We start from the raw sequence: 144,179 nt of genomic DNA, 5'->3' as shown, positions 1-144,179 counted from the left end.
CAAGTAGTATGACGCTTGTTGATTGGCTGCTTTGCAGCCTTTCAAAAAGCGCCAAGAAAGCGTCACAAAAGCGCCAAGAAAGCGACGAACACCGAACCCGAACCCGGACTTTTACGAAAATGTCCGGGTTCGGGTCCGTGTCACGGACACCCCAAAATTCGGTACGAACCCGAACTATACAGTTCGAGTTCGCTCATCCCTAGTCCTCAGCAGACTGGGATATTTTTTGACATAATATGGCAGCACAACATTTTTACATGCATTTGTCAAATATATCTATTCTAAAGCCTACAGCTGCTATTAACCTGTCATGAAAGTATTTATTAGCAAACAGATGATTATTTTTTTTTTCATTCCACTTTACTGGAATATTTTGTATAGTGCTGTAACCTAATAGGTCCATTACTGAAATGAATCTTACTAATGCTCAAATTAATTTCTAAATTTCTATGAGCATGTTCACTCTGTTCTTTGACATTTGTGCAGCTTTTAAATTAGCTCATTAGACACAGCTTCATGAACAATCTATTTCAAGAAGAGCAATTGCCAGAAATAATTATTGTGGGAAGCGATACTTAGTGATTCTGTATGGAAAGTCTCTCCTGTTTCTTAACTTGACTAAACCTTTCACTGTAGAAGACATTCCAAGTTAACGTAAACCATACGGATACATAAGAATACAATGGCCCACATTTACGTCGACTTTGTTGCACATTGTGCAAACTTTGGAGCATTTTTTGGTGCCTCTAGTTTTAGAGAAATCTACTGCACCTAATTCAACAATGGGAAATAGCTTAATAGAGAGGGCGTGGATTAGCATGAAAGGAACATGACCTATGATGATGCATTATTTTGTGCCAAAATTGTGCCACAAGCAAACTAAGCCAACCAAAACCACCCTTTGGCCTCATCCACATTTCCAAGTCAGTTTGAAGTTCATTTAAAACGTGTACATATTTGATACATGAATGTGTCCATGATGGGTCTGTTTCTCGTCCACGTGGCCATGTTTTGCCATCAGTGCGATTGTCATGTTTTAATAGACGTTCCACAAATCACACAAGTGTCATTTTAGGCCAGAATAAAGGATTGTGCATAAAATCCAGGTCAGATGTCTCATCAGCAATTTTCTACTGCTTTTAGCAACCAGAACTTGGCTTTTCTTGTTTGGCATACGGTTGGTGCCATGTCTAGTGGTACCATGTGCTCTGCATCGGTTGGCAGGTTCTGATTGCCAGGTTACTTTCTCGTTGTTTTGGAGAATGCTGTTTTTGTAATCAGGATAAAATGTAAACGTGTGTAATGGGGCGCTGAAGGCGCACTGGGTCTCCCATCAGCCGCAGACCTGCTGCTTTGCTTCGGGAGCGAAGATCTGTGTTCAGCCTCGTTCCCAGGGCGGCTTTTGCTAGCTGTGAGGCTCCCTGCTCCTAGGTCTGCCTTGAGCGCCGAGCTGATCACTCGGTGCTCGACTTGTTTGTCTGTCGGTTATGTGACACTGGCCACATCACATGACTCTCACTCCCCACTATAAATGCAGGCAACCTGCTGGATACAGGTTGCCTGTTATTTTGGTTCCTCTAGGCTGTGTATTATTATTGTTATTTAGCTTACCTTTGGATTTGACCCTTGATCTGCTTCCTGACACCTCTTCTGCCTGCTCCCTGAACCTTGACGCTAGCTCTCGGATTTTGACCTCGGCTTGCTTTTGGATTTTGTCTTTGCCTCTTCTCTTGTACTGACGTGACCTTCTGGACTGACCCCGGCTAGTTGACCTGCCTCGCCCTTCCGTTTGTGGTGGTACCTTGTTGTTTCACCTCTCTGTCCGCTCGAGTGCTACCTCTCATTCACTGTCTGCCTCCCTGCTGTCTCTATCTCTCTGCTTGCACTTACTCAGGTCAGGGTCTGTTGCCCAGTTGCGCCCTGTCACCTAGAGCGGGTGGTGCAAGTAGGCAGGGACAGGGAACCGGGTGGCAGCTCAGGGGGTGCACCTCTGCTCTATCTTTATACCCGTGATGCTACCCCATGACAACATGTAGGGAGGATGTGGATTCATTGAATTGTTGCTCAGAAGGAAATCAAATGCCATTGACCTCTGCCAAAATCTGGGCAAGTTTTTGGCATTCTGCCGAGTGTCCATACAGTCGTTTGATAATCTGCTAGAGCAGCTACGCCCTCACCTAAACTATTCCGGCATTGAGTTTTGGCAGAGGAACTGCATTTTGTGACTCTCAGGTAATTGTGTTTATGCAAATGTGATTTTTGATTATATTGCTATAGAGTTCTGTTCCGGTTAGCCTGTTTGATACCTGCTTTAAAATATACATTTTATATTTAGTTTATCAGCAAATTACATTGTTGTATGATTTAAATATGTTAGAAAAACATCACTTTTACCCTATCCTCTAGATAGTAGAGGCTGATAATTTTTTGGATTTGTGACAATCCTGTCACACATAGCAATCATCTGCCCTAAGACACCACCACATTTGTACACAGAACCCCGAAAATGTTTACCTGTTTCCTCTCTACATTGGTCTACAAATCTCTGTCTGTTCCCAATCTCGATTTTATTCCTTTGAATTTCAGGGAACATATTTCGATACCCTATTCTCAATTTCTATTAGAAATAAGATGCTGGTGCACACTTCTGATAGTTTTAATGTTGAGACCCACAAGGTTGTTAGTTTCTCAAACACTGGCCTTGTTATAACGTTGGTGTGTATTCAATCAGTTGGTAAGTGAGGTTGGTGCTAGTCCCACAATTGATATATTGACATATAATTGACATATTTCTCACCACAGGAAATTTTTTGCCATTTTGTTAGCATTTTGAATTTTTACTTGGAAAGTCAACTATAGCAAAGCTAATTGTTGAGATCTGTGAATATATTTGGGCCACACTCTGGTCAACAGTCATGCCAACCCCTACATGGCAGTGACTGGAGATTGAGCATTATTTTCAGGAAGTGGTGCAGATTCCTAACTGCATGGGTGCTCTGGATGGGAAACACATTTGTACGAAGAATCTGCAGAACTCTGAGTGCCGATACTACAATTACAGTTTTTTTTTATTTTTTTGTAGTGCTGTTGCCTGTAGCAGACAGCACTTACCTTTTTTCTAATTGTAGACATTGGAATCTATGGAAGTGCTGCAGATGCTCTTATCTTCATAAAAGAAGGATGTTGAAAGATGATTGGGAAGAGCTGGAATGTTATGGGCTGGCACCTAACATTCTCCCAAACCATTTTACAAATGTAGGATGTCACACAAAAAACGAAGGAGACTATATGCTGATGTGTGTTTTAACCTCTTCAGAACACATGACATACCGGTACGGCACGTTGTCCTGGTACTTAAGGACACATGGTACATTTCCGATCACCGCCGCCCGGCTGGCGGTGATCGGAACCCGGTGCCTGCTCAAATCATTGAGCAGGCACCTTAGCTAAATGCGCGGGGGGTCCCGTGACCCCCCTGTGTTGGCGATTGCCACAAACCGCAGGTCAATTCAGACCTACAGTTTGCAGCTTTTACCTGCAGTTGCGGTGGCGGTGCCATCAGGTCCTCATGCGGCTGTAGGGGGGACCCGATGTCATGGAAGGCAGCGCGATGCCTAAGGAAGGCATCGCACTGCCTTTCGGTGACGAGCCTGTGAGATCCAGCCCCCTGGGTCTCACAGGCCAGAAGCTGTATTACTCATACAGCCAATGCATTCCAATACAGAAGTATTGGAATGCATTGTAGAGGGATTAGACCCCCAAAATTTCAAGTCCCAAAGTAAGACAAAAAATAAAGTGAAAAAGAAGTTGAAAAAATAAAGTTTTCCCCCCAAAAATTAAAAGTTTCATGTAAAAATAAACAAAAAACTAATTTTCCCCAAATAAACATATTAGGTATCGCCGCGTCCGTATTGACCGGCTTCATAAACATATCATATGACCTATCCCCTCAGATGAACACCGTAAAAAATAAAAAATAAAAACTGTGCTAAATAAACCATTTTTTTGTAACCTTACATCACAAAAAGTACAACAGCAAGCGATCAAAAAAGCGTTTGCCCACCAAAATAGTACCAATCTAACCGTCACCTCATCCCGCAAAAAATGAGTGCCTACGTAAGATAATCGCCCAAAAACAGAAAAAACTATGGCTTAGAATATGGAGTCACTAAAACATCATTTTTTTGTTTTAAAAAAGTTGTTATTGTGTAAAACTTACATAAATAAAAAAAGTATACATATTAGGTATTGCCACGTCCATATCAACTGGCTCTATAACAATATCACATGACCTAACCCCTCAGATGAACACTGCAAAAAAAATAAAAATAAAAATATGCTAAATAAACAATTTTTTGTCAACTTATATCACAAAAAGTGTAATAGCAAACGATCAAAAAGTCATATGCACCCTAAAATAGTGCCAATCAAACCGTCATCTCATCCTGCAAAAAATTTGACCCTAAGATAATCACCCAAAAACTAAAAAAACTATGGCTCTCAGAATATGGAGACACTAAAACATGATTTTTTTTGTTTCAAAAATGATATTATTGTGTAAAACTTACATAAATAAAAAAAAGTATACATATTAGGTATCGCCTCGTCCGTATCGACCGGCTCTATAAAAATATCACATGACCTAACCATTTTTTGTCACCTTACATCACAAAAAGTGTAATAGCAAGTGATCAAAAAGTCACACGCACCCCAAAATAGTGCCAATAAAACTCATACCCTACCCAAGGTAATCGCCTAAAAACTGAAAAAATTAAAACTTTTTTTTGGTTTCAAAGAAGAAATCATTGTGTAAAACTTACATAAATAAAAAAAAGTATACATATTAGGTATCGCCGCGTCCGTGACAAACTGGTCTATAAAAATATTACATGATCTAACCTGTCAGATGAATGTTGTAAATAAAAAAAATTAAAACTGTGCCAAAACAACTATTTCTTGTTATCTTGCCTCACAGAAAGTGTAATATAGAGCAACCAAAAATCATATGTACCCTAAACTAGTACCAACGAAACTTCCACCCTATCCTGTAGTTTCTAAAATGGGGTCACTTTTTTGGAGTTTCTACTCTAGGGGTGTATCAGGGGAGCTTCAAATGGGACATGGTGTAAAAAAAAAACAGTCCAGTAAAACCTGCTTTCCAAAAAACCGTATGGCATTCCTTTCCTTCTGCACCCTGCCGTGTCCCCGTACAGTGGTTTACGACCACATATGGGGTGTTTATATAAACTACAGAATCAGGGCCATAAATATTGAGTTTTGTTTGGCTGTTAACCCTTGCTTTGTAAAAGTAAAAAAAAAAATTAAAATGTAAAATCTGCCCAAAAAGTGACATTTTTAAATTGTATCTCTATTTTCCATTAAATCGTGTGGAACACCTAAAAGGTCAACAAAGTTTGTAAAATCTGTTTTGAATACCTTGAGGGGTGTAGTTTCTTAGATGGGGTCACTTTTATGGAGTTTCTACTCTAGGGGTGCATCAAGGGGGCTTCAAATGGGACATGGTGTAAAAAAAAAACAGTCCAGCAAAACCTGCTTTCCAAAAACTGTATGGCATTCCTTTCCTACTGCGCCCTGCCGTGTGCCCGTACAGTGGTTTGGGGTGTTTCTGTAAACTACAGAATCGGAGCCATAAATTGTCACCGCCAGACATCTGAGAAGCTCTGACAGACGTTCTTCAGAACCTCCTGCTTGCGGTTCTTTTGTTTTGCTTTCGTTTTTCATCTCGTTTCCCTCTCTCAGCTGTCATCTAGTTGCACTGATTGCATCCCTTTAAATACCCTCCCATATTGCATCACTTTGCGGTTTATACAACTTCCTGGGGTGTGTACATGCTGGATGCTACAACTGATGCTTCTACAGATAAGTCTGTTCATTGATTTGTGTTTTCCTGTTTGCTTGATCCTAGGTGACCCTGACTCCCTCTGTATTAAGTGTAGGGAGCCGGTGGTTGTGTCCCCTCACTATTATAGTGTTCAGGTGTCAGACAGTGGAGACACGAGGGCATGCAATTTTCTATCATAGAGATCTTTGCATGGGCTGAGAAGACAGGGAGAGTTTCAGGGCTTAAATTGGGGTCACCCTTTTGTTCCTTAGTTTCGGATCAAGTCAGTCGGATCCTTATTTGTAACTTCTTGTTTTCTGTTACACCATCCGTGACATTATAAACCTCCAGAAGGCCAAGACGCTGCCACCACATGTACACAGACACAGTGAAAAGAACAACACAGTGCACACACACATATAAACCCCGTGCACACCAAACAGGGAACAAGGCACACCTACATGCACTTACAGCAAGCTGCCTAGCATCAGCTCAAGCTGCTATGCTGCCACATAAATAATGTTGCCAGCGGCAACCACAGGTGAGGCAACATACTTCAGCCCTCATCCGTGATTGACAACCAGACCAGACCGCAGGCAACTGCTTGCGGTTAGAGAAGTCACGACCATGACCATGGTCATGACATAAATATTGAGTTTGGTTTGGTTTGGTTGTTAACCCTTGCTTTATAGCTGGAAAAAAATTATTAAAATGGAAAATCTGCCCAAAAAGTGAAATTTTGAAATTGTATCTCTTTGTAAAGAGTTAACAAAGTTTACCTTGAGGGGTGTAGTTTCTAGAATGGGGTCATTTTTTGTGTTTTCTATTATGTAAGCCTTGCAAAATGACTTCAGACCTGAACTGGTCCCTAAAAATTGGGTTTTTGAAAATTTCTGAAAAATTTAAAGATTTGCTTTTAAAATTCTAAGCCTTGTAACATCCCCAAAAAATAAAATATCATTCACAAAATGATCCAAACATGAAGTAGACATATGGGGAATGTGAAGTAATAACTATTTTTGGAGGTTTTACTATGGATTATAGAAGTAGAGAAATTGAAACTTGGAAATTTGCTATTTTTTGCAAATTTTTGATAAATTTGATATTTTTTTATAAATAAAAATTATACATTTTTTTTACTTCATTTTACCAGTGTCATGAAGTACAATATGTGTGAAAAAAACAATCTCAGAATGGCCTGGATAATTTAAAGCATTTTAACCCCTTAAGGAATCGGCTCTATTTCACCTTAAGGACTTGGCCATTTTTTGCAAATCTGATCTAAGTGCTGATAACTTTAAAATGTTTTTACTTAGCCAGGCCATTCTGAGATTGTTTTTTGTCACATATTGTACTTCATGACACTGGTAAATTGGAGTAAAAAAAAATCATTTTTATTTGTAAAAAAATACCAAATTTACCATTTTTTTTAAAAAATTGCAAATGTACCATTTTTTATTTCTGTACTTCTATAATACATAGTAATACCTCCAAAAATAGTTATTACTTTACATTCCCCATATGTCTACTTTATGTTTGGATCATTTTGAGAAATGATATTTTATTTTTTGGGGATGTTACAAGCAGGGGCGTAGTTAGAAATGCATGGGCCTTATAGCAAAAACAATTTATGGGCCCCGCCCAGCCCCCACATATCTATCGGGCCTCCCACCACCCCTTCCAGAGCTCCCACCCAAACACCCATCCTAGATCTCTCACCGCCATGAGCATAGAAAAGTCTGAGGGTTTGGAGTTGTCACATCTGGTCTGGCACCTACCAATAAGGCCCCATTCACAAGTCCGCAATTCTGTTCTGCATTTTGCGGAACGGAATTGCAGACCCATTCATTTCCATGGGGCCGTACAATGTGCAGCTTGGACACGGAGTTGCGGACCCACACTTCCGGGTCCGCAATTCCGTTCCCGAAAAAAAATAGAACATGTCCTACTCTTGTCCGCAACTGCAGACAAAAGTAGGCAGTGTCGGCAATATGCGGTATTCTATGCAGTGTCGGCAATATGCGGTCTGCAAATTATGGATCGCACATTACCGATAGTCAGTGTTTTGCAGATCCACGGGCCTGTGGATCTGCAAAACACTTACGGACGTGTGAATGGGGCACTCAGACTTTTCTCTCTCATCTAACTTTTACAAGTCAGTCCCATCAGACTCCCAGTCCAGACTAGCCTGGTGCCTGCCACAGTAGTGCCTCTGCCACCACCAGACCACCAGCCCTGAGCCCGCCCACAGTGGAACCATCTACTGCGAGTACAGCAACCTTCAATAAGGAGCAGAACTTAGGGTAGTTTCACACTTGCGGCAGGACGGATCCGTCAGGCTGTTCAGCCTGTTCAGCCTGTTGGATCCGTCCTGCCGCTATTTCGCCTTGCCGCCACTCCATCCCCATTGACTATAATGGGAACGGGGACGGAGCTCTGGTGCAGCGCGGCAGTGTGCGGTGAAAGGCTGGCGGCCGAAAAGTACTGCAAGTCCAACTTTTTCGTCCGGTGGCCTCTCACCACGCAGTGCCGTGCTGCACCGGAGCTCCGCCCCCATCCCCATTATAGTCAATGGGGACGGAGCAGCGGTCCAGCGAAATAGTGGCAGGACGGATCCGACAGGCTGAACGGATCCGTCCTGCCGCAAGTCTAAAAGTACCCTTAGTCTGTCATATAAGGGGGGGGGGGAAAGAAACCCCAGAACTAGAGTGTGCCCCCCAAAAGAAGGAAGGAGCGCCCTGCTTATCACTGCTGGCATCTTTTTTTTATTTCAGATCATCAGACTCTCACTTACTAATTACAGCACACACCCCTGTAGTGTCCACCATCAGACAGGGTAGGGAAGAATGGAAACCCCAGAACTAGAGTGTCAGTGTGCCTGTGTCTAGTTCTGGGGTTTCTTCCCTCCCCTGTCTGATGGAGGACACTACAGGCCAGGGTGTGTGTGCTGTTAAATTTGTAATTAGTGAGAGTCTGATGATCTGAATTCTGAAGTTAAAAAGAGCTGCCTGCAGACCTGATAAGGAGGGCACCCCTTGCTTCTCTTGGGGGCCCCACTCTGCAGGCATCTCTTTTTAACTTCAGAATTTAGATCAAGTATCTCAGAAATCATAATTTCTCACTTTCTTTCACTTACTTTTATTTAGAGCACACTAGTCACAGCAGGCACTGCAGCAGGCACAGACTGGAGTGGCAGGACTGGAGACTGGAGTGGAGACCAGTTGAGGACGAGGCAGGAGCACAGAGCAAAGGACCAGTCCAGTACAGCGCAGGCAGGCACAGGCTGGCAGCAGTAGCAGTGCGAGACTAAGACTGTGACACTCTCACTCAGTCAATCTCAGTCAGACACTGCTGAGATGCTCAGACTGGTTTCCGGCAGTCAGAGAGCGGCAATCTGAATGGCGCCAGTGTGGCCGGCGGGACCACTCCCTCCCTAGTCCCTCCACTCCAGGTACACCCCCGGCCCGGCCCTCTCCACAGCCTGAGTCCGCCTCCCTCTGCTGCTTCTCCAACCTGGTGGCTGGCTGGCTGGCTCCAGTCCCTGCTCCTGGTCTGGCCCCCTCCCCTGCCTACCTCATCTGTGCTGCTCGCCTGCTCTGAGACTGCGCCTGACTCCTCCCCAGCCAGGCCCGAGCAATGGACAGACTGCCCACTAATTGTGCCCACCCTCGGCCCTCCCCTAGCCTGCCCTGCAGCTCACAATGGATTCCGGAACATAGGATTCCAATTTCCTGCGCTGCGTCTGGGCCAGCGGCGCTGGTGCCTAGCTCCGCCTCCGTACCTCAGGTACGCCCCCGTTCCTGCCCCCTCCACCGCCTACCTCATCTGCTGCTCATGCGGCGTGCGCCCTGCTCCAGTCCTGACTCCTTCTTCCCAGCCAGGCCCAGGCCACTAGTCTAGTGTAGTGGGCGGGCGGTCTGCGGCTCAGGCCTGGCTGCCTGTGTGTAGCGTGTGTGTGTTAATAAAAAATAAAATCAACAGAAGGCGGCCCATATGGGCCCCCAGTGGTGTAGGGCCCCATAGCCACTGCTATGGTTGCTCTGGCGATCCCTACGCCACTGGTTACAAGGCTTAGAAGTTTAGAAGCAAATCAATTTTTAGGGACCAGTTCAGGTCTGAAGTCACTTTGCAAGGCTTACATAATAGAAACCACTCAAAAATGACCCCATTCTACAAACTACACCCCTCAAGGTATTCAAAACTGATTTTACAAACTTTATTAACCCTTTAGGTGTTCCACAAGAATTAATGGAAAATAGAGATACAATTTCAAAATTTCACTTTTTGGGCTGATTTTCCATTTTAATAATTTTTTTCCAGTTACAAAGCAAGGGTTAACAGCCAAACCAAACTCAATATTTATGGCTCTGATTCTGTAATTTATAGAAACACCCCATATGTAGTCGTAAACTACTGTACGGGCACACGGCAGGGTGCAAAAGGAAAGGAATGCCATACAGATTTTGGAAGGCAGATTTTGCTGGACTGTTTTTTTTTACACCATGTCCCATTTGAAGCCCCCCTGATGCAACCCTAGAGTAGAAACTCCATAAAAGTGACCCCATCTAAGAAACTGCACCCCTCAAAGTATTCAAAACAGATTTTACAAACGTTGTTAACCCTTTAGGTGTTCCACAAGAGTTATTGGCAAATGGAGATGAAATTTCAGAATTTCAATTTTTGGGAAAATTTTCTATTTTTATCCATTTTCCCAGTAACAAATCAAGGGTTAAAAGCCAAACAAAACTCAATATTTATGGCCCTGATTCTGTAGTTTACAGAAACACCACATATGTGGTCGTAAACAGCTGTACGGGCACACGGCAGGGCACAGAAGGAAAGGAATGCCATACTGTTTTTGGAAGGCAGATTTTGCTGGACTTTTTTTTTGGACACCATGTCCCATTTGAAGACCCCTGCTGCACCCCTAGAGTAGAACTCCAAAAAAGTGTCCCCATTTTAGAAACTATGGGATAGGGTGGCAGTATTGTTGGTACTAGTTTAGGGTACATATGAATTTTGGTTGCTCTATATTACACCTTTTGGCACCGTTTTTATTTTTTGCTATTTACAACATTCATCTGACAGGTTAGATCATGTGATATGTGATATTTTTATAGACCAGGTTGTCACGGATGCGGCGATACCTAATGTATACATTTTTTTATTTACTATGTAAGTTTTACACAATAATTTCATTTTTGAAGCAACAAAAATCATGTTTTAGTGTTTCCATAGTCTGAGAGCCATAATTTTTTCAGTTTTTGGGCGATTATCTTGGGTAGGGTATGATTTTTGCAGGATGAGATGACGGTTTTATTGGCACTTTTTTGGGGTGCATGTGACTTTTTGATCGCTTGCTATTACACTTTTTGTGATGTAAGGTGACAAAAATAGTTTATTTAGCACAGTTTTAGTTTTAATTTTTTTACGGTGTTCATCTGAGGGGTTAGGTCATGTGATATGTTTATATAGCCGGTTGATACGGACGCGGCGATACCTAATATGTATTCATTTTTGTTCCCTATTTTTTACCATTTTTTTTTAATTTTATTTGGGGAAAGTGACATTTTTGTTTATTTTTACTTGAAACTTATTGGGGGGAAAACTTTATTTTTCTCAACTTTTTTTTCACTTTATTTTTTGTCCCACTTTGGGACTTGAACTTTTGGGAGTCTACTCCTTTTATAATGCATTCCGATACTTCTGTATTGGAACGCATTGGCTGTATGAGTAATACAGTGGGTATTACTCATACAGCTACCGGCCTGTGAGATCCAGGGGGCTGGATCTCACAGACTCTTCCATGCCATCGGGTCCCCCCCACAGCCTCATGGGGACCCGAAGGCACCACCGCCGCAACAGGTAAAAGCCGCAAACCGCAGGTCTGAATTGACCCCCCCCCCCCGCACATTTAGCCGAGGTGCCTGCTCACCGGGCGGCGGTGATCGGAACTATACATTACATACCGGTACGTCATGGGTCCTTAAGGACTCGGGAATCATGCCGTACCATTACGTCATGTGTCCCTAAGGGGTTAATGTTATCACCACTTTAAGTGACACTGGTCAGATTTGCAATAAATGGCCTGGTCCTTAAGGTGAAATAAGGCTGTGTCCTAAAGGGGTTAATATACTCAAAAACAAGTTTTTCTGAAAAATAAGCACATTAAGCGCAATGCACATTTCTGTCAAAAAATGACCACAGACTTATTCTAATTACTCCTCCAAGCCATTTCCCCCACCAGTGGAATGATGAGCAGTGCTGATTGAGTGTTGACTGCTTCTGCTTTGGGTTGGTGCCGAAACCGGGGGATATTTGGCCCAGAGTAGCAGGGTTCAGGTGCAGGAGGAGCAGGATCCTAAGGCCTGTAATGATAGCCATGGTAAGGAACATTAGCTTCATAGGAACATCATAGCAATAGTGCGTTATCCTTGCTCGTCTAGCAGAGGAGTAGGTGAGAGCTGCCTTTATGATTACTGTGATTCCTTGTATAATTGGACAGTGTGTACTCCCTCTCATTGGTGTTATAGACACCCAGCTGTTTTCTTCTTGTGTTATTTGGAATATGGCACACACTTCATTGCGTCCCATCGATGAGGATGGAGATAGAATGCAAAAAATGAATGCCATTTTTAATATTCGGCACAAACGCTACAGGATGACCTCAATTTTAAGGTGCATATGTCTTCGCTTGAAAAGCTCCTTTTGAAGGAACTTCAAATTTGGTGAGATTCGACCTCGCTACAAAAATATATTGACAAACAAATTCTAAGAGGCCTAAGGATACAGAAGAAACCCACCAATGTTTATTCTGAGTCCTTCATTACTCAGTGGCAAGCAAAAGTGGAGGATGAATTAATCCGATTTAAACAAAATAAATATAATCGGGATTTATTGGACTATAATACTGATACAGTTTATATCTGGGTTGAAGCACGCGCAAACACATTGCGCTCTATCCTCAGAAAAACCCGTATTAAAGAAAACACTCATCCAGGGTGTCTTTCAGTTCTACTGAGCCGGACTCCACAGATTCTGCACCTTAAGATCATGATTCTTAAACCATCCCTGAAGTTGCGGCTGCCAGTCATTCTGCATTGTCTGAATCACAACATAAGAAAGCTGCAAAAAACGAAGGGCGAGGAGGAGGCACAGAAAAAGCTCGGCGTTACCCCTCCCGCCACAAGAAAGTGTAAAAGACATACAGATTATTAACACGTCGGCGTCAATAATAACAGAGGCTCAGATGAATGTTCTTAGAAAAGGTTTATCTTTTTCCCCTACTACCCACTTTGATTTATACAGAACTATTCTAGATGTTAATAGATTTGCACGTAGCCTAACATTGAAAAGACATTTTCAGGATATTCCATTGGAATTGGATCCACAAGACACCTTGAATAGTTCTGTTGTTTCTACCACAAATACTTGTTCTTTAGAGAAATACATATCTGTGGCTGATTCTTTAACTATGTGCAGTACAATGAGCTTTGTGGAATTAGTTCAGTCTAATTCCCTACAGGAGATGCGGACTAGGCAAGATGATCAGATATCTATCAATACGTCTTATAAGTTTAAAACCTCAAACAGGGATTTCTATCCTGTACAATCGAGATCTCTTGCCTTTATCAAGAACTTGTGGGAAAAAGATCTATGTCTCTTACATAACAAGATCAAATCAGGAGGGGTTTCTCATAAACATATGAATTTAACCCCTTCTGAATGTAACGCATTGCAGGATCTAAAAAACAGAGATGATTTTGTTATAAAAGAGGCTGACAAGGGGGGAGTGGTGGTCATCCTTGACAGTGGTGTTTATAAAATTAAGATATTAAATATGCTCAATGACACCAGTACTTATAGACTCTTGGCTGATAATCCTCTCCTCCCTTTTCAGGCCAAAATGTTAAAGATCTTGACGTTAGGTTTGGAGTCTGGCTTTCTTAATAAGAGGGAGATGGATTATATTTATATCCAATATCCCGTTATATCTATCTTTCATGCCCTCCCCAAAGTTCATAAGGGGGCTTTTCCTCCACCGCTCAGGCCAATCGTTGCAGGAATTGGGTCTTTCTCCGAAAGAATATCTGAGTCGATCGATTCATCATTGCTGCAAGCATTCCTTCCTAGTCTTTCCTCAGAAAAAATTGTCTGACCATTATACCTGTCCATCTACCCCCCAGAATCGGGCGATTGCTTTTGTAACGCAATACAGCCAGGAATATTCAGAAATCTGTAGTATCATTAAGAAACATTCATCTTTACTGGCCTGTGACAAACAATGGACTGATGTAATGGCTAATGGCATTAAATGTGCAGCTTGTAGAGCTTCTTCTTTGGGTAATATTATCAGCCCTAGTCACTTCCAGGACAAAAAAAAGTGCCACAGACATGGCTTGTGAACAAAGGCAGCTACAAATGTGGCCATCACAGGTGCATTTGCTGTGAGCATACCAGGATCAGTAAATGTTTCAGATCTACCGCAAACAATAAAGAATATGTTATAAAATCTTACTTGAATTGTAATACTAAATTTGCGGTGTATCTGATTACATGTGACCTTTGTAACTTACAGTATGTGGGATGTACTAGTAATGAAATTAAAACTAGAGTCCGTAGGCATATATCTGATGTTCCCTACTACAAAAGCCGCAACATTTCAGCGGCGAGTTTACACTTTGCAGTAGTACATGGGGGGAATAGGTCTCATCTAGTAGTACAGGGGATTGAAAGAGTTGGTATTCCGGCAAGAGGGGGGGACCATAGAAGAAAACTATTAAATAGAGAGGCATTTTGGATTTTTTTTTGGATTGGACTCACAACAACCAAGGGGTCTGAATAAAAGGCACAATCTTATTTTACAGTATTGAGGGGATGTTTTGTTTTTTGTCTTTTGTATCGGCTTGTTCGTTTCCAGTAGGGCTATATGTGTTTTTTTATTTTTTATTTTTCAAATTTTTTGTATTTTGTACTTTTACTTTTTTATTTTTTATTATTTTTTTTGTACAATTTTGTATTATTCTATAACACTGAGTCTATGACTTTTTAAGTGTTAATAGTGATTGTGCCGGGTGTGTTATCTCTGGGCCTTGTGACCTGTTGATTGCATGGCCAGCTGATTAGGGAGCACATAAGGCACAATACTTTGCAAGTTTCACATGTCATGAAGAAGGACCGAAATTGTTATATGGTCTGAAACGCGTTGACAAAAAGGTCCTGTGTTTGCAGATTTTAACAGCATGACTAAAGATTTTCCTGCTATACTACAACTCCAGTGGGAATCTGTATATAAGGGTACGGCCATATGGCAAGGTTGTAATGCCATTCCGAAACTCATGCGGTCAGTTACTGGATGCATAATCATGCGTTTAGGGTGCATTTTTTGTCTGCCACAGTTTGAACTATGAATTTTCCAGGTTCTTTAGGTTTTTTATTAACTTCAAATAACACCTGACGTAAAGCAAATACCGCAAGTGACTACTCAACTCTATATCTGGGGGCAGAATGGGAACTTAAAGTGGCTAAAAGTGGCCCTGTTTTGTAGTCAGGTCCAAATTGATGGATGGTAGGGCCAGCAATACCATATTGTAGCAGAATTTACCCCCCCAACAGAGCCAAATACCACAGTCCATCACAAAATACATCTTCAAAAACTTACACTGGTCAGCGATGTGGACGGCTCAGGAGTTCCTGTAAGGGCACTTTCACACTTGCATTTTTCTTTTCCGGCACTGAGTTCCGTCATAGATGCTCAATACCAGAAATGAACTGATCAGTTTTATCCCCATGCATTCTGGAGAGCAATCTGTTCAGGATGCATCAGAATGTCTTCAGTTCAGTCACTGAACTGCGTTTTGGATGGAGGAAATATCTCCGTCCAAAAATCCGGATCAGTTGCTGGAATGCTGGATCTGGCATTAATTTACATTGAAATGTATTAGTGCCGGATCCGGCATTAAAAATACTGCAATATATATATTTTTTTATAACGGATCTGTTTCTCCGGATGACATCTGGAGAGACGGATCAGTTCTTGCAATGTATTTGTAAGACGGATCCGCATCCGTTTGCATGCAGATTGCCGGAACTGCTTGCCAGCTCACTCTGCCAATCTGCTGCTGTCTATATGTCATGTAGTCAGCATCCGCAGACAGCAGGACATGTTTTATGTGTGGTCAGTCAGGTTTCAAAAGTGTGATGACTGCACCTATCTCAGAAACCTATTTTCCCATTGACTTCTATTGGAAAGGGAGATGCTGGGGTTCCTAACTGCATCATGACTGCATACACCATGCCGTGTGGCTGTACCCTAACACTAACCATTGTGACCATTAGGGCTCATGCAGATGGCCGTAGCTGTTTGCAAAACACGTATACCGCCCATGTGCGTTCCGCATTTTATGGAACAGAATGTCAAGCCCATAATAGAACCGTCCTATCTTTGTCTCTAATATAGACAAAAATAGGACATGTTCAATTTTTTTGTGGGTGCTGCGGAACGGACATACGGATGCGGACAGCACACTGTGTACTGTCCACATCTTTTGCAGCCCCATTAAAAAAATTTGCGGTTTGAAAGCAGACAAAAAATACGTTCTTGTGCATGAGCCTTTAAAGGAATACCTGAGAGTGGGTGATCGAGAGCCCATGAAAGTGCTTTAGAGTGTTTCTGTGGGCCTCTGATCTGTGCCTCCGCTCCACAAAAGATAGAACATGGTTGGGTTTGCCATGGATTTCACACTTTGCATTGCTAAGGATGAATTCCGCAACATAAATTGACATGCTGCCGGTGCCAGTTACTGCTACTGTAAATAATTTTCTTTCATTTTTGGTGTGCAGTATATACTAGGTATGGCTAATTCTCATGTGCTTTCCTGTTGGCTTTTCAATAGAACCGGAGATACACCTGAAAAAAATATTTAGGCCAAAATTATATGAATAAAAAATGCTGCCTACAAATCCTTGTAATTAAGGCCGTTCCGTGCTTCCTCACCGCAAAAAGATAGAACTTGATCTATCTTTTTGCAGAACAGAAGGATTGCGGACCCATTCAAGTGAATGGGTCTGCGATCCCCGTGCGTCTGCCCCACGGATGGTGCCGGTGCATTGCGGACCGCAATTTGCGGTCCACAACACTGGTACGGGCTTCACACGTTCGTGTGAACGAGCCCATATAATGTATGAGACTATTTATTTTTAAGAACCATTTTTACATTTTTAGTTTTAAAAATTATCTAAATATAAACCCTGAAAGCTGCTCTTATTAATTTTGCCTTGTATCCTAGTAATATATTTGGCCGGTCTACTAATTAGAGACATCTGCAACCCTTTCTAGCTGATATTCAGAAATGAGTGACTAATTAGGTTGCTAGATTATATCAGGCAATTTTTAGCTTTTATGATTGCCAATTAAATGTAATCAAAATATGGGGAAAACACATAAACAAACCTAATATACCAATCCATATTCTGCTAGTGAAATCCTGATTTTACATAATGAAAGCTGAAAAAAATGGTTGAATTATTTTGAGGGATTGGAATATTTGCAAAATATATATTAATTGCTAAATATATAACTTTTATATATTCAAATTTTACCTTATGTCCAATTCTGAAGTAATTAGGTGTGTGTTACAGCTAAAGTGCTGCTTCTGCTTGGGAGAAAACTTGTCTGTGTTTTAAGGGACTTTGGGGCACATTTACTGAGTCCGGCTGATCTTAGTTGCCCCCTTGGACTGTTCTAAGATTCGCCTAATTTATAACGATGTAGTTGTCACAGTATAGTCCTAGCTTTAGGGCTCATGCACACAAACGTGATTTCTTTCTGTGTCCATTCCATATTTTTTTTGGTGGACCATATTCACTTCAATGGGTCCGCAAAAAAAATGGAAGTTACTTTGTGTGCATTCCATTTCTGTATGTCCGTATTTACGTTCCTAAAAAAAATAAATAGAACATGTTCTATTATTGTCCGCATTACAGATAAGGATAGTACTGTTCTATGAAGGGCCAGCTGTTCCGTTCCGCAAAATACGTAATGCACACGGATGTCGTCCGTATTTTTTTGAGGATCCGTTTTTAGCGGACTGCAAAATACATACGGTCGTGTGCATGAGCCCTTAGAGTACCAGCACACAGGGGCAGGTAAACGCATAGTAGATATGCCAAAATTTCAATGGCAGTTTCTGTGCATTATTGCACCAAATCTGCACCTAAATGCACAAGTGTGACTTGCGGTTTTTGGTGTGGATTTGATGCGATTTTGCTACAGATCTCAACTTTCCATTGAAAAGAAATTAGCATTAAAATCATATATATAGTTAACATGCTGCAGATTTGTAAGGGCTCATACCCACAAGGGTAAGGAAGCCGTGCCCGTGCTGTGGACCGCAAATTGGCCATGTGAACTCGATTTTCAGATGCGTTCCCATTGACTTGAATGGATCCGCGATCCACAACATATGGCAAGAGATAGAACATGTTCTATCGTGTTGGCGTGTTGCAAGCACGGATGGGAAGTCCACAGAAGCGCTCCGTAGTACTTCTGTGGGCTTCCGGTCCATCCTTTCAGTCCACAAAAGATAGGTGAAGTACTATCTTCGATCATATGTTGCAGATTGTGGACCCATTCAAGTCAATTGGTCCGCATCCACACCACAGAGTGCACATGGCCAGTGCCTGTATATTGCTGACCGTCCGTTTACGGTCTGCAGTAGCCCTTATGCTTGTGGGTACTGATGAGCGGACCGGTGGATGCTCAGGTTTCGGTTGAACTTTGTTTCAAAGTTTGGTTTAGGTCCTGAACTTCACACCAAACCCCACTGAAGTGAATGGGGACCAGAACTTTGGGACTGAAAAATGGCTGTGAAAAAGTGTGAACAAATGTAGATAGGGAAATATGCCCTGCAAACAATGGATAAGTTAATGACTTAAAATAATGTAAAATACATATAAATTAAAAAAAACAATCTTGAACCAGGAGGTGAAGGAGGCAGTTGAGGAGGCTGTGGACGTGGCGGTGTAGGTGGAAGAGGTGGAACACTGTTTTTGTGCTGTGTGTTTTTTTATTTTATTTGTCTGTTAATTTTGTGTGTGACCTATAGCCATTTTTTGGGATGCGACCATTATACTTCTCTACTCTGCCAATGTAAGAAATAATAATCTTGAGCCAGGGGTGGAGGTCCAAGTAGAACGTGGCGGTGTAGGCAGCCACAATATATTTTTTTTATTTTTTTCTTACACTTTTTTGGGGTTTGTGGAAGCCACAAAACATTGGAAAATTTCAGAGAACGCACAACCTGTGCTGAAGTATAACAATGGCTGGGTGCGGCTGGTATGCTTCTCTACTCTGCCAATATAAGATATAACAAGCTCAGGCCATGTGCCCAATTTGGAGACCCAGAAGTTAAATGGGGCAGACCCATCAGTCATGACGTGCAGTCATGTGCACATGTACTGTTCCACCACGTTGCTAAAATCCTACCTCCTGCTAAGACGTTCCATATCAGCTGGTGGTGCTGGATGTTGTGGTATGTTGACTTTTCGACATTTTAGCCATGCTAACCCTCCCTTCTGAGGTGCTTGCAGTGCCCCAGCTGCGTTGGCGACTTGCTCCTCCTCCTCCGCCTTGTGCTTCCACTGAGCCCCCGCTGTCAAGTGGGAATGCCATAAGAGGTGTGTCTACCAGCGTGAGCTTGTACTCGCACATCTTCCAATCACACTCCAGTGAAGGAATTAAGGACAGCACGTTGTCCTTGTAGCGGAGATCCAGCAGAGTGGCCACCCAGTAATCAGCACTTGTAAGAATGAGGGCAGCTCAGCAGTCATTGCGCAGACACTGCAGCATGTAGTCGCTCATGTGAGTGAGGCGGCCCAGAGGCAGCGACAAGCTGTCCTCAGTGGGAGGTGTATCGTCTGTGTCTTCTGTATCCCCCCCAGCCACGCTCCAGTGATGCCCGTGAGCTGATTTGGGTGCCACCCTGCTGTGAACAAGGATCCTCCTCCTCATCATCATGATCCTCCAAAACTGGGCCCTGGCTGGACAGTTGTGTACCTGGCCACTGTTGGTGCAGGAACCCACCCTCCGAGCCACCTGTGGATGACTGGCCTGATAACCGTAGGAATGATTCCCTGTTCCTCCTCCTCTTCCTCCTGTGCCACATCCTCATCCATCATCGCCCAAAGCATTTTTTCAAGGAGACATAGAAGTGTATAGTAATGCTGAGAATGGCGTCATCGGTGCTGGCCATGTTGGTGGAGTACATGAAAAAGCACAATACGGCACACACGTCCTGCGTGGAGGCATTTGTTGGTGGTGAAGTGGTGCTGTTCTGAAGAGCGACTCACTCGTGTGCTGCAGGTGAAACTCCACTATCGCCTGCTGCTGCTCACACAGTCTTTCCAGCATGTGCAAGGTGGAGTTCAACTTTGTGGGTACATCCCATATGAGACGGTCAGAGGGAAGGCAGAAGTTACGCTGCAACACAGACAGACGAGCCGCAGCAGGCTGAGAATGCTAATAAATTTCAGGAATCTCTGCACCACCAAATTCAGCATATGTGTAGGCAAGGAATGTGTGTAAAACCAGCTAGGCTCAGAGCTGCTGTGAGATTTTGCACGTTGTCCACACCACCAGGCCAGGCTTGAGGTTCAGCAGCACTAACCACTCATTGGTCTTTTCTTCCATGCCCGCCCACAACGCCTACGTGGTGTGGGTTTTTCTCCCTAACATATAAGTTTCAGAACAGCCTGCTGTTGTTTTCCCCTGTCTGTGCTGAAGTTGGTGGTGCAGGTGTTGCACTGACGTGATGAACAAGCGGTAGAGGAGGAACAGGAGGAGTAAGCAGAGGAGGAGGCTACAGAAGGCCCCAAGAAACGTCCAGCAATCCTCGTTGGCGGTAGGACATGCGTCAAACTGCCTTCCGCCTCAGGCCCAGCCGACACTACATTTACCCAGTGGGCAGTTATGGAGATATAATGTCCTTGCCTGTGCTTACTGGTCCACATATCGGTGGTTATGTAGACCCTGCCACTTGTTCGTGTAGGGTATGGACGGTCCACCTGGAAAATTTGTGGCAGCTGGAAACCACGTACTGTGGGACAGCCACCGTCATTAAGTTTTTAAAGCTGTTCATCTCCATCAGACGGAATGGCAGCATTTCAAAGGCCAAGAATTGGAAATGCTTGCATTCAGGGCCAGAGCTCGCGGGTAGTTAGGATTGTACTTCCTCTTTCTCTTCAGTGTTTGGGGGATAGGGGAAGCTCAATGCTTCCATGGGACAGTGTGGAGATGTTGGGTGAAACTGGTGGGGGTGTTGCCATCACATCCTTAGGCCTCATGCACACTACAGTTTTTTTTTAAGGTCCGCAAAAACGGGGTCCGTAGGTCCGTGATCCGTGACCGTTTTTTCGTCCGTGGGTCTTCCTTGATTTTTGGAGGATCCACGGACATGAAAAATGAAAAAAAAAAATCTAAGTCAAGTTTGCCATTGAAATGATAGGAAAAAACGGACACGGATCACGGACACGGATCACGGACGCGGATCACAATCTTGTGTGCATCCGTGATTTTTCACGGACCCATTGACTTGAATGGGTCCGTGAACCGTTGGCCGTGAAAAAAATAGGACAGGTCCTATTTTTTTCACGGCCAGGAAACACGGATCACGGATGCGGCTGCCAAACGGTGCATTTTCCGATTTTTCCACTGACCCATTGAAAGTCATTGGGTCCGTGGAAAAAAACGGAAAACGGAACAACGGCCGCGGATGCACACAACGGTCGTGTGCATGAGGCCTTAATGTGAGGGCTGCCAGGTGGCCCTGTCAATCAAGAGGGGAGGAAGAGGCCGAGACTTTCATATTTTTTCAGGTGTCTACTCCATTGTAGCTTGTGCTTTGCAGTTAGATGCCTGTTCATGCAGGTGGTGCTCAGGTTTAGAACATTTATGCCTTGCTTCAGGTTCTGACTGTACAGTGTGCAAACCAGCTTTGCCTTGTCAGCATATTGCCTGAAGAACTGCCAAACTAGGCAATAGCTGGCGTACTGGCTGGGGGCTGGCCACTCTGCTTTTGAACCCTGCTCCCTCCTTTGCCTCCGAACTGCACATGTCACTCAGATTACCTGGATGTCATGTGAGGTCTAGGACCTAATCATCCTCCACATCATCTTCCTCCCACAACTCACCCCTGCCCTCCTTACAAATCTGCACAGTGCAGAAAGCAGCAGCAATTGACACCTGTGTTTCGTTATCATCAGAGACGTGCTGCGGCTGTCCTCCCATGTCCTCATCCTCAAACATAGGTGGTTGGGCATCAGTGCAATCAATCTTTTCCACTTCTGGGGCAGGGTTAGGCGTAACCAAAAAGCATAAGTGACTGCTGCATGACTTGGGGCTCAGACTGCTTGGCTGATGTGCAAGGAGTTGAGGTGGAAGACAGATGGCCGTGGGCTGCCGGTGCCAACTCTGCACTTTCAGCAGGGTACCCGGTAGGAGACAATGTGAAGGAACTGGAGACACTGTCAGCCATTCAATCTCTACTACCGCCTCTACTTGTTCTGGCCTCACCATTCGTAGAGCGGTATTTGGGCCTACAAAATGACGCAGAACATCCAGTTGCCTGTGTGCACCAAACTAAGTTATTTCATTTGGGTGTGTAGCTGGCACAGATCGACAAGTGCCAGCTAAAGGGCATGAATATTTATATCATCTGAAAATTGTGAAAAAACAAGTGATTGTGCATGCATGTACACAATCAGGGGAGTAGCTATAGGGGGTGCATAGGTATCAGTCGCTACCGGGCCAAGACGCCTGAAGGGCCCAAAGACCCATTATAGAAAGTGCATGCTGGTCAATTTACACCTCTGGCTGGAGGGAAGGGGTTAGGTCAAGAATTTGGCATGAGGGGGTGCCCTTTCAATGTTTGCCTCAGGCAGCAGGAAGGCTACGTGCTCCCCTACCCCTGGCCACAGAGCACTGAGGGAAGGGGGGCCCAAGCTAAACTCTTGCACCAGGGCCCATAAGCTTTTAGCTATGCCCCTGGACACAATGATTGTATCCATATGTGGCAAAGACATTTAGGCCACAGACATCAAGACAGCATACAGGAACTATAAAAACTAAACCTACCAAAGGATCTTAAATTGTCCACTTGTCTAGAAACTGTTAGATATGAATGCTACATTAAATCCAAATCTATAAAGGCAACACTTCCTAAAGAAAGCCAGACAAGAACCTCATGACCATGTGACCTAATGCACAGTGATGTTTGCGATTCTATGAAAGTGCCTACAGTAAGTGGCAACAGGTATATAGTGAAAGTCATAGATGACTACTCCAGATACATTCACTTACCTAATGAAGAGAAAAGATGAAGTTCTGGATAAATTGCAAGACTATGTAACAAAGGCAAGCAACAAGTTTTAGATGAATCCTCTTATACTGCAAAGTGACAATGGAGTTGAATTCACAGGACACAAAGTACAAGAATATTTAAGAGAACATGGTGTAGATGATCAAAATACAGTCCCTGTACACCAGAACAAAATAGGGTGGCTGAAAGGAAAACAGAACCCTCACTGAAATGATCAGGTGCTTGCTGACAGCTTCTGGATTACCTGAGAAATATGGTGTTGAAGCCACAATGACACTTACATAAACTGACTCTTCTCTAGAACAGTGTTTCCCAACCAGTGTGCCTCCAGCTGTTGCAAAACTACAACTCCCAGCATTCCTGGACAGACTTTGGTTGTGCGGGCATGCTGGGAGTTGTAGTTTTGCAACCGCTGGAGGCACACTGGTTGGGAAACACTGCTCTAGGACGATGAAGATAACTCTACATGAACTATGGCATGTCGAGAAGCCAAGTGTAAAACATTTAAGAGTGTTTGGATGCAGAACATTTGTGTATATTCCACTAGAAAAAATGCACCAAACTCCAAAACAGAGCACTAGAAGTAATATTTGTTGGATACACTGACTACTTTAAAGGGTACAGAATCCTAAACCCCAGAATATACACTATTACCATTAGTAACAGTGCGGTTTTCACTGTGGATCTGAAAGATTGAGTGGGGACATCACTTGAATTAAGAGCAGAACAAAATACTTAAAGTAACACCAAACACACTACCTGTGAGTCCCCTGCACAAATAACCAAAGTTAATGCAAGCCCAAGGCCCGCCAATGAGCAGACACAATCAAACCCAGATACTGAGCCACAGTGTTCAACAAGAGAAAACAAAGGTAAACCACCTATGTGTTTCTGATACAAGGTGAGCAGAGTCAGCGTATATGAATCTACATATTGGGAAGACATATCCCAACTTCCAGAAGGAGAAGCCAACAAATGGATAAAGGCAGCAGAAGAAGAAATTAGATCCATGCACAACACAAAAACATGGATATTGACAGAACTGCCACCTGGAAGAAAATCCATAGGCTATAAATGGACTTTCAAAGTGAAGTACAACACAGATGGCACAGTAGAATAATGCAAGCTAGATTGTTGACAAAGGATACAAAAAAAATATATGATGAGGACTACGATGAGACATTTGTATGTGAAGCATTTTATGTAAAAACATTGTTTTTGCATGGTGAACTAATAAAGGACATTTACATGGAACAACCTCTAGGATTCAAGAATGAACAAAGGCCAGACTTGATATGCAAGCTTCAGAGGCTGCAAGAACATGGAACATCAAAATAAATGAAGTACTTACAGACAAAGGCTTTCAGATGTGTAAGGCGCTTGCTTATACACAAAGAAATTGACAAACAGATTGTATTTTTGTGCTGATTTATGTGAACCATTTTCTAGTCTGCTTTTAGCAAGAAAGGGTCGAGACAAGAATACTACAACTCTAAATGTGAAATTTGATACCAAAGATCTTGGAAACATAAATCATTACTTCGGTATTCAGATTGAGAGAGGAAAATGACTTCTTCTAAACCAAAGGCACAAGATTCAAGAAATAATCAAAACATTTGGTCTAAAGGATGCAAAGCCAGTAAAGTCTCCCATCGAAACCCACTACTTGAAGGAGATGAACAGCCAAGGTAAGTTAATACCCAATGATAATCAGTATAGGAAGATGACAAAGTGGAATTCAATCCGCATTTCTGGAAAAATTTGATTTGCACCGAATCCAAATTTCATCACGCTTCGTGGTAACAAATCACAGTTTTTCATAAATGGGTTGCTGCATGTGTTAGGACAAGGAACTCTGGAAGTGAGGGATCACCCACGATGCCATGCATGCTGCCAATCAGCAGCCAGCCAGCCCTGTGATTTCACAGCCCTATAAATAGCCTCAGCCACCTTGGATTTAGTCATTTTCCAGTGTACTTAGTGCAGGGAGAGACTTCAGCAGGCCCTAGGAACAGTGGTAAAAAAGACTTTGTTGTGCTAAAAAAATTGCCATTATACAGCTCTTTAATGCCAGCAAACTGTTCTTGGTATTGTGGTGCAAGTGCAAGTTTGATACATCAATTAACAGGGTTTATTACAAGAAAATATTTCTACGTCTTATTTGCCCTTGTGCGGTGCAGTTATATGTTTTAAAGCATTTTTTGGCTTGTATTAGTGGGAAAAAGGGCTTATTAGCTGTTGTGTGGTCAAGTAAGAAAATTACAGCCCTTTTTGGTATGCATTAGTGGCAAAAAAAATTATATTATTTGCCGTTCAGAGGTGCAGTTATATGTTCTAAAGCCCTTTTTGTTGTGTATTAGTGGCAAAAAAATATATATTATTTGCCGTTCAGCGGTGCAGTTATATATTCTAAAGCCTTCTGTGGCGTGTATAAGTGGAAAAAAGTAAGGGCCTATTTACCGTTCAGCGTTGCAGTTATATGTTCTAAAGCCCTTTTTGGTGTGTATTAGTGGGAAAAAAAAATATTATTTGTTGTTCAGTGGTGCAGTTATATGTTCTAAAGCATGTATTAATGGCAAAAAAATAAATAAATTATATATATATATATAGTTGCCGTTCAGCGGTGCAGTTATATGTTCTAAAGCACTTTTTGATGTGTATTAATGGAAAATATATATATTATTTGCCGATCAGCGATGTAGTTATATGTTCTGAAGCGTTTTGTGGAGTGTATAAGTGGAAAAAAGTCAGGGCCTATTTGCAGTTATATGTTCTAAAGCTCTTTATGGCTTGCATTAGTGGCAACAAAATATATATTTGCCGTTCAGCGGTGCAGTTATATGTTCTTAAGCCCTTTTTGGCATGCATTAGTGGAAAAACAAAATATATTATTTGCCGTTCAGTGGTGCAGTTGTATGTTCTAAAGCCATTTTTGGTGTGTATTAGTGGAAAAAAGAAAAGGCTTATTAGCTGTTGTGTGGTGAAGAGAAAATACCTTATTTATTTATTTGATCTAACAGTAATGCAGACAGAGAAGTGCCAGGACCTGCACAGGGGAGTGGCAGAGGCCTAAATGTTTCTAGCGCAGGCATAAGTTGCAGCAGAGTAAGGGGGCGTGGTATCTTTGTTGTCATCATCATCGCCAGGAATCACGTCTGGTTCCGCCCGTCCTTTTTCTATAAAATAAAATTAAAGTATGAATATATATTCTTTAATCTTTTGAGATATACAGTTTTCCTAGCATTGCCGTGTAAAATGCTTTGTAAGGAAACACCAGAATTGGAACATCTGTGAACTGAGAGAAATCAGATTAACGCATCCTTATTCATTCTCTTATTCAGCGTCATCTTCTATTAATCTCAGCTGTGATCTCGGGTGACATACTCGCAATTGATTTACATGGACCCATTTCTCGATGAAACCATCTTTGGTATTAATTTTCATCTTATAAACTACAGGTGATATTTTATCAATTACATCATACGGACCTTTCCATGATGGGAGAAATTTTCTTTCTTTTACCCGATCCCGGGCAAAGTTATAGAGATACACTCTATCTCCTACCTCATATTCCTTTTTGGTCGTTTTCAAGTCATAATAAGTTTTGTTACTTACGGCGGCTTTCTCAAGATTCTTCTGCGCGAAAGCAAACGCGTGTTGAAGATACTTACGAAGGTCCTCCACATACTGATGTGTCGTGGCTGCATTGAGCAGGTTATGATCTGATGTGCGATACAACAGATGTTGAGGAAGTACCATTCTTCTCCCTGTCATCAGCTCAAAAGGTGACATCTGGGTAGCCGTGCTTGGAGTAGCTCTAATGGCCATGAGTACTAATGGTAACCTTATATCCCAGTCTTTACCCGACTCCTTAACATATTTCTTAAGGATGTTGACAATAGACTGGTTATAGCGCTCAACTAGATGCTGGACGATAGGCAATGTGTAATTTTCTCTTCACACCCAACATCTTCCACATCTTCGCCATTACCTCACTTACAAAGTGTGATCCACGGTCTGAATCAATCCTTAACGGTAACCCAAATCTGGAAAATACATGGTTAATCAACAAAAATGCACAGGTCTCGGCTGTGTTATTGCGGGCCGGTAGACACTCTACCCATCTTGTAAACACACAAGTGACGGTTAACATGTATTTATTTCCTCGGGATGACCGGGTAGCAGGACCAATAAAATCGATTTGGATGTCAGACCATGGTAATGAAAAACCTTTCTTCTGAAGTGGAGCACGATGTTTAGGACCTTGCGGTTGAAATTGCGCACATACCAAACAACCTTGACAATAACTCTGGACATCCTTTAACATATGAGGCCAGTAGGCATAATCACGTAGTGACTCATATGTAATCTTTTCTCCATGATGACCAGCTGTAGGTGCATCATGGGCATGCTGTAACATTAAACCTCTAAATGTAGTAGGAACTACCCACTGCTGAATACCATTTTTAGAGGTTCTCATTAATAACCCATCCTGAATACTAAATTGGGATTTGGATTTCATAAGTAATCGGAGGTCTTCTTTTTGGGTATAATTATCCTCCGATATGGGATTATTATTAGGATCCTCAATATGTTTATAGAAGATTCCCAATATAAGATCTTCCTTCTGGCTTTTGATCAGATCCTCACTAGAAGATTCTTGGCCCCACTGAACTATACTATTTTCAGTTTGGGCCTTAGCCTGTTGTCTAGTGATAGCGTCAATGGGAATCATCTCTAGTAGATGATCTATATTCACATGATCACCATTTATGGCTCCTTGTTTGGCTAGTTTGTCAGCTAGGTCATTACCCTCTTTATCTTTATTTTGGGTTTTGGAATGACCTTTAGTCTTTTTCCAATAAGTGGTTAGATCATTATGTCGGACTAGCTCATCTATGGCACAAAACAACTTGGCATGTTTCACTGGTTTGTTATTGGACCATAACATATGACTCCTCTTCCATGTGGGCATATATTCTACAAAACTGTTCCGCACATAATTTGAATCGGTAACTATGACGAATTCCTTTATATTGTGCTCTATAGTAATTTTAACGGTTTGGTAGACAGCTGCTAATTCGGCTACCTGGTTACTCTTAGCACCAATACTATAACCTATTGAAATACTCGGGCACCCATCTATCCACGTAATACCAATTCCTGCCGCTAGTTTTCTTTCGTCCCCTACAATGGTGTGGTAAGCACAACCATCTATGTACGCACAGGGAAGTAGAGAGCAATAGTCGTCTTCATACACTTTGTAAGGGGAACATTTTTGTTCCTCTAGAAAATCATCTACCAGTTCTGCTGTATGAGAATTAGCGGCGCAATCATGCAGTTCAGCAAGTCCTTGGGCTACTGGACACTTTTTATTTTGCTTATACTGAACTTCCAACGGCCATCCTTGTAAAGACAAGGTCCAAGCAGTGATCCTGCTGTTAGACAAGTTACCATTAGAGTTGAGCGGACACCTGGATGTTCGGGTTCGAGAAGTTCGGCCGAACTTCCCGAAAATGTTCGGGTTCGGGATCCGAACCCGATCCGAACTTCGTCCCGAACCCGAACCCCATTGAAGTCAATGGGGACCCGAACTTTTCGGCACTAAAAAGGCTGTAAAACAGCCCAGGAAAGGGCTAGAGGGCTGCAAAAGGCAGCAACATGTAGGTAAATCCCCTGCAAACAAATGTGGATAGGGAAATGAATAAAAATAAAAATTAAATAAATAAAAATTAACCAAAATCAATTGGAGAGAGGTCCCATAGCAGAGAATCTGGCTTCACGTCACCCACCACTGGAACAGTCCATTCTCAGATATTTAGGCCCCGACACCCAGGCAGAGGAGAGAGGTCCCGTGACAGAGAATCTGGCTTCATGTCAGCAGAGAATCAGTCTTCATGTCATAGCAGAGAATCAGGCTTCACGTCACCCACCACTGCAACAGTCCATTTTCATAAGTTTAGGCCCAGCACCCAGGCAGAGGAGAGAGGTCCCGTAACAGAGGATCTGGCTTCATGTCAGCAGAGAATCAGTCTTCATATCATAGCAGAGAATCAGGCTTCACGTCACCCACCACTGCAACAGTCCATTGTCATAAATTTAGGCCCAGCACCCAGGCAGAGGAGAGAGGTCCCGTAACAGACAATCTGGCTTCATGTCAGCAGAGAATAAGTCTTCATGTCATAGCAGAGAATCAGGCTTCACGTCACCCACCACTGTAAGAGTCCATTTTCATAAATTTAGGCCCAGCACACAGGCAGAGGAGAGAGGTCCCGTAACAGACAATCTGGCTTCATGTCAGCAGAGAATCAGTCTTCATGTCATAGCAGAGAATCAGGCTTCACGTCACCCACCACTGCAGCAGTCCATTTTCATAAATTTAGGCCCAGCACCGAGGCAGAGGAGAGAGGTCCCGTAACAGACAATCTGGCTTCATGTCAGCAGAGAATTAGTCTGCATGTCATAGCAGAGAATCAGGCTTCACGTCACCCACCAATGCAACAGTCCATTGTCAGATATTTAGGCCCAGCACCCAGGCAGAGGAGAGAGGTCCCGTAACAGAGGATCTGGCTTCATGTCAGCAGAGAATCAGTCTTCATATCATAGCAGAGAATCAGGCTTCACGTCAGCCACCAATGCAACAGTCCATTGTCAGATATTTAGGCCCAGCGCCCAGGCAGAGGAGAGAGGTCCCGTAACAGACAATCTGGCTTCATGTCAGCAGAGAATCAGTCTTCATGTCACAGCAGAGAATCAGGCTTCACGTCACCCACCACTGTAAGAGTCCATTTTCATAAATTTAGGCCCAGCACCCAGGCAGAGGAGAGAGGTCCCGTAACAGACAATCTGGCTTCATGTCAGCAGAGAATCAGTCTTCATGTCATAGCAGAGAATCAGGCTTCACGTCACCCACCACTGTAAGAGTCCTTTTTCATAAATTTAGGCCCAGCACCCAGGCAGAGGAGAGAGGTCCCGTAACAGACAATCTGGCTTCATGTCAGCAGAGAATCAGTCTTCATGTCATAGCAGAGAATCAGGCTTCACGTCACCCACCACTGCAACAGTCCATTTTCATAAATTTAGGCCCAGCACCCAGGCAGAGGAGAGAGGTCCCGTAACAGACAATCTGGCTTCATGTCAGCAGAGAATCAGTCTTCAAATCATAGCAGAGAATCAGGCTTCACGTCACCCACCACTGCAGCAGTCCATTTTCATAAATTTAGGCCCAGCACCCAGGCAGAGGAGAGAGATCCCGTAACAGACAATCTGGCTTCATGTCAGCAGAGAATCAGTCTTCATGTCATAGCAGAGAATCAGGCTTCACGTCACCCACCACTGTAACAGTCCATTTTCATAAATTTAGGACCAGCACCCAGGCAGAGGAGAGAGGTCCCGTAACAGACAATCTGGCTTCATGTCAGCAGAGAATCAGTCTTCATATCATAGCAGAGAATCAGGCTTCACGTCACCCACCACTGCAACAGTCCATTTTCATAAATTTAGGCCCAGCACCCAGGCAGAGGAGAGAGGTCCCGTAACAGACAATCTGGCTTCATGTCAGCAGAGAATCAGTCTTCATGTCATAGCAGAGAATCAGGCTTCACGTCAGACACCAATGCAACAGTCCATTGTCAGATATTTAGGCCCAGCACCCAGGCAGAGGAGAGAGGTCCCGTAACAGACAATCTGGCTTCATGTCAGCAGAGAATCAGTCTTCATGTCATAGCAGAGAATCAGGCTTCACGTCAGCCACCAATGCAGCAGTCCATTGTCAGATATTTAGGCCCAGCACCCAGGCAGAGGAGAGAGGTCCCGTAACAGACAATCTGGCTTCATGTCAGCAGAGAATCAGTCTTCATGTCATAGCAGAGAATCAGGCTTCACGTCACCCACCACTGCAACAGTCCATTTTCATAAATTTAGGCCCAGCACCCAGGCAGAGGAGAGAGGTCCCGTAACAGACAATCTGGCTTCATGTCAGCAGAGAATCAGTCTTCATATCATAGCAGAGAATCAGGCTTCAAGTCAGCCACCAATGCAACAGTCCATTGTCAGATATTTAGGCCCAGCACCTAGGCAGAGGAGAGAGGTCCCGTAACAGACAATCTGGCTTCATGTCAGCAGAGAATCAGTCTTCATGTCATAGCAGAGAATCAGGCTTCACGTCACCCACCACTGCAACAGTCCATTTTCATAAATTTAGGCCCAGCACCCAGGCAGAGGAGAGAGGTCCCGTAACAGACAATCTGGCTTCATGTCAGCAGAGAATCAGTCTTCATGTCATAGCAGAGAATCAGGCTTCACGTCAGACACCAATGCAACAGTCCATTGTCAGATATTTAGGCCCAGCACCCAGGCAGAGGAGAGAGGTCCCGTAACAGACAATCTGGCTTCATGTCAGCAGAGAATCAGTCTTCATGTCATAGCAGAGAATCAGGCTTCACGTCAGCCACCAATGCAACAGTCCATTGTCAGATATTTAGGCCCAGCACCCAGGCAGAGGAGAGAGGTCCCGTAACAGACAATCTGGCTTCATGTCAGCAGAGAATCAGTCTTCATGTCATAGCAGAGAATCAGGCTTCACGTCACCCACCACTGCAACAGTCCATTTTCATAAATTTAGGCCGAGCACCCAGGCAGAGGAGAGAGGTCCCGTAACAGACAATCTGGCTTCATGTCAGCAGAGAATCAGTCTTTATGTCATAGCAGAGAATCAGGCTTCACGTCAGCCACCAATGCAACAGTCCATTGTCAGATATTTAGGCCCAGCACCCAGGCAGAGGAGAGAGGTCCCGTAACAGACAATCTGGCTTCATGTCAGCAGAGAATCAGTCTTCATGTCATAGCAGAGAATCAGGCTTCACGTCAGCCACCAATGCAACAGTCCATTGTCAGATATTTAGGCCCAGCACCCAGGCAGAGGAGAGAGGTCCCGTAACAGACAATCTGGCTTCATGTCAGCAGAGAATCAGTCTTCATGTCATAGCAGAGAATCAGGCTTCACGTCACCCACCACTGTAAGAGTCCATTTTCATAAATTTAGGCCCAGCACCCAGGCAGAGGAAAGAGGTCCCGTAACAGACAATCTGGCTTCATGTCAGCAGAGAATCAGTCTTCATGTCATAGCAGAGAATCAGGCTTCACGTCACCCACCACTGTAAGAGTCCATTTTCATAAATTTAGGCCCAGCACCCAGGCAGAGGAGAGAGGTCCCGTAACAGACAATCTGGCTTCATGTCAGCAGAGAATCAGTCTTCATGTCATAGCAGAGAATCAGGCTTCACGTCACCCACCACTGCAACAGTCCATTTTCATAAATTTAGGCCCAGCACCCAGGCAGAGGAGAGAGGTCCCGTAACAGACAATCTGGCTTCATGTCAGCAGAGAATCGGTCTTCATGTCATAGCAGAGAATCAGGCTTTACGTCACCCACCACTGCAACAGTCCATTTTCATAAATTTAGGCCCAGCACCCAGGCAGAGGAGAGAGGTCCCGTAACAGACAATCTGGCTTCATGTCAGCAGAGAATCAGTCTTCATATCATAGCAGAGAATCAGGCTTCACGTCACCCACCACTGCAACAGTCCATTTTCATAAATTTAGGCCCAGCACCCAGGCAGAGGAGAGAGGTCCCGTAACAGACAATCTGGCTTCATGTCAGCAGAGAATCAGTCTTCATGTCATAGCAGAGAATCAGGCTTCACGTCAGACACCAATGCAACAGTCCATTGTCAGATATTTAGGCCCAGCACCCAGGCAGAGGAGAGAGGTCCCGTAACAGACAATCTGGCTTCATGTCAGCAGAGAATCAGTCTTCATGTCATAGCAGAGAATCAGGCTTCACGTCACCCACCACTGCAACAGTCCATTTTCATAAATTTAGGCCCAGCACCCAGGCAGAGGAGAGAGGTCCCGTAACAGACAATCTGGCTTCATGTCAGCAGAGAATCAGTCTTCATATCATAGCAGAGAATCAGGCTTCACGTCAGCCACCAATGCAACAGTCCATTGTCAGATATTTAGGCCCAGCACCCAGGCAGAGGAGAGAGGTCCCGTAACAGACAATCTGGCTTCATGTCAGCAGAGAATCAGTCTTCATGTCATAGCAGAGAATCAGGCTTCACGTCACCCACCACTGCAACAGTCCATTTTCATAAATTTAGGCCCAGCACCCAGGCAGAGGAGAGAGGTCCCGTAACAGACAATCTGGCTTCATGTCAGCAGAGAATCAGTCTTTATGTCATAGCAGAGAATCAGGCTTCACGTCAGACACCAATGCAACAGTCCATTGTCAGATATTTAGGCCCAGCACCCAGGCAGAGGAGAGAGGTCCCGTAACAGACAATCTGGCTTCATGTCAGCAGAGAATCAGTCTTCATGTCATAGCAGAGAATCAGGCTTCACGTCAGCCACCAATGCAACAGTCCATTGTCAGATATTTAGGCCCAGCACCCAGGCTGAAGAGAGAGGTCCCGTAACAGACAATCTGGCTTCACGTCAGCAGAGAATCAGTCTTCATATCATAGCAGAGAATCAGGCTTCAAGTCACCCACCACTGCAACAGTCCATTTTCATAAATTTAGGCCCAGCACCCAGGCAGAGGAGAGAGGTCCCGTAACAGACAATCTGGCTTCATGTCAGCAGAGAATCAGTCTTCATGTCATAGCAGAGAATCAGGCTTCACGTCAGCCACCAATGCAACAGTCCATTGTCAGATATTTAGGCCCAGCACCCAGGCAGAGGAGAGAGGTCCCGTAACAGACAATCTGGCTTCATGTCAGCAGAGAATCAGTCTTCATGTCATAGCAGAGAATCAGGCTTCACGTCACCCACCACTGCAACAGTCCATTTTCATAAATTTAGGCCCAGCACCCAGGCAGAGGAGAGAGGTCCCGTAACAGACAATCTGGCTTCATGTCAGCAGAGAATCAGTCTTCATATCATAGCAGAGAATCAGGCTTCACGTCAGCCACCAATGCAACAGTCCATTGTCAGATATTTAGGCCCAGCACCCAGGCAGAGGAGAGAGGTCCCGTAACAGACAATCTGGCTTCATGTCAGCAGAGAATCAGTCTTCATGTCATAGCAGAGATTCAGGCTTCACGTCACCCACCACTGCAACAGTCAATTTTCATAAATTTAGGCCCAGCACCCAGGCAGAGGAGAGAGGTCCCGTAACAGAGGATCTGGCTTCATGTCAGCAGAGAATTAGTCTGCATGTCATAGCAGAAAATCAGGCTTCACGTCAGCCACCACTGCAACAGTCCATTGTCAGAAATTTAGGCCCAGCACCCAGGCAGAGGAGAGAGGTCCCGTAACAGAGGATTTGGCTTCATGTCAGCAGAGAATTAGTCTGCATGTCATAGCAGAGAATCAGGCTTCACGTCACCCAACATTGGAACAGTCCATTGGCATATATTTAGGCCCCGGCACCCAGACAGAGGAGAGGTTCATTCAACTTTGGGTAGCCTCGCAATATAATGGTAAAATGAAAATGAAAATAGGATTGAATGAGGAAGTGCCCTGGAGTACAATAATATATGGTTAAGGGGAGGTAGTTAATGTCTAATCTGGACAAGGGACAGACAGGTCCTGTGGGATCCATGCCTGGTTCATTTTTATGAACGTCAGCTTGTCCACATTGGCTGTAGACAGGCGGCTGCGTTTGTCTGTAATGACGCCCCCTGCCGTGCTGAATACACGTTCAGACAAAACGCTGGCCGCCGGGCAGGCCAGCACCTCCAAGGCATAAAAGGCTAGCTCTGGCCACGTGGACAATTTAGAGACCCAGAAGTTGAATGGGGCCGAACCATCAGTCAGTACGTGGAGGGGTGTGCACACGTACTGTTCCACCATGTTAGTGAAATGTTGCCTCCTGCTAACACGTTGCGTATAAGGTGGTGGTGCAGTTAGCTGTGGCGTGTTGACAAAACTTTTCCACATCTCTGCCATGCTAACCCTGCCCTCAGAGGAGCTGGCTGTGACACAGCTGCCTTGGCGACCTCTTGCTCCTCCTCTGCCTTGGCCTTGGGCTTCCACTTGTTCCCCTGTGACATTTGGGAATGCTCTAAGTAGAGCGTCTACCAACGTGCGCTTGTACTCGCGCATCTTCCTATCACGCTCCAGTGCAGGAAGTAAGGTGGGCACATTGTCTTTGTAGCGTGGATCCAGCAGGGTGACAACCCAGTAGTCCGCACACGTTAAAATGTGGGCAACTCTGCTGTCGTCGCGCAGGCAATGCAGCATGTAGTCGCTCATGTGTGCCAGGCTGCCCAGGGGTAAGGACAAGCTGTCCTCTGTGGGAGGCGTATCGTCATCGTCCTGCCTTTCCCCCCAGCCACGCACCAGTGATGGGCCCGAGCTGCGTTGGGTGCCACTCCGCTGTGACCATGCTTCATCCTCATCCTCCTCCACCTCCTCCTCATCCTCGTCCTCCTCGTCCTCCAGTAGTTGGCCCTGGCTGGCCACATTTGTACCTGGCCTCTGCTGTTGCAAAAAACCTCCCTCTGAGTCACTTCGAAGAGACTGGCCTGAAAGTGTTAAAAATGACCCCTCTTCCTCCTCCTCCTCCTCCTCCTCCTGGGCCACCTCCTCTTCCATCATCGCCCTAAGTGTTTTCTCAAGGAGACATAGAAGTGGTATTGTAACGCTGATAACGATGTCATCGCCACTGGCCATGTTGGTGGAGTACTCGAAACAGCACAACAGGGCACACAGGTCTCGCATGGAGGCCCAGTCATTGGTGGTGAAATGGTGCTGTTCCGCAGTGCGACTGACCCGTGCGTGCTGCAGCTGAAACTCCACTATGGCCTGCTGCTGCTCGCACAGTCTGTCCAGCATGTGCAAGGTGGAGTTCCACCTGGTGGGCACGTCGCATATGAGGCGGTGAGTGGGAAGGCCGAAGTTACGCTGTAGCACAGACAGGCGAGCAGCGGCAGGATGTGAACGCCGGAAGCGCGAACAGACGGCCCCCACTTTATGCAGCAGCTCTGACATGTCGGGGTAGTTGTGAATGAACTTCTGCACCACCAAATTTACCCCGGGCTGTGCTGAAGTTGGTGGTGAAGGTGTGTGGCTGACCGGATGAGCAGGTGGAAGAAGAGGAGGAGGAAGCCGAGAAGGAGGAGGTGGCAACAGGAGGCAAAGAATGTTGCCCTGCGATCCTTGGCGGCGGAAGGACGTGCGCCAAACAGCTCTCCGCCTGGGGCCCAGCTGCCACTACATTTACTCAGTGTGCAGTTAGGGAGATATAGCGTCTCTGGCCGTGCTTACTGGTCCACGTATCTGTGGTTAGGTGGACCTTGCTACAGATGGCGTTGCGCAGTGCACACTTGATTTTATCGGATACTTGGTTGTGCAGGGAAGGCACGGCTCTCTTGGAGAAGTAGTGGCGGCTGGGAACAACATACTGTGGGACAGCAAGCGACATGAGCTGTTTGAAGCTGTCTGTGTCCACCAGCCTAAATGACAGCATTTCATAGGCTAGTAGTTTAGAAATGCTGGCATTCAGGGCCAGGGATCGAGGGTGGCTAGGTGGGAATTTACGCTTTCTCTCAAATGTTTGTGAGATGGAGAGCTGAACGCTGCCGTGTGACATGGTTGAGACGCTTGGTGACGGAGGTGGTGGTGGTGTTGGTGGTACATCCCCTGTTTGCTGGGCGGCAGGTGCCAACGTTCCTCCAGAGGCGGAGGAAGAGGCCGAGGCGGCAGCAGCAGAAGAGGCCGAGGCGGCAGCAGCAGAAGAGGCTGAGGCGGCAGCAGCAGAAGAGGTAGCAGGGGGAGCCTGAGCGACTTCCTTGTTTTTAAGGTGTTTACTCCACTGCAGTTCATGCTTTGCATGCAGGTGCCTGGTCATGCAGGTTGTGCTAAGGTTCAGAACGTTAATGCCTCGCTTCAGGCTCTGATGGCACAGCGTGCAAACCACTCGGGTCTTGTCGTCAGCACATTGTTTGAAGAATTGCCATGCCAGGGAACTCCTTGAAGCTGCCTTTGGGGTGCTCGGTCCAAGATGGCGGCGGTCAGTAGCAGGCGGAGTCTCTTGGCGGCGGGTGTTCTGCTTTTGCACACTGCTCCCTCTTTTGCTACGCTTTTGGCTCGGTCTCACCACTGCCTCTTCCTCCGAACTGTGAAAGTCAGTGGAACGACCTTCATTCCATGTGGGGTCTAGGACCTCATCGTCCCCTGCATCGTCTTCCACCCAGTCTTGATCCCTGACCTCCTGTTCAGTCTGCACACTGCAGAAAGACGCAGCAGTTGGCACCTGTGTTTCGTCATCATCAGAGACATGCTGAGGTGGTATTCCCATGTCCTCATCATCAGGAAACATAAGTGGTTGTGCGTCAGTGCAGTCTATGTCTTCCACCGCTGGGGAAGGGCTAGGTGGATGCCCTTGGGAAACCCTGCCAGCAGAGTCTTCAAACAGCATAAGAGACTGCTGCATAACTTAAAGCTCAGACAGTTTCCCTGATATGCATGGGGGTGATGTGACAGACTGATGGGGTTGGTTTTCAGGCGCCATCTGTGCGCTTTCTGCAGAAGACTGGGTGGGAGATAATGTGAACGTGCTGGATCCACTGTCGGCCACCTAATTGACTAATGCCTGTACCTGCTCAGGCCTTACCATCCTTAGAACGGCATTGGGCCCCCACCATATATCGCTGTAAATTCTGGCGGCTACTGGGACCTGAGGTAGTTGGTACACTAGGACGTGTGGATGTGGCAGAACGGCCACGTCCTCTCCCAGCACCAGAGGGTCCACTAACACCACCACGACCATGTCCACGTCCGCGTCCCTTACTAGATGTTTTCCTCATTGTTATCGTTCACCACAACAACAAAAATATTATTTGGCCCAATGTATTGTATTCAAATTCAGCTGAATATAAATTTGAGGCCTAGTATTTAGGCGCTGGGTGACAGGTATAGATTTACTGACAGAATTAGACTTGGAAATGCACAGTAGCGTGTGTGTGAAGTTATTCTGAATGACCCTATGTGCACCTTGAATATTATATACCCTTTTAGGGATGTATTTAAAGTAGGCCTGATACAGCAGAAACCACTAAATTAGGAAATTGCTAAATTGGGAATTGTATTTCAACCCAGAACAAAAAATGTGCTTTGACGGACACTAAATAACTTGCCCAGCCAGAACAGTACAGCAGTAACGACAGATTTAGCGGGATATAAATTTGAGGCCTAGTATTTAGGCGCTGGGTGACAGGTATAGATTTACTGACAGAATTAGACTTGGAAATGTACAGTAGCGTGTGTGTGAAGTTATTCTGAATGACCCTATGTGCACCTTGAATATTATATACCCTTTTAGTGATAGATTTCAAATAGCTCTGATACAGCAGAAACCACTAAATTAGGAAATTGCTAAATTGGGAATTGTATTTCAACCCAGAACAAAAAATGTGCTTTGACGGACACTAAATAACTTGCCCAGCCAGAACAGTACAGCGGTAACGACAGATTTAGCGGGATATAAATTTGAGGCCTAGTATTTAGGCGCTGGGTGTTAGGTATAGATTTACTGACAGAATTAGACTGGGATATGGCCAAAAAATAACCACACTATTGCTGGTTAAATGCACTTGGTGTGACAGCTTGAACAACCACACTACTGAGGGTTAAATGCACTTGGTGACAGGCGCAGCTTGCCCCTGATGTAATATATGGCCAAAAAATGAACAGACTATTGCTGGTTAAATGCACTTGGTGTGACAGCTTGACCAACCACACTACTGAGGGTTAAATGCACTTGGTGACGGGCGCAGCTTGCCCCTGATGTAGTATATGGCCAAAAAATAAACAGACTATTGCTGGTTAAATGCACTTGGTGTGACAGCTTCACCCTGATGTAGGCTTTAGCCAAAAAACAACCACACCATTGAGGGTTAAATGCACTTGGTGACAGGCGCAGCTTGCCCCTGATGTAGTATATGGCCAAAATTAAACAGACTATTGCTGGTCAAATGCACTTGGTGTGACAGCTTCACCCTGATGTAGGCTTTAGCCAAAAAACAATCACACCATTGAGGGTTAAATGCACTTGGTGACAGGCGCAGCTTGCCCCTGATGTAGTATATGGCCAAAAAATAAACAGACTATTGCTGGTTAAATGCACTTGGTGTGACAGCTTCACCCTGATGTAGGCTTTAGCCAAAAAACAACCACACCATTGAGGGTTAAATGCACTTGGTGACAGGCGCAGCTTGCCCCTGATGTAGTATATGGCTAAAAAATAAACAGACTATTGCTGGTTAAATGCACTTGGTGTGACAGCTTCACCCTGATGTAGGCTTTAGCCAAAAAAACAACCACACCATTGAGGGTTAAATGCACTTGGTGACAGGCGCAGCTTGCCCCTGATGTAGTATATGGCCAAAAAATAAACAGACTATTGCTGGTTAAATGCACTTGGTGTGACAGCTTCACCCTGATGTAGGCTTTAGCCAAAAAACAACCACACCATTGAGGGTTAAATGCACTTGGTCGCAGCTTGTGCTGGCGCACCACAAGACACAAAATGGCCGCCGATCACCCCAGAAAAAAGTGACTGACAAACGGTCTGGGCAGCCTAAAAACAGTGAGCAATTGAGTATCAGCAGCTCAATGACCCACAGCTGCAGATCGATCAATAATCAAGTCCTTTGGAGGAGTTAATCTGCCTAATCTCGCCCTACTGTCGCAGCCGCAACCTCTCCCTACGCTAATCAGAGCAGAGTGACGGGCGGCGCTATGTGACTCCAGCTTAAATAGAGGCTGGGTCACATGGTGCTCTGGCCAATCACAGCCATGCCAATAGTAGGCATGGCTGTGATGGCCTCTTGGGGCAAGTAGTATGACACTTGTTGATTGGCTGCTTTGCAGCCTTTCAAAAAGCGCCAAGAAAGCGTCACAAAAGCGCCAAGAAAGCAACGAACACCGAACCCGAACCCGAACTTTTACGAAAATGTCCGGGTTCGGGTCACGGACACCCCAAAATTCGGTAAGAACCCGAACTATACAGTTCGAGTTCGCTCATCCCTATTCATGATCACCTGTGTCCACATTTCTCCATTCAAGAAAACCTCAAGGAAAGAAATAATTAATTTGTGTGTTACACTGAGAGAGATTCTAAAAATGACAGGAGTTTGTACCTTGTTTCTAATCTTAAAACTGAATCTAGCTATAAGGACCATACTCTTATATATATACTATATATTCAGCACACCTATTAAAATTGATAATATAAAATCAATCTACTCATACATTGATTCATATAAAACCACAAAGAAAGATTAGAGTCTTTCTATTCACTAAAAATCATCAGAACTCAGCACATTTCTAATACATTGTCTTATCTAGACAATTACATTTCATTAGACCTTGGGACATCTCCTTGTCACAAAAACAGACTTAGGTAAACACTTTGGTACATATCGTAAACCTTAGGTTAGCAATTTCAGAGTAAAAAAAAATAAATCCTGAATTCACTCTGCCTTTTAAAATAAGACAAAATGGTTGTCCCTTAGGCTCATGTCCATACTCTTATATAGGCCTTATACTTATGGACTTTATTCATACCCAAAAGTTCTGACAGGTCACGTGTGTGCCGGCGGGTCACGTGGCGTCCCACCTGATCGGTTTTCGGCCGGAGTTCAAATCCTTTATCATAAGGATAATGCAGTAGGCCAGACGGGTTTCTAAGCTAGCTGCTTCTTCATCAGTGGCTTAGCATTATCTCAAGTGGATGTGTCTTTTTAAACCCACATTAGGTGTGTGGCCATATTACTGAATGGGGTTGGGTAAAAGGTGGACCGGATTCCCATATATGTTGGACAAATCCTTAGATGTTTTCCACATTGGTAGTGATATTGGTGAGCAAAGTGTGGGTCAATAAACTCTTTGGAGGGGAGTGGCTGTATGTGGTGAGAAGATAGGTCAATAGGTATATGATGTATACCTATTCAGTGTACTGTGTATTCAGTGAAAAAAACTGTTTGTTTAAAAATCAGGTCCAGTCTGCTGTATATTTCGACTTAAAAAGGGAGTTTCCTTATTCTACTTATAGTCTTCTTCTGTCATCTAGGTCTATTGGATTCAATATATTCAAAAACGCAGTTGCGTTTTTTTATAGCTTTTTTACAGCATTTTTGGTGCGTTTTCTATTTTTCTGCTTATATCTACCTGAGTGATTCATTTGGACATTATTCTCTTAGTTTAGAGGGGTGTATTTATCTTTATTTCTAATAAGGGTGAGACTGTATTCTTTTAGAGGGCTATCTGTAAGTTTTAGAATTTTTTTGAGAATTTTTTGTGCAGTGACTTTATCTGGTGCGTATGGTGGGGGAGAAGTGGGTGTTTGAAGATCAGGTCAATTCTGCTATATATTTCGACTTAGAGATGGTTTCCTTATTCTACTTATAGTCTGCTTCTGTCAGTTGTGTCTCTTAGATTTAAATGTATTATTTAAGAGTGGTGCATTTATCCGTTATTTCTAATGAAGGTGGAACTTTCTGTTATTTTCGAGGGCTATCTGTAATTTTTGGAATTACTAGTGCATATGGTGGGGAAGGAGTGGGTGCCTACCCCCAAGTTAACATAGAGGTGCTGGTAAGCAGCCGGACACTCTATGTCTCGTCAAGAGGAGGCACTCCACCCAGGGTCATCTTTGTCGTGGGTGGGTTACATTGGTAGGATTGGGTGTTGTAGGGATTCTCCATGTAGGGAAGTATAAGTGTTGGGGAGTCACAAGAACCTGAATATTTCCAGCTCTATTTGGGGCTTTCGTGTATGCCATTTTAGGTTTTTGGCTGAGCATTGGGCCTATGGTCTTATCTCCCAATAAATGGGGCCAATGTTTGTTGATTATTTTTTCTATTTTTTTTTTTAATGGCTATTGAAAGAGAGCATAATCCGTAATGTATCGTCGGTATTTGGGTTGGATGGTTTTGTAGTGAAAAAAGATTTCCTTTCCATTTTTAAACTTTTTGGAGGGAAGTGTTAATTGTAGTAGGGGTAGTGCTTAGTCTGTAATTGTTGTGCTTCAAGTTCGAATTGATAATTGTCAGTACAGTTCCTTTTTCAGGCGCCTGAATTGGCTGGTGGGTATATTTGTCAACCACGTGGGAAGGTGTCAGCTGGAAAATAGTATGTAGCTATTTTTGGCGGTTAGTTTCTGGTATGTTTTGCAGATAAGGTTCCGGTCTTTTTTCTTGACTGTAATGTCTAGGAAGTCAACCGTTTCTTTGATAATATGTGTAGTGAAATATACATTTTTGTCATTGGTATTGATCTCTTGTATAAACCTATTCAGTTCTTCTTCTGATTTGTTCCAAACGAAAATAATATCATCAATGTATCTTCGCCAGAGCACCAGGCTCACCCCCAGCTTTGGTAGTATAACCTCCTCCTCCTGAGCCATGAAGAGATTGGCGTAGCTGAGGGGGAACCTGGTGCTCATGGCTGTTCCCCTGATTTGTAAGTAGAAGTCTGAATCATAATGGAAGTAGTTATATGCGAGTATATATTCTACGCTTTGTGTTAGGAACTCTATTTGTTCTGTGTCTATGTTACCACTCTGTCGTAGTCGATCTCTCAGTGCATCAATACCTTGTTTGTGGTCTATTATCGTGTATAGGAGCCGATATCCATTGTGCCTAAAATCCAGTGATCTTCCCAGTGTATCTTTCTAATGTCCTTCTATTATATCCGCGGTACAGACATTAAAGATACCACGGATATTCACAGCCATAGAGAAAGTTAAGAAATCCTGGAGCGGGGGCAATCACATACAGTCATGTGAAAAAATTAGGACACCCTTTGAAAGCATGTGGTTTTTTGTAACATTTTTAATAAAAGGTTATTTCATCTCCGTTTCAACAATACAGAGAGATTAAAGTAATCCAACTAAACAAAGAAAACTGAAGAAAAGTCTTTTCAAGATCTTCTGTAAATGTCATTCTACAAAAATGCCTATTCTAACTGAGGAAAAAGATAGGACACCCTCACATGTATTCCCTCTTAAATTGGCTCAGATCTCACACAGGTATATCACACCAGGTGCACATAATTAGTAGATCGTTACTCTGCATGTTGAATGAGGCTTGCCCTATTTAAACCTCAGACATTTAGTTTGGTGTGCTCCTGACTGTTGAAGTGAGAGTGAGCACCATGGTGAGAGCAAAAGAGCTGTCAGAGGACTTCAGAAAAAAGATTGTAGCAGCCTATGAGTCTGGGAAGGGATTTAAAAAGATCTCAAAAGATTTTGAAATCAGCCATTCCACTGTCCGGAAGATAGTCTACAAGTGGAGGGCTTTCAAAACAACTGCCAACATGCCCAGGACTGGTCGCCCCAGCAAGTTCACCCCAAGAGCAGACCGCAAGATGCTAAAAGAGGTCTCCAAAAACCCTAAAGTGTCATCTCGAGAACTACAGCAGGCTCTGGCTACTGTTGATGTAGAAGTACATGCCTCTACAATCAGAAAGAGACTGTACAAGTTTAACTTGCATGGGAGGTGTGCAAGGAGGAAACCTTTGCTTTCCAAGAGAAACATCGAGGCCAGACTGACATTTGCCAGAGATAAAGTTGACAAAGACCAGGACTTCTGGAATAATGTTCTTTGGACAGATGAGTCCAAAATTGAATTATTTGGACACAACAGCAGAGGACATGTTTGGCGTAAACCAAACACAGCATTCCAAGAAAAGAACCTCATACCAACTGTGAAGCATGGAGGTGGAAGTGTCATGGTTTGGGGCTGCTTTGCTGCAGCAGGACCTGGTCAGCTCACCATCATAGAATCCACGATGAATTCTACTGTGTATCAGAAGGTGCTTGAAGAACATGTGAGACCATCAGTTAGAAAATTAAAGCTGAAGCGGAACTGGACCATGCAACATGACAATGACCCAAAACATACTAGTAAATCAACCAAAGATTGGCTGAAAAAGAAGAAATGGAGAGTCCTGGAATGGCCAAGTCAAAGTCCAGATTTGAATCCCATTGAGATGCTGTGGGGTGACTTGAAAAGGGCTGTACGTGCAAGAAACCCCTCAAACATCTCACAGCTGAAAAAGTTCTGCATTGAGGAGTGGGGTAAAATTTCCTCAGACCGATGTCGAAGACTGGTAGATGGCTACAAGAACCGTCTCACTGCAGTTATTTCAGCCAAAGGAGGTAACACTCGCTATTAGGGGCAAGGGTGTCCTATCTTTTTCCTCAGTTAGAATAGGCATTTTTGTAGAATGACATTTACAGAAGATCTTGAAAAGACTTTTCTTCAGTTTTCTTTGTTTAGTTGGATTACTTTAATCTCTCTGTATTGTTGAAACGGAGATGAAATAACCTTTTATTAAAAATGTTACAAAAAACCACATGCTTTCAAAGGGTGTCCTAATTTTTTCACATGACTGTAGCAGCAATGTCTAGACTGGAATCTAGAAGGATTTACGAATTTGAGACCCTAATCTCCAAGGGACTGAATGCAGAGCTAGAAATATTGGGGTATTATATATGAAAACGGGGGTATTATATATAAATTGAACTATATCTACACTCCCCCAGAAGCCCGCAAGACTATATATACCCGTTTAACTAGAATTGAACTATTTTTACTACTATTTTCTAATTCCATTTTTTTTATCTTTTTTTATCTCTTTTTTTTAACCCCCTTTCAGTTTTTAAACTTACCTCTTGAGAAATCCATTGTGAATATATTCACTAGACCCAAATAGACATATTTTGTTGCTGCCACCGACTCCACTCTGTGGATAAATATCAATTGGGTCACTAATCCCTTGTTAAATGTTCTATTAAATAATAAATATTTTTAATATATACATGTCTCAGTGCACACTCTATTGAAGCACCATATCCTCTATAACACCATCATTCCACCTATGGAAATACCTCTTTGCAGTTTCGGGTGATAGAGTGCCTGTCCCACTCCATTAATTTATTCAAATAGGCTGATATGTGACGTTTCCAGCTGTTGGTATTCCACCCTCCATATGTTGGACCGACTATACGAACAGAGAAAGGCCATAAATTATTTCTTGATGATCCAAGTGGACAGGAGTACTCCGAAGTGTAACTTCAATGTCAGCCAGTGGCAGCTCATTTGTGAGAACTGCCATTTTCTCAGGCCCTTTGAGGAGGCCACGTTATTTGTCAGTCTCCAGGAGTCCTGGAACAGATGCTTGTAAATCTGGCTGGTCAGGGAACTGGAGATGTGGCGCCTAGATCTCACAGCCACATGAGCCCTGTGGGGGCTGAAATGGAGGAGGAGGTGGAGGACATTGGACCACAAGCAATGTGGAGCGAAATGGGTGGTTTTTATACACTAGTGATAGGAGAGGAGCAGCAGGAGCTGCCAAAGGAGCTATAAGGCGACGAGGAAGAGAAGGCAGAGGACACACTGTGGCAGTATGCAGTGGAAATGGAGGCAGGGAGTCACTTGCACAAATTGCACTCTGCATGCTCACTTGCTTGGGTAGTGACAGCCGAATTTTCACCATTCGTCAGAGGGATGACTTCTGGCTTTCCACCTTGTTGGACCTTCGCTACCGGTCCAAAATGGAGGCCTTTTTTTACACCAGCTGAGACTGAGGACAAACTGAACTACTATAGAGACATCCTATGTAGTCAGTTGGCCACTGCCTATCTGTGCCATCGTCCATCCTCTTGCAGGTCTGACCAGGAAGGGCCCTCTGCTCTCACGTTCCACTGCTGTTGCAGGGTGGGGCGGGGGGGGGGGGGGGGGCGGGGGGTAGGAGTAGTTCCATCTCCATCAGCAGCAACTTGAGTATAGAATCATTGATAAGCAGCTTTCTTCACACACCTAGTGAAGAAACTACTCACCAGCAGCAGCAGCAGCTAGACCTGGAGCAGGACCTGAACCAGCAGGTGGTGGCATACTTGGACAGTACCCTGCCACCCCCCATTGAAGACTGGACTACTGGGCATCCAAACTGCATTTGTGGCCGCAACTAGCCGAGTTTGCCCTAGAAAATCTGTCCTGCCCGGCCAGTAGTGTAGCATCAGAGCGGGTGTTTAGTGCAGCAGGGGTCATAATTACCCCAAAAAGAACTCGCCTGTCCACCTAAAATGTGGAGAGACTGACCTTTGTCAAGATGAATCAGGCATTGATCAGCCAGGATTTCCACCCACCAATGCCTGATGCATCAGGCTAGATCCTTCATGGTACCACACCAGCACTTTGACTAAATAGAAAGTTTTTTTTCTGGCTACCAGCCTCAGCTACTATTATGATTATGCCACATATTTGATACTAAGTGCTTTATCCTTCACCCACAATCTTCAGCTGGTATCGGTATTGCCACCCACCTCCTTACTCTGTCACTTGGTCTCTCTGTGGTATCCTGATGCTCCTGCCACCTCACAATATGTCACCTTGCCACTCTGTGCTCTCCTGATGCTGCCGCCATCTCCACACTCTGTCATTGTGCCACCCTGTGGCCTCCTCCTGATGCTGCTGCCCCCACCTCCACATTCTGTCATTTTGCCACTCTGTGGCCTCCTGAATCTGCTGCTGCCACCCAGCACTGTCATTGAGCCACTCTATAGCCTCCTGATGCTGCTGATGCCACCTCCACTCTGTCATTGTGTCACCCTGTGGCCTTGTGATGCTACTGCCACCTCCACACTGTCATTGTGCCACCCTATGGCCTCCTCCGGATGCTGCTGCAGCTAACTCCACACTGTCATTGTTCCACCCTGTGGCCTCCTCCTGATTCTGCCGCCATCTCCACACTCTGTCATTGTGCCACTCTGTTGCCATTTTGATACTGCTGCTGCCACCTCCACACTGCCATTGTGCCACTCTGTGGCCTTCTCCTGGTGTTATTGCTGCTGCCACTTCCACACTCTGTCATTGTTACACCCTATGGCATTCTCCTGATGCTCCTGCAGCTCCTGCTACCTCTACACTCTGTCATTGTGCCACTCTGTGGCCTCCTGATGCTGATGCCACATCCACACTGTTATTGTGCCACCCTGTGGCCTTCTCCTGGTGTTATTGCTGCTGCCACTTCCACACTCTGTCATTGTTCCACCCTATGGCGTTCTCCTGATGCTCCTGCAGCTCCTGCTACCTCCACACTCTGTCATTGTTTCACTCTGTGGCCTCCTGATGCTGATGCCACATCCACACTGTCATTGTGCCACCCTGTGGCCTCCTGATGCTGCTGCCAACACCTCCACACTCTGTCATTGTGCCGCTCTGTGACCCTTTTGATACTGTTGCTACCACCTTCACACTGTCATTGTGCCACCCTGTGGCCACCTCCTGATGCTGCTGCCGCCAACTCCACACTCTCATTGTGCCACCCTGTGGCCTCCTCCTGATGCTACTGCCACCACCTCCACACTCTGTCATTGTGCAGCTCTGTGGCCTCCTGATGCTGATGCCACATCCACACTGTCATTGTGCCACCCTGTGGCTTGTGATGCTGCTGCCACCTACACACTGTCATTGTGCCACCCTGTGGCCTCCTCCAGATGCTGCTGCAGCCAACTCCACACTGTCATTGTTCACCCCTGTGGCCTTCTCCTGATGCTTCTTCTGCTGCTGCTACCTCCACACTCTGTCATTGCTTCACTCTGTGGCCTCCTGATGCTGCTGCTGCCACCTCCACAATGTCATTGTGCCACCCTGTGGCCTCCTGCTGATGCTGCTGCTGCCACCTCCACACACTGTCATTGTGCCACTCTGTGGCCTTCTCCTGATGCTGCTGCTGCGACCACCTCCACACTCTGTAATTGTGCTCCCCTGTGGCCTCCTGATAATGATGCTGCCGCCTCCACACTCTGTCATTGTGCCACCTTGTGGCCTCCTCCTGTTGCTGCTGCCGCCACCTCCACACTCTGTCATTGTGCCGCTCTGTGGCTCTTTTGATACTGCTGCTACCACCTACACACTGTCATTGTGCCACCCTGTGGCCTCCTCCTGATGCTGCTGCCGCCAAGTCCACACTCTGTCATTGTGCCACTCTGTGGCCTCCTGATGCTGATGCCACATCCACACTGTCATTGTGCCACCCTGTGGCCTCCTGATGATTTTGCTGCCACCTCCACACACTGTCATTGTTCCACCCTGTGGCCTTCTCCGGATGCTCCTTCTGCTGCTGCTACCTCAACACTCTGTCATTGTGCCACTCTGTGGCCTCCTGATGCTGCTGTTGCCACCTCCATAATGTCATTGTGACACCCTGTGGCCTCCTCTCGATGTTGCTGCTGCCGCCAACTCCACACTGTCATTGTGCCACCCTGTGGCCTCCTCCTGATGCTACTGCCACCACCTCAACACTCTGTGGCCTCCTGAATCTGCTGCTGCCACCACCGCACTGTCATTGTGCCACTCTTTAGCCTCCTGATGCTGCTGATGCCACCTCCACTCTGTCATTGTGTCACCCTGTGGCCTTGTGATGCTACTGCCACCTCCACACTGTTATTGTGCCACCCTATGGCCTCCTCTGGATGCTGCTGCAGCCAACTTCACACGGTCATTGTTCCACCCTGTGGCCTCCTCCTGATGCTTCTTCTGCTGCTGCTACCTCCACACTCTGTCATTGTTTCACTCTGTGGCCTCCTGATGCTGCTGCTGCCACCTCACAATGTCATTGTGCCACCATGTGGCCTCCTCCTGATTCTGATGCTGCCGCCATCTCCACACTCTGTCATTGTGTCACTCTGTGGCCCTTTTGATACTGCTGCTGCCACCTCCACACTGCCATTGTGCCACTCTGTTGCTTTCTCTTGATGTTATTGCTGCCGCCACCTCCACATTCTGTCATTGTTCCACCCTATTGCATTCTCCTGATGCTCCTGCAGCTCCTGCTACCTCTACACTCTGTCATTGTGCCACTCTGTGGCCTCCTGATGCTGATGCCACATCCACACTGTCATTGTGCCATCCTATGGCCTCCTGACGCTGCTGCTGCTACCTCCACACTCTGTCATTGTTCCACCCTGTGGCCTCCTCCTGATGCTCCTTCTGCTGCTGCTACCTCCACACTCTGTCATTGTGCCACTCTGTGGCCTCCTGATGCTGCTGCTGCTGCCACCTCCACAATGTCATTGTGCCACTCTGTGGCCCTTTTGCTACTGCTGCTACCGCCTCCACACTGTCATTGTGCCACTCTGTCTCCTTCTCCTGATGTTTCTGCCGCCACCTCCACACTGTCATTGTGCCACTCTGTGGCCTCCTACTGATGATGCTGCTGCCACCACCTCCACACTCTGTCATTGTGCCACTCTGTGGTGTTCTGATGCTGCTGCCCACTCCACACTGTCATTGTGCCACTGTGTGGCCTCCTCCTGATGCTGCTGCTCCCACCACCTCCACACTCTGTCATTGTGCCACTCTGTGGTCTCCTCACGCCGCTGCCACTTTCACATTATGTCACCTTGCCACTCTGTGCTGTTCTGATGCTGCGTACACCTCCACACTGTCTTTGTGTCACTCTGTTATCTCATGATGATGATGCTGCCACCTCCACACTCTGTCATTATGCCACTATGTGGTCTCCTCATGCTGCTGCCAACTTCACCCTGTCATTTTTCCACTCTGTGGCCTCCTCCTGATGCTGCTGCTTCTGCCACCTCCACACTCTGTCATTATGCCACTATGTGGTCTCCTCATGCTGCTGCCAACTTCACCCTGTCATTTTGCCACTCTGTGGCCTCCTCCTGATGCTGCTGAAACCTCCATACTCTGTCTTTGTGCGACGCTCTGGCCTCCTCGTGATGCTACTGCCGCCACCTCCACACTATGTCACCTTGCCACTCTGTGGTCTCCCCATGCTGTTCCCACCCTCCCAACTTCATGACTGGGCCACTATTTGACATCATCATTTATTTGACCCTTCTTCTGATCTGTCAGAAGGAAGGAAAAATGAGACAGACGGTACAACAGATACTGTCTATGTAACAGCTGTAATGCCTGCATGATATGGTATATATTTTACTTCAGAATTAGATTAAGATTTGGTAGCCAAAAGCAGGAGTGGGTACAAAACACAGAAGACATGCAAATATTCCATTCACGTATCATCTCTGTTTTGGATCCACTCTTGTTTTTTTTGGCTTTAGGAATACTGATGGATTACTGATCAAATGCTGACCGAGTGAAGGCGGATGCTCCACAGACAGGATCCAGTTTTTGGGGGTTACTGTTCTGACGGATCAGAGGAAGGGCAAAATAATCTGTGACATCAACACAAACTTACTGCTGAAACCCACTCGACTCTGTAGGGGGTGCTCTACTTGTATAAGCATTTAATAGAACAGGATCTCTAGAAATCTATGTGGAATCAGTTGACGATAGTGTAAAAGGAGTGGCTTCTTCTTGACGATAACATTGACCTGTAAGGCTGAGTTCACACTTGAGTTATTTGGTCAGTTTTGTCCCCTTAACTGCCCAAATAGGTGAAGTGTGCAGTGTAAGAGCGACGCCGGTCATCTACATGTCATACTGACTTACAGTATTGTTTCACTACCACAGCAGAATCTCTATGGGTGTTATTGCAAGGCACAGTGTTCTACACCAATATAAATGCTCACTGCAGCCACGAAATAGCCGCTTTTTAACGCGATTCGCCATGAATAAATTCAGATAGAATTTTTGGGAAATTCGCTCATCCCTAATTGCCACTGTTACATGACCTGTCAAGCAGAAGTAGGAATCTTGTGTAGTATAGTCTCAATGCCAAGTCATATATACTGGGATGCTGTACAAAGGGTCATTTGTTATCGAAAGGGAACCCTGCATTTCAAACTAAGGTTACCAGCAAGTGACAAATGTAACCTGGCTAGATATGTAGATGATGACTGGGCTGGAGACACCTGTGATGGAAAATCTACTAATGGATATCAGATTTTTCTTTTAGTAAGCAACATTAGTTGGACTAGCAGTAAACAACTCTGTACCCCTTTTCTTCAACAGAAGCAGAGTATGGTGCAGCAGCATAAGTAAGTCAGGAAGTCATATAAGATAAATGTTTTGCAGATTTCAGTCAACAACAGTTGAAATCAGCAGAGGTCTTTGTAGTGTTGAGTGAAGCGATTCATTCAAAGAGGAATTTGGTCTGAGGTTTAGGAAAACTTTGATTTGAAATCTGACTTTTCTTGCACTTTGTGGTTACGAATCAGGTTTTCCTAAAATGGTGGCTGATAGAGTTGATCTGACACCTGGATGTTCGGGTTCGATGGGTTCGGCCGAACTCCACAAAAAAGTTCGAGTTCGGGACCTGAACTTGACCCCGAACCCCATTGAAGTCAATGGTGACCTAAACTTTTGAGCACTAAAATGGCTGTAAAAATGTCATGGAAAGGACTAAGGGGATGCAAATGGCATGAAAATGTGGTTAAGAGCATAGAAAGTGCTCTGCAAACAAATGTGGATAGGGAAATTACATTAAATAACATAAAATATGTAAAAAAATATAAAAAAATCTTGATCTAGGAGGACGAGGTCCATTTGGAGTAGGAGGTTGAGGAGGCGGTGGATGCGGCGGTGGAGGAGGAGGAGGAAGCTTACACTGCTTTTTGGTTTTAAATTTATTTTTATTTTTTTAAATTAGGGTACACCCCAAAAATTGGGAAATATAACCTGTGATAACCCCCTCCAGTCATGCTAAACACACGTTCACACAATACACTAGCTGCAGGGCAGGCCAGCAACTCCAAGGCGTAAAGGGCAAGCTCAGGCCATGTGCCCAATTTGGAGATCCAGAAGTTGAAGGGGGCAGACCCGTTATTCAGTACGTGTAAACGTGTGCACACATACTGCTCCACCATGTTGGTGAAATTCAGCCTCCTGCTAAGACATTCCATATCAGCTGGTGGTGCTAATTGTTGTGGCGTGCTGACAAAACTTTCCACATTTCGGCCATGCTAACCCTGCCTTCTGAGGTGCTACCAGTGCCCTAGCTGCATTGGCAACCTCTTCCTCCTCCTCTGCCTTCACCTTGTGCTTTCACTGTGCCCCCACTGTCAGGTGGGAATACCGCTTGTACTCACGCATATTACAATCACGCTCCAGTGACAGAATTAAGGATGGTATGTTGTCCTTGTAATGGGGATTCAGCAGCGTGGCCACCCAGTAATGAGCACAAGTTAGAATGTGAGCAACTCGGTGGTCGTTGTGAAGACACTGCAGCATGTAATCGATCATGTGTGCCAGGCTGCCCAGAGGCAACGAAAAGCTGTCCTCTGTGGGAGGTGTATAGTCTGTGTCCTCTGTATCCCCCCCAGCCAAGCACCAGTGATGACCATGAGCTGGTCTGGGTGCCACCCTGCCACCCATTTCCTCCTCCTAATCCTCCACTTCGTCTTCCTCCAGAATTGTGCCCTGGCTGGATAATTGTGTACCTGGCATTTGTGGGTGCAGGAACCCACCCTCGGAGCCACTTGTGAATGACTGGCCAGAAACCTTATAAAATGATCCATCTTCCTCCTCCTCCTCCTCCTGTGCCACATCCTCTTCCATCATCGCCAGGAGCGTTTTTTCAAGGAGGCATAGAAGTGGGATAGTAACGCCGAGAACAGCGTTATCAGCACTGGCCATGTTGGTGGAGTACTCGAAACAGCGCAACAAGGAACACAGGTCTCACATGGAGGCCCAGTCATTGGTGGTGAAGTAGTGCTGTTCTGCAGAGCGACTCACCCGTGCATGCTGCAGCTGAAACTCCACTATCACCTGCTGCTGCTCGCACAGTCTGGCCAGCATGTGCAAGGTGGAATTTTACCTTGTGGGCACGTCGCATATGAGGCGGTGAGCAGGAAGGCCAAAATTACGCAGCAGCGCTGACAGGCGAGCAGCAGCAGGGTGAGAACGCCGAGAGCACGCACAGACGGCCTGCACTTTATGCAGCAGCTCTGACATATCGGGGTAATTTTTAAGGAATCTCTCCACCACCAAATTCAGTACATGCGCCAGGCAAGGGATCTGCATCAAACCGGATAGTCCCAGAGCTGCTACGAGATTTTGCACATTATCGCACACCACCAGGCTGGGCTTGAGGCTCACTGGCACAAACCACATCAGTCTGTTGTTCAAGGCTCGCCCACAGCTCCTGCGCGGTGTGGGGTTTGTCCCCCAAACAGATACGTTTTAAAACTGCTTGCTGTCGTTTACCCCGGCTGTGCTGAAGTTGGTGGTGATGGTGTTACGCTGACCGGATGAGAAGCCGGTAGAGGATGAGGAAGCGGAGGAGGAGGAAGCAACAGGAGGCAAAGAGAAGCGCCCTGCAATCCTCGGCGGTGGAAGGACATGCGCCAAACTGCTCTCTGCCTCAGGCCCAGCTGCCACTGCATTTACCCATTGTGCTGTTATGGAGATATAACGTCCCTGACCGTGCTTACTGGTCCACGTATCCGTAGTGAGGTACACCTTGCCACAGATGACATTGCGCAGTGCACATCTGATTTTGTCCCCCACTTGGTTGTGCAGAGAAGGGATGACTCACCTGGAAAAGTAGTGGCGACTGGGCACGATGTACTGTGGGACAGCCACAGTCCTTTAACATTGTCCGTCTCCACCAGACGGAATGACAGCATTTTAAAGGCCAGTAATTTTGAAATGCTGGCATTCAGGGCCAGGGATCACGGGTGGGTAAAGGGGGAACTTCCTCTTCCGCTTCCGTGGGACATTGTGGAGATGCTTGGTGACCCAGGTGGTGGTGTTGCTGGAAGAGCCTCTGTTTGCGGGGTGGCAGGTGTCACTGTCACTCCAGAGGTGGATGAAGAGGCCGACACTGCAGCAGAAGAGGAAGCAGGAGGAGCCAGAGACCTTTCTTGGTTTTTGAGATGTCTACTCCACTGCAGCTCGTGCTTTGCACTTAGATGCCTGGTCATGCAGGTTGTGCTCAGGTTGAGAACGTTTATGCCACGCTTCAGGCTCTGATTGCACAGCATGCAAACCACTCGTTTCTTGTCGTCAGAACATTGTCTGAAGAACTGCCACGCCAGGGAACTCCTTGGAGCTGGCTTTGGTGTGCTCGGTCCCTTGCTGCGGTGGGCAATAGCAGCCTTACTGTCTCGGGAACGGCCGCTCCGCTTTTGCACCCTGCTCCATCTTCTGCTGTGCTGGTGGCTCTGTGCGACCACCGCCTCTTCCTCCAAACTACACAGGTCACTCGCATGACCTTGATTCCATGTGGGGACGAGGACCTCATCGTCCTCCACATCATCTTCCACCTAGTCTTTACCCCTGCCTTCCTTGTCGGTCTGCACACTTTCGAAAGCCCCAGCAGTTGGCACCTGTGTTTCGTCATCATCCGAGACGTGCTGCAATGGTCCTCCCATGTACTCATCTTGAAACATAAGTGGTTGGGCATTGGTGCACTCAATCTCTTCCACTTCTGGGGCAGGGCTAGGTGGATGGCCCTGGGAAACCCTGCAAACAGAGTCATCAAAAATCAGAAGAGACTGCTGCATGACTTGGGGTTCAGACTGCTTGGCTGATTTGCAAGGGGGTGAGGTGAAAGACTGATGGACATCGTCTGCAGGTGCCAACTCTGATCTTTCAGCAGGAGATTGGGTGGGAGACAATGTGAAGGAACTGGAGGCACTTTCAGCAACCCAATCTACTATCGCCTGTACTTGTTCTGGCCTCACTAATTGTAAAGCTGCATTAGGCCCGACCAAATACCGCTGCAGGTTCTGTTGCCTACTCACACCTGAGGAAGGTGTTTCACTTGTGTGTGTAGCTGGCACAGATCGACCACATCCTCTCTCTGGAACAGGAGCTCCACCAGCAGTACCACAACCGGGGCCACGTCCCTTATTTGACGCTCTCCTCATAGTTCTCAAATTTTTTAAATAGCAGAATAGAGCAACAGTATCTAAAGGGTGTATCTCACAATGACATATGCAGCAAAGGCTGCAAAATTTAGATTTTTGCCCTAAATGAGTGTTTTTTTAATAGCAGAATAGAACAACCATATCTAAAGGGTGTATCTCACACATACAGATGCAGACAAGGCTGCAAAATTAAGATTTTTGCCCTAAATGTTTTTTTTTATACTAGAATATGACAGCACTATATAACGCTTAAATTTCACACGTACAGATGCAGACAAGGCCACAAATTAAGTATTTTGCCCCAAATGGGTGTTTATTTAATACCAGAATAGCACAGCAGTATGTAAAGGGTGTATCTCACAATGACAGATGCAGCGAACCCTGCAAAATTAAGATTTTTGCCCTAAATGTGTGTTTTTTTTTAAATACCAGAATATGACAGCAGTATATGATGCTTGAATTTCACACATACAGATGCAGACAAGGCCGCAAATTAAGTATTTTGCCCAAAATAGGTGTTTTTTAATACCAGAATAGCACAGCAGTATTTAAAGCGTGTATATCACACTGTCAGATGCAGACAAGGCTGCAAATTAAGTATTTTTGTCCTAAATGGGTGTTTTTTAAAACCCAGAAAATTGTAGTTGTATTTCTAGCTTAAATTGCACACTGACTAATGCGGCAGAAGCACAAGATAGAGGTTATTGCCAAAAATGGGTGTTTTTTAAAGCCAGAAAATTATTGATGTATTTTAAGCTTGTTTTAACAATAACAGATGCAGCAAAGACTGCAATATTAAGTACTTTGCCCAAAAAGGGTGTTTTTTTAATAACAGAATATGACAGCAGTATATAACGTTTTAATTTCACACTGACCGATGCAGCAAGGGCTGTAAAATTTTGTATTTTGCCCAAAAAGGGTGTTTTTTAAAACCCAGAAAAATAAAACTGTATTTATAGCTAAAAGTGTACACTGACAAATGCGGCAGAGGCCCAAGATGGAGGGCATTACCAAAAATGGGTGTTTTAAAATTATTTAAGTATTTCAAGCTTGTTTTTAACAATCACAGATGAAGCAAATGCTGCAATACTAAGTTTTTTCAAACTCTGAAAATTATAGCTGTATTTTAAGCTTAAATTGCACACTGACTAATGCTGCAAATGCACCAGATATAGGCTGTTGCCAAAAATGGGTGTTTTTTTTAAACCCAGATTATTATTGTAGTATTTCAAGCTTGGATTTAAATGTCACAAAAGCACATATGCAGTGCTGGTGCACTGAGCTTGCATAAAATGGCCGCCGCCGCCCACCTAACTATCATACGGATAAAAGTTCTTTTTTTCTGTCAATGGGCTCAGGGCAGGGTAAAAAGATTGTGCACTGCACCCACACAACTAAATCTATGTAGATCGCTGAGTTAAATTGCAGTTCTGATTAAAGTTTCTTACCTATTCTCTCCCTCACAGCAGCAGCATCCTCTCCCTACACTAGTAACAGTAGAGTGACGTGCATCGCTACGTGACTCCAGCTTATATAGAGGCTGGGTCACATGCTGCACTGGCCAATCACAGCCATGCCATTAGTAGGTATGGCTGTGATGGTTTCTAAGGTCAGACAGTTAAAAGCTTGTTCATTCGCTGCTCTGCAGCCTTTCAAAAAGCACCCAAAAATCGCCGAACACCGAACCTGAACCCAAACTTTTACTGAAATGTTTGGGTTCGGGTCCGGGGTCCAAAAATCCTAAAGTTCGGTACGAACCCAAACTTTACAGTTCGGGTTCGCTCAACCCTAGTGGGTGTACAAAGCAAAACTAAGTGTAGAGGAGACAAGCCCCTAAATGCAATATTACTCAAAATGCCATGCAGCCAGTTAATCTGCAGATATCCATCTCTTGGGATGCCACAACCCTATAAAACCCTCATCCCACGCGGTTTTCACCATTGTTCTGTGAGCTGAGCATAGGGAGAGATGTGGCAAGTGCTCATGCACTAGAGACAGTGCTGCTAAAAATGATTAATAGAAGAATATTAGAGAGGGAGAGTGCACAAAGAGGGTAGGGAGACTTATTCTGTATCAGTTTTATTTATGTATTCCTACATTTACTTATTCCTACATCAGCCGTAAACTAAGATATGTACTGTGTAATTCAATACCAATAATTTGGAAGACTTTATTATTCCACTGCCAACATGCCAACCAGTACCCTAAGGCAGAGTGGCCTGGGCATACCTGATTTATAGCAATTCAGATTCATTTGGAATGAATCTAATTTCTAGGCAGGGGTGCACCATCAATGAGGCCAGGTGAGGCGATCACCTCAGGCAGCACCAGGTAGGGGCAAGAGGGGGTAGCGTAAGGGCAATGAGCAATGAGCGCTTTCATTGTGTCAAAGGGGTTAGATTAAGAAATTGGCATGGGGGGGTTTGTTTCAGTTTTCGCCTCAGGCAGCAGAAAGGCTAGGTGCACCCCTGTTTCTAGGCGAACTTGTTGCTGAATCGAATTTTTCAAAACTTCATTCATCTCAGTCTTTGAACATAACCAAGAATGCCTTGAACTTGTTAAAATGGAAAGGGCGAATCCCATAACCAAGCATATTGATGCAAAGTTTCATTTTCTGAGGGATCTTCAAGAACAAGGATATGTGGACTTGCAATATTTACAAAGCCGCTGGCTGATGAAGAAGGTGGGCCTTAAAGATTAAGCCTCAGCTGTTGAGAAGGGGTGTTGGAATATAGCAAGAGCTGCAGCTTAATGTTGGAGGAACTATGTTAAGCTGACAGAAGATGGTGCTGTGTTAAGCATCACTATTTGTTCAAGTGCAGTTATTCCAGAGTATGTACCGCCTGGTGATTATGTAGAGGTTATCTCCGGTTGTCTCCATCTTGAGGATGATGTTACAGTTAATGGTTGCTGTTTTGCCCCAAGTAAAGTTTTTGTTCTCCCACAATATCTGAGCGCTGTTCATACAAGCTGCAAACACTGAAACACAGCCCACTATTGTGCAAGGCAGTGCAGCCCACCTATAATCTGCCTGGATGGGCTGATTCCCAGTCCAGGCCTGTATTCAAATGTTTCTGCGTCCTTTGGATACAGGTACAATTGAGTGCAGGGGCACCAAGAAACCAGGTCAATTGTCCCTGAGGCCGGGAGCCTAGCGAAGGGGACTTTGTGCCGTCCCCTTCAGGAGTCCAGGTAGTGCACACTCTGCGATCTCACAAAGCGCACAACCCTAAGGCCGGCCCTGAGGTTTGTTAAAGGGAATCTGTCACCAATGGCCTCCCTATCCAACTGTTTGCATAGATACAGAACTGTGGTTCACCTGATTAAAATGTTGTTTTTCTTTTGTTGATCTAAGTCACCATTGCTCTTGTTGCACCCAAGATCCACCCCTTTCTGTGTCCAGCCTCTTCCTCACTGCTGTGATTAAGAGGGACAGGCCTATGGACGGCTGTGTGTGTACAACACTTACCTTGGTAATCAAGTATTATGGGAAACGGCAAGCCGACAAGGGGGGAATAAAGCTCTGGAAATGCTATACAGAGAAACATTGAACCCTGGAGTTGATGTGTATGTCACTGTTTTACCTATCTCTCTCCTTCCATCCATTTATTTTACACCAAATTACTCCAAGTGTCTCTGTCTAAAATATTATGCAGTGATAATTTAATTATTCATGACAGTACTGGATATTTTACCATGTAAAGTTTTATATTAAATGTCAAACCATATATTGTTCAGCATGTTAACAAAGCTAATTTACTTGGCATAAAACTCTACTTAAGTGTGACCTTTACAGCCTGTGAAACCACGCTGTAGACAGGCATGCCTCAGAAAAAAAGCTGCTGTATATTTCCCCCTAAATTGGCAGTCAAAACTGTCTTAAAAGCTAATTTTCTCATGTATAAATATAACTAGAAAAGACATTCTGCAAAATTCAAATCCGCACAGATTTGGTTTGAATAGTAGAACTACAGAGCTTTGCCTTGAAAGTTAATAAAATCTTCTTTGAAGGTTAGTAAAATGTTTTATTGATAGATTAAAAAAATATTTCAAAATGTTATTATAAGGAGAATGAAGTAATTTAACCATACTGGGGTTCATATACAGTTGCAAGAAAAAGTATGTGAACCCTTTGGAATGATATGGATTTCTGCACAAATTGATCATAAAATGTGATCTGATCTTCATCGAAGTCACAACAATAGACAATCACAGTCTGCTTAAACTAATAACACACAAAGAATTAAATGTTACCATGTTTTTATTAAACACACCATGTAAACATTTACAGTGCAGGTGGCAAAAGTATGTGAACCCCTAGACTAATGACATCTCCAAGAGCTAATTGGAGTAAGGTGTCAGCCAACTGGAGTCCAATCAATGAGATGAGAATGGAGGTGTTGGTTACAGCTGCCCTGCCCTATAAAAAACACACACCAGTTCTGGGTTTGCTTTTCACAAGAAGCATTGTCTGATGTAAATGATGCCTCGCACAAAAGAGCTCTCAGAAGACCTACGATTAAGAATTGTTGACGCGCATAAAGCTGGAAAGGGTTATAAAAGTATCTCCAAAAGCCTTGCTGTTCATCAGTCCACGGTAAGACAAATTGTCTTACCTGCCATCCTGTAAAGATGACTGCAAGAGCACAGTGCAGACTGCTCAATGAGGTGAAAAATAATCCTAGAGTGTCAGCTAAAGACTTACAAAAGTCTCTGGCATATGCTAACATCCCTGTTAGCGAATCTACGATACGTAAAACACTAAACAAGAATGTATTTCATGGGAGAATTCCACATAGGAAGCCACAGCTGTCCAAAAAAAACATTGCTGCACGTTTCCAGTTTGCACAAGAGCACCTGGATGTTTCACATCAGTACTTGCAAAATATTCTGTAGACAGAGGAAACCAAAGTTGAGTTGTTTTTGAAGAAACACACAATACTATGTGTGGAGAAAAAGAGGCACAGCACACCAACATCAAAACCTCATCCCAACTGTGAAGTATGGAGGTGGGGGCATAATGGTTTGGGGCTGCTTTGCTGCGTCAGGGCCTGGACGGATTGCTATCATCGAAGGAAAAAAGGAACTCCCAAGTTTATCAAGACATTTTGCAGGAGAACTTAAGGCCATCTGTCCACTAGCTGAAGCTCAACAGAAGATGGGTGTTGCAACAGGACAACGGCCCAAAGCATAGAAGCAAACCAACAACAGAATGGCTTAAACAGAAGAAAATATGCCTTCTGGAGTGGCCCAGTCAGAGTCCTGACCTCAACCCGATTGAGATGACCTCGAGAAAGCGATTCACACCAGACATCCCAAGAATATTGCTGAACTGAAACAGTTCTGTAAAGAGGAATGGTCAAAATTTACTCCTGACCGTTATGCACGTCTGATCTGCAACTACAGGAAACGTTTGGTTGAAGTTTTTGCTGCCAAAGGAGGTGCAACCAGTTATTAAATCCAAAGGTTCACATACATTTTCCACCTGCACTGTGAATGTTTACATGGTGTGTTCAATAAAAACATGGTATCATTTAATTATTTGTGTGTTATTTGTTTAACCGCCTCCGGACCGCCTAACGCAGATCCGCGGTCCGGAGGCAGCAGCTCTGCGCAGAGTGACGCATCGGCGCGTCATCTTGCGAGAGCCGAGACTTCCTGTGAACAGAACGGAAGGTAAGACACAGGATCTCCAGCCTGCCAGCGGCGATCGTTCCATCAGGCTGGAGATGCGATTTTTTTAACCCCTAACAGGTATATTAGACGCTGTTTTGATAACAGCGTCTAATATACCTGCTACCTGGTCCTCTGGTGGTCCCTTTTGTTTGGATCGACCACCAGAGGACACAGGCACACAAAACACCACTACACTACACTACACCCCCCTGTCACTTATTTAACCCCTTATGAACCCCTGATCACCCATGATCACCCCATATAGACTCCCTGATCACCCCCCTGTCATTGATCACCCCCCTGTAAGGCTCCATTCAGACGTCCGTATGTTTTTTACGGATCCACGGATCCATGGATCGGATCCGCAAAACACATACGAACGTCTGAATGGAGCCTTACAGGGGGGTGATCAATGACAGGGGGGTGATCACCCCATACAGACTCCCTGATCACCCCCCCCCCTGTCATTGATCACCCCCTGTAAGGCTCCATTTAGACATTTTTTTGGGCACAAGTTAGCGGAAATAGATATTTTATTTTTATTTTTCTTACAAAGTCTCATATTCCACTAACTTGTGTCAAAAAAATTAAATCTCACGTGAACTCACCATACCACTCACGGAATCCAAATGCGTAAAATGTTTTAGACATTTATATTCCAGACTTCTTCTCACGCTTTAGGGCCCCTAAAATGCCAGGGCAGTATAAATACCCCACATGTGACCCCATTTTGGAAAGAAGACACCCCAAGGTATTCCGTGAGGGGCATATTGATTCCATGAAAGATTTAAATTTTTGTCCCAAGTTAGCGGAAAGGGAGACTTTGTGAGAAAATACAAAAAAAAAACAATTTCCGCTAACTTGTGCCAAAAAAAAAAAAAAACTTGCCATGCCCCTCATTAAATACCTTGGGGTGTCTTCTTTCCAAAATAGGGTCACATGTGGGGTATTTATACTGCCCTGGCATTTTAGGGGCCCGAAAGCGTGAGAAGAAGTCTGGAATCCAAATGTCTAAAAATGCCCTCCTAAAAGGAATTTGGGCCGCTTTGCGCATCTAGGCTGCAAAAAAGTGTCACACATGTGGTATCGCTGTACTCAGGAGAAGTTGGGGAATGTGTTTTGGGGTGTCATCTTACATATACCCATGCTGGGTGAGATAAATATCTTGGTCAAATGCCAACTTTGTATAAAAAATGGGAAAAGTTGTCTTTTGCCAAGATATTTCTCTCACCCAGCATGGTTATATGTAAAATGACACCCCAAAACACATTGCCCAACTTCTCCTGAGTACGGCGATACCACATGTGTGACACTTTTTTGCCGCCTAGGTGGGCAAAGGGGCACACATTCCAAAGAGCACCTTTAGGATTTCACAGGTCATTTTTTACACATTTTGATTTCAAACTACTTACCACACATTAGGGCCCCTAGAATGCCAGGGCAGTATAACTACCCCACAAGTGACCCTATTTTGGAAAGAAGACACCCCAAGGTATTCCGTGAGGGGCATGGCGAGTTCCTAGAATTTTTTATTTTTTGTCACAAGTTAGCGGAAAATGATGATTTATTTTATTTTATTTTTTTCTTACAAAGTCTCATATTCCACTAACTTGTGACAAAAAATAAAAAATTCTAGGAACTCGCCATGCCCCTCACGGAATACCTTGGGGTGTCTTCTTTCCAAAATGGGGTCACTTGTGGCGTAGTTATACTGCCCTGGCAATTTAGGGGCCCTAATGTGTGCGAAGTAGTTTGAAATCAAAATCTGTAAAAAATGGCCGGTGAAATCCTAAAGGTGCTCTTTGGAATGTGTGCCCCTTTGCCCACCTAGGCTGCAAAAAAGTGTCACACATCTGGTATCGCCATACTCAGGAGAAGTTGGGCAATGTGTTTTGGGGTGTCATTTTACATGTACCCATGCTGGGTGAGATAAATGTCTTGGTCAAATGCCAACTTTGTATAAAAAAAATGGGAAAAGTTATATTTTGCCAAGATATTTCTCTCACCCAGCATGGGTATATGTAAAATGACACCCCAAAACACATTCCCCAACTTCTCCTGAGTACGGCGATACCAGATTTGTGACACTTTTTTGCCGCCTAGGTGGGCAAAGGGGCACACATTCCAAAGAGCACCTTTAGGATTTCACAGGTGATTTTTTACAGATTTAGATTTCAAACTACTTCTCACGCATTTGTGCCCCTAAAATGCCAGGGCAGTATAACTACCCCACAAGTGACCCCATTTTGGAAAGAAGACACCCCAAGGTATTTTGTGATGGGCATAGTGAGTTCATGGAAGTTTTTATTTTTTGTCACAAGTTAGTGGAATATGAAACTTTGTAAGAAAAAAAAAATCATCATTTTCCACTAACTTGTGACAAAAAATAAAAAGTTCTATGAATTCATTATGCCCATCAGTGAATACCTTAGGGTGTCTACTTTACGAAATGGGGTCATTTGTGGGGTTTTTCTACTGTCTGGGCATTGTAGAACCTCAGGAAACATGACAGGTGCTCAGAAAGTCAGAGCTGCTTCAAAAAGCGGAAATTCACATTTTTGTACCATAGTTTGTAAACGCTATAACTTTTACCCAAACCATTTTTTTTTTACCCAAACATTTTTTTTATCAAAGACATGTAGAACAATAAATTTAGCAAAAAATGTATATATGGATGTCGTTTTGTTTGCAAAATTTTACAACTGAAAGTGAAAAATTTCATTTTTTTGCAAAAAATTTGTAAAATTTTGATTAATAACAAAAAAAGTAAAAATGTCAGCAGCAATGAAATACCACCAAATTAAAGCTCTATTAGTGAGAAGAAAAGGAGGTAAAATTCATTTGGGTGGTAAGTTTCATGACCGAGCAATAAACGGTGAAAGTAGTGTAGTGCAGAAGTGTAAAAAGTGGCCTGGTCATTAAGGAGGTTTCAGCTAGGGGGGTTGAAGTGGTTAAGCAGACTGTGATTGTCTATTGTTGTGACTTTTTCTTGCAACTGTACATAATCTTCAAATCCGCTCCTAAAATGTTAATACATTTTCAGTATATGCATTATCATTATCATAAATTACAGTGGACTTATGACGGAATCCTAAGCAAAACTTATCTTCACTTTCAGAGCATCTAGTGAAGTATTACTCATAGTAGGGCTATAGTATGGTTATAGTGATGGAGCAATGGAACAAATAGGACCATACTCTATTTGAAACGTGTTTTATATATTAATTAGACATAAACAAAAAAATGAATAGCCAACCAATTCACCACAATTTTTTTTATGTTAGTGGTAAAACCCTACTTCATATCTCTTGCTCTATATTGAACTCACAAATAGAGTTTGGGCCTATAGATTTCCATAGATTGCCATATTACAGATCCATAAAACACAGATTAATAATATGTCCATGGCTTTTTCCCACTAATGTCACTGAGGAAGCCATGCAACTTAACTTCCTCAAAAATATGACTGAAAGAATACAGTTATATATATCAGATTTTCTAAAGATAAAATAAAATACTGCTGAATAACCTCACAAACATGCATATATAAACAAACTTTTATGGAAATCTACAATTTTTCTTTGCAGTTCTAAATAAAATATGAATAACTTTGCCAGAAAAAATAACTTTGATAGAAAGCTTGATTTTGTAATATTCCATTTTGTTTTACTTGTATTTATATTTTTAAAGACATGTTTAAATGGCAGCCTTAGGGTGGTCATATAAATTCAATAGCTGTCAGCCAACAGCTATCTCTCCCAACTCCCTTCTGGGCCCCTATACACAAGTTTGACTCAACTATAATGCAATACATGCCATATACAGTACCTAATTACAGCATTTTACACCCTGTAAGACACACTTTTTCCCCCCAAAGGGGGAAAAACTTTAGTGCATTTTATAGAGTGTTTCCATTATGGATGCGCTAATTAGTATAGTACAGTAGGATCGGGGAGCAGTGAATACAGCACTCCCTGTGCTGGCTCTGTACTCTGTAGATTGGGGGTCTAATTAACATTGGAGGTCTGATCTGAGGTATTTTGGGAGGGGGGGGGGGGGTCTGAGGTCTAATTAAAGGGATTCTGTCACCTGGATTTAAGTGACAGATCTTTTAACATCATCACATCAGTCTGCCCGTTTTTTATTAGTAGTACCAACAAGCCATGAGTAAGAACCTGATATGATTTGAAATGCATTAGAGGTGTGGTTTTTCTGTGATGCATTTAGTAAAACCTGATTGATTTTTTTCTAAATTGGATTATGGACTTTCTGAATATATTTTAAAGGATTGTATGTAACTTACAGAACTGTAGAAATAAATAATGTGCATTACAGTAGAGTCAGGGGTGTTCTACCTCTAAGTCTACAGAAAGTCTGGATTTTAATTGAATATAATTTCCAATTTGATCTGAGTTGATTCAGTAAAGCCCCGTATGACTGTATTTTGTATGTGAAAGGGTATGGAGCAGTGGCGTACCTCAAATGGGAGCTGACCACGCAGCTGCTATGGGGCTCTAGGGGTAGGTGAACCAGGATTACATTTAATGCAGGTGTCTGCTCAGAGTCCCTGACAGCATGGAGAAGAACTGCAAGAGAAGCTCACCATTGAGTCTTGAATGGCCTGGGTAAAAGGAGGTCCTCCCTTTTTATCTTCATGTGCCCCCCATTCCCTTTTTTACTCAAAAATAGTACCTCGTGCCTCATTGATTCATATACCCCTGAAATGCCACAATTTACATTATAACTGAGAAGTACCTCGTACCCCACTCATATATAGTGCTGCAGGCAGCCACAACCCCCAATACCTCATGTACTGGTATGTATAACTGACTATATATCTGTACCTACTGCATCTATTATATCTCGTACCTCACATATCAGTACACTGCTGTATATACTATATATCTGTTGCTCGTCGCGGATTTTTAACTTACCGTGGTGAAAATGTGGAGTCATCATTGTTCTCCCAACAAACATCTTGATATTATTTTTAATAACAACGTCCGGTATCCATGTTTTGCGTATCCACTGTTTGTGGACTACAAAAAACATATAGTCATGTGCATAGTGCCTTATCTGTATTCCATGACAGATCCTGCACATAAGTCTCCCTCAAAGACAGGTTCTATTATCACTCATACTTAGAGATGAGCGAATTTCACAAAAATTAGATTTGGCCGGTTCGCTGAATTTTCCTGGCTGCAGAGAGCCTTTATAGTGGTGTAGAACACTGTGCCTGGCAGTAACAGGCATAGGGAGTCTGCTGTGGTAGTGAAACAATACTGTGAGTCAGTATGACATGTAGATGACAGGCGTCGCTCTTAGAATCTTATTTGGCCAAATCTTATTTGGCCAAAACTAACCTAATTACTCAAGTGTGAACTCAGCCTTACAGGCTGTTAGCGCCAAATGTAAGCGATTTCCAGCCACCGGTATTGGTAAAATCCATAACATTTTATTTTTTCTCCATTAAAAGCAGTTACAAAAGATAAATACAAAACAGGCCTCACATCTCTACTGACACGTTTCGGGTACACGCATGTAGCACCCTTAGTCATAGAGTCCAGGTATGAAGAACCGTGCAGAGGCCCAAGATCCTACTATAGCGCACTCCTTTTACACCAATTCACTGATTCCACATATATTTCTACAGAATCTGTTCTATTAAACACTTATACAAGTAGAGAGCCCCCCCCCCCCCCGACAGAGTGGAGTGGGTGTCAGCAGTAAGTTTGTGTTGACGTCACTGATTATTTTGCCCTTCCTATGATTCCTCAGAACAATAACCCCCAAAAAACTGATCCTGTCTGTGGAGCATCCTCCTTCACTCGGTCAGCATTTGGTCAGTAAAACATCAGCATTGCTAAAGCCCAAAAAAAAAAAGGAGTGGATCCAAAACTCTGTCAAGAGATGACACGTGAATGGAATATTCAGTTTTTTGTACCCACCCTTCCTTTTGGCTACCAAATTATATGCAAATTCTGATGCAACTTGTGGTCCTGCCCTATGTTACAGGATAAATGGAACGCTACATTTTCTCTTGCCTCGGATCTGCTGGGTCTCCGGCTCCTGCCTTCCCCCTCATTGGCCCTTTTATGGATTGACCTGATTAAGATGCCCTACGATTCGAAGGTGGTATTGGGACACCTCTTCCTTTCAACCAAATTGGCCATAGCCCAAAGTTGGAAATCACGGAATGTTCCCAGGTTGACGGAGGTTATTCGAAAATTAAACTCCACTTATATACATGAGATGGTGGTGGCGGGGACGGAGATGCATCAGTGAGGTTTGAGAGGGAATGGAGCCTTTGGAGATCTTCTCCTTTAACCTGATTAAGATGCCTTTATGAGTAGAATGATGACCTGCTGTACAAGATGACAACGGTATAGATACTGTTTAAATGACTGCACTGTATGTCTTTTTTTGTTTGCTATTTATTGCTGTATCGATTTTGGCTAAAGTTGGCACTGCCAATGTGGCTAGGAAAAGCGCTGACTGTGTAGCCGTTCTTTTTTATAATCATGTATGTTTTAAAATTAATAAAAAATTATTGCTTCATATTAAAAAATAAAATAAAAAAAATTCTGATGCAAAATAGGGACCATGTCATGCAGGCCTTACAGCTGTTACATAGACAGGATCCATTGTGCGTCTCATTTTTACTTCCTTCTGACAGATCAGAAGAAGGGTCAAATAAATGATGATGTCAGCCAGGCCGAAAGGCAAAATAGTGGCACAATCATGAAGTGGGGAGGGTGGGAACAGCATAAGAAGTCCACAGAGTGGCCCTATGACATAGTGGTGAGGTGGAAGCAGCATGAGATCACAGAGTGGCCCAATGACAGAGTCTGGAGGTGGCAGCAGCATCAGGAGGAGGTCACAGAGTGGCACAATGACAGTGTGGAGGTGGCAGCAGAAGCATCAGAAGGCTACAGTTTTGCACAATGACAGAGTGTGGAGGTGGCGGCAGTAGCAACATCAGGAGGAGGCCACATGGTGGCACAATGACAGTGTGGAGGTGGCAGCAGCATCAGGAGGCCACAGAGTGACACAATGACAGAGTGTGGAGGTGGCAGCAGCAGCATCAGGAGGAGGCCACAAAGTTCCACAATGACAGTGCAGAGGTGGCAGCAGCAGCATCAGGAGGGGGCCACTGTGTGGGACAATGACAGTGTGGAGGTTGCGTCAACATCATCAGGAGGCCACAGTATGGCACAATGACAGAGTGTGGAGGCGGCGGCAGCAGGAGCATGAGGAGGAGGCCACAGAGTGGCAAAATGACAGTGTGAAGGTGGTGGCAGCAGCATCAGGAGGCCACAGTTTGGCACAATGACAGAGTGTGGAGGTGGTGGTGGCAGCAGCATCAGGAGGAGGCCACAGGGTTGCACAATGACAGTGTGGAGGTGGAAGCATCAGAATCAGGAGGCCACAGAGTGGCACAATGTCATAGTCTGGAGGTGGTGGCAGCAGCAGCAGCATCACGAGGAGGCCATAGGGTGGCACAATGAAAGTGTGGAAGTGGCAGCAGCAGCATCAGGAGACCTGAGTGGTGAGGTGGCAGCAGCATCAGGAGTACACAGAGTGACCCGTTGACAGAGTGGGGAGGTGGGTGGCAATACTAGTACCAGTTGAAGATGGTGGGTGAAAGAAGGAGCACTTGGCATCAGATGTGTGGCATCAGGCAGATGGCAGCACCAGAATAGTAGCTGAGGCAGGTAGCCAGAAGAAACCGGTCTCTTTTGTCAAAGTGTTGGTGCGGCACAATGGATGATCTAGTTTGATGTATGAGGCATTGATGGGTGGAAATCCTGGCTGATCCACGCCTGATTCATCTTGACAAAGGTCAGTCTCTCCACATTTTGGGTGGACAGGCGAGTTCTTCTTGGGGTAACTATGGCCCCTGCCGCACTAAACACCCGCTCTGATGCCACACTACTGGCCGGCCAGGACAGCTTTTCCAGGGCAAACTTGGCCAGTCGCTGCCACAAATCCAGTTTGGCTGCCCAGTAGTCCAGCGGATCTTCAATGTGGGGTGGCAGGGTACTGTCCAAGTATGTCACCACCTGCTGGTTAAGGTCCTGCTCCAGGTCTAGCTGCGGCTGGTGAGTAGTTTCTTCACTAGGCGGGTGAAGAAAGCTGCTTATCAGTGACTCTAGAATCAAGTTGCTTCTGATGGAGGAACTACTCCTACCCCCCACTCTGCCACAGCAGCCATGGCAGAGGAACGTGAATGCAAAGGGCCCCCCAGTCAGACCTGTGAGAGGATGGACTATGGTGCAGATAGGCAGCGGTCAACTGACTACATAGGATGTCTCTATAGTAGTTCAGTTTGTCCTCCCTCTCAGCGGGTGTAAAAATAGGCCCCCAAAAGGCTGACAGCTTGCCCTAAATGCCTGCTTCCAGAAGCAACTTTATATCATTGCATGTGGGAATGTAAAGGGATAGGTGAATTATGGGACAAGATAGCAAGAGAACTAAATGATAAATTAAGAACAAGCCTGTCCATAGAACCGAAAGAGCTGTAGTTTCAAGCCACTAGCCCTCAGGTTCCTTAGCAACCCATGTAGTCCTAATAGCCGCAAAAAGATGTATCTTAACACATTGGTTATCACCAACATTACCATCGATAAATGACATCATAAATCATATGAAAAAATGTATATTAGCAGACAAATGGGCGGCTGATAAGGAAGCTACGAAAAGATACCACGCAAAGTGGCTCACATTTATACTTTCCTTCTATCCTGGGGATACAGCTAATGACTTGATCTAATAACCAGATCTGATATCAAGTGACACAAATGAAAGTGTGTACCTACTCCTAACTATGTAGAACAAGTATGAATGGAAGCAACACTGTGGGTTTAGAGATTATCATCATAGAACACAAGAGTTTTATTGTGTAATATATGTTACAGCATGTAGGGAAGTGGGTGGGGGGTGGGGGAACAGTAGGAAATAATGAATATATATGACTATTATAATCATTTGTTTAAACTACAAAAATCTGTTTACCTGTACACGCTATGTACTGAATGTCAATTATATGGAAAACTGAATAAAAATATGTTTTAAAAAAAAAAGGCCCCCATTTTGGACCGGTAGCGAGGGTCCAACTAGGTGTAGAGCCAGAAGTCATCTCTCTCCTGAATGGTAACAATTCGGCTGTCACTACACAAGCAAGAGAGCATGCAGAGGGCCATTTGCGCAAGTGACTCGGAGGGACTCCCTGCCTCCATCTCCACTTAATAATGCCACGGTGTATCTGGGTCCTCTGCCCCTGTAGCTCCTTTGCATGCTCCTACTCCTCCTCTCCTGTCACCTGCGTAGAAAAACCACCTATTTGGCTACACATTGCTTGTCCTCCAAGGTTCTCCTCCTCCTCCTCCTCCAGTTCAGCCCCCACAGGGCTCATGTGCCTGTGAGATCTAGGTGCCACATTTCCAGTCCCCTGACCAGCCAGATTTACCAGCATTTGTTCCAGGACGTGAAGCAGTAGAATGACATTGTTCCTCCCGTAGTCCTGGAGACTGACAAATAACGTGGCCTCCTCAAAGGGCCTGAGCAAACAACAGGTGTCACGCTTGAGCTGCCACTGAATGACATCAAAGTTACACATAAAAGTACTCCTGTCCACTTGGATCATCAAGAAATAGTTTATGGCCTTTCTCTGTTCGTATAGTCGGTCCAACATATGGAGGGTGGAATTCCAACAGGTGCAAAAGTCGCAAATCAGCCTATGTTGGGGGATTTCGTTCTGCCACTGCAGCTCAAGGAGGGTGTGCTTTGCGGTGTACGAGTGGCTGAAGTGCATGCAAAGTTTCCAATTCCTGGCCATTTTTAGGATGCCTTGCAGATGGGTGGAAGACTTCAGGAACCGCTTGACACCAGATTGAACATGTGTGCCATGCAGGGCGCATGGCTCAGCCCTCCTTGACGCAGCGGCAACACCTTGTTCTCGTCCGTCACCATGGTTCCGATTTTAAGTTGTCGCAGAGAAATCCAGGATTCGATTTCTTGATGAAGGACACGGTGCAGTTCTTCCCCCTGTGTGACTCTGTTCGCCCAGGCAAACAAGGTTCAGAACAGTGTGCCACCGCCGTGCCCTGCACATGCGGTATGCTGGAGGGGCACTGCGAATTGTCCCTGCAGTGGAGGCTGAGGATACGGTGGAGGATGAGGAGGCAGAGGCGGACATTGTCGCAGAACCAACAGCGTGAAAACGTGGAGGCGAAGGTGGCGTCACCTGGCCAAGTTGCTGGTGTGGCTGTGCAGAAACCACATTCACCCAGTGGGCCGTAAAGGACATATATTATCCCTGACCGTAGTTATAGCTCCACACGTTCGCGCTGCTGTGCACTTTGGCAGACACCGACAGGCTCAAGGACTGGCCCACCCACATATGTGTGCAGGGATGGTACTGCCTTTTTTGAAAATAAATGATTGCTTGGGACTCTCCATCTTGACTTGGCACAAGTCATCAGTTCTCTGAAAGGTTCAGAGTTCACCACTTGGGAAGGGAAGGACTAAAGCACCAGTAACTTGGCCAGGAGCACATTCAGCTTCTGCACCGTTGGATGAGTGCACACATACTGTTGTCTCTTGGCAATCGCTTCGGTGATCGATTGCTGATGGAATCACTGACGAGGAGTAGGAGGAGGAGCAGGAGCATCAGGACCAGCAGATGATGGAAAGGACAGACTGCTCCCTTCGGCTGAGGTGGTGGAGCCTTGACAGCCTGAGACCGGGTGCTTGCCACTGGGTGATGCAGCGGTTGCTGAGGCAGGATGGGCCACCACATCGGAGCCACGGTTCTCCCAGGCCACTTTATGGTGACGCTGCATATGTTGACGCAGGGCCGTGGTGCCAATATTGGCACCCTGGCCATGCTTCACCTTCTGCCCACAGATTCCACAAATGGCTTGACAAAAAACTGCCACACCGCCGAGTAGGTGATATTACCCCCAACAATCCGCACTGACTGACTGCTACCGCCACTGCTTTCGTGAACCTCTGCACCACTACTTTCCGGGCAGGTAGGCTCCTGCAAATTGGGTGTTCTGCTCCGGGCATGTTTGGCTCCCGTCCTCCCACTGTTGCCACCCTGCTGACTCCCTGCCACGCTAGCAACTTGCTGGCTCCGCAGCTGCCTCACGGGCAAGCTGCCACCCTCTTCTGCTGATGATGATGAAGCCCCTACTTCACCCGGCTCCCAAGTGCAATCAGCTGCATCATCATCATCAAGTACTGATATCCTCCTCAACAGTCTCAGGGTCAGCAGCCTGACCGCTCACAACACCAACTCCCATGCCACTCTCCTCATCCCTACTTGCCCGCCTACAGGAGGAAGCGGCAGATTTCGCCTCCACATCTTGGTTTTCAAGTAGCTGCTGGCTGTCCTCTAGTGGCTGGAGATGTCTGATATCAATTGGGACAAAGTGCATGGCCGAGTCAACCATTCAAGAACAGCTGGGTTGTTGGTCAAGACACGACTGCTAGATGACACTGGAAGCTCAGGCTTCTCGCTGCGACTCCTGCTGCCATGCCCCCTTACTCTTCTGCAACCTATGCCTGCGCCAGAAACATTTAGGCCTCTGCTACTCCCCTGTGCAGGGCTTGGCACTTCTCTGTCTGACATACTGTTAGATCAAATAAATAAATAAAAATTAAATTAAAACATCCCAAAAAAGTATTTTCTCTTCACCACACAACGGCTAATAAGCCCTTTCTTTCCCACTAATACACAACAAAGAAGGCTTTAGAACTCATAACTGCACAACTGAATAGCAAATAGGCCCTTACTTTTTTCCACTTATACACGGCACTTCTCTGTCTGACATACTGTTAGATCAAATAAATAAATAAAAATGAAATTAAAACATCCCAAAAAAGTATTTTCTCTTCACCACACAACGGCTAATAAGCCCTTTTTTCCCCACTAATACACAACAAAGAAGGCTTTAGAACTCATAACTGCACAACTGAATAGCAAATAGGCCCTTACTTTTTTCCACTTATACACGCCACTACACAACAAAGAAGGCTTTAGAACATATAACTGCACTGCTAAACGCTAAATAATATATTTTTTTTGCCACTTATACACGCCAAAAAGGGCTTTAGAACATATAACTGCACCGATGAATGGCAAATAGGCCTTTTCTTTTTTCCACTTATACATAGTAACATAGTAACATAGTACATAAGGCCGAAAAAAGACATTTGTCCATCCAGTTCGGCCTGTCATCCTGCAAGTTGATCCAGAGGAAGGCAAAAAAAAAAAACTGTGAGGTAGAAGCCAATTTTCCTCACTTTAGGGGAATAAAAAATTCCTTCCGGACTCCAATCAGGCAATCAGAATAACTCACTGGATCAACGATCCCTCTCTAGTAGCTATATCCTGTAATATTATCACACTCCAGAAATACATCCAGGCCCCTCTTGAATTCCTTTATTGTACTCACCATCACCACCTCCTCAGGCAGAGAGTTCCATAGTCTCACTGCTCTTACCGTAAAGAATCCTCTTCTATGTTTGTGTACAAACCTTCTTTCCTCTAGTCGCAGAGGATGTCCCCTCGTCACAGTCACAAAATACATGCCACAAAAGGCTTTAGAACATATAACTGCACCGCTAAACAGCAAATATATATTTTTTTGCCACTAATACACGGCAAAAAGGGCTTTAGAACATATAACTGCACCGCTGAATGGCAAATATATACTTTCTTGCCACTAATACACACCAGATAGGGCTGTAATTTTCTCACTTCACTACACAACGGCAAATGCTTTTTTTGTGTGTCACTAATAAATGCCAAAAAGGGCTCTAGAACATATAACTGCACTGTTGAACGGAAAATATATTTTGTTTTGCACTAATACATGCCAAAAAGGGCTGCTATTTTTATAATTTCACCACACAACGGCAAATATTTTTATGTGTGCCACTAATACACTCCAGAAAAGACTTTAGAACATATAACTGCACCGCTGAACGGCAAAAAATGTTTTCTTTGCCACTAACACACACCAAAAAGGGCTTTAGAACATATAACTGCACTGCTGAATGGCAAATAATATATATTATTTTTGCAATTAATACATGCCAAAAAGGGCTTTAGAGCATATAACTGCACCACTGAACATCAATTATATATATATATATATATATTATTATTTTTTTGCCCTAATACACGCCAAAAAGGGCTGTAAGTTTCTCACTTTACCACACAACGGCAAATACTTTTTATGTGCCACTAATACACGCCAAAAAGGACTTTAGAACATATAACTGCACCACTAAACAGGAAATAAGCCCTTACTGTTTTCCACTCATACACGCCTCAAAAAGATTTAGAACATAAAACTACAATGCAGAATGGCAAATAGGCCCTTATTTTTTTCCATTTATACACGTCACAAAAGGTTTTATAACATATAACTGCACCGCTGAACACAAATAATATATATTTTTTTGCCACTAATACAAATATATATTATTTGCCGTTCAGCGGTGCAGTTATATGTTCTAAAGCCCTTTTTGGCATGTATTAGTGGCACAAAAAAAGTATTTGTTGTTGTGTGGTAAAGTGAGAAAATTACTGCCTTTTTCAGTGTGTATTAGAGCAAAAAATTACATATATATATATAATTGACGTTCAGCGGTGCAGTTATATGTTCAAAAGCCCTTTTTGGCAAAAAAAGGGCTGTGATTTTCTCACTTTACCACGTGTTTAATACTTTTTTTGTGCCACTAATACATGCCAAAAAGGGCTTTAGAACATATAACTGCACCGCTAAACGGCGGATATATATTTTTTGGACACTAATACATGCCAAAAAGGACTGTAATTATCTCACTTCACCACACAACGGCAAATATTTTTTGTGTGCCAGTAATACACTTTAGAAAAGGCTTTAGAACATATAACTGCACCGCTGAACGGCAAATAATATATATATTTTTTTGCCACTTATACACACCACAAAATGCTTTAGTACATATAACTGCACCGCTGAAAATCAATTATATGATATAAATTTTTTTGCCACTAATACACACCAAAAAGGGCTGTAATTTTCTTACTTTACCACACAACGGCAAATACCTTTTTTTGTGCCACTAATACAAGCCAAAAAGTTCTTTAGAACATACAACTGCGCCGCTGAACGGCAAATATATATATTTTTCCCACTAATACAGGCCAAAAAGGCAGTAATTTTCTTACTTTTTTTGTGCCACTAATACACACCAAAAAGTTCTTTAAAACATATAACTGCACAGATGAACGGCAAATTGGCCCTTTTTTCCACTTATACAAGCCACAAAAGGCTTTAGAACATATAACTGCACCGCTGAACGGCAAATAATATATATTTTTTTGCCATTAATACATGCCAAAAAGGGCTTTAGAAGATATAACTGCACCGCTAAACGGCAAATATGCCTTTATTTTATTCCACTTATTCACGCCAAAAAAGGCTTTAGAACATATAACTGCACTGCAGAACGGCAAAAAATATATATATTTTTTGCTACTAATACACTCCAAAAAGGGCTTTAAAACATATGACTGCACCGCTGAAAAGGAAATAGGCCCTTACTGTTTTCCACTTATACACGCCACAAAAAGGTTTTAGAACTTTAGAACATATAACACCGCTGATTGGCATATAATAGTTATTTTTTTCCTCTAATACACGGCAAAAAGGGCTTTAGAACATATAACTGCACTGCTGAACGTCAAATAGGCCCTTATTTTTTTCCATTTATACACGTCACAAAAAGGTTTTAGAACATATAACTGTTCAGCTGAACGACAAATAATGTTTTTTGCCACTAATACATGCCAAAAAGGGCTGTAGTTTTCTCACTTTACCACATGTCATATACTTTTTTGTGCCACTAATACACGCCAAAATGGGCTTTAGAACATATTACTGCACTGCTGAACGACAAATAGGCCCATAGCTTTTTCTTATACACGCAGCAAAAAGCTTTGGAACATATAACTGCACCACTAAACAGCAAATAATATATATTTGTTTGCCACTAATACATACCAAAAAGGTCTTTCATATAACATATAACTGCACTGCTGAATGGCAAGTAAAATATATTTTTTTTAGACTAATACACGGGCTAATACTGATTCCTCCCTATCCTTTCTCTGAACTTCTGTACTGCAAAATACAAGTTTTAAAGTATTTTCTACCACTGTCCCTAGCTCCTGCTGATGTTTCTGCCTGCAGTAAGTACACTGGAAAATGGCTGAATCCAAGATGAGTGAGGCTATTTCTAGAGCTGTGACATCACAGGGGCTGCTGATTGGCTGCATGCATGGCATTGTGGGTGATCTCTCGTTCCCATAGTTCCTTGCTCCATGTCCTAACACATGCAGCAGCCATTTTAGGAAAAAATGTGATTCGGTACCACAAATTTGGATTTGGTGCAAATTAAATTTTTCATGAAATTCAGATCGAATTCCACTTTATCAACTTCAATACACTCATCTGTACTCATACTGCATAATGGTTATATGGATTATCTATTAATTACATATTAGATCACATGAATTGTAAGTTGTGCTGCAAAGATATCTTGAATACAAAGGGGGAGTTTTCTCATCTCCCTTGCACCAGAAAAATTGGCTTTAAAAAGTCAAAAGCTGTGTGTTTGCACCTCTTTCAATTCAACGTTTTTAAAATGCCACTCCTTTTATGCCGTACTCGCCACTTTTCCATGGCTACTCTGATCTGTCTTAGATTTCTGTTTAGGCGCACTGACTTTCGGAACATATGCCTACTTTTTGATGAGACCTGCACCTTGTCATAAATGTGGCGCATCCTTCGATAGTGCTGGAGATATCAAGATCAGCGCAGAAAGTGGTTGTCTTGATAAATCTCCCCAAAAACGTTTCTGAAAATAGCGAGCTGTCACAGAGTCACATATAACATCAAACCTTGATGAATATGCATTAGCTGATAGACTTGGAAGATGACACAAAGTTTTAAGTCCTAAATAAGGAAATCAAAATCATATTATTAAGTACCCTTTAACTAATCCTTTTAGGGAAGTAAATTGATAGAGACAATCACAGAAATGTTATACGGTATTGATCAAACTTGATGGCCAATTCATTAAATCTCTCCAATGCTCTCTTATGATAATGTCTAGAACAACTGGAAACCTATTGACTTAAAATTACAGTGTAATAGAGCTGAGTCTAGTTGTGACAGTATAGGGTAAACACAAGTCTTATCAGGGATAGTTTTTAGCACAGGGGTCACCTAACATTACGTTCCCTGCATTCCTGGGTCTCTCCAGTTAGGCTCCATTCACACGTCCGTGGTGTGTTGCGGACCCGCAAATTGCAGATCTGCAACACACCCGCCAGGCACCCCTATAGAAATGCCTATTCTTGTCCACAAGCTGCGGACAAGAATAGGGCATGTTCTATCTTTTGCGGAGCTGCGGACCCGAAGATCGGGGGCGCACTCCAAAAATTCGGATGCGGACAGCACACTGTGTGCTGTCCACATCCATTCAGTCCCCATAGAAAATGAATGGGTCCGCAACCATTCCGCAAAATTACAGAACGGATGCGGACCCATTTGCGGACATGTGAATGGAGCCTTACAGTGAGGAACAGAAGTATTTGAACATCCTGCGATTTTGCAGGTTCTCCCACTTAGAAATCATGGAGGGGTCTGAAATTCACATTGTAGGTGCATTCCCACTCTGAGAGACAGAATAAAAATTTAAAAAAATCAGGAAATCACATTGTATGATTTTTAAAGAATTTATTTGTCTTGCACTGCTGAACATAAGTATTTGAACACCTGAGAAACAGCAAGAATTCTGGCTCTCAAAGACCTGTTACTGTGCCTTTAAAAAGTCCACCTCTACTCCACTCATTAATCTATCTTAGTAGCTACTGTCTGATCTTTTTAAAGACACCTGTCCACCGCACAGTCAGTTAGACGCCAACTACTACCATGGGCAAGACCAAACAGCTGTCAAAAGACACCAGAGACAAAATTGTGGACCTCCACAAGGCTGGAAAGGTCTATGGGGCAATTGCCAAGCAGATTGGTGAAAATAGATCAATTGTTAGAAAATTATAGAAGCTAAAGACGACTGTCAGTCTTGCTCGGACTGGGGCTCCATTTGCAGCACGCCAGACCTGCAGGGTATAGCGACAGTGAGGTCACAGTATGGGCAATCGAGGGTTACTCACTTTTTGGAGGACCCTGGGCAGGCATGCGGCAGTGAAGGAGAGGCGGACACTAGTTCCTCTGGGGCACACTCTGTAGATAGGGACCAGGCCTGATGGTATGTGAGGTGCCCTGGATGTTATAGGTGTTTTGAGTGCCTGAGGCAAGGTCCCTTTAAGGATCGTGACGCCAGTGCCTGTAACGGTGGCACACCGGTTTGCAGGAATAGTAATTGAGGTACACAGATTGTATGGTGAACCAAACGTTGCTTTACTTGGAAAACAGTCCAACTTTGTACAGTCAATTACAGTTGTTAATGATGATGCAGTCCCTTGAACAATACTTCACAAGCAGGTTTCCTTTCAATAATGGCAGGTATTAATCATGCAAGATACTTGGAGGGCAAACGGTTAATGCTGTGCAGTAAAATGCTGCTCTATCCCCTCAGCTATTCTAGCTGGCTGGATCACAAGGCCCGGATGCCTAATTGCTGGCTTTAATCCTTGGTATATAAGTCCTTCCTGCTCACTTTATAGTACTTCTGCCCATCAGGTTACTTATCTGTACTTGGTTGTATTATCCTCGCTTGGTAGGGAAACTGCAGGTTTCTCCCAGGAGGTGCTCTCCTACTACTGGGGTATCTCGACTGAGCTAAACTTAGCCTCAGGAGCTTCAGGCTGACGAGGTGACTCCTCTAGTCCCCTGGAATACACTGCCTATCTCTTGCCTGGGCCGTCCTATATATAACTAGGGCTCTCTAGCTCCCTCTAACGCCTGCGAGGCTAAACTGCACCCTGACAGGCCTGACACCCAGTTAACACAGGGAAATGCATACACATAACAGTAAGGCAGTAAACGCCTTGACCTAGTGGGACACTACACATTCAAGATCTCACCTCAAATCTACGCCAAAATTTTGGCAAAGGTCTTGGCTGATAGGCTGTCAAAGGTTATTAAAGTAGTAATAAATAAAGATCAGACAGGTTTTATACCGGGTAGAACAATATACTCAAATATAAGAAGGTTGTTCCTTAACATCGAAGCCAATAGATTAGATGCAGGTGAGAAAGCGATACTTTCACTGGACGCCCAAATGGCATTTGACTGTATTGAATGGGAGTACCTATGGGCAGTATTAAAAAGGGTTGGTATAGGGGAGGGATTTATAAGGTGGATTCAGTTAATATATCTTAACCCAAGGGCTAGAGTGGTTGTGGATGGGAGCTTGTCCCTGCCGTTTGCCCTATATCGTGGCACTAGGCAGGGATGCCCTCTCTCCCCACTGTTATTTGCTATCGCAATTGAGCCTCTGGCAAGCATAATAAGAAATGATAGGGAGATTAAAGGGTTTCAATATGTGGGTGGAGAGGAAAAACTGTTAATGTATGTGGACGATATTTTACTTTTTTTGCACAATACTGGGGATTAGTGATGAGCGGCAGGGGCAATATTCGAATTTGCGATATTTCGCGAATATTTGGGCGAATATTCGCCATATATTCGAGAATTCGCGAATTCATGATCTCCAGGCATTATTTTCGCATAAAAATTCGCATGAACTTGTATTTCCCCAAAAATCTAATATTCGCAATTACGAATATATTTTGCGATATTCGAAATAGTCGCGAATTCTCGAAGTGCCGATATTCGCAATTAAAATTCGCAATTCGAATATTCGTGATCAACACTACTGGGGATCAGTTTAATAGAGTGACAGAAATAATAGATAATTTTTTTTTTTTCTGATCTAAATATTAATTGGGGGAAATCACATATGTTACTATTAGGAGATGGACAATTACAGGGAGACTCACGGGTGCACGTCCTCGAAAAACACAAGAATTTTAAATATCTTGGTATACAAATTTCCAGAAATATAGAAGAATATGAAAAATTAAATGTCCTCCCCTTAATAAAAGAACTTAGAACAAAAATACATATATGGAAAAGACTACCAATGTCAATACAAGGTCGAGTAAATTTAATAAAAATGGTCTTTCTCCCAAAAATACTGTTTTGCAAAATGCTCCAGCGAGAATATCGCAGAACATTTTTAAGCTACTTGATAGCCTAATGGGGGATTTTATTTGGAAGGGAGCCATCCCTCGGATAAAGAAAGAAGTCCTTCAGCTTCCAGTGCGGGAGGGAGGATTAGCGGTTCCTAACTTTTTTTTTACTATCTAATAACACAATATGGGAACATAAAGGGTAGTTTAGATAGTTTGGTGGGTAGTCAAGAAATAAATAGATGGGGATGGAAAGAGGAGTGGAATCACTTAGAGGTGTTGGAATCAGGTTTTTTTTGGGAAAAAAAAATATTGGTAACAGAACACTAAACCTAGTAGAATATGTATGGGGGGAAATTAAAAAAATATTAGAGATTAAAGGGTTTTTGCATTATACACCGATTTGGAAAAATCTTAATTTAAAGGAACTGGAAATGATCAGGATTTATATAGACTGGGAAAAAAAAAGGAATGAAATACTTAGATCAGATCTTTGAGGAAGATAAGCTGAAGGACTTTAAAACAATGGTAGTGGAATTTGGGATTCCCCATAGAGATATGTATAAATATTTTCAGCTTAGGAATGCGCTGCGGACAGTGGAGCAGGATGATAAGTATAGAAGGGAAAAATCAGACATGCTGGATAAATTAACTAGAGGAGGGGAAGGAGGAGGAATAACCGCAAGGAGATATGGGATCTTGATGGAGGGAAAGAAAAAAAGGATTACAATGCTTGCCGTGAAAAAAAGGGAGAACTAGAATCTTTTACGGAAGAGAAATGGAGAGATGCCCTTAGAAACTATGCGAGGGTGTCCAAAATGTTGGGAGGAGAAAGCCGATTTAATACACTGTTTCTGGAGATGCCCCAAACTCCTTAGATATTGGACAGAAATAGCAGAAACCGTATTTTTGCTTTTGAAGGTTCAGTTGCCCAATGATCCAGTAATCTGTTTTTTAGGGGCAACTGAACATTTGAAGTTAAATAAAAAAATACGATTGGTTTTGAATAAAGTATTATTCCAAGCCAGACTTCTTATACTTAGGAAATGGATAAAGGCAGATTCACCGACAGTGGAGAAAAGCAATAGATAACTTAATTAAAGAAGAACGTGTGATGGAGAGTCATACTAAAAAATCACAAAATCTTGACGAAGTATGGAAAAATTGGTTACGCTAGGGCTGGACGTGTTTTTTTTTTTTTTCTTCACGTCTCCCCCCCCTCTCCCTATGGGTGGTGGAAGGGTATAAAATAAAGATAAATAGTAACTATTAATTGTTAATATTGACTTTTTCTACTGCCAGATTAATGTGTTTTCTTTTGGATGTTTTTTTATGAAATTGAAATAAAGACTAATTTGAAAAAATAAAAAATAAAAGATCTCACCTCGTGAGGAATCAGCCCAGGGCTATAAGGGAGGAGCTGGTCATGGTTAATGACATGAAGAGAGCTGGGACCACAGTTTCAAAGGTCACTGTCGGTAGAACTCTACACCGTCATGGTTTCAAATCATGCATTGCATGGAAGGTTCCTCTGCTCAAGTCATAACATGTCCAGGCCCATCTGAAGTTTGCCAATGACCATCTGGATGATCCAGAGGAGGCATGGGAGAAAGTCATGGGATCAGATGAGACCAAAGTAGAACTTTTTGGTCTAAACTTCACTCGTCATGTTTGGAGGAAAAAGAAGGATGAGTTGCATCTCAAGAACATCCCTACTGTGAAGCATAGGGGTAGTAACATCATGCTTTGGGGGGGTTTTTCTGCGAAGGGGACAGGATGACTGCACTGTATTAAGGAGAGGATGCATGGGGCCATTTATTGTGAGATTTTGAGCAACAACCTCTTTCCCCCAGTCAGAGCATTGAAGATGGGTCGTGGCTGGGTCTTCCAACATGACAATGACCCGAAGCACACAGCCAGGATAACCAAGGAGTGGCTCCATAAGAAGCATATTAAGGTTCTGGAGTGACCTAGCCAGTCTCCAGACCTAAATACAATAGAACATCTTTGGAGGAAGCTGAAACTCTGTGCTGTTCAGCGACAGCCCCGAAACCTGACAGATCTAGAGGAGATCTGTGTGGAGGAGTTGGCCAAAATCCCTGTCACGAATGAGAGGAAACATTTGACCTCTGTAATTGCAAACAAAGGCTTCTGTACCAAATATTAACACAGATATGGTGTTCAAATACTTATGTTCAGCAGTGCAAGACAAATACATTCTTTAAAAATCATACAATATGATTTCCTGATTTTAAATTTTTTTTATTATTCTGTCTCTCAGAGTGGGAATGTATCTACAATGTGAATTTCAGACCCCTCCATAATTTCTAAGTGGGAGAACTTGCAAAATCGTAGGGTGTTCAAATACTTCTGTCCCTGACTGTATATAATTTCATGATTGTCCTATTCCATGACGTAAAGTCATGATTTTATTAAAGACACAGAGGCGAGTATTGCACAACTCTCTTTACTGATCTACTATAGCAGCAAAGAATGAACAGTCAAATCATAAAGAAAAAACCATAACAACCAACTCCTCCCCTCTATCCGAGTATATAAGGGCTCAACCCCTGGGATCCTCCTCTTTCTTTGTACTGCCACTCCAAACTGCAGAACATTCCGAAACTGGAACTCCAGCCTGGACGCAACAATAGGTGGCCAAACTCCTCAACGGAAGGAGAACATCAACTGGCGCTGTAAATGAACTTGGCCGAGCATCTGGACATGAATCCTCAACTGAATGGACATCTCAACCTGTGGAGTAGAAAAAAGGAATCCAGAAATAAAGAACAATTGATTGTACAAGGCGTACATGAGCGCCAAAGGGACATATGTACTCTATACAAATAAATAAGAGAAAAAAAAGGATGAAGAAGCATAAAATCCAACAATACATCTTATATATATAAACATAAAAGCAAAGGGCAGGAAGGGAGGGCAATATTCGCCTCCATGTCTTTAATAAAATCATGACTTTACGTCATGGAATAGGAAAATCATGAAATTTTATAACAAGACACGGAGGCTCCTATTGCAAGTTTAAAGCTGAGAAACGACAGAAGCAAAAGCATGTGACAGGGGATGAAAATAGAACTCCCGAAAAGTGGACACTCTAGACCAGTCCGCTAAGCGCATGACATCCTCCAGACAAGCCCCAAAAAACAGCCATGGAAGTAGCTGCCACACTGGGGACCGAGTGAGCTGTAAAAATACCCGTGTCAATGCCCGCCTGGCCAAGGATCCACTTAACCCAGCGCAAAAGAGTTACATTAGTGACGGGAGCGTAGGGTCTACGAAAAGAGATAGATAAATGAGGAAATTCAGGGAACGCAGAGCCGAAGTACGGGACTCATACTCCTGTAAGCAAGTTACCGGACAAAGTTGAGGCGACTGCTGGAAATAAGGGTAAGCCACAGAGCGGATATTAGTTTTGGTCCGCCTGGAAATGTTGAATTGGACTCCCTCCGGGGTGAAAGAGCGTGCATCGTAATCTAGGGCCCGAACGTCCGAGACCCTCTTACAAGAAATTAGACACAACAATGTAACCAGTTTCGCCGATAACTGGCAGAGAGACAGTTGCTAGTTAGGAGACCAAGTAGATAGAAAATTTAACACTAACCCCACATCCCAGGTAGCAGAAAAACGCGGCCTGGGAGGCCGAGACAGACGAGATCCTTTAAGTAAACGACACACAAGCGAATGTTGGCCCACAGGGCATCCCTCAAAACCCTCGTGCCTAGATGAGATCGCCGACCTATAAAGATTGATCGTACGATAGGCCTTCCCCAAGTTGTAGAGGGAAGACAAAAAAGACAAAACCGCATTTACAGGGGCTTGAAAGTGATCCAAATTGCGCTTTCCGCACCAACGATCCCAAGCGGCTCTATAAGCACGTCTGGTCCCATGGGCCCATGCGCTTTCCAGTAAGAAAAGCAGCTGTCCCCGAAATTTCTGGCACCGTGCCGGAACTCCTGAGATACTGCATGCGAGAAGGCATAGCAACCCCAACAGCAGCAGAGGATGGGATTCTCCCGTCGGGCCCCGGAGCAGAGAGGGTTGGTCTGGAAGGAGAAGTGGAAAATCCACTAACAGTTCCAGCACCTGCGGGAACCAAGGCTGCGACCTCCAAAGGGGCAGGACCAAGACTAGTTCTGCTGATTGACGCTGAACTTGCAGGAGAACCCGAGGGATCAGTGCAAATGGGGGAAAAGCGTACATCAACTCTCCTCCCCAGTGTTGTAGGAACGCGTCCACCGCCTCCGCCAGAGGGTCCAGCCACCAGCTGAAGAATCTGGGCAGCTGGGTGTTCAAACGGGTCGCAAACAAATCTATAGAGAGTGGACCCCAACGTGATGACAAAATTAGGAACACCCTCTCGTCTAGCTTCCAGTCGCTGGAATCCGAGATATATTGCGAATTCCAGTCCGCCAACACATTGTGGCGGCCAGGAAGATGTTCCGCTACTACCACAATGCCCCTGGCGAGGCAGAACTCCCAAAAATCCTTTGCCAGGTAGGTCAGAACTGAAGAACATGTTCCGCCCATAACGTTGACGTATCGGACCGCAGAGATGTTGTCCATCCGCAGTCTGATACAGGTTGTGACGGTGCCATTGGCGAAACTGCGTATCGCCAAAGACCCTGCCAACAACTCCAGGCCGTTGATATGGAGGTGAGCCTCTTCCGGGGACCAGGGGCCTGCTGTGGAATCCCCATTGCAGTGCGCTCCCCAGCCGTGCAAGCTGGCATCCGATTCTATGACAAGGTCCGGTTGCGGACCAAATATGGCTTTGCCGTTCCAAACAGAGAGGTTCTGGATCCACCACCGCAACTCGTCCTTCGTCTCCCTGTCTAAAACGTCAATATCTGCATACGTGGCTCCGGCTCGCAGATGGGCAATCTTAAGCCGTTGAAGAGCCCGGTAGTGTAAAGGAGCCGGAAATATTGCCTGGATGGAAGATGCCAGGAGCCCTATTAGTCGCGCTAAGTGCCGTAGAGTTAAATGTGGTCGTTGCAAGGCATGGCGTAGCTCCTTGCGGATCGCCCGGATTTTGGACAGGGGAAGATAGAGGGTCAGTGAATTGGAATCCACCCTAAAACCGAGGAATTCTATTGAGGTCGATGACGTGAGTGTCAAGGAACCATGAACCAGACGTACAACAAGAGATAAGTGGAAAATAAGAAGGCTTTATTGAAAATCAAGCCGTAAGCAAAAGTCCAAACGGATGGCTAAACCGAAGCAGGGTCTTGTGTAGACAGAGGTCAGGAACCAGAAGGGTAGTCAGACGAAGCCAGGATCAGGAACCAACGGGGTAGTCAGACGAAGCCAGGATCAGGAACCAACGGGGTAGTCAGACGAGGCCAGGATCAGGAACCAGAAGCAGCAGCAGTCTTAGAGGCATGTGAACACAGGAGGACCAAGCAAGGAACTGAAGCCACAGACCTCCTATATATGAGCTAGGCATCCAGCTCCTCCCAGTGGGAAGGAGAAGCCGCAGGGTGGGAGGCTACAAGAAACCCAGAAACCAAGATGGCCGCCAGCACATGTCAAACGAAGGAGAACAGTGAGAAGGTAAGACCATGACAGTACCTCCCCCTCAAGGGCCCCTCCTCCGCGGAGTAAGGAACGGTTTCTGAGGGAAGCGTGCGTGGAAGGCTCGGAGCAAAGCAGGAGCATGGACATCTGCGGAGGGAACCCAGGAACGCTCCTCTGGACCATAACCACGCCAATGGACCAAAAACTGCAACCGACCGCGGACCAGGCGCGAGTCCAGGATATTGCTCACCTCATATTCCTCACGATTGCCCACTTGGACCGGACGGGGCCGAGGAACCGAGGAAGTGAAACGATTACACACCAATGGCTTCAACAGGGAGACATGAAACACGTTGGAGATCCGCATGCCAGGAGGAAGCGCAAGGGCATAGGCTACCGGGTTTACCCTGCGAAGCACTCGGAAGGGACCAACAAAGCGAGGCGCCAGCTTGGGAGTGGGCACTCGAAGGTTGAGGTTGCGGGTGGACAACCATACACGGTCTCCGACCTGGTAGGAAGGAGCGGGCGCTCGTCTGCGATCAGCCTGGAGTCTCTGGCGCTGCGCAGAGACCTCAAGGGACCTCTGGATCTGTACCCAAGAAGCACGTAGGACGGAAAGGTGATCCTCCACAGCCGGAATATCCTAGGGAGAGAATACCTCCGGTAACACGGCAGGTTGGAACCCATAATTGGCCATGAAGGGAGACGTCCCAGAGGAAGAGTTCACCGCCGTGTTCCTGGCAAACTCAGCCCAAGGCAGGAGGTCAACCCAATTGTCTTGGTGATCGGAGACATAGCAACGAAGGAATTGCTCCAAGGCCTGATTGGATCGTTCTGCGGCCCCATTGGACTGAGGGTGGTAGGCCGAGGAGAAAGAGAGATGAATCCCCAACTGGGAGCAAAAGGCGCGCCAGAACCTGGACACAAACTGACTCCCCCGATCCGACACAATCTCCTTGGGCAAACCGTGCAACCGGAAGACCTCCCTGGCGAAAATCGTGGCCAACTCTTGTGCAGAGGGTAACTTCTTGAGAGGAACACAGTGGCACATTTTGGAAAACCGATCCACAATCATGAGAATGACCGTATGGCCTCGGGATGCAGGGAGGTCCACAATGAAATCCATCCCCAGGTGTGACCATGGGCGCTCCCCGGTGGCTATGGGTTGCAACAGGCCCAACGGAAGGTGCCGAGGGGACTTACTCTGGGCACAAACGGAGCATGCCGCTACATATGCGGCGATGTCGGAACGTAGAGAAGGCCACCAGAACAGACGTGAAACAGCCCAGGACAGCTGATTCTTTCCAGGATGCCCCGCGGCCTTGGAGTTATGGTAGGTTCGCAACAACCGAGTGCGCAACTCCTCAGGCACAAAACACCTGCCGTTGGGTCTCCCAGAGGGAGCACCAGATTGAGCCGCCAAAATCTGCTCACCCAGGGGAGAGGTCAGGCTGGTGCGAATGGCGGCCAGGATCTGATTCGGAGGTATGACCGAAGTCGGAATCGACTCCTCCCCGGACAGCTCGGAGTACTGCCGTGATAAGGCATCCGCTCTGATGTTCTTGGAACCGGGTAAGTAGGAGACCACGTAATTAAAACGTGACAAGAACAGAGCCCATCTGGCCTGACGTGGTGTCAATCTCTTGGCCTCAGAAAGGTAGGTCAGATTATTGTGGTCCGTCAGGATGAGAACCGGAACCACCGAACCCTCGAGCAAGTGCCTCCATTCTTTAAGGGCCTGCACGATGGCCAATAACTCCCTGTCACCAATCTGATAGTTGCACTCCGCGGAAGACAGTTTCCGGGAGTAAAACCCACAAGGAAGCAGAGGACCCTCTGGTGTTCTACGCTGAGACAGAAGGGCGCCTACTCCCGTCTCAGACGCGTCCACCTAGAGGACAAAGGGCAACCCAGGGTTGGGATGCGACAGAATCGGAGCCGACACAAAGGCGGACTTTAGAGCCTCAAACGCTCGGATGGCCTCGAGCGGCCAGACCTGGAAATTACTGCCCTTCCTGGTCAGATCCGTGAGCGGCTTGGCTAGCATAGAAAAGTCCCTGATGAACTTCCGATAATAATTGGCGAAGCCCAAAAAGCGCTGCAGGGCACGGAGACCACTGGGCTGGGGCCACTGTAAGACAGCCGAAACCTTCTCAGGATCCATGGAGAACCCCTCAGCGGAAATGATGTAACCTAAGAAGGTTACCTGGGATCGGTGAAATTCGCATTTCTCAAGCTTACCGAACAGCCTGTTCTCTCGTAACCGTTGCAACACTCGTCTGACATCCATAATGTGGGCCTCCATGGATTCAGAATATACCAAGATGTCATCCAAATAGACCACCACACACTGCTGCAACAGGTCACGGAAAACATCGTTGATGAATTCCTGGAAGACTGCGGGCGCATTGCACAACCCAAAGGGCATAACCAAGGATTCATAATGACCGGTCCTGGTGTTAAACGCGGTCTTCCACTCATCGCCCGCCTTGATCCTTACCAGGTTATATGCCGCCCTCAGGTCGAGTTTGGTAAAGACCGTGGCCCCTTTGAGGCGATCGAACAGCTCGGAAATCAAGGGTATCGGGTAAGCGTTCTTGATCGTGATGCGATTGAGACCCCTGTAATCGATGCAAGGCCTCAACTCACCGCCCTTCTTTTTCACAAAGAAAAATCCAGCCCCTGCCGGGGACGAGGATTTGCGAATGTGTCCGCGTGAAAGCGCCTCCCTCACGTACTCCTCCATGGCCTCATTCTCCGCTACCGACAGTGGATAGACTTTGCCACGAGGAGGAACGGCACCAGATTGTAACTCTATGGCACAATCGTATGGGCGGTGCGGAGGTAGGGCAACCGCGCGCACCTTATCGAATACATCCCGGTACTCTTCGTATTCAGGAGGCAACAGAGAGTCCGAGGAAGTACACAGCAACTTGGCAGGCCCATGGATGCAACTAGCCCCACACTGCGGTGACCACGAGAGGATCTCGGCCGATCTCCAATCGAAAGTCGGATTATGCTTCTGGAGCCAGGGGTACCCCAAGACCACCGAGTAGTGTGGAGACGAAATCACCTGGAAACAGACCGACTCTCTGTGAATGGCACCAATGGCTATCCCCACTGGAAGGGTCTCCTGAGTCACGTGTGGCGGCAGAAGGGGTCTGCCGTCTATCGCCTCAAGAGCCAGTGGGGAACCTCGAGGCTGCAGAGGAATGGAATTGGCGGCAGCGAACACACTATCAATGAACAAACCACCAGCACCAGAGTCCACCAACGCCTGGGTCGTCACCGAGCCCCCGACCCAGGAGAGGACAACAGTGATCAGTGGTTTGTCAACACGGGAAACCGGGGACGAGGAGACTCCACCCAAGATCTGCCCCCGACAGGATCTCAGGTGCGAGCGTTTCCCGGACGGTTCGGACATGCCAACCGAAAATGCCCACCGAGACCACAGTACATGCATCGGCCCTCGCGTCTCCGGAGTACCCTCTCCCCCTCGGACAGGCGAGCAAACCCCAGCTGCATGGGTTCACCCCCAGACAAGTCATCCCCAGGAGGCGTGGGAGGAGAGGGAGGCACGGGTGGGACAGCAAACGTAGGCGCCAATCTGTTAGAAGACCTCCGCAGGCTCTCCTTAAAGGAAGGTCTCTCCCTGAGTCTGGTGTCAATCAAAATCAGGAAAGAAATAAGAGACTCCAGCTCCACTGGTAGGTCCTTAGCTGCAACCTCATCCTTCAAGGCATCCGAGAGACCATGAGAGAAAGCAGCGACCAGAGCCTCATTATTCCAGCCCACCTCTGCTGCCAGGGTACGAAACTCAATGGCGTATTCAGCTACGGATCGTGAACCCTGTCTGATGGACATAAGGAGCTTCGCAGCAGAGGCAGCACGAGCCGGCACATCGAATACCTTCCGAAGAGAAGCAACAAAACCGGAAAACTCGGCAACCACCGGATTGTTGTTCTCCCATAAAGGGCTAGCCCAGGCCAAGGCCTTGTCCGAGAGCAGCGAGATCAAGAAGCCCACCTTTGATCTCTCAGTAGGAAAGGCATGTGGCAGCAACTCGAAATAAATGCCCACCTGGTTAAGGAAACCTCGGCACTGAGTTGGCTCTTCCCCAAAGCGCTGTGGAAGGGGGGAGGAACCGTTCATACCCCGAGACACCGCAGGCGCAGCAACAGGTGTCGGGGTAGACTCTGGCGCAACAACCGGAGCGGCAGTAGGAGCGGGCCCAGGAGCGACAACCGACCCATCGGCAACGGAAGCGAAATGAGCCGTGCGTTCAAGCAGGGTTTGCAACGCCACAGCGAACCGACCCAACAGGTGATCCTGCTGATCAAGTCTGGCAACCAGCGTAGGTAGCGAGGATGGCCCTGTACCGTCAGAATTCATGGCTTGGTCCTAATGTCAAGGAACCATGAACCAGACGTACAACAAGAGATAAGTGGAAAATAAGAAGGCTTTATTGAAAATCAAGCCGTAAGCAAAAGTCCAAACGGATGGCTAAACCGAAGCAGGGTCTTGCGTAGACAGAGGTCAGGAACCAGAAGGGTAGTCAGACGAAGCCAGGATCAGGAACCAACGGGGTAGTCAGACGAAGCCAGGATCAGGAACCAACGGGGTAGTCAGACGAGGCCAGGATCAGGAACCAGAAGCAGCAGCAGTCTTAGAGGCATGTGAACACAGGAGGACCAAGCAAGGAACTGAAGCCACAGACCTCCTATATATATGAGCTAGGCATCCAGCTCCTCCCAGTGGGAAGGAGAAGCCGCAGGGTGGGAGGCTACAAGAAACCCAGAAACCAAGATGGCAGCCAGCACATGTCAAACGAAGGAGAACAGTGAGAAGGTAAGACCATGACAGTGAGGCAGGACTTTTCTTGGTTTATGATAAACCCCAGGCCGGATAGGAGATTGACGGACATAGAGAAGTGTTTGCGAAAGAGGGACGGACTTTGTTCCATGATAAGGATGTCGTCTAGATAAATTATCATGCGCGCCCCCCTGCTGCGTAGCCAGGCAACCACTGGTTTCATCAACTTGGTGAAACACCAAGGGGTGGAAGAGAGGCCAAACGGTAGGCAAGTGAAGCGCCAAATCTGTTCTCCCCAACGAAAGCGGAGCAGATCCCTGGAGGTCAGAGCTACCGGGACAGTGAGGTACGCATCTTTTAGGTCTAATTTCGCTCCTCCTAGGCGACTGGATGGTATGTCCCTCAGTAGATGGATGCCCTCCATCTTGAAATGTCGATATTTGACTAACGCATTGAGGGGTTTCAAGTTGATGACTAGGTGCATCTGGCCTCCCCTTTTCTGCACCAGAAACATATTACTGATGACACCCGTGGTATGGGTCATGGTGCGTTCTATTGCTCTCTTGTGGAGCAGTTATCTGAGCTCCGAGTGAAGCTGCTGTTGGGCTGGACTGGATAAACGTATAGGCGGAAGGGTAGGTATAAGGCTCAGGGAGGCCACTAAGTCTATTGTGAAACCCCTGACAGTCTTCAATACCCACAGGTCTGAGGTGATTTCGGACCAGGCATGAAAAAAGAAACAGAGCCTGCCCCCGACACAACTTGTTGAAAAAGGTAAAGGAGGAATAGGGTAGGGACTTACCGACTGGACGTCTAAAGCTGGATGCTCCACGAAAACCTCTTGAAAGTCCTGGGGCGCCCCTTGAGGGGAAGAAAGGAGGCTGGTGTCTGGGATCCTGAAGTGAGGATCTGTAGTTGTAGGAGCCTCTCTCCGTGCCGCGAGGATGGAAGTTAGAACGGCCGGACAGGCGGCCCCTTGAGCTGCTGGCCCTACTGGAGAAACGGTTTTGAAAGACCTTTCTCATGGACGTCTGGGATTTATCCAGAGCTGTGAAAGCCACTACATACTAACGGATGGCTAAACGGATGGCTAAACCGAACGGATGGCTAAACCGAAGCAGGGTCTTGCGTAGACAGAGGTCAGGAACCAGAAGGGTAGTCAGACGAAGCCAGGATCAGGAACCAACGGGGTAGTCAGACGAAGCCAGGATCAGGAACCAACGGGGTAGTCAGACGAGGCCAGGATCAGGAACCAGAAGCAGCAGCAGTCTTAGAGGCATGTGAACACAGGAGGACCAAGCAAGGAACTGAAGCCACAGACCTCCTATATATATGAGCTAGGCATCCAGCTCCTCCCAGTGGGAAGGAGAAGCCGCAGGGTGGGAGGCTACAAGAAACCCAGAAACCAAGATGGCCGCCAGCACATGTCAAACGAAGGAGAACAGTGAGAAGGTAAGACCATGACAGTGAGGCAGGACTTTTCTTGGTTTATGATAAACCCCAGGCCGGATAGGAGATTGACGGACATAGAGAAGTGTTTGCGAAAGAGGGACGGACTTTGTTCCATGATAAGGATGTCGTCTAGATAAATTATCATGCGCGCCCCCCTGCTGCGTAGCCAGGCAACCACTGGTTTCATCAACTTGGTGAAACACCAAGGGGCGGAAGAGAGGCCAAACGGTAGGCAAGTGAAGCGCCAAATCTGTTCTCCCCAACGAAAGCGGAGCAGATCCCTGGAGGTCAGAGCTACCGGGACAGTGAGGTACGCATCTTTTAGGTCTAATTTCGCTCCTCCTAGGCGACTGGATGGTATGTCCCTCAGTAGATGGATGCCCTCCATCTTGAAATGTCGATATTTGACTAACGCATTGAGGGGTTTCAAGTTGATGACTAGGTGCATCTGGCCTCCCCTTTTCTGCACCAGAAACATATTACTGATGACACCCGTGGTATGGGTCATGGTGCGTTCTATTGCTCTCTTGTGGAGCAGTTATCTGAGCTCCGAGTGAAGCTGCTGTTGGGCTGGACTGGATAAACGTATAGGCGGAAGGGTAGGTATAAGGCTCAGGGAGGCCACTAAGTCTATTGTGAAACCCCTGACAGTCTTCAATACCCACAGGTCTGAGGTGATTTCGGACCAGGCATGAAAAAAGAAACAGAGCCTGCCCCCGACACAACTTGTTGAAAAAGGTAAAGGAGGAATAGGGTAGGGACTTACCGACTGGACGTCTAAAGCTGGATGCTCCACGAAAACCTCTTGAAAGTCCTGGGGCGCCCCTTGAGGGGAAGAAAGGAGGCTGGTGTCTGGGATCCTGAAGTGAGGATCTGTAGTTGTAGGAGCCTCTCTCCGTGCCGCGAGGATGGAAGTTAGAACGGCCTGACAGGCGGCCCCTTGAGCTGCTGGCCTTACTGGAGAAACAGTTTTGAAAGACCTTTCTCATGGACGTCTGGGATTTATCCAGAGCTGTGAAAGCCACTACATACTAACGGATGGCTAAACGGATGGCTAAACCGAACGGATGGCTAAACCGAAGCAGGGTCTTGCGTAGACAGAGGTCAGGAACCAGAAGGGTAGTCAGACGAAGCCAGGATCAGGAACCAACGGGGTAGTCAGACGAAGCCAGGATCAGGAACCAACGGGGTAGTCAGACGAGGCCAGGATCAGGAACCAGAAGCAGCAGCAGTCTTAGAGGCATGTGAACACAGGAGGACCAAGCAAGGAACTGAAGCCACAGACCTCCTATATATATGAGCTAGGCATCCAGCTCCTCCCAGTGGGAAGGAGAAGCCGCAGGGTGGGAGGCTACAAGAAACCCAGAAACCAAGATGGCCGCCAGCACATGTCAAACGAAGGAGAACAGTGAGAAGGTAAGACCATGACAGTGAGGCAGGACTTTTCTTGGTTTATGATAAACCCCAGGCCGGATAGGAGATTGACGGACATAGAGAAGTGTTTGCGAAAGAGGGACGGACTTTGTTCCATGATAAGGATGTCGTCTAGATAAATTATCATGCGCGCCCCCCTGCTGCGTAGCCAGGCAACCACTGGTTTCATCAACTTGGTGAAACACCAAGGGGCGGAAGAGAGGCCAAACGGTAGGCAAGTGAAGCGCCAAATCTGTTCTCCCCAACGAAAGCGGAGCAGATCCCTGGAGGTCAGAGCTACCGGGACAGTGAGGTACGCATCTTTTAGGTCTAATTTCGCTCCTCCTAGGCGACTGGATGGTATGTCCCTCAGTAGATGGATGCCCTCCATCTTGAAATGTCGATATTTGACTAACGCATTGAGGGGTTTCAAGTTGATGACTAGGTGCATCTGGCCTCCCCTTTTCTGCACCAGAAACATATTACTGATGACACCCGTGGTATGGGTCATGGTGCGTTCTATTGCTCTCTTGTGGAGCAGTTATCTGAGCTCCGAGTGAAGCTGCTGTTGGGCTGGACTGGATAAACGTATAGGCGGAAGGGTAGGTATAAGGCTCAGGGAGGCCACTAAGTCTATTGTGAAACCCCTGACAGTCTTCAATACCCACAGGTCTGAGGTGATTTCGGACCAGGCATGAAAAAAGAAACAGAGCCTGCCCCCGACACAACTTGTTGAAAAAGGTAAAGGAGGAATAGGGTAGGGACTTACCGACTGGACGTCTAAAGCTGGATGCTCCACGAAAACCTCTTGAAAGTCCTGGGGCGCCCCTTGAGGGGAAGAAAGGAGGCTGGTGTCTGGGATCCTGAAGTGAGGATCTGTAGTTGTAGGAGCCTCTCTCCGTGCCGCGAGGATGGAAGTTAGAACGGCCGGACAGGCGGCCCCTTGAGCTGCTGGCCCTACTGGAGAAACAGTTTTGAAAGACCTTTCTCATGGACGTCTGGGATTTATCCAGAGCTGTGAAAGCCACTACATACTTGCCCAATTCTTTTATAAATGATTCCCCAAACAAAAGGCCTTGGGCTTCCTTGCCCGCCTCAGATAATGGCCTTGCATAGGGAGGTGTTCACATTCCCTGTAATGCAAATGGCCCTCTGGATCCACCCTCCTAATTCTATGGGATCCACTAATCTACCTTCTGCTTTGGCGGACTCCGCCATATCAAATATTCTGGCAAGCGGGCCCGTGATGTCTAGGAGCTTGTCCTGGACGGCTCTCAGAGCCGAATCTAACCCTTTTTTGGGGTTGAACCCTGTTTTGGACAGAAACTGTGCCATTTTAAGGTCCACTGTTGGTGTTTCACACACCTTGTGAGGGATTTGTGGGCGTGGGCATTCTGCCCGTAATTTGTTACGCGACTCCTTGCTTAGAGGAGTGCGGATCTTAGATTCCAAATACCGAGCCACGTGAGTGGCCGGGAGCCACTCTGCAGAGCGGGGATGATGGAGCTCATCGGGGTTGAATAACGGTTCCCCCAACGGGTCGACCAAAAGGTCTTCCTGTACCGTCTGTCCCTCCAGAGGAGTGGCCGCAGTTCTAGAGACTATGGGGTTTGCTACTAAGCCTGGAAGGTCAACCGTAACGTCTGCCAGCTCCTCCTCTGAGTCATAATTAGACTCGTCCTGTGCTTCCTCTATAGATTCCCTTTCTGAATCTGATACTGGCTCAGGCAGGGTCCGGGCCGTCTTCCAAGCGCAAGACTTTTCTGCCTGTCGCGTGCAGGCTCTTTCACGCGGGACAACCACGTGATCATGCGATGGACCTTGACCATCAGTCATAGATGTTCTGGAGGCTGAGGGCATATTAAGATCACCACCTAAACCTTGATTAGACATGCCTGACTGAGAACACAGAACCTAGGAGATGGAATGTGTAAGGGCTGAGGACATAGAGCCCGTAGCTGATATAATTGCGTTTTAAATGGATTGGTGCAGTAAAGCATTCTGCATGTCAGTAGGAGGGACATCCGTTCTCCTATCTAAGGTAGGGGAAACCTGAGCAGTAGAGGGGTTATCCTGTCTAGGAGCAGTACTATTGTTACGGACTGACATGATGAATCGTGGCAGGAGTAAGTCACCCCAGACCACAAGAGCACAATGCAGGGAAAGGACCAAATGACACCTGAAAAGCAAAGGAAAAAAGAACTCATGAGGAACTAATATAATGTATACCTAAGGGGAGCTTATAGGGAAGGTATTGGGAGTCATCAAGGTGTAAAGCACAACGGAGAACTGATCGGCACTCCTGAAGTAAATGTGACCAGAGCCCGATCAAGCACGAAATGGCGCCGAGATCCCGCGAGATCTCGGCTTATAACGACGGCCGCCGCAATCCCGTGAAGTCTCGCGATATTGCGGTCGGAACAATGAAGGAGTCCCAAGATGGCACCCGAAGTCTCGCACTCGCAAGAGTTCGGACGGGGAAGAAGAAAGAAGCGCGGGAACAGCGGATTGCCACAGGAGAAGCCCGGGACAAGATGGACGGTAAGCGCAAGGAGCACAAGCAGAAGGCGCGAACAGAGGCAAAGGTGAGAAAAGGTGATGGCGCAAAAAGCTGTGTCCGAACCGGGAATCGCGTCAAAGCGCTTGGGGGGAGCGCAGAAGGGAAGGAGAAAAAAAAAATATATATATATATGGGATAGGATTAACGCCCAACCAAAGAGGGGGCGAGGTAATAAGTAAATTAAATAAATACCAGGGTAATTAACCCAGAGGTCTAAAGAAAACAAGGTAAAATGGAAAACCATACAGATAAATCTAGGAACAAGGATACTTATCTGCCATGGTAGCAGCAAAGAAAGAGGAGGATCCCAGGGGTTGAGCCCTTATATACTGGGATGGAGGGGAGGAGTTGTTTGCTATGGTTTTTTCTTTTTGATTTGACTGTTCATTCTTTGCTGCTATGGTAGATCAGTAAAGTGAGTTGTGCAATAGGAGCCTCCGTGTCTTGTTATAAAATTCCCACAAATGTGATTTTTGTAGTTGTATATCTATCTATCATCTATCTATCTATCTATCTATCTATCTATCTATCTATCTAAATAGTAATGAAAGCGGCACAGCAATCCAAAACCAATTCAATTGGTGTGCCAGTGGCTGCGGAAGCGATCCAACATCCAGTAAAATAAAAATAAAACAATTTCATGGCACTCCCAGAAATGTGATTCAAAGGTAGTGTTCTTTAATCACCAAAGCAAGGTTTCAGTCCTCTTACTGGGACTTCTCTCAAGCAGTGATATAATACAATGGTGCTCAGTGCATATTTAACCCCTTAAGGACTCGGCCCTATTTCACCTTACGGACATTTTTTGCAAATCTGACCAGTGTCACTTTAAGTGCTGACAACTTTAAAATGCTTTGAATTATCCAGGCCATTCTGAGAGTTTTTTCGTCACATATTGTACTTCATGACACTGGTAAAATGAAGTTAAAAAAAAATAATCATTTTTATTTATAAAAATTACAAAATTTACAATTTTTTTTTTTATTGAAAATTTCCAAGTTTCAATTTCTCTACTTCTATAATATATAGTAATACCTCCCAAAATAGTTATTACTTTACATTCCCCATATGTCTACTTCGTGTTTGGATAATTTTGGGAATTATATTACATTTTTTGGGGGATGTTACAAGGCTTAGAAGTTTAGAGGCAAATCTTGTAATTTTTCGGAAATTTTCAAAACCCCAATTTTTAGGGACCAGTTCAGGTCTGAAGTCACTTTGCGAGGATTACATAATAGAAACCACCCAAAAATGACCCCATTCTATAAACTACACCCCTCAATGTATTCAAAACTGATTTTACAAACCTTGTTAACCCTTCAGGTGTTCCACAAGAATTAATGGAAAATAGAGATACAATTTCAAAATTTCACTTTTTGGGCAGATTTACCATTTTAATAATTTTTTTCCAGTTACAAAGCAAGGCTTAACAGCCAAACCAAACTCAACATTTATGGCCCTGATTCTGTAGTTTACAGAAACACCCCATATGTGGTTGTAAACTACTGTATGGGCACACGGCAGGGCGCAGAAGGAAAGAAATGCCATACGGTTTTTGGAAGGCAGAATTTGCTGTAATGTTTTTTTTTACACCATGTCCCATTTGAAGCCCCCCTGATGCAATCCTTAGAGTAGAAACTCCATAAAAGTGACCCCATCTAAGAAACTACACTCCTCAAGGTATATTTAAAACGGATTTTACAAATGTCGTTAACCCTTTAGTTATTGGCAAATGGATGAAATTTCAGAATTTCTATTTTTTGGCAAATTTTCCATTTTAATCCATTTTGCCCAGTAACAAAGCAAGGGTTAACAGCCAAACAAAACTCAATATTTATGGCCCTGATTCTGTAGTTTACAAAAAAGAAAACATATGTGGTCGTAAACAGCTGTACGGGCACACGGCAGGGCGCAGAAGGAAAGGAACGCCATACTGTTTTTGGAAGGCAGATTTTGCTGGACTGTTTTTTTTGACACTATGTCCCAATTGAAGCCCCCCTGATGCACCCCTAGAGTAGAAACTCCAAAAAAGTGGCCCCATTTTAGAAACAATGGGCTAGGGTGGCAGTATTGTTGGTAATAGTTTAGGGTACATATGATTTTTGGTTGCTCTATATTACACTTTTTGTGAGACAAGATAACAGGAAATAGTTGTTTTGGCACCGTTTTTATTTTGTTATGTGATATTTTTATAGACCAGGTTGTGTCGGATGCGGCGATACCTAATATGTATACTTTTTTCATTTATGTAAGTTTTACACAATGATTTCTTTTTTGAAGCAAAAAAAATCATGTTTTAGTGAGAGCCATAATTTTTTCAGTTTTTGCGGGATAATATGATGGTTTTATTGGCACTATTTTGGGGTGCGTGTAACTTTTTTATCGCTTGCCATTATACCTTTTATGATGTAAGATGACAAAAAATGGTTTATTTAGCACAGTTTTTTATTAAATTTATTTTTACGGTGTTTATCTGAGGGGTTAGGTCATGTGATATCTTTACAGAGCCGGTCGATACAGACGCAGCGATACCTAATATGTATACTTTTTTTTATTTATGTAAGTTTTACACAATAATATCATTTTTGAAACAAAAAAAAATCATGTTTTAGTGTCTCCATTTTCTGAGAGCCATAGTTTTTTTTCCGTTTTTGGGCGATTATCTTGGGTAGGGTCTAATTTTTTGCGGGATGAGATGACGGTTTGATTGGCACTATTTTGGGGTGCATATGACTTTTTGATTACACTTCGCTTGCTATTACACTTTTTGTGATGCAGCTATACCAAATATGTAAAAAAAATTTTTATTTATGTACATTTTACACAATAACGGCTTTTTGAAAACAAAAAAAATGTTGTTATAGTGTCTCCATATTCTGAGCCATATTTTTTTTCTTTTTTGGGCGATTGTCTCAGGTAGGGGCAAATTTTTTGTGGGATAAGGTGACGGTTAGATTGGTACTATTTTGGTGGGCAAACGCCTTTTTGATCGCTTGCTGTTGTACTTTTTGTGATGTAAGGTGACCAAAAAATAGTTTATTTAGCACAGTTTTAATTTTTTATTTTTTACGGTGTTCATCTGAGGGGTTAGGTCTTGTGATATTTTTATAGAGCCGGTCAATACGGACGCGGCGATACCTAATATGTATTTTTTTCCCTATTTTTTGCCATTTTTTTTTACTTTATTTGAGGAAAATTGATTTTGTTTATTTTTACTTGAAACTTTAAAAATTTTTGAGGAAAACTAAATTTTTTCAACTTTTTTTCTCACTTTATTTTTTGTCCCACTTTGAGACTTGAACTTTTGTGGGTCTAATCTTCTGTATTGGAATGCATTGGCTGTATGAGTAATACTGTGTGTATTACTCATACAGCTTCCGGCCTGTGAGATCCAGGGGGCTGGATCTCACAGGCTCTTCACCGGAAGGCAGCGCTGATGCCTCAGGAAGGCACCGCGCTGCATTCCATGCCATCGGGGCCCCCCCACAGCCCTATGGGGACCCGATGGCACAGCCGACCACCGCCACCGCACCAGGTAAAAGCTGCAAACTGCAGGTCTGAATTGACCTGCGGTTTGCGGCGATCGCCGACACGGGGGGGGGGGGGGTCACAGGACCCCCCGCGCATTTAGCCGTGGTGCCTGCTCAATGTAACCGTGCTCAGATCACCACCCGCCGGGCGGCGGTGAACGGAATTATAGATGACGAACCGGTACGTCATGGGTCCTTAATGACTCGGGAACCTTGCCGGCATATCTAATACATTTTAATTGAATAAGACATTTAATATTAGTATACCGGAGCGGCGGGGCGAGCTGATCCATGGATGGCACAGTTAGGGGGGGGGTCTGTGGATGCCACTGTTATGGGCTGGGGGGCTGTGCATGCCACTGTTATGGGCTGGGGGGCTGGGGGGCTGTGGATAGCACTGTTATGGGGTGGGGGGTCTGTGGATGGCACATATATAACAGTGCCACCCACAGATCCCCCCTGTAACAGTGCCACCCACAGATCCCCCCTGTAACAGTGCCATCCACAGATCCCCCCTGTAACAGTGCCATCCACAGATCCCCCCTGTAACAGTGCCATCCACAGATCCGCCCCTGTAACAGTGTGTCAGTCATCCACAGATCCCCCCATAACAGTGTCCGTCATCCACAGATCCCCCCCATAACAGTGTTCGTCATCCACAGATCCCCCCATAACAGTGTCCGTCATCCACAGATCCCCCCATAATAGTGTCCGTCATCCACAGATCCCCCCATAACAGTGTCCGTCATCCACAGATCCCCCCATAACAGTGTCTGTCATCCACAGATCCCCCCCATAACAGTGTCTGTCATCCACAGATCCCCCCATAACAGTGTCCTTCACAGATCCCCAGTAATAGTACCACCCACAGACCACCATTAGTTCCAAACCCACCAAAAGCACACCTTTTGGTTAAAAATAAATTTTTTCTTATTTTCCTCCCCAAAAACCTAGGTGCGTCTTATGGGCCGGTGCGTCTTATAGGGCGAAAAATACGGTATTTACCATTGTAGTCCTCATACAGTAAGAATTAGACTCTTCACAATGCTTTAAAATATACCCAAAATAGATTTTTGTTGCATATTTATGCCATAAATTACATTTCCATTTTAATTAGTGAGCAAGTTTTGAGTAATTTTCATCCTAATTAGCATAATTTACTTTCAGTCAACGTGAAGCAGGGACGAGTGCCAGCTGTGTTAACTTTGTTTCATGATGGCTGCCAATCTTTATTCAAAAGCTCTTTTCTCATTGTGCTTCAAAATTAGCTTATTTTCATGCATTATTCTACATGTACTAACCATTAACTATTGTTTACCCAACGTGCAGAACTAAACAACTTTAAGGATTTGAATTAAAAAGAAAAACCCAGTGTCAAATCAGAGTATTTATGTTTGGTCTTTCTGTTTGTCATTTATGCAACAGATTATTGTATTGCATCTTGTGACAGAGATACAATTAGTTTAAAAGTGAAATGTTATAGTTTTTTTCTACTTGTGGGAAGGTGTTGCATGGGGCAGGGTTGAGGGGTAGCAGAAGGAGTAGGAGGATGAGATTTTGTTTTGTCTGCCATTTATTTGTATGTTCAATAAGCAAATGAAATAAAGAAAATGTTTCAAAGTTTGCAATATTATAAAAAAAAAACATGAGACAATAGTGAAGTAACGTCAGTTAAAGATTATTATACTCAAGATTAAAATAGTACCAATATACTGTAAGAGCGTATCAGATAACTGCCAAATTCAACTCAAATTTAGCTCTTTTTTTCTTCCAAAGCCAAAGGAGAAGCAGGACCAAAACTCAAGTTGGGTGTTTCTCATGACTTGAAGGAGATGAATGCTGTTTTTATCTGATATGCTCTTGTATTGGTTTATTTTCTGAGCATATTAAACCCTGCCTGTTTTTAATGTTGAACTGATGGTGCTTCACTATTGGTCTCATGCTCCTGCTTTCCTCTAAAAGGATTTCACTGCTGTAAGACTTGACAATATCATCTGGAGGTGCAGTAACCATTATCAACATGGTGGATGGATTGAAGAAGACATTGATAGATTCAATCCCTCTTTTTGGAATTGTTTTCATGACCTTATGAGTAGCACAAGTTTTTTGACTGTTTAGTGGAAGGAAATCTGTTTGGCTGCTCTTATTTGAACATTGACTTTCAAAATGCCTTTTTTTGTGGTTTTTATTATTAGATTTCAATATATATATATATATATATATATATATATATATATACATACAGTACAGACCAAAAGTTTGGACACACCTTCTCATTCAAAGAGTTTTCTTTATTTTCATGACTATGAAAATTGTAGATTCACACTGAAGGCATCAAAACTATGAATTATACATAACAAAAAAAAGTGTGAAACAACTGAAAATACGCCATATTCTAGGTTCTTCAAAGTAGCCACCTTTTGCTTTGATTGCTGCTTTGCACACTCTTGGCATTTTCTTGATGAGCAAACTTTTGGTCTGTACTGTGTGTGTATATATATATATATATATATATATATATATGGAAACTTATGGCAGCACCAATTCACACAATGTTGGGAGGGTGCTATGTCCAGGGAATTCACTGCTTACCCCAAGATACAGTCGGAAAAGGACAGCACATCCAGTAGTACGAAAAATATTTATTGGGCCACAGTGGCACAGTGAGGCGACGTTTCGGTTTCGGCTCAAAATCCAGAGCCTTTCTCAAGCATGCTTGAGAAAGGCTCTGGATTTTGAGCCGAAACATCGCCTCACTGTGCCACTGTGGCCCAATAAATATTTTTTGTACTACTGGATGTGCTGTCCTTTTCCGACTATATATATATATATATATATATATAATATATATATATATATATATATAATATATTAAATTCCACGGCACATCTAGAAAAACATGAGTTTATTCACCAGAGATACAGCAACATTTTGAGCCTCTCAATGGGATCTTTCTAGCCGCTGGCACCCAGTCACTTTTGTTCGGTTTTGGCTGTGCTGCCCATATTTTGTGTATATATATATATATATATATATATATATATATGTATATTGGCCTTGTATGGCCAGTAGACACATATGGGCCCCTGTATGTGGGCCCAGTATATGGATCTGTCCAGGTTGTGTGTATGTCTATAGATGTATACCTAAGTGCCCCCAGGTTGTGCAGGTATATACAGTCCTGATCAAAAGTTTAAGACCACTTGAAAAATGGCAAAAAATCATATTTTACATTGTTGGATCTTAACAAGGTTCCAAGTAGAGCTTCAACATGCAACAAGAAGAAATGAGAGTGAGACAAAACATTTGTTGAGCATTCAATTAATTGAAAATAACGATTTAACCGAAACAGGCTGTTTTTCAGCTGATCCAAATTTTAGGACCACATGCCTTTAAAAGGCCAAATCTCTGTGCAAAGATGTGGATTAATTGTCATTTTCTGTCACGTAGTCACACATTGTGATGGCAAAGGCAAAAAAACTCTCCCTTTTTGAACATGGTCGGGTTGTTGAACTGCATAAGCAGGGTCTCTCACAGCGTGCCATTGCTGCTGAGGTGGGACGCAGTAAGACAGTGATTTGGAATTTATTAAATGATCCTGAGGGTTTTGGAACAAAAAAGTCAAGTGGAAGACCCAAAAAAATGTCATCAGCGCTGAGCCGGAGGATCCAATTGTCCGTCAAGACACTGGACGATCCTCGACCCAAATTTAGGCCCTTACTGGTGCTGACTGCAGCCCCATAACCATCAGACAACTTCTGAGACTGAAGGGCTTCAAAAAGAAAAAACGTCTTCAAAGACCTTGTCTCCTTGAACGCCACAGAACTGCTCGTTTGGACTTTGCAAGAGAGCACCAAACATAGGACATTCAAAGGTGGAAGAAAGTTTTATTCTCTAATGAGAAAAAATTTAACCTTGATGGTCCTGATAATTTCCAACGTTACTGGCATGACAAGCAGATCCCACCTGAGATGTTTTCTACGCGCCACAGTGGAGGGGATGCCATAATGGTCTGGGGTGCTTTTTCCTTCAGTGGAACAATGGAGCTTCAGGAAGTGCAGGGGCGCCAAACGGCCGCTAGCTATGTCCAGATGTTGCAGAGAGCATTCCTCGTGACTGAGGGCCCTCGCCTGTGTGGTAACGACTGGGTTTTTCAACAGGACAACGCTACAGTGCACAATGCCCGCAGGACAAGAGACTTCTTCCAGGAGAATAACATCACTCTTTTGGCCCATCCTGCGTGTTCCCCTGATCTAAATCCAATTGAGAACCTTTGGGGATGGATGGCAAACAGTTCCAGACAGTAGATGGCCGTCTTCACCACTTGGAGAAATGTTCCCACTCACCTCATGAAAACGCTTGCATAAAGCATGCCGAAACAAATTTTTGAAGTGATAAACAATAACGGCTGGGCTATTCATTACTGAGTTCATGTTTGCAAGTTGGATTTCTATTTTAGGGGGGTTTAGTTTTTGTTTTGGAGGTGTGGTCCTAAACTTTTGATCAGCTGAAAAACAGCCTGTTTCAGTTTATTCGTTGTTTTCATTATATTGAATGCTCAAAAAATGTTTTGTCTCACTCCCATTTCTTCTTGTTGCATGTTGAAGCTCTACTTGGAACCTTGTTAAGATCACAGCATTCTAAATATGATTTTTTGCCATTTTTCAAGTGGTCTTAAACTTTTGATCAGGACTGTATGTATATACTGTATATATACTGATATGATCCCCAGGTTGTGTAATGTATATATCAGCCTAGTTCTGTTTAGGGATTGTTATGACGTGGGCGTGTGTGGTGCCATGGTGTATCTGGGGGGATTCTCTCATTTACACCTTGGGCAGGAATTCCTTTGATTCCTTTGTCTGTACAGATCTTGAGCTAGCCTCAGGGGGCCAACTGGCAGCTCTGTGTGCAAGCATTCCATCACACGCCCATGATGATGTCATATCCCTGCACCTTGGGTTGAAGAGCGGTGGAGGGGGGCTGCTGTTGGGCTTATATTAACCAAGTCAGGACAAAGGCTCTTCTCTTTCTGGGCACCTATGGATGAACAGCACAACAGGAGCAAGCTAAGTTATATGTGTGCTTATGTGGGTATTGTAAGAAGGAACAAGGGGCCGTCAATGACTGAAGATACATGTCAACGAGGTTCCTGGCCTCAGTGAAGTAAGAACCGGATTTTTCCCTGAAGTGTCAGTTTTGCAGTTGCAGTCTGACACTTCAGCTGTTAGTATGGCTGTAAAGCCGATTCGGGCCAATTATTGAGGTTCCATTCGAGCAGATCACTATAGATCTCATAGACCCAGTACCGAAGTCAGCTAGGGGGCACCAGCACATCCTGGTCATCCTCGACTACACCACGTGGTACGCGGAGGCGGTGCCACTGCATCATACGTCATCCAAACTCATAGCTAACTAGTTAATGGAGATGTTTTCTCGAGTGGGTCTGCCTAAGGAGGTTCTAACTGACCAAGAGACCCCGTTTATGTCCAAGGTCATGAGGGAACTCTGAAAGTTGCTCCGCATAAAACAGTAACGGACATCCGTGTGTCATCTGCAAACGGATGGCCTGGTCTAATGATGGGAGGGACTGGGACCTTCTTCTGCCCTATCTCATGTTCGCAGTGTGAGAAGTGCCCCAGGCCTCTACCGGGTTCTCGCCCTTCGAGCTGCTATACGGCAGACACCTTTGCGGTTTGTTGGACGTCGCCAAAGAGGTGTGGGAATAACAGCCCAAACCGCACAAAAGTGTTGTTGAGTACGTCACCCAGATGCAGGGATGGAGCCCAGAGTAGGGTCTATAATCGTCAGGCTCTGGTCAGAAACTTTAACCTGGGTGATCGAGTGTTGGTTCTGGTACCGACTGTAGACAGTAAGTTCCTAGCTAGGTGGCAGGGGTCCTACGAGGTAATTGAAAAAATTGGAGAGGTAGATTACAAAGTACACCAGCCAGGGAGCTGAAAGCCACAGCAGGTGTACCATGTGAATCTGCTCAAGCCATAGAAGGAAAGGGAAACCTGTATGGAAGACAGCCCACGACCAGTGTATCTAGGGGAAGCGGTTTCGGTCCCTCGGTCTGAAGCAGGGGAAGCAGCTGTCACAGTGAAAATTGCTGACAGCCTCTCCTCTAAACAGGCTCAGGAAGCCAGGGAGTTTAATTAGTTGGAACACGGATGTGTTCTCGGACCTCCCTGGACGCTCGTCCGTAATCCAGCATGACATTATCACTGACATTTTCACGTTTAACCGGAAGTACAGCTAATGCTCCAGCTGGGTGTCATCGAGGAGTCAAAAAGTGAGTGGGCCAGTCCGATAGTATTAATACCCAAGCCAGACAGGACATTGCGGTTCTATAATGACTTCCGCAAACAGAATGAGGTGTCCAAGTTTGACGCGTATCCCATGCCCCAAGTAGATGAGCTTATTGAAAAGTTGGGCCAAGCCCGGTATTTTTCGGTGTTGGACCTCACCAAAGGGTACTGGCAGGTACCCTTGATGGAGGCTGCCAAATAAAAAACGGCTTTCGTCACACCAGAGGGGCTGTATCAGTACACGGTATAACCCTTTGGTCTACATGGCGCTCCTGCCACGTTTCAAAGGCTAATGGATATTGTACTCCATCCACATCGTCAATACGCTTTGGCGTACCTGAACGCTTAACTGCTAACCAAAAAAAGTGCATGATAGGGTTAGAAGAGACCAAGTACCTAGGGTATGTAATGGGGCACAGAATTTGGGGTAGCGCCATTCTGGTTGTCACACTCCCGGTCCTTTTTAGGTGAGTCTCCTCTGCATGTTAACCCTCCTTCATTTCTATTACCTGGATGTTTACTGACCCTTCAGTTTTACACCCAGTGTGGCTTGCTGCTTATTTTGTTTCCAACTTGCAGCTTCTTGTCTCATATATTTGTTTCATGTTTATATTTGGTTCTCTGCAGTTTACCAGTGACTCACCATTTATTACATATATATATAGGCTAGGCAACATTTGACACCCCTGTACAATGTGTTAGACCATTTGTTCCCTGTGTTTTTTTATATCTGTTTATATGTTTTTCTTGATGTCGATGGTGGTAGACCTTGGCTACGAATGTGTTCCACCCTGCTGAGTTTTGTATTTTACATTCCTTGCTGTGAGTCCAGTCACTGCTGTTTTTTATTTATTCTTGTGCCCCCTTTGAGTAAAACTGTGTTATACTGTGGATTGAGAAAATAGTTGGCTTGCAGAACTGGTGACATTGTAACACTGTTAAGTGGGATGTCATGATGAGCAACCAAGGTCTCTGATCGATACAGGTAACACTGTTTTGCTCAAGGTTTTTGGTAGGGCTGTGTTATACTGGGGACTGGGGCGGACAGACAACATTGGTGTAATGTTGTGCTGCGCACTTAATTCTAGTCCGATCAGGTAACATAGCTCTGATTAGGAATGGGCACAGAATGATTGGCAGCAGAGTGTGGACTGTATTTTTGTGTTGTGGAGTCCCGAAGAGCCATGCCATGGATTCTGCTGGCCTCCACAAGACAGGATGACAGGGGGAAATCAGCCTGAGTACACATGAGTGGACAGGGATACAGTGCCATCAATAACAAGATGGTGTTTTGTCCACAGCTCCCCTCGGATATCCTAACCTAGTAGGGTGGCCATCCTTATCTGTTGGTGCAGAGGGATGTGAAGCAGAGGACGCAATCCTCTGACGGTAGGGTGTTCAGTGTTAGGATAACGAAGGGTCCTGTGAGATAAAGGGCAGCCCAATACCTTTCTCCACTCATGGGTCAAAGGTATTGGTGCTGGTGTAGGACAATTAACTGCACAGTGAGGGGAGAAATCCCCCAGGAGCGGAATTTTCTTCTGTCATAAGTATGTTTACTATGGAGCAGAGGAAAAACCCAGATGACGCCACAGAAGAGACTAGCTATCTGCCCTGACAATCTTGTGAGGCTCCAGAGGATGCCACTGGATTTTGGCAGTGAAGCGACCCTTGTTCAGAGGTCTTCAAGAGATGGAGAACTGTGCCACAATCCAGCGGGAACATTATCTCAGGCTCTGGAGAAAGACTTGGAGATGTTCGGGTGGAAGAGCTTATTCAGCTACAATCACCCAGTGAAAGTTATTTTGGTTCTGGTCATCATCATCTACATGGGACTGTGTATCGGAGGGTCAAGGGACTTATTGACCAAGCACACCAGATCCAGACAGAATTTTACTGAACTAACCAGAGGAGGAGACTCAGGACATAACTCCAACATAGTCCTGTAGCCAGATATCTTATGGACACACTTTGTTTCCTATGAGGGTTTAGGATGTATAACCTATGCCATCCTGAAACCCCATAGTACTGTGTACACATACTGATTATTTGTATGTTTGTCAATTGTGTACCTATAGACACTCTAGGTACAAATGTGTGAAAGCCTATTCTCAGGGAAACTCGCCCAACGCACTGCGGTGAGTTACAATTTGGCTGTATACATTTGCATCCTATAGTCGGTTTCCCATTGACATATGGGTCTGTGACCTACCTGTGTCTTTGTTGGTGTAGAGGGACAGTGCCAGGTTGCATGAGTCTCTATGAGTACACACACTAAATTTAATTTGGTGGTGTTGGGAGGGATGTAACCTATTGTGAATGGGGAAAAAAGTAGATTTGCAACTTTAACCCCAACAACGGTGAAGTTGGACTGAATGTCAGTTAGTGCGCTGTTCTTTCCCGCAGTTAGAATTTAGATACCATGACATCACCTCTTACCAGAAATTCTGACCTGCCTTGTAAAGACCTACATATCTGTTCATGGGAGAACCTCCCCAACAACTGATTCTTCAATCAAGATGGAAGAAGCAGTGTCAGAAGAAAGGTTGTGCCATTACTAACAGGAGGCCATTCCACGGTTGACCGTACTACCTGGAGACCATGAGGGTGAAGCTATCCTAGAGTCTGACTAATAAAAGATGACAATGGGGGCAGCGGCAGGCACCTAAAGATCGACACTGACAACAGAAACAAATGAAGGTTTGTCCACGGTTGCAACGTGGATCGACCTAGAGACTGTGAGGGTGAAGCAATTCCAGAGTCAGGAAAAGACCACATTGGGAGTGACTGATACCTAAAGTTCAACATTGACAGACTGCAGTCCAGAGAAGAAGACGGTGTATCCTGTGGATGAAGACGTCTGGTTACGGTAAAGGGCAGGTCAGAGGAGTCAGTCGCTATGGGTGATGTCTAGGTACCTAAGGGCCAGAGTATACTTCAGTCCTTCCTAGGGTTGGGTGATATACCGGTGTTCACGATATACCGCAGTATTAAAAAACGGCGATATGGAGATATCGCTGTTTCCTAATTACCGCTGTATTTTGTGACGTCATCGAAGTGGTCATGTGCGCTGACCGCTTCAAAAACTGTGTCCGCGGCCACCCGCCCCTGAATCATTACACACCAATTGCTTCCCACAGTGGCCGACCAGGCTCCTCCTCGCTTGCTTTCATGGTGCAGTCTCCGCCCACTGATGTCTAACATCAGAATCAGATGACGCCCAGGCTGAGCAGCGCAGTAGCAGCGAGCGAGTGGCAGGAAAGTCAGTCAGAAGTTGAACTTTATCATAGCTGCTGGACGGGCAGCTATTAAAGGGACACTGACAGGCCCAAATAAGCATATTTAGGTATATATATATATCACAGTTCAGGTCTTCTAAAGTGTATTAAAATCATCTAAGTATCCCCCCTGTCCACCTTATAAATACAGTAAACTGAAGTTTTATAACCTGCTTGAAGCATCTTCAATCTGCCCAAGGGGCGGCGTTTCATCTCCACTTGCGCCCAGCAAGCCGCCCCCAACTGCCGCTTTGAAGCGCCGCCCAGCTCATCAATATTCACTTCGCTGGGCTGCTACTACTGTCCCCGACTTCACAAGATCTGGCGCATGCCCAATATTGGGCATGCGCCGGATCTTGTGAAGTCGGGGACAGTAGTATTGATGAGCTGGGCGGCGCTTCAAAACGGCAGTTGGGGCGGCTGGCTGGGCGCAAGTAGAGATGAAACGCCGCCCCTTGGGCAGATTGAAGACAGTTTACTGTATTTATAAGGTGGACAGGGGGGATACTTAGATGATTTTAATACACTTTAGAAGACCTATACTGTCATATATATACCTAAATATGCTTATTATGCCTGTCAGTGTCACTTTAAAGGTGTAATGTCTCTGCCCCAATGATATGTCTTCTGTCACTGGTAAATGGTTTACTGACCATGGTATTACTGTGCTCAATTGGCCTTCCAACTCTCCTGACCTGAACCCCATAGAGAATCTGTGGGATATTGGGAAGAGAAAGTTGAGAGACGCAAGACCCAACACTCTGGATGAGCTTAAGGCCGCTATCGAAGCTTCCTGGGCCTCCATAACACCTCAGCAGTGCCACAGGCTGATTGCCTCCATGCCACGCCGCATTGAAGCAGTCATTTCTGCAAAAGGATTCCCGACCAAGTATTGAGTGCATAACTGAACCTAATTTTTTGAAGGTTGACTTTTTTTTGTATTAAAAACACTTTTCTTTTATTGGTCGGATGAAATATGCTAATTTTTTGAGATAGGAATTTTGGGTTTTCATGAGCTGTATGCCAAAATCATCAATATTAAAACAATAAAAGGCTTGAACTACTTCAGTTGGTGTGTAATGAATCTAAAATATATGAAAGTCTAATGTTTATCAGTACATTACAGAAAATAATGAACTTTATCACAATATGCTAATTTTTTGAGAAGGACCTGTATATATTGGCCCTGTATGGCCAGTGGACACATATGGATCCCCTGTATGTGGGCCCAGTATATGGATCTGTCCAGGTTGTGTGTATGTCTATACATGTATACCTAAGTGCACCCAGGTTGTGTGGGTATATATATGTATATATATATATATACACTGATATGATCCCCATGTTGTGTAATGTATATATGTATATATATACATCAGCCTAGTTCTGTTATGACGTGGGCGTGTCTGGTGCTATGGTGTATCTGGGGGGATGCTCTCATTTACACCTTGGGCAGGAATTCCTTTGATTCATTTGCCTGTACAGATCCTGAACTAGCCACAGGGGGCCAACTGAATTCTGTGTGCAAGCATTCCGTCACATGCCCACGATTATGTCATATCCCTGCACCTTGGGTTGAAGGGCGGGGGAGGGGGGCTGCTGGTGGGCTTATATTAGCCAAGCCAGGACAAAGGCTCTCTCTTGGTACTGGACAACAAACAGAGTCACACATGGGAGCAGCTCCATGAAGGAAGATGGACCGAACAGTTCCCCATGGAGGAAGTTGAGACAAACAAGCTGGCTAAGTAGCAGTAACCCCTGCTCTGCAACCCCCTGTGTCCCACCTAATATCTAACCTCTTGCTTGACTGATCCTGCTCAGCAGAATTTGACTGGATAACCCATGCTGCCCTGAACCCCAGCATTCAGCCCAGCATTAACCCCCGAACCCTTGCGGGGATGATCACCTCCCTTGCTGGGATGTATTTACCTCTATTTTACCCCTGCAGCAGTAACCCCTTCACTGCTGCTGCCTTGTACCCCTACAGCAGTGTGTTAACCCCTTCACTGCTGCTCCATCCAGAAAACCTTGCATTGTTAACCCTTTCCTGGGTTACCACTGCCCAGTTCCCTGTCCCTGCAGAGCATTCCCTGCCCTGCAGAGCATTAACCCCTGTAATCCCTGCCCCCCCCCACTCCTGCATTCCCTGTGTGCAACCGCAGCATACCCTTGCTGGGCTGTATTAACCCTTGATATTCTGGTACAAACATTGTTAGCCCTTTGCTGGGTTACCCCTGCCCCCAGTCCCCTGCTCCCTTGTGTGCAGCCCCAGCATTCCCTTGCTGGGCTGTATTAACCCTGTATTCCCTGGCCTGTACAAACCCTTGCAGTGCCACAATCCTATTAATCCCTACAGCAGTAATCCCTTCACTGCTGCTGCCCTGAACCCCTGCTGCAGTACCCAGCAGCAGATTAACCCCCTGTATTACACTAGCCTGTATCCCACGGCTACATCCCTGTCTATATCCCTGGCCTGCAAGTATTAACTCTTGCAGTGCCACCATTGTGTTAACCACTTGTACCCCATAGGGACAGTGAGTAGCCAGGCGGGTGAGTTGCTGATATACGTATAAATATATGTAAGTGTAATGTATAGATAGTGGGTGGGTTGGAATGGGAATTGTGTATTGTGTAGTGTAGTTAGGTTTATGTTTAATAATACTGTGTTTATTGTAGTACTGTTACTTTACTGCGGTGTGTATGCCTATAGGTATATATATTTATATCCATTGATCTATAAATTTATATAGATATAGCGCATTATTAGACTTGTATAATTGTATTGTGTAATAAATATTTTTTATTGTTCATAATACAGCGTATAGTGTTTTTAGTGGTCGCCGCCGTAGTATAGTAGTAAGTCGCATGTAGTTTAGTTTAGTGGAGTGTATAGGCAACAGAGGTAGTTAGTTAGACAATTAGCTGACTAACATCACATAGTTAGTTTTTAATATATATAGTATAAATAGGCGGAGTCATCACTAGATGACTCGCGCCTATTTATGAATATTAATTATTGATATTATCCAAAATATCAATAATTCATATTTCCCTGAACATTTGTGCTACAAACATAAAATGTGAATGATTTATTTATTTTTCAGCTTCAATAACATGCAACATAACTTTTTGAGAGGCTGTGCAATGACCATTTCCTTAGATTTAGGCCCCATGCACACGGCCGTGTGCGGGCCGTGGAACCGCGGCCTGGATCCCTCCTGAGAGCAGGAGCGCACGGCGTCACTGGTTGCTATGACGCCGTGCGCTCCCTGCTGCCGGCACAGTACAGTAATACACTGGTATAGATCATACCAGTGTATTACTGTATTGCGGCGGCAGCAGGGAGCGCACGGCGTCATAGCAACCAGTGACGCCGTGCGCTCCTGCTCTCAGGAGGGATCCAGGCCGCGGTTCCACGGCCCGCACACGGCCGTGTGCATGGGGCCTTATTGTGTTACTACCTAGTCTACAGGATATTATATCTATAAATACTAGCAGAGGTTGCTCGGAAATGTGAGCTGTTCTGCAAAAAAAGCTTTTTAAGATTTTTTCTAACAATTGACTTCTTAGTTGTCTCTTCGTTATTTAGAGAATAAAACTGATTTCTATCAAACCCTGCTCCTTCAACTTTCATTACAAGCATCTTTACAGAATAAAATTGAAATATAGAGAATCTTCTAGACTTCTTTATGTTATACTTGTCTCTAACTTACCAGGACATAATGCTGTTGCTCACTGTGCCCATCTACCAGAATAAAATGGGCTTTTAGCGAATGATACATTGTGCAAGGTAATTTTACAGCCCCATCTTGTTCTAAAGTCAAAAGAGAACATAATTATAAGTCTTAAAAACACAGCCAAGAATAATACACGCGTGTTGGTTATATTTATAGAGTTTTCCCCTCAGACATCCTGTACTTTCTAGTGTTTGCTGTAATTAAATTTAATGTTTCAAAACAAAAAGACACAGCACCGTTCAGATATAAATATTCTACATGTGCAGAATGCTCATACTGTACTCAAGGTGCAGTCGCCGCTAGTACTATTGAAGCAAAGCTTTTAAAGCCAAATCTAAAAATACAGATGCAATTAAAATTTGCTGAACTCCCGTTACCTTTACAACACACTTGTGTCAGCGCAATGTTTTTTATATATTTTTTTCCAGAAAACACCTGTGTTTTAACCACCCTCACCAATCACCCAACATTAATTTGCATCCACTTGGGATAAATTTACATATTTGCAAATAAAGGGGGTCATTTATCAAACTGGTGTAAAGTAGAACTGGCTTAGTTGCCCATAGCGATCAATCAGATTCCACCTTTCATTTTCCAAAGGAGCTGTCCAAAATTAAAGGTGGAATCTGATTGGTTGCTATGGGCAACTAAACCAGCACTAATTTACACCAGTTTACACCATAAAAATTTCTAGTACTGGTTTTCTCAACAAAAGAGGAATAACCCTTCCTAAAATATTACCTTTATTAATGAGATTTAAAATAGGTAGTGCCTGATCATGGGAATTCTAAAATTGGTTGAAGGATAATTGGAAAGCGCCCTTGGCCTACTGGTAGCATTGAGCAAATCGAAGTCAAACAAATTGACTTCGATCCAAATTTCACTTTGAAATTCGATTTGCAGCAAAGCAGAATTTCCTCAAGCTTTGTGGTAACAAATCAATTTTCTCTGAAATGGCGGGGGAAAAAACATTTTCACCTCAACTATTTGCACGCAAAATCTCGCACATGGTGACATATGACGTCACCAAGCCAGCCAGCGTGATAGATAAGGTGAGTTTTTTTATTTATTTTATTTTTACTGGATTAACCCCTGACTAAGTAATTAGTCACAAAGTGAATTTCTTTGTGAAATTCGGCGAAGCAGACTAATCGAATATTTGATAACTTTGCTCATCTCTACCCACTAGGTAAACCGTACCCTCTCGAGGATGTGGTCTGGATGGTAGCACCTGTGTGATATTCGGACAGCGAACTGGTAAAGGGAAACTATTCCTGTCTTTCCTTACCTAAAGCTTAATAGCCGCCCTGATAAGAGAAATCCCACTGTCTTCAAAGCTGGCCCTGGGAAGCCCTAATCTGGCAAACAGATGGTAGGAGACTAGTGGAATGCCTAACTGGAGGGTGACGGGGTGGCTGATGGAATCATTGGTATAGGGGTGTAATAGTACATTGTACTGTAGGACAAGGATGTGCACAAGGCCCTAAGGTCTAGTGTACCCAGATCTAATAAACCAAGGGTATCTTTGGGGTGGATAGTGTCACGATGGTGTCACGAACTATCGCTGACCCTGTTGTGTCTGGGGTCAGCAGGTCGCAGCGGGTGGTTACTCGCTCGGTTTCTCAAGTGGTGAGAATGTATTCTGTTCCAGGTTTCCCTGCTTTGGTTTGCGATCCTTTTTGTCCCATTTAGGACAAATCACTCAACAGTAATAATCGTCATGTAATTTTGCCTTCCCACACAAGATGTAACCTACAGTAAGCCAGGTATACATGGGGAAATGATGACTATAACAAGCATATAAAAATATAAGATATGTCACAAGAATACAACAAGAAAGCACTGGGGTATATTAGGATAGAAAAGTCATCTTTGTCACCTTTCCAAATCAGAAAGATATCATCTATAACTCTACTCCAAGTCAGAGCAGTGGTAATGTGCGCACTTGGAGTATCTCCAAAGACGGTAGTCCTCTCCCACCTGACTACACAGACTCCCTCCTCCCTGTCTGGGCCTAACTATATATACTGGGGGTTCCCTAGCTCCCTCTAGTGTTTAGGAGGAGGAACTACACCCTAAAAGGCCTGCTACACACATCACAGGGAAGAAATGAACATAAAAACATATAAGAATACATTAACATGGACTGTTAAATACACTGCCACTGTCCCTCAGGAGTAGGAGAACCACGTGGCCCAATTAACCCTTGTGTAGTGCCTACATTTACCTAGTGGGACACTACATACCCTGTTGCTGTGACATTGCCCGCCCTCGGCGCAACACAAGGGGCCCTGCCCAGCTGGAAACTGCACCTGAAAGACAACAATAATGCAAAGCAGGAACACACATCTACATTTGCAAATACACATATATATATATATATATCAGGCAGCTCCACTGGAAAAAGGAACAAGTCTGGTGAAAAGGGGCATCTTTCTCTTCTCTAAGGATAGTATAAGGTAACAGGGGGCACTGACCTGGTGAAGCGTATCAAGGATACCAGGATAGTCCATAATAAAATACAATAGTCCCATAAAACAGCATCTCAGAGGCCCAATTTAGGGTCATCTCTGTGTACATCACTTTAAGTTAAATATTGCACACATAAAAGAAACAGCACATGAAGTCCACATCTCAGGGGCTATTTTCCCTGGCAAGTCCTGGCATATCAAATTGTGCTGTAATGTCCCTTAATCAACCTGAAAAGGGGGTTAAAAAGGGTTAAGGTGAAAATAAACAAACAGCACAACTTGGCTTTGGTATACTTGGAGCAGGCAGGAGGTCCTGTAAAACAGCATGGCACTTAAAGCACTTGGTATCTTCAGTGGCCGACCACCACCACTGAGCCGTGGGTAACTGGCAGCAGCTCATAGGGCCAAAACAAAGGACTCCTGGAAGGGTTAAATCCACTGTAATAAGGGTCCCTCAGCAAAATCAAAATCATGGCCTGGCAGGCCTATGTCACTACCAGAGCTTTGAGACGTTCTCACAGCTCTGTGTCTCCACCCCTGTGATGATGTCACTTAGAGTTTGGAGGTGTTCTCACTGTTCTGTTTCTCCGCCCCTGTGATGAGCTCTTTACTCCCAGCTGTCTCTCCTGCGTTTGATTTCCTTGCCTTTAAATCACCCCTCCTCCTATTGCAGGGCGTGGATTATATTTCTCTTTTCAGTTGTAGCTCTGCCTTGAGTATCTTCACTTCTTAAGCTACTAGTTCTCTGGACCTGTGTTCTGCTGCTGCAAGCACTCCGGATATTGCCAGCGGCCCTTGGATCCGTCTTCTCTGCGGCTGCAGCTCCATCAGCTAAGTGTGCAGACTTTGTTGTGTACCTGGTGATTTCCTGACTGGATCTGAGGTGGCCACGGTTCCCTCCATATTCTGAGCAGGGCATCGGTGGCCGTGCCCCTTCCACTATTGTAGGGGTTACAGGGCTCATCAGTCTAAGGTACGCGGGCATGCCTCGTTCCACCATTTGGATCCGGGCATGTGCTTTCGCAGCATAGGGAGAGTGTTGAGGGTCTGACAGGGGTCACCCTTTCTCTTCCCTAGTTTGGGTCCGGTCAGTAGCTCTTCTTACTGTGTATGCTCTGGTTACCCTTAAACAGCCGTGACAGCCTACTTACAAATGGGTGTCAAATTCATACTGGTCATCAGTTGCACCCCTTGGCTCTGCTCTAGGTCCTGGCCTGGATCGAGGATCCATGATTGGCTGAGCCCACAATATAGTGTCAACGGGCAGTAGAATCAAGAATGGGCCTCTCACTGGCATAGGCCAGTGGTCTGGGGGTGAATACCGCTGGAGGTCCCATGGATCATGGCAGGAGGCTCACTGGACCTGGGTGGCGCTGGATGAAGGCGACAGACCCGGCTCCTGGCATAAGTTAGCCTCTCCGGTGCTGCAACGCTGCTGGAATCCGTCACAATTGCAGCAGGTTCAGGTACGGGATCCTGGTCCTCTGGCACGGTTGTCGCAGGTTCCGACGCCGGATCCAAACTTTCCCCTTTCCTTAGGGCATCGAGGGCTTCTTGGAACTTCCTCAGGTTCTCCAACATAGTAAGTTCCATACTCTGGACGGCAGGCGCAGCCATTAACTTAGTGCAATCCTCTCCCTTCTACATGCTCGATCCTTCCCTGTAGAGCGACAGGGCGGCACACATTAGTAGTCAAAACCTCCCACTCCTCTGGGAGGCCGCCCCCTGTGTACCCCAGCATAGGGGAGACGGAGTCCGTTTTAGCAGACATGCAAATTTGTAGACAGGGCGGTGGCGCGGACATACAGTCTTTCCAGCTCTTCTAGCAGAAGGCGCCAATTTTTCCTCGCCAAATACAGCACAGCGATGGCGCAGCAAATAAATCCAGTCAGTTTTAGGTGGCTATCTTATTAAGCATAAGGCTGTCAATTCACTGACAGCAAGCGGTGACTTAGAAGCGGCAAAACGGTCCACAGCAATACAATTTTCGCACCGCGATTATTACAGTTCTTTGGCCAAGCAATTTTTCAAATAAACAGATAGGGCTTTTCACTTTATGGGTAAATAACGGCACACAGTTTATATTCCACAATGGTGCAGGAATGATCGTATCCTGTTTGTGACGCCAAAATATGCAGTACGCCGCCCTGCAGGGTATTGCGATGTGAGGTTACGGTTAATAGGCAAACAAGGGTTGCTCTGGGTTACTCACAGTTTATGGGAGACCCTGGGCAGGCGTACGCAGTGATGGAGAGGCTGGCACAGGAGTCCTCTGGGGCACTCTCAGTGTATAGGGACCAGGCCTGATGTTGGGTTAGGTGCCCTGAATGTTGCAGATGTTTAATGTGCCAGGGGCAAGGTCCCTTTAAGATTTGTGACACCAGTGCCTGTAACGGTGGCACACCGATTGATAGTGGTAATAATTGAGGAACACGTTGATGTTGTGAACCAAACTTCCTTTACTGAAACAGTTAACTTTATACAGTCTGAGTTCAGTTCCATATTGCAGCAGCAATCAATAGCAGACTTTTATATCAATCGCAGGTACATTGTTCTTTGCAAGATACTCAGAGGGTAAAAACACTTACAGACCAGGCTGCACCTTTTCCTCAGAAGTCCTGTGCACTATTCCTCAGAACTCCTGACTGTCTCAATCCCAAGGCCCGTATGCCCTAATGCTGGATTTATCCTTGGTAGAAAACTTCCTCAGGTATATATACCTTGCTTCAGGTAAATAATCCTTCTGCCCTTCAGCTCCTCTCAGGTTGGCTGGAATACTCTTCTGCTCTGCTCTGCTCTATGGTTATGGGAACTGCAGGTTTCTCTCAGGAGGCAAACTCTTACCCTGGTAACAATCTTATGAGCTAACTCTGGCTCAATATCCTCTGGTAGGCTGGACTGCATCCACTAGCCTCCTGGTGGCAACTAGAAGCCTGGGCTGTCTAGCTGCATGTCAGGAGGAGGCCCTCAGCTTCTCTCTGGCTAAGGTGCCCTCTCACTTCTGTCTTTCCACAGACTCCTGACTACACAGACTCCCTCCTCCCTGTCTGGGCCTAACTATATATACTGGGGGTTCCCTAGCTCCCTCTAGTGTCTAGGAGGAGGAACTACACCCTAATAGGCCTGCTACACACATCACAGGGAAGAAATGAACATAAAAACATATAAGAATACATTAAAATGAACTGTTAAATACACTGCCATTGTCCCTCAGGAGTAGGAGAACCACGTGGCCCAATTGACCCTTGTGTAGTGCCCACATTTACCTAGTGGAACACTACATACCCTGTTGCTGTGACGTTGCCCGCCCTCGGCGCAACACAAGGGGCCCTGCCCAGCTGGAGACTTCACCTGAAAGACAACAATAATGCAAAGCAGGAACACACATCTACATTTGCAAATACACATATATATCAGGCAGATCCACTGGAAAAGGGAACAAGTCTGGTGAAAATGGGCGTCGTTCTCTTCTCTCAGGATAGTATAAGGTAACAGGGGGCGCTGACCTGGTGGAGAACCACGTGGCCCAATTGACCCTTGTGTAGTGCCCACATTTACCTAGTGGGTGCATTTTGTCCTGTTACCCCTTGTAAAAGTGAAAAATGTGGGTGTAAAGCAACTTTTTGGGGAAAAAATGGAATTTTTCATTTTCACAACCAAGCGTTTTCCTAATTCTGTGAAAGGCTTGATGGGTCAAAGTGCTCACTACACACCTTGAAATATTCCTCGAGGGATGTTGTTTCCAGAATGGGGTCACTTTTTGGGGGTTTCCACTCTTGGGCCACCTCAGGCTCTGTTCAATTGCAAGATGGCTCCTGTGAATTATTCAGGTGAAATCTGCCTTCCAAAAGCCATTTGGTGCTCCTTTCCTTCTGACCCCTGTGGTTTGCCTATATATAGCAGTATACAAGCACATATGGGGTATTGCTGTAATAATGAGAAAATGGGCAATAAATTAGGGGGCACATTTTTGCCAGTTCCCCCTTTTGAAAGGGAACAATCTGGGGCAAAAGTAAATTTTTCTTGAAAAAATGTTTTTTTCACTTTCACAGCCAATTCCATGTTTTACCTTTTGAGGACAAAGTTCTCACTACACATCTTGAAATATTCATTGAAGGGTGTAGTTTCCAGAATGGGGTCACTTTTTGGTGATTTCCACTCTAGGGGTACCTCAGAGTGTCTTTATATGCGACATAGCTCCCACAAGTCTACTTCCCTTTTGGACCCTGACATGCACCCATACATCATTTATGAGCACATATTGAGTGTTGGCGTATTCGTGGCGAAATGGGGAACAAAATGTCCTGTTAGCCCTTGTGAAAGTGAAAAATGTGGGTGTAAAGCAACTTTATCTGGAAAAAAATTTAATTTTTCACAGCCAAGCATTTCCTAATTCTGTCAAACGCCCGATGGGTCAAAGTGCTCACTACACACCTTGAAATATTCCTTGAGGGGTGTAGTTTCCAAAATGGGGTGACTTTTTGGGGGTTTCCACTGTAGGGCCACCTCAGAGTGTCTTCACATGCGACATAGCTCCCAATTACCATTTCAGCTAAATCCGCTCTCCAAAAGCCATATGGTGCTCCTTCCACTCTGAAGCCTGCTGTAAACCCCAGATTCAGGGTCATAGATTTTGAGTTTTGTTTGGCTATTAACTCTTAATGTGTTGAAGAAAAAATAGATTACAATTTAGAATCTGTAAAAAAATAGTTAAATTTTGAAATGTAATTAAAATTTTCCTTTAATTCTCGTGCGGCAGCAAAAGGGTTAACAAAGTTTGTAAAATCAGTTTTGAATACCTTGAGGGGTGTAGTTTCTAAAATGGGGTGGTTTATGGGTGGTTTCTAATATGTAAGCCCCAGAAAGTGACTTCACAACTGAACTGGTCCTAAAAAATTTGGGTTTTGGAAATATTGTTAAATAAGATTTGCTTCTAAACTTCTGAGCCTTCTAACTTCCCCAAAAAATAAAATGCAATTTTCAAAATGATCCAAACATAAAGTAGACATATGGGGAATGTAAAGTAATTACTATTTTTGGAGGTAAAAGTAGAGAAATGTAAATTTGTAAATTTGCTAATTTTTCCAATTTTTTTGTAAATTTGGTATTTTTTTATAAATAAATTGTTTTTTTTTTACTCCATTTTACCAGTGTCATGAAGTATGATATGTGACGAGAAAACAATCTTAGAAAGGCCTGTATAAGTAAAAGCGTTTTAATTTTATTACCACATAAAGTGACACATGTCAGATTTTCAAAAAATGGCCTGGGCAGGAAGGTGAAAACAGGCCCGGGGTTGAAGGGGTTAAGTTATGGGGGAAAATGTATTCAGTGTTGATTTACAAAACCTAGTTTGCCATTGGATACCCAATATAAAAAAAAATATTTATAATGTATTAAACAGTGAAAAGAAAAGAGAAGAATAAGTGACACATTTGAATTGTCTTTTCTACTGTGTTTATCTTCTTGCTTAGCAATATGATTAAAATTTATGTTGCAATGAAACAGTATGACAACCATCTTGAGTAACCAGGGAAACCAACTGCTATTATGCTATAGCTTTGGTAAAGGACATGGATCAAACTCTCCAGCTAAGCTTTAATCACATCCGTACAAGTGCACAGCATGTGTGCCTGTTCTATTTACCTATACATTAATATATGGCCTTGTGAACAGAGCTTCACAAGTATAAAATACCATTATATTATTCCTTGGATATATGATGTAACATAACTCAAGCATGGTCATTGTAATGATTCACATGCGTCTTTTACTCCTAGCAAGAAATGACATAATTGGTAAAGGTGTAGAATTAGAAATGAAAACGTGTGGAAATAGTACTCTTTATTACTTTTAATTCATGTCTTATACAGTGCATTCATAAAGTCTTCACTAAGAATGAGCTAACCAGATGTTACGAACTTTGCAGATTTTTGGCCAGCAGATAAACCCAAACCTTTTCAGATTTGTTTCGGATAAATCTAGTAAAACGGCGCATGGCGGGTAAGGCAGGGTAAGCTGTCAGCCAGGGAGTGAGGAGCTGATGCTGGGTATACCTGACAGTTTGAAACTTGGATAGGGGGTCACTCAAATATCAGGCAAACACACGATATTAAGTATCCACACTAAACTTTATAATTGTGCATAAAAACTACAATAACAAATGCAATTTAAAACATGTCATAAAACACATACAAAAATATGTAAATATAAACCGCTAGATCCCAATATCTGTATGTGCTATGACCGCAATGGGGGATTGGGTGTCCCAAATAGCAATGCCGTCCAGATTAATTCAAACTGATGTTTGGGGCTGAAACAAGATCATTCTTCCATTTGCACTCTTTAAGAATAGCTAACAGGGAGTGCTATTGGTTATTAGTTCGTTGTACGTTACCGCGTCTTCATCCGGTAGTCGCCGGTGTGGTATTCGTACCAATTTTTCGGTTCGGTGAAGTCTCCCGCTCCTCTATGCAAAAGCACAGTGATGTAGTGCAGCGATGTAGCAGGACCTTACTGCTGTGACCGTCCAGGACCTACGTGGCGTGGAGTTCATGCGTAGATAGAGTTCATAGTAATATGAAAAGCTCCTGCTTCGATAATCCCTCACTGTTATTCCCAAACGCGTTTCGGGGGTGAACCCCTTCTTCAGTGGTTAAAAACAGTGGAGACAAAATGTCCTCTTTTATATTGTCCATACTTAAGACATTTGGGTTGGGACATTGGATTAACCAGGTGAGGGATATCTTGAAAACCAGGGAGACACAGTCCCAAGGATTGGAGCCTATCTTTTTATGTTATAGACTTCAACTCCATACAACCTTATATCGATAAATCTCTATGTCGAGATATATTTCAAGTTTCATAGTGGTGTAATATAGTATAAAACCGGTCAAAAGGTATATAAATAGTATACAGACCCTAAAATATATAAAATAGGAAAAAACGCATATGCGGTTTTAATGCGTTTTCAATGCGTTTTTTCCAATTTTGTCTAAAATTGAATCAGAATGATAAAACAGGATACATTTATAATTTCATACCTTGTACACACTCAAAATAGAACAATATATATACATTTTCGCTTTTATCTTCATTATATCCAAAAACTTGCATATTCGGCTTTTATCATTGATGTAAATAGATGTATAGATGTATAGATGGAATCGGGGAGTTGGGCTGACGGGAGAGAGAGATCTGGGTGCTGAGAAACAGCCTGACACAGATGTCCCTGTCCCACCAGACCAACGCCCCATTTATAAAAAACCTAATAATTCCATATCGGCATTTAAGCCTCTTGGTAACAGAGTGTCGAATTCAAATATTGTCTTAGATTCCATCCTGGACATCTGGAGGATATGATTGCCCCCTCTCCATGTATATTTGACTTTTTCTAACGCCATATATTTGAGGCTTGATGGGTCATTATCATGGTAGTCTTTATAGTGTTTAGATAGCGTATGTAATTCATATCCTTTCTTTATATTTGAGATATGCTCCGACACTCTATTCTTTAAGGTTTGCTTTGTTCTGCTGATATATTGTTCATGACACGGGCATTCAATTAAATATATGACATTGACTGAGTCACATGTCAATCCCTCTCTTATAGCCATTGAAAAATAATTTTGAGTTGATTATGCCTTTAGTTTTTTTGGGGGGAATTTGGTATTTTTACAATTAGAACAACGTTCACATCTGTGAAAACCACTAAAGGATAACCAATTTTGTTTCCCTTGTGTGGTATAGTCCTTCTTTTTCACAGAGGGAGCGACTTTAAGGCCCAAATTTGGCACCCTTGTATATGTAATTTGGGGTGTGGTAGTTCGTAGTGGTCCAACTATTTTGTTCCCAAGCAGGTGATGCCAATATTTTTTGATTATTCTTTCCATGCCTTTATATTGGGCATGGAATGGTAAGATCATCCTTAAATTGTCTTCTAATGTCCTTAAATTGTAAAAATACCAAATTCCCCCCAAAAAACCTAAAGGCACAATCAACTCAAAATTATTTTTCAATGGATATAAGAGAGGGGTTGACATGTGACTCAGTCAATGTCATATTTAATTGAATGCCCGTGTCATAAACAATATATCGACAGAACGAAGCAAACCTTAAAGAAGAGAGTGTCGGAGCATATCTCAAATATAAAGAAAGGATATGAATTACATACGCTATCTAAATACTATAAAGACTACCATGATAGTGACCCATCAAGCCTGAAATATATGGCGTTAGAAAAAGTCAAATATATATGGAGAGGGGGCAATCATATCCTCCATATGTCCAGGATGGAATCTAAGAGAATATTTGAATTCGACACTCTATTACCAGGAGGCTTAAATGCCGATATGGAATTATTAGTTTTTTTTATAAATGGGGTGTTGGCCTGGTGGGACAGGGACATCTGTGTCAGGCTGTTTCTCAGCACCCAGATCTCTCTCTCCCATCAGCCCAACTCCCCGATTCCATCTATACATCTATTTACATCAATGATAAAAGCCGAATATGCAAGTTTTTGGATATAATGAAGATAAAAGCGAAAATGTATATATATTGTTCTATTTTGAGTGTGTACAAGGTATGAAATTATAAATGTATCCTGTTTTATCATTCTGATTCAATTTTAGACAAAATTGGAAAAAACACTTTGAAAACGCATTAAAACCGCATATGCGTTTTTTCCTATTTTATATATTTTAGGGTCTGTATACTATTTATATACCCTTTGACCGGTTTTATACTATATTACACCACTATGAAACTTGAAATATATCTCGACATAGAGATTTATCGATATAAGGTTGTATGGAGTTGAAGTCTATAACATAAAAAGATAGGCTCCAATCCTTGGGACTGTGTCTCCCTGGTTTTCAAGATATCCCTCACCTGGTTAACCCAATGTCCCAACCCAAATGTCTTAAGTATGGACAATATAAAAGAGGACATTTTGTCTCCACTGTTTTAACCACTGAAGAAGGGGTTCACCCCCGAAACGCGTTTGGGAATAACAGTGAGGGATTATCGAAGCAGGAGCTTTTCATATTACTATGAACTCTATCTACGCATGAACTCATCAAATATTCGGATACAGGTGATTTGAATCTCCACGCAGAAGACGTCAGCAACACATGACCAAGCAGTGAACCACGTGGGACGCCACGTAGGTCCTGGACGGTCACAGCAGTAAGGTCCTGCTACATCGCTGCACTACATCACTGTGCTTTGCATAGAGGAGCGGGAGACTTCACCGAACCGAAAAATTGGTATGAATACCACACCGGCGACTACCGGATGAAGACGCGGTAACGTACAACGAACTAATAACCAATAGCACTCTCTGTTAGCTATTCTTAAAGAGTGCAAATGGAAGAATGATCTTGTTTCAGCCCCAAACATCAGTTTGAATTAATCTGGATGGCATTGCTATTTGGGACACCCAATCCCCCATTGCGGTCATAGCACCTACAAATATTGGGATCTAGCGGTTTATATTTACATATTTTTGTATGTGTTTTATGACATGTTTTAAATTGCATTTGTTATTGTAGTTTTTATGCACAATTATAAAGTTTAGTGTGGATACTTAATATCGTGTGTTTGCCTGATATTTGAGTGACCCCCTATCCAAGTTTCAAACCACTATTACGCACCAGCAATTGGGAGTGATGAGGGGCTGTGCACCAATCCAGAAGTGGTACAGTGAGAGAGCCACCATTTGTTTTTTCTATTTTATACCTGACAGTTCCTTGTAGCTGTAGTTACTGCCTTATAGCACAACTGCAGCAGCTGTCAAAACCAACTACCTGCGGCAACGTGTTGCTGTGAGAGCATGTGGTGGCAGTGTCTCGGCCTTCTGGGTGATTGCCGTGACATGGTTGCCACGCATGCTGTTGCCGGTGGTTATGTGTTTGGTATGCTTGTGTGTGCTCTTCCGCTTTAAGTGGTTGCCTCCCTCTGTCTGGTGCTGTAAGGGTTAACTCCCTGACTGGGTGTGGTCACTTGGCTTATATCTCCTGTGGTTTCCTGGCTGGAGTGAGTGGTACTTCAGCTGTTGTTGATGCTGGAGCTCTGCCCCAGTCCAGGGTGTTCCAAGGTCTTTTAGCAATGCCATCCCTACGTCTTCTCCATGTCTCCACCCATCCTTATGTGTCTATGTTTGGTGTGGGTTTGATTTGGGATTTGGTTGTTATGTCTTGTGCGTTGTTACATGTCTGGTCCGTTGATGTTGTGTCCAGCATGTCTGCTAGACATTTCCCCTGTTCGTCTTCTGAACCTAAAGACATTAGCAGCCTTGCCTAGAGCCACCTTGATTCGTGTTCGCACGGGGGTCCAGGTTGTTGTTGTGTGGTTATTCCATCTTTGCTGCGGCAGGTAAGTGTTTGATGTTCCGTTGTTACATTGTGTTCTTACCTGCCGTGCAGTTGCTGCATTGTCTTTCTGTCTGCTACTGGCCCGCTGGAGAGATGCCTTTCATCCGTTGTGATGGATGAACAGGAGGTCTCTGCCCTGTCACTGTGTTGAGGGTGATGCAGGGATTCCTAGACCTTTAGGTTCGTGGGTATGAGCCCCCTTACCTTTGAAGGCGGCTCATAGAGCCAGGAGTCTACGGCAATTTTATGGAAGCTTTAGGAGGTGACCAGCTCCCTTTTCCCTGCCTACGGCCTAGTACCTGGTGACATTGTACGGTGGGGAGTTTCCCCCATTCCCCACCGTGACACTCCACCTTTCATTTTCCAAAGGAGCTGTGAAAAATGAAAGGTGGGATCTGGTTGGTTGCGATGGGCAACTAAGCCAGTACTACTTTACATCAATTTGATAAACCTCCCCCATTCCCCCATTGTATTGCACCTCCTTCTCTTTAAGTTCCTTTAAACCAGATTTACAAACCTATCACATACTTTGGGTGACAGTTGTAGGAGAGTACCTTGGGTGGTGGTAGACGGGAGGTACGTGCCACCGGGGGTCCTGGCCCCGGTGGAGTAAAAGCCGGAAAAGTGCATTTTGCTGCGGTTATGCTGTTAACACAGCGGATCTGGGCCGGCTCTTACTGGGAGCAGGCAGATATGCTGGTGGGTGCCTGTCTCCCCACGGTCCAGGCCAGGTTTTGCAGGGAAGGGTTAAAACCCGCCCAGCAACAAGGGTGCGGTGTGCAATGTGGAGGTTTTTGTTTTCTGGCTGTGAGAGTGAGAGGTGGAGGTGAGCTGGGCTGTGTGCTGAGGACTGTAAAGGACTGTGCGGGAACCCGCAGCTAAAGCCAGGAGGGATCTGTGTTCAGTGGCTAGATACCGGACTCAGGGACTTACTTCAAGGAGAAAAAGGTGACATTACTCCTTACTTAAAGCAAAATCAATTTAATGTGACGGAAACAGGCCTCAAGTAGCCTGCAGCAGGTTTGGGGCCCATTCAGGGACTTGCTGTGATTGAGCTATTATTTTTCTGTTGTGTGTGTGACCACCCTCCCTATGAACTGCACCGCCTTTTATTTGTATGCACCGCGTGAATAAACAAAGCATCGTGTTTTTCACAAAGACCGGTCTGTGCTGCCTCTATACTGCACTCGCTACCACTGCCTACCAGAGCGGATCCCCACACTGTAAATTAAGCCCAAAAATGTGAGGGATATGGAAGGTTTACCACCAGCTATCTGGCCAGAAGTAGTAGTAATGTATCAGCCACCGTTGTCCCTGGAGAAAAGCGCAACCTTATCGTTGAGGAGAAAGAGGATAAGACTGTGGATTAGATGGCTCAATCTTCCTTTCAGTTAAAGAAGGATGACGTGGAGGTGACTTCAGAGTCTGACACTGTGCCATGATGTCAAGGTTCACAGCATTCCTCCTGCTCCTCATCCTTGCAACCCCAAGTGGAGCCATCTTAGTCTTCAACCGCCTTCCTACTGGGGTGCCCTACAGCAGACAGTCAAGAGAGTATTGGCGTTGGGAACAGTGACAGTGGCAGTTGGGGCAAATGCAGATCAGGTAAGGGGGGCCAAAGAACCCACCATGATATCCCACAGTCTGAGCTGTGGTAAGGACTGTGTGCTGGACAGGACCTCAAAGCTGGATTGGGGTGCTGAATATGAGGCAAGATCAGAGGAGAAGGGTCATGGCAGTAGCACTAAAGAGCAGAAGCCATGTACCTCCGAAAGAACAGCCAGGGCCATGTCTGCTTCAGGATCTGGTTATGCCGCTAACACTGTGGGTGGGTTAGGCCCAAAACGTGCCACAGCTAAGTTAAGCTCGCCTGCCTCGAGCTCTGCATGAGTATCTCCTGCCTGGCAATTTTTCTCCATGCTACAAAAGACATTAGCATTGCCTTGTTAAACTCTGCAAGAACTAAATAAGTCATAGGCAGGCAAACACAAACATTGGCTTGCATTGCCACACCGTGTTGGAGCTGATTAGCCTGGGTGAGAGTAGCCACACAGGAGAGCAGTTTCTAAATTACATCAAGCAATAAACATCCCGTTGGCTGTCACCCCACTGACTCTGACTGGCCATGGTGGTCAGCGACAATGGGCGAAACATCCTGGCTGCTGTCACGACCCTTGGTCATGGTCGTGACTCCTGTAACCGCATGCAGTTGCCTGCGGTCTTGATGTTGTTGTCAATCACAGGTGAGGGCTATAGTATGTTGCATCACCTGTGGTTGCCGCTGGCAACATTGTGTATGTGGCAGCAGAGCAGCCTGAGCGGTGCTAGGCAGCTTGCTGCAAAAGGGATGCAGTTGCACCTGGCAACCTCCCTTTATAGGTGTGCCTTTTATCGGTGTGCTCGGGGTGTTATATGTGTTGTGTGCACTTCCCCTTTAAGTTGATGTCTTCCCTTCCCTGGTGTTGGAAGGTTTAACTTCCTTCCTAGTGTGTGTGTGCACTGGGTGTGTCTCACTGTGGGTGTGGCTACTTGGCCCTATAAAGCCTCAGTGAATAGCAGTAGTCAGTGGGGGTTCTTCAGCCATGCTTGCTGGAGACATCCTCCTGGTTACTTACCATCTGCCAGTGAGGGCCACCCTGGTGGTCATAAACGTTATGTCTGGTGTTAGTTTATGGTTTATCTGTTATTGCAGCATATGGTTTACTGGGTTCCCGTGTGATGTCTGTTGTGTGCTGTGTTCTTTGTGTTGGTCGTGGATAGCAGCACTTGCACGCGGGTTCCAGGTTGTGTGTCTGTGGCAGGTAAGTGTGGTACTAGTCTCACTTACCTGTCATTGTCATATGTCTGTTTATGTTCCCCTTTCTATGTAGCTTGGCCAGTGAGACTCCTGTTCCTCCGTGTCTAGGAGGAACGGGTCGTCTTACCCTGCTCCTAGTCCAGGGCCACCCTGAGGGCGAGCAGGAATATCAGGTTATGGAGTATGAGCCCTCCTACCTTCAGGGTTGGCTCATACGGATAGGAGACAGGGTCAGAATTAGGGATGTGTAGGAGGTGACATTCTCCCTTATTCCTGTCCTGGCCATGCTCTGACCACCCATCTGCTGATACCGCACGGCTGAGGGTTTTCCCCATCCGCAGCCGTGACAGCTGCCCTGAACATGAGCGAAATGACATATGCTCCCTGCATGTTGTACGTCATCAACCTAGTCGTGCAATTTTTTTTAAATGAGTACACTGGTATGTGCAAGATGCTGGCAATGTCCAGGAGACTGTTCTTTTATTTCTGCCATTTTTAAATGGCTGTCCTGGAATTCCAGTGACAGAACAGCCTGCTGCTACACTGCTTAATCTGCAGCATTTCAACTCTCTGCAATTCAACTTTACACATGCTTGAGCGTCTGTACAAGAAGCGGAAAGCCATTAACAATTTTGGCATGCACCAGATAGCCTAAGCATGTGTTACTTCGAGTTCAGGCATTGTCAGCTCATCTGAGATGGATGCTGAAGACCTTATAAGAGGATGCAAAGTTTGTCAACAGGAACTGTGGCATGAACAATATCATCCCGCTCATATTTATCTTAGAACAGATGTTCATACGAAAAAGAGCAGGGGGCGGCACAGTCAAACAAGCACACAGTCAGTATGCGGCGATCACAGATGCTCCAAGGCCAGCGAGGAAAGAGACGCTCGGCGGTGCACTGCTGCAAACAGTGAGTAGAGTGTAACAAATGTGGATCAGTAGAAGAAACATGCAGCGGCACTCACCGGTGTACGTCAAAACAGCTTTATTCAGCCACAATCAGGCCGGGGGTGGACAAGTCAGACACGCAATGGCAGCGGCGGCCGTTTCGCGCTAATTGCGCTTCATCAGGCTGTGCTTCAATGCGCGTCTGTGTCCGCACTTCCTTTAACCTCTAGTGCAGGCCGACGTCATACAGATGAACGAATCAGGCCGCACATAGGTAAAAGGGGTTGCGCTAAACAACTAAAAACATAGAAAGTGCAACATATTTGCAACACATCAACAAGAAAAAAGAAACAGACATACAAGTATATACAGCACCTATGAATAAATAAAATCAAAGGAATTTGATTACAGGAAAGGGCTGAGGTCATTTCTGTCGTTTAATCCAAGTTCTCCTAACGCTTGTGTACGCAGGATCCAACGGGCTTCCCTCTGCAGGAGGAGGCGGTGTCTATCCCCTCCCTGCAGAGGAGTGGGTACTATTTCTAATCCAGAAAAAGAAATACAACTGGCGTCCCCATTATGAACTTCTTTGACATGTTGGATGAATCTAGGGCACCCCTTTCCTGTTTTTACTGAATTGAGGTGTTCCCTGAACCTTTCAAACAAACACCTGATGGTTTTGCCGATATAAAATCGACCGCAGGGGCACAATAGTAGGTATACTACATATGTGCTCCTGCAATTGATGAAGGAGTTCACTTTATGTTGGATACCTGCAAATCCAATAAATTTCTTCAGGGAATTGTAGTTGCAAAACGAGCAGTTGCCACACTTGAAATTCCCTTTAGGTAAACTGCTATTCAGCCAATTTTCGTTCCTACTGGGCTTAAACCTACTTCTGACTATTCTGTCTTTCACGGTATGTGCCCTTCTAAAGGAAATCAGTGGTTTCTGTTCAGTGAGTTCATGCAGGCTTGCATCTCTCCTTAGTACGTCCCAATTTTTGAAAATGACGGAGCGGATACGCTCTGCCATGGGACTGTACTTAAATGAAAATGCAAACCTCCTGAAATCTGTGTCCCTTTGTTTATTTTCATAATTGGCCCTTCTGAGTAAACTGTCCTGAGAGAAATCCTTTTCAACCTTTCTCATGTCCTCCTCCAATGGTCCTTGGGGGTACCCTCTCTCCATTAGGCGTTTTTTTAGTTCTTCTGCCTGCCTGCAAAAACTAATATTTTTACTGTTAATGCGCCTTAATCTGACAAATTGTCCATAAGGTACAGCTCTCTTAACGCAGGGAGGATGGAAGCTGTCATGGCGGAGCAAGGAGTTGGTCGCCGTGGGCTTCCGGAAGCCCTCCGTGACCAACTCGTCGCCTTCCACCAGGACAGCCACATCCAAGAACTCCAATCTACAACCTCCGAAATTGAGGGTGAATGTCATCCCCATATCATTGCTATTGAGGAAACCCACAAACTCCCTACACTCGCTTTCGGTACCCTCCCACACTATGAAAACGTCATCCACGAACCGTAGGTACGTTTTTAATTTAGATACATACGGATTCATAGTGGAGTAAATGTACCTATCCTCAAATCTAGCGAGGTACATATTAGCGAATGTACAGGAGACGGGGGTCCCCATGGCCGTGCCAACTTTTTGCTTGTACCAATCCGCCCCAAACTGGAACACATTGTTGGTTAATATAAACTCTAATGCCTCACCAATGAAGCTGCAATACATCTGGCTTTTGCCCATATTGGCCACGATGTCAAGGATCGCCTCCACACCCGCATCATGTGGGATGCGGGTGTAGAGGCTCTCCACATCGAGGGACACCAATTGGTACCCCTCCTGCCAATGTAATTCTTTAATGGCTATCAAAAAGTCATTCGTGTCTTTGAGGTATGCAGGAGCACTGGTGAGGACAGGTCTCAGGAGCCAGTCCACATATTTGGACAGAGGCTCCGTCACTGAGCCAATCCCCGCGACGATGGGACGTCGCGGGGGCTGGCTCAGTGATTTATGGACCTTCGGAAGAAAGTACCAGGATGGTTTAGCTGGGGAGGAAGGGACAAGTTTATCCACCATGTTATTGGGGAGGAAACCAGCCTCCACATATTTAAAAATAAGGGATTTTAGTGACTGTTGGATGTTGGCCACAGGGTCCCCCCGTATCCTCTCATACACGCCGGTATCTCCCAGCTGTCTGAGGGCCTCCCTCAAATAATATTCCCTGGACATGAGGACTATGTTTCCCCCCTTGTCCGCCGGTTTAACAACGATATCCTCCTTAGAGCTGAGCCAGGATAAGGCTTTCTGTTCATCATGGGTAATGTTAGGTTGGGCAGTGGAGTATATAATAGCCCTAATATCTCTCATCACTTGATGTTGGAAAGTGTCGATGCTACTACCGGCGGACATGGGGGGATTAAAGGTAGATTGTACTCCACCTCTAAATGGATCTACAGTGGTAATGGGAGGAGACTGATCAGTGACATCCAAACCAGTAAGTATGTTAATGCATTTTATTTCCTCATCACTGAGTTGTGTGGATATCTGAAATGCTCCTGGATCCGGGTGGAGTGGGGACTCTCCCTGTGTAGTTATCAATTTCTTAGGGATATCTTTAAACATTTTATGAAGATACAATTTACGAGTGGCTTTAAATAAATCTATTTCAAAATAGATTTGAAAATAGATTTATTTAAAGCCACTCGTAAATTGTATCTTCATAAAATGTTTAAAGATATCCCTAAGAAATTGATAACTACACAGGGAGAGTCCCCACTCCACCCGGATCCAGGAGCATTTCAGATATCCACACAACTCAGTGATGAGGAAATAAAATGCATTAACATACTTACTGGTTTGGATGTCACTGATCAGTCTCCTCCCATTACCACTGTAGATCCATTTAGAGGTGGAGTACAATCTACCTTTAATCCCCCCATGTCCGCCGGTAGTAGCATCGACACTTTCCAACATCAAGTGATGAGAGATATTAGGGCTATTATATACTCCACTGCCCAACCTAACATTACCCATGATGAACAGAAAGCCTTATCCTGGCTCAGCTCTAAGGAGGATATCGTTGTTAAACCGGCGGACAAGGGGGGAAACATAGTCCTCATGTCCAGGGAATATTATTTGAGGGAGGCCCTCAGACAGCTGGGAGATACCGGCGTGTATGAGAGGATACGGGGGGACCCTGTGGCCAACATCCAACAGTCACTAAAATCCCTTATTTTTAAATATGTGGAGGCTGGTTTCCTCCCCAATAACATGGTGGATAAACTTGTCCCTTCCTCCCCAGCTAAACCATCCTGGTACTTTCTTCCGAAGGTCCATAAATCACTGAGCCAGCCCCCGGGACGTCCCATCGTCGCGGGGATTGGCTCAGTGACGGAGCCTCTGTCCAAATATGTGGACTGGCTCCTGAGACCTGTCCTCACCAGTGCTCCTGCATACCTCAAAGACACGAATGACTTTTTGATAGCCATTAAAGAATTACATTGGCAGGAGGGGTACCAATTGGTGTCCCTCGATGTGGAGAGCCTCTACACCCGCATCCCACATGATGCGGGTGTGGAGGCGATCCTTGACATCGTGGCCAATATGGGCAAAAGCCAGATGTATTGCAGCTTCATTGGTGAGGCATTAGAGTTTATATTAACCAACAATGTGTTCCAGTTTGGGGCGGATTGGTACAAGCAAAAAGTTGGCACGGCCATGGGGACCCCCGTCTCCTGTACATTCGCTAATATGTACCTCGCTAGATTTGAGGATAGGTACATTTACTCCACTATGAATCCGTATGTATCTAAATTAAAAACGTACCTACGGTTCGTGGATGACGTTTTCATAGTGTGGGAGGGTACCGAAAGCGAGTGTAGGGAGTTTGTGGGTTTCCTCAATAGCAATGATATGGGGATGACATTCACCCTCAATTTCGGAGGTTGTAGATTGGAGTTCTTGGATGTGGCTGTCCTGGTGGAAGGCGACGAGTTGGTCACGGAGGGCTTCCGGAAGCCCACGGCGACCAACTCCTTGCTCCGCCATGACAGCTTCCATCCTCCCTGCGTTAAGAGAGCTGTACCTTATGGACAATTTGTCAGATTAAGGCGCATTAACAGTAAAAATATTAGTTTTTGCAGGCAGGCAGAAGAACTAAAAAAACGCCTAATGGAGAGAGGGTACCCCCAAGGACCATTGGAGGAGGACATGAGAAAGGTTGAAAAGGATTTCTCTCAGGACAGTTTACTCAGAAGGGCCAATTATGAAAATAAACAAAGGGACACAGATTTCAGGAGGTTTGCATTTTCATTTAAGTACAGTCCCATGGCAGAGCGTATCCGCTCCGTCATTTTCAAAAATTGGGACGTACTAAGGAGAGATGCAAGCCTGCATGAACTCACTGAACAGAAACCACTGATTTCCTTTAGAAGGGCACATACCGTGAAAGACAGAATAGTCAGAAGTAGGTTTAAGCCCAGTAGGAACGAAAATTGGCTGAATAGCAGTTTACCTAAAGGGAATTTCAAGTGTGGCAACTGCTCGTTTTGCAACTACAATTCCCTGAAGAAATTTATTGGATTTGCAGGTATCCAACATAAAGTGAACTCCTTCATCAATTGCAGGAGCACATATGTAGTATACCTACTATTGTGCCCCTGCGGTCGATTTTATATCGGCAAAACCATCAGGTGTTTGTTTGAAAGGTTCAGGGAACACCTCAATTCAGTAAAAACAGGAAAGGGGTGCCCTAGATTCATCCAACATGTCAAAGAAGTTCATAATGGGGACGCCAGTTGTATTTCTTTTTCTGGATTAGAAATAGTACCCACTCCTCTGCAGGGAGGGGATAGACACCGCCTCCTCCTGCAGAGGGAAGCCCGTTGGATCCTGCGTACACAAGCGTTAGGAGAACTTGGATTAAACGACAGAAATGACCTCAGCCCTTTCCTGTAATCAAATTCCTTTGATTTTATTTATTCATAGGTGCTGTATATACTTGTATGTCTGTTTCTTTTTTCTTGCTGATGTGTTGCAAATATGTTGCACTTTCTATGTTTTTAGTTGTTTAGCGCAACCCCTTTTACCTATGTGCGGCCTGATTCGTTCATCTGTATGACGTCGGCCTGCACTAGAGGTTAAAGGAAGTGCGGACACAGACGCGCATTGAAGCACAGCCTGATGAAGCGCAATTAGCGCGAAACGGCCGCCGCTGCCATTGCGTGTCTGACTTGTCCACCCCCGGCCTGATTGTGGCTGAATAAAGCTGTTTTGACGTACACCGGTGAGTGCCGCTGCATGTTTCTTCTACTGATCCACATTAGAACAGATGTTGATGCTCATGCAGCAGGGGACGATGGCAGAAGAAGAACAGCTAATGTATCTGTTGTTGACCCACAAGGAGAAACTGCCATGAAGGATGAGTAGCTGGCACTGTAAGAGGAGGAGGTGGAGGATGATGATAACGATGGCACCATCCAGGACACCTAATCAAACCAGAATGGTGACCTGTACACTTGTTTGCTTACACAGTAACAGGTGTACTGTTGACATCAAGCAGTCTACTTTAGCAGATTACTGGATAGCCATGCTCTTAGACCTTTGCTGTCAAAGCAAACTGGGGGAATGCTTTCGTCACACAAAAAGGGAGGACAAATTGTGTTATTACCAGAAAACACTGTGTATACACCTTACAGTCGCTGCCAGCATGTCAGAAAGGGAGACCCTTCTCCGCCCCCCACAGAATGCCCCCCTCCCGCCGCCACAAGTCACACAAGCCGCAGCAAAAGTAGCAGCTGGTTCATTCTTCTCAAAATGATGGAGTAGTTTTTTCACATGCCAGTCAGCAAGCCAAAAGCTCCTGCCTCAACGTCTAGGTTCAACTCTAACTAAAGTCTGGCCAGTCTCTGGAGCATACCCTGTTCCTTTACCCCATAGATTTCTGGGCAGGAAGACTAGAATAATTTTTTTTTCTTGCCCAGCCTCCAGTGTCATCTTGGAGAGGGTTTTCAGTGCTGAGGGGTGGGCGTGGTGACATTTAAACAGACCAAGTTGTCCCCATCTTGCCCAGAATTGTACAGTCGTGGCCAAAAGGTTTGAGAATTACATAAATATTGTAAATTGAAAAAGTTGCTGCTTAAGTTTTTATAATAGTAATTTACATATACTCCAGAATTTTATGAAGAGTGATCAGATGAATTGCATAGTCCTTCTTTGCCATGAAAATTAACTTAATCCCCAAAAAACCTTTCCACTGCATTTCATTGCTGTCATTAAAGGACCTGCTGAGATCATTTCAGTAATCGTCTCATTAACTCAGGTGAGAATGTTGATGAGCACAAGGCTGGAGATCATTATGTCAGGCTGATTGGGATAAAATGGCAGACTTGACCTGTTAAAAGGAGGGTGATGCTTGAAATCATTGTTAGCCATGGTGACCTGCAAAGAAACACGTGCAGCCATCATTGCGTTGCATAAAAATTGCTTCACAGGCAAGGATATTGTGGCTACTAAGATTGCACCTCAATCAACAATTTATAGGATCATCAAGAACTTCAAGGAAAGAGGTTCAATTCTTGTTAAGAAGGCTTCGGGATCGGAGTGCCACCAGTGCAGAGCTTGCTCAGGAATGGCAGCAGGCAGGTGTGAGCACATCTGCACGCACAGTGAGGCGAAGACTTTTGGAAGATGGCCTGGTGTCAAGAAGGGCAGCAAAGAAGCCACTTCTCTCCAAAAAAAACCATCAGGGACAGAATAATCTTCTTCGAAAATATGGTGAATGGACTGCTGAGGACTGGGGCAAAGTCATATTCTCCAATAAAGCCTCTTTCCGATTGTTTGGGGCATCAGGAAAAAGGCTTGTCCGGAGAAGAAAAGGTGAGCGCTACCATCAGTCCTGTGTCATGCCAACAGTAAAGCATCCTGAGACCATTCATGTGTGGGGTTGCTTCTCATCCAAGGGAGTGGGCTCACTCACAATTTTGCCCAAAAACACAGCCATGAATAAAGAATGGTACCAAAACAACCCTCCAACAGCAACTTCTTCCAACAATCCAACAACAGTTTGGTAAAGAACAATGCATTTTCCATCACGATGGAGCACCGTACCATAAGGCAAAAGTGATAACCAAGTGGCTTGGGGACCAAAACATTGACATTTTGGGTCCATGGCCTGGAAACTCCCCAGATCTTAATCCCATTGAGAACTTGTGGTCAATCCTCAAGAGGCGGGTGGACAAACAAAAACCCACTAATTCTGACAAACTCCAAGAAGTGATTATGAAAGAATGTGTTGCTATCAGTCAGGAATTGGCCCAGAAGTTGATTGAGAGCATGCCCAGTCGAATTGCAGAGGTCCTGAAAAAGAAGGGCCAACACTGCAAATACTGACTCTTTGCATAAATGTCATGTAATTGTCGATAAAAGGCTTTGAAATGTATGAAGTGCGTGTAATTATATTTCACTACATCACAGAAACAACTGAAACAAAGATCTAAAAGCAGTTTAGCAGCAAAATTTGTGAAAACTAATATTTGTGTCATTCTCAAAACATTTTGCCACGATTGTACACAATACTCCATGTGTGGTCTGACTAGTGATTTGTAAAGTGGTAGGACTATGTTCTCAGAAAAAAAATAGGTGGTAGGACAGCACCACTTACTTGGGTCAACTCAAAGGGTTTTGCGGCGGTGCTCGTGGCGTCAGGTCTCGGCCTCAGAGACCCCCAAAATACCATGTAAAGATGAAGAAGGTCACGGCACTCAAGTAGCTTCCTTGTTTAGTGTTCTTTATTGCACCAAAATGACAGCAGCAACGTTTCGACAATATAGTCTTTATCAAGCTACATACAAGCTGTAGCTTGATAAAGACTATATTGTCGAAACGTTGCTGCTGTAATTTTGGTGCAATAAAGAACACTGAACAAGGAAGCTACTTGAGTGTCGTGACCTTCTTCATCTTTACACAGGACTATGTTCTCATCACAGGCATCTATTCCCCTTTTGATGCACCCCATAATCATATTGGCCTTGGCAGCAGCTGCCTGACACTGGCTTCTACAGTTAAGTTTCCTGTCCACAAAAATTTCTAAGTCCTTTTTCATCTCAGTGTTACCCAGTGTTTTACCATTTAGTATGTACTGGTGACATGTATTTTTCCTTCCCATGTGCATAACCTTACATTTGTGAGTGTTAAACCTCCTCTGCCACTTCTCTGCCCACGCCTCCAATCTATCCAGATCCTTCTGTAGCAGTATACTGTCCTCTTCAATGTTAATTACTTTACACAGTTTAGTGTCATCTGCAAAAATGTATATTTGTCTGTGCAAGCCTACTACAAGATCATTAATAAATATACTGAAGAGAATAGGGCCCAATACTGACCCCTGTGGTACCCAACTATAGTGTTGAGTGCGAATATGCAAATTACAAATATTTATTGCAAATATCGCAACTTCGAGAATTCGCAAATATTTCGAATATTGCGCTATTCGTTTTTTGTATTTTTTTTACGCGGAAAATCGGCAATGTAATGATCACGTAATATGCGAATATTACGCGATTAATACAGGGGTAGGTCAAAAAGGAATATATAACACTATAGAATATAGTGCTCGATATTTGTTTATTAGAAAATTCGTCTTTTTTTTTCCATCTTTCTGATATGGTGTTTTTTGCTTATTTTCATTTAGATATTCAGATATTCCAGAATAGCATCTGACCCTGCCAAGGCATAATGTCTGGACATTTGGTCCCCAACAAGCCACTTTTATCTTATTTTTTTTTTATTCCATAACACTGAGTTTAAACACCATCTGTCCCCGATAAAGGGCAATATTTGGAAGCTTTGGAAAATGAAAAAGCATGAGACATTTGCCAGCTTGCTGTGTTTTTAAACATTTTGTTTGTTAACACCATCATACGTGCGTTTACCCACAGACATGTATGTCAGTGTCACTTAAACATGATTTACTATTGCTGTCATTGCATTAGAGAGTTAGGGAAGAGGGGAGGAAAAAAGCAAAAATTCATAAAGAATTTTACAAAAACAGATAGTTTTTCCAAAAAATCCTGAGTCCTAGGAGACTAGAGGGTGTTTTATGCCAATTTCCATTCAATTGGTCCGAACTGAACTTTTTGAAAAATTCTGAAAATGTGAATTGAACTAAATCTCGGCCAGTTCGCTTGTTTCTACTTCAAATCCTTTCACTTTTTTTTTACATTTTGTTATGTTGCGAGTTTGTGCTAAAATAAAAAAAAAGTTTAAAATTTTCTCCATCAACCTACACTCAATATCCCATTAATGAGAATGTGAAAACAGATTGTTTGAAATCTTTGCTAATTTATTGAAAAAGGCTTATTTTGGGCCACTGTGCCATTAAGCCCAGATTGGTGGAGTGCTGCAGCAATGGTTGACTTTTTGGAACACAAACAGGATCTTTGGAGGTCAGTCTGAGTGACCATTGGTTTCTTGGCCACATCTCTTACCAAAGTCCTACTTATTCACTTCCTCAATTACTTAGCTTGGTGGGGAGGGCAGCTTGGTGGTTGTCCTGGTTGTTCCAAATGTCTTCCATTTAATAATTATGGAGACTGCTGTTCTCTTGGAAATATTCAGTGCAGCATAGATTTTTCTTTTTGCAGGCCATATATATTGATGACCTATCAACAGGATAGGTCATTAATATCTGATCGAAGTTGGTGTCCGACATTCTGAACCAGTCGATCAGCTGTTTTAAAACCAGCCTGCACTCCATGCGAGCACTGCTTCTTCTTCATTACACTGCCCGTCATCTTTGTGGTCTCAGAGGTGCAGTGTAATGACAAGGGTAGATGACGCATGTGTAATGAACACACCCTTTAAAAGAGAATGAGTACAGATTGATGGGAGAAAACTTTATATGGATTTTATTTTAGCACAAAGGCTCAACATAACAAAATGTGAAAAAAGTGGAAGGGTCTTTCAAAAAGCACTGCAAATCTTTACATTTATTGACGTATTCAATTTTCAGTGAAATAAGTGAGAAAAAAATCTGATTCATACAAGGGGATATGCTCATTAGTTTTATATCTGCTGCTTCTATCCATGATTTTATATATATATATATATATATATATATATATATATACACACACATACATACACAGTTGTGTTCAAAATTATTCAACCCCCAATGCTGTAAAGGGTTTTAGGGAATTTAGTGTACATTTGTAATTGTGTTCAGAATGAAATCTTACAAGGACTTTTTAAAGAACCAAATGCAACTAACATGACATCAATTGTTTTTGTAATACAGTATTAAATGTTTTTTTTGTGATTTCTTCATTGACACAATTATTCAACCCCTTAAAGACTACCACTCTTAAGAACAGAGGTTCATTCAAGTGTTTTCGATCAGGTATTGAAAACACCTGTGGATGTCAAGGAGCAGCAATCAAGCATAATAAGCACCAATTAGGCAGATTTAAAAGGACTGTGATACTCAGCTCCTTCTAGACATTTACTGGTGTGTTTACAAACATGGTGAAGTCAAGAGAATGGTCCAGGAAGACAAGAGAAGAGGTGATTTCTCTTCACAGGAAGGGCAATGGCTATAAGAAGATTGCAAAGATGTTAAACATACCAAGAGACACCATAGGAAGCATCATTCGCAAATTCAAGGCAAAGGGCACTGTTGAAACGCTACCCGGTCGTGGCAGAAAGAAGATGCTGACTTCGACTGCTGTGCGCTACCTGAAGCGCAAAGTGGAGAAAAGTCCCCATGTGACTGCTGAGGAACTGAAAAAAGATTTGTCAGATGTGGGTACTGAAGTTTCAGCTCAGACAATAAGGCGCACACTGCGTAATGAAGGCCTTCATGCCAGAACTCCCAGGCGCACACCCTTGCTGTCTCCAAAGAATAAGAAGAGTCGACTGCAGTAAGCCAAAAGTCATGTGGACAAACCACAAAAGTTTTGGGATAGTGTTCTGTGGACTGATGAAACAAAATTAGAACTGTTTGGGCCCATGGATCAACACTATGTTTGGATGAGGAAGAACAAGGCCTATGAAGAAAATAACACCTTGCCTACTGTGAAGCATGGCGGGGGGGTCAATCATGCTCTGGAGCTGTTTTGCTTCTACAGGTATAGGGAAGCTTCACCGTGTGCAAGGTACCATGTATTCTCTTCAGTACCAGGAGATATTGTATGAAAATGTGATGCAGTCTGTCACAAGCCTGAGGCTTGGGAGACGTTGGACCTTTCAACAGGACAATGATCCCAAGCATACCTCCAAGTCCACTAGAGCATTGTTGCAGATTAAAGGCTGGAACATTTTGAAGTGGCCATCGCAGTCACCAGACTTAAAGCAGTTGCAGCGCGCGAGCCTAAGAATGTGACTGAACTGGAAGCTTTTGCCCATGAAGAATGGGGGAAGATACCCGTAGATCGCTGCAAGACACTTGTGTCAAGCTATGCTTCACGTTTAAAAGCTGTTATAACTGGAATAGGATGTTGTACTAAGTACTAAGATTGAATGTCACTTGGGGGTTGAATAAAACTGATAATGATGTGAGCACAGAAAAGACATTTGTGGTTATTTCATTATAAATGTTATGTTATATTTGTCTGACTTACAAGTGCCTCTTTGATTTAATTGTAAACAAGATGACTGAAATGATCAAAATCAATGTCAAACTGGCCAAAACACTCAATTTCAGATATTTCCCTTGTTTCAGATATTTCCCTTGTTTTATAGAGATTCAGTCTTAAGTAAATCATTTTCAATCATGATAAGCTATAAGTTTATCTCCTTATAATAAGACTACATTTGCACCATTAAATAAAAGCACCAATACTGGATCACACCAGTCTCTTCTTGGTTGAAATGTCTTAGAATATAACAAGAACATATAAAATGAATATTATCATACTGTACCTCTCAGAATGGATTACATGCAAGTCTCATTTTAGATTGCAACACTTTAGACCCAAGACTATTGGCATTGTTCAGTGATTCCATTGTATATTTCTATATGTCATTGATAAGCTTATACATAAATTAAATGGCCACCGTAAGACACACTGTAACAGTAAGAAACCTGTCCTAGAATGTGACTAGAATGGTAATGGGAGGAGCAACTGTTCTATTATCAACTGTGATTGGGGCTGTAGTATCTCATTCCTGGTTATGCTAACAGGACAAGAACATTGGGGGAATTGACCATGAGAGTAATATCTGACCAGATTTTCTCGAGTCTGCATTGACATACTTGTGCCAAATTTATGAAATTTCACATGTTTGTGATGCATCTTTAACGCCTTGATGATAACCGCCAACATATGCTACAGGCTGTTGGCAGGCAACAATAGCAAGGCACAAAATCGGCAAGACAATAATGAAACAGAGTAATCCAACTAGATAGTGTGTGCTGTGTTTGAACTGCACGTAATCATGCTCCATCCCTTTGTATAAAGCACAGAGCAGCAGATCTTAATTAGTCTATGGAGTCTGTGGAGTGATGCTGATATATGGTCAGGTAAGTTCCTTTCAGGAGCTTCTGTTTTTTCCCCATAATATGGCTTACTTGGATTAATTATATCAGCAATGCAACCGTCTGACAAAAGTAATTAAATATGTAACCAGGATTGCATATAATTTTTTGAATCCACATCCATTTTAAATGGAGGTTCCTTTTATATACAAGCAGTGGTTCCAGGGAGTCTGTAGACAAATTTGATCATACCAAACTGCCAACAGCACTAGATAGACAGCAGTACAAACAAAGCTTTATAAATCCTTGATCAGGAGTAATGTTAATATTACATTTTATTCTGCCAGATTAAGGTCTTGCAAGTTTCTAAGGCAGGGCTTCACTGTGAAATATTCTTTGCTCCCTGTAGTGTGCTGCTTCACAATTCCTCACCTTTGTTCTGATTGACAATTGTAGCCTCCAACCAGGAAACCACAACAGCTGTCATTCAAAGCAGAGGGGATGTGGGGGATCTGTGAAGCATCTCAGTGCAGAGAGCAGAGAACACTTCACATTAAAGCCCTCCTATGGACACCTGAAAGAGCAGAATCTGGCAGAATAAAACTTAATATTCACTTTTCTCCTGATAATAGATTCACTATAGATTTGTTTGGACTACTCTCCCCAGCCCTCACCTAGTGCTGATAGCAGTTTAGCATGGTCAGAATTGCTGATACACTCTCTCTTTTTTTATCTTTATCTTCACCAATGATGTGAAATTAATCTGTATTCATTTCTGATAAATAAATAAAAAGTTACAATGCATTACATACATTTCTTTTCTTCTATATTCAAAGAATTCAGTCTTACTTTCTCCATAGTGGGTAAAAAGCTATTATGAATGTACAACTATATAAATGATTCTTGTAGTGCTGTTATTGCTGTCAAATGTTTTCTGGTTATGAATTCCAGCTTTGACTTACAGTAGAGAATTATTCATTAAATTCAAGTAGTCAAGTCAGGTAAGATTTGTGAATGTCTGTTGTAGAAACTAGTGATGATCGAGCACCAAAGTATTCGGGGAGGGTGCCTGGTTCATTGGAAAAGGTCAGAAAGAGACAGAAACACCACCGAAATGGATCGGGAACAGCATGGAGACGATGTCTGGATGCATCTTGGACTCCCAGGTCGCTGCTGGGAACCATGTTGTCCGAGTTGTACGCCACTTTTACAGACTGACAAAAATACGCACAAAACCCCCCAAAAATCTATTTTGCAGGAAAAATTGTTAGGAAACATTCTTTCCTGTATATTCAATTGTATATAAAGTGCAAGTGCTGAAAATAACACACAAGAAGCACTCCAAAACAGACTGTATATCACATAAAGGAGGGCCTCATTCACATTGTTGTACAATTGTTCAGGTAGTGGGACTCCTACACTCATAAAGCCTATGCCCTAAGTGAAAGGGCTGCCAAAAATTACAAGGAACCGGCCCTATAATACACCCTTTATTACACATAAAGGAGTGCATCATACACACCCTTGAAAAAATATGATTGGTGGCCTGCTTCCGACCCCCAAAATATTTGGAGAAAGGGCCTGCTGTGCTGACCATCTAAAACCAGGCGAGGGCCTGCTGCCGCATTGGTGACTCAAGATAACCTCTGGGTGATTGCACGTCCTCATGACCGCGACGATCCATTTGGATGTCTGCCCTATCAGCTTTCGATGTTCAGAGAGGGTGGGTCAAGTTAATAAAGCAGAAGAATCCAAGGAAGGCAGCAGGCGCGCGGCAATTACCCACTCCCAACTTGGGGAGGTAGTGACGATAAATAACAATACAGCACTCCTAAGCGGCCCTGTTATTGGAATGAGTACACTTTCCATTAACGAGGATCTATTGGAGGGCAAGTCTGGTGCTAGCAGCCAACTTGCTCCAGACCTCCACAATGTTCACCCAGTGTGCCATCATTGTGAGGATTGTGTTGACCAGACTCTTGGCTACTGAGACTGGACTTGTAGGTGAGGGCCTGCTGCCGCTTTGTTGACTCTAGATAACTTCTAGGCGATCGCACGTCCCTGTGACAGCGACGATCCATTTGGATGTCTGCCCTATCGACTTTGGAGCAATTTGTCAACAAGGACATTCTGGTTTAGCACCGTTTTGATTGTCCTCTCCACCAGAGGAATGAGAGATGGGAAGTTATCTTTGTAGCAGGGGTCGAGAAGGGTGAATAACCAGTAATCCGTGTTGTCTAAAATGGGTATAAAGCGCAGGTCGTGGAAAAGGCAGCCTAACATGTAGTCATCCATGTGTGCCAGAGTACCAACAGGCAAGTCTTCGCTGTCATCATCAGAAGGTGAGCTGACCCTGTGAAACATTATATGTGGGGGCCTGCAGGTGAGCTGACCCTGTAAAACATTATATGTGAGGGTCTGCAGTTAAGCTGACCCTGTAAAACATTATATGCGAGGGCCTGCTGGTGAGCTGACCCTCCCAAAAATGATATGCAATGAATAGGTATGTTGATATGATGGAAGAGGAGAATGAGAAAAGGAAGATTTAACCATGCACCCATTTTTGTGGTGGAAAGGGTGCATGGGAATACAGTGTA

Source organism: Bufo gargarizans, chromosome 2, assembly GCF_014858855.1.
Source record: "Bufo gargarizans isolate SCDJY-AF-19 chromosome 2, ASM1485885v1, whole genome shotgun sequence".
NCBI classification, from domain to species: domain Eukaryota; kingdom Metazoa; phylum Chordata; class Amphibia; order Anura; family Bufonidae; genus Bufo; species Bufo gargarizans.
This window is presented reverse-complemented; position numbering follows the sequence as displayed.